Source organism: Triturus cristatus, chromosome 4_1 (genome assembly GCF_964204655.1).
Source record: "Triturus cristatus chromosome 4_1, aTriCri1.1, whole genome shotgun sequence".
Taxonomy (NCBI): Eukaryota; Metazoa; Chordata; class Amphibia; order Caudata; family Salamandridae; genus Triturus; species Triturus cristatus.
In genome coordinates this window covers 3,047,905-3,191,275 of record NC_140585.1, presented here as the reverse complement: position 1 = coordinate 3,191,275, position 143,371 = coordinate 3,047,905, and the positions used below count along the sequence as shown (strand labels likewise).

General features: G+C 52.3%; 1 protein-coding gene across 2 annotated transcripts; it reads right to left on the bottom strand.

Annotated features, from left to right (window-relative positions):
• Positions 1–77,547: 77,547 nt before the first annotated feature.
• On the bottom strand, positions 77,548–132,314 carry LOC146839254 (uncharacterized). 2 transcript variants are annotated; one of them, XM_085651298.1, is made up of 2 exons: positions 132,104–132,314; positions 77,548–80,499 (listed from the first exon to the last, which is right to left on the bottom strand). In XM_085651298.1, the coding sequence occupies exon 2, from the start codon at positions 79,867–79,869 to the stop codon at positions 78,634–78,636; it is 1,236 nt and encodes a 411-aa protein (XP_085507424.1). In that variant the 5' UTR covers positions 79,870–80,499; positions 132,104–132,314; the 3' UTR covers positions 77,548–78,633. The 2 variants fall into 2 exon arrangements, with proteins under 2 accessions (XP_085507424.1, XP_085507425.1); XM_085651299.1 differs by having other exon boundaries at positions 132,115–132,306.
• Between the last annotated feature and the right edge of the window lie 11,057 nt (positions 132,315–143,371).

Below are 143,371 nucleotides of genomic sequence, written 5' to 3'. Positions count from 1 at the left end.
GCTCCGAGTGTATCCATAGGAGTGTAAGTCACCCCAACCTTTGCTCCGAGTGTATCCCTAGGAGTGTAAGTCACTCCAACCTTTGCTCCAAGTGTATCCATAGGAGTGTAAGTCACTCCAAACTTTGCTCCGAGTGTATCCCTAGGAGTGCAAGTCACGCCAACCTTTGCTCCGAGTGTATCCGTAGGAGTGCAAGTCACTCCAACCTTTGCTGCGAGTAAATCCCTAGGAGTGCAAGTAACGCCAACATTTGCTCTAAGTGTATCCTTAGGAGTGCAAGTCACTCCAACCTTTGTTCCGAGTGTATCCCTAGGAGTGGAAATAACTCCAACCTTTGCTCCGAGTGTATCCCTAGGAGTGCAAGTAACTCCAACCTTTACTCCAGGTGTATCCCTGGGAGTGCAAGTCACTCCAACCTTTGCTCTGAGTGTATCCCTAGGAGTGTAAGTCATTCCAACCTTTGCTCCGAGTGTATCCCTAGGAGTGCAAGTCACTCCAACCTTTGCTCCGAGTGTATCCCTAGGAGTGCAAGTCACTCCAACCTTTGCTCCGAGTGTATCCCTAGGAGTGCAAGTCACTCCAACCTTTACTCCAAGTGTATCCCTAGGAGTGCAAGTAACTCCAACCTTTGCTCCGAGTGTATCCTTAGGAATGCAAGTCACTTCAACCTTTGCTCCGAGTGTGTCCCTAGGAGGGCAAGTCACTCCAACCTTTGCTCTGAGGGTATCCTTAGGAGTGTAAGTCACTCCAACCTTTGCTCTGAGTGTATCCCTAGGAGTGCAAGTCACTCCAACCTTTGCTCTGTGGGTATCCTTTGGAGTGCAAGCAACTCCAACCTTTGCTCCGAGTGTATCCCTATATCCCTAGGAGTGCAAGTAACTCCTATCTTTGCTCCGAGCGTATCTGTGAGAAGTTGGCCTGGAATATGATGTTCACTAGTTACAGTGACCACCTTGTACCATGCCAAGCAACCCTTATGGTGTGGTTGTAAGTCAACCTTTTCGGACTAGCTGCCCTAGTGGTAGCGTAGGCTAAGCAGTCTTTGAGGCTAAACTCGTGAAACGTGTTAAGCAGGCTGTTTTACTAAATGTAACCCCCTTTTATACCAATGAAAGGACACCACACAGATTATATTCAAAATATATATGTATTTATTTCTCAAAGTAACCCCTAGACTCTTTATGAGCACAGGAGCACAAATCGTTAAACAAGATTACGTTAGAATACACAGAAGTTGCACTTTATATGGATAGGCCCTGGTGGCCACTCGAACCATATACTAAAATAGTGGTATAAGTACCACGAACAGAAAAGAGAAAAGGCCTAGGGCCTCTAGAATCGCTGGGCCTACAAGGAGCTAACTTTAGTTAGTGACCAGGAGGTCCACGGGTTGCGTGTGCAGAGCAAATAGTCACACGCGAGCTCCCATAGGTTTTCAATGGGTGCGTAAAAGTTACAAAGTTACTGCAAAAAGGATCTTCCGGATGGACTATGAACTCAAGATTGGAAACACAGACACTAGAGATGATACTCTACACTTGGGCACTGGAGTGCCAGCTTTACCTCACCCACAGGAAGCGGGTGCATAGGTCTCGAAGTGCGTCGGGTTTCTTCTATCTGTTCAATGGAGCCTGTGGACAAGGATGCTGCAGGCGGTCGGTCCGGAAGGGATGCGGTGGATCCAAGAGTGGATCGGAGATGTAGAAGACCTGTAAGCAGAGGGGACAGTGTTCACAGTCACTAGCCAGTGACCAGCGTGGCACCAGGTGGGTACCAGGCGATGTCGGTGCAAACAGGAAGAAAGGTGCAGCTTGTCTCTGCAGCCACGTGGTCCCTGAAGGTCGACGACGTCCAGGAATCGGTTCACGAGCTGTCCCACGCAGGCTCTCGCTGTCGGCAGCGTCGGTGACTTGATCGAAGCAAACAAGCCTTGGCAAAAGCAATTCTTGTGGAAAACGAAATAAGCTGATGGTTCTGACCAGCAAGGTCAAAGGGATTGCTCCTTTGGAGGGGAGCAAGGGCCAGTCTGGAGCAACCAGACCAGCAGTGTAGTTCTTGAAGTTCGTCGCCAAGATGGCCACTAGCCAGCGGGCCAGCAACCGGTTAGGCGCGTCGAGTGGCAAAATGCAGAAGGGCCCCACGCAGATCGTGGAGATGCTGGAGGGCTCACCTTTGGTGCAGATGCTGCTCGGGTGTTGGGCTTCTCAGATCCCAAAGCACAACTTGGAGGGAGCCTCGGTTGTTGCGCTTGCAGCTTGTCGTGGTCTTTTCAAGATGGCTGGCTCTACGTGTCTCGGTGCCTCCACGGGTTCCTTCTTTTCAGGGACTGTGGATCGGGCGGTGAGAGGTCTGGAGGTCCAGGTCTTGTCAGTCTCTGGGCTCGGGCTCCGGCGGGAGGCGGCGGCAAAGCAGACGTTGATTCGCTGGATGGTGCTTGCGTTAGCAAGGTGGTCACTCCCTGACCACAGGGGAGATTGGCTTCAGTCCTCTGTGCGGCAGAGCGTCGAAGTTCCCGTCTTCTTCTTGTAGTTAAGTTGATTCCAGGATGTCTGAAGTCTTAGGACACAGCTCCTACCTTTAAGCGGATTCTAGGGGCCGGACTACCTGCTAGGTCCCTCCCTAAGGGTGGGACCAGGAAGGGGGGTGGTTACACCCCCAATCCTTTGTCCAGCTCGCCCCAGGTCCGGGGCTGGTGTGCCCCAGGACCGGTTTGAACTGGCATGTGCACCGAGGCTCCTTGTGAGCCTCAGGCATGTCTGGTTTCTTTCAAGCCCTACACAAAATCCTGTCTGGGGTGGTGCATGCACCTCCCCTGGCAGGAAACCCTTTCTCCACGTCTCCCAAGCTGGAAGGACTCCCAGCAGCAGGAGGGCAGACTTGTGTCTGTGGTGGCAGCATCCATTTTGTGGAGCTGAGGCTATGTCTGATTTTACCCGGGTTTCAGGTACTGTACATGTCGTGTCCCTCTAGAAGGGTGGAATGCTAACCCCGTCGCCAGAATTGGCGAGGGGTTAGTATTCCAATTCGTATGACACCTTACTCGACATGTTTTGATAAAGCCAAACCAAAGATAGCATTTAACCGCGAGGTTCATAATGCACTTAAGAGTATATGGTATGGCGATATCTGGAAACAGTAGAAGGAAGTGGTTCCGACCACTGCAGACAGGCTCAGCTCATGCCAGAGCACCATCTCACATGGAACCAAGCACTCTGCCTTCAGGATTGTTAAGGCCTGCCATAGGAGTGACTTATAGGTTAACATGTGTCCCATTTAAGGTTAGGTATAGGTATACTACACCTAAGTAAGGGGTGGTTACACCAACTTACCCCAGCTGAGTGATCAGCCAGTTGTGTCAAATTTGTTAGGCCAGGCCAGGGGTGGCACAATACATGCTTCAGCCCCTGGTAGGCCTTAGATACACCAATGCCCTGGGTACCTAGTGTACACTGGTACAGGGGCTCACAGGGTGATCCACTTCCAATGGGTTATGCCCCTAGGGTGCATAGAGTCCATTTTAGAGTGAGAGCAGACAGGCTGAGACCCTGAATGGCAGGATCTCAGGCCTACTAAGTCGAAAAACCAGCTAGACACTAGGCAAAAAATTGGGGGTAACCATAGTCAGATATCCACCTTCCTACACAACCCCCCCCCCCAAACGAAGGGAGATAAGGCTGACCTTGACCAGGTAAGCCTATATTGCCCAAGTGGCCATATAAGGAGGAACCAGCACTGGCATGGTTACCCCCTGTCTCATGGTCCACTAAGCAATCCCTCACCCTAAGGGTATCAGAGGGTCTCCACCATAGGGAATCTCTACCTTTGGTGTGTCTTGGCAAAGTAAAAAGCTGGTGTTGAGATGGAGTACTGAAGTGAGTGTCCTCAAAGTGAGGCCTCAGCTTCCTCCAATCATCCTCCACCATGGATGCCTTTCTTTCCTTAACTGAGTTGCACTGTGCTCTCAGGGTCAGCCTCTGGCTACCTAAAGCTGGAGGCTGGGTCCCTTTTGTGGGCTTACTGGAGGGACAGGTCAGGTTTGGGGCCCTAAGGTCCCATGTTTGCCTGTGCCCAACAGAATCCCTCTGGGGGAGGTCCCTAACTACCTGAAAAGGAGATCCCTCAGGAATGTTTTTACCCATCACCTGGCTAGGGCTACTAGCCAGGCAATCCTCATTCTTTTGATGGGGGGGTTCTTGGGGACAAGGGTCCTCTTGGGGTCCACTGGCCTCCCTGACCTCTGCAGCCCTGGGCTGACTGAGGCAGGGTAGAGAGAGGCAGGCTACCTGCACCAGACTGGGTCCCACCTTGGAAGGGGCCACTGACATCAGAGGCTCTGCCAGGCCAGGCCTGGCTACCTCTGGGGCAGTTCCTTCACAAGGGGTGAGGTCAGATCCCTGAGGAGGCTGACCTTTTCCTAATGTCTGGGGAGAGGGAGACTTTTCTTCCTTCCCACTACTCTCTGTTTGTGTGGAGTGATCCATAGTTTCAGGCTTCACTACACCTATGTCAGTCTGAGTATAGGCTGAGACCATTACAGCCTTGCCAACCTTTTCAGGGGGGCACTCAGTTTGGGTTTGAGCTGTGACTATCACAGCTCTGCCAGTCTCTACAGGGAAGTCTGTCTGTGCCTGGGCTGTGGCTACCACTGCCCTTCCAACCTTTCCAGAGAGGAAATCTATTTGGACAGGGGTTGTGAATGGCACAACCCCACTACCCTTTTGTGAAAGGCCTACCATTTTAGAATGGGTGTCTTGTTCAACTCCAGCCCAGGCTGAGAGTTCTAAGTCATTCCCCAGTAAGCAGTCTACAGGCAAGGTTGGGGACACTGCCACCCTTTTAGGGCCAGTGACACCTCCCCAGCTGAGACATACCTCTGCCATGGGATGACTGTTCTGTTTGCCATCAATGTTAGTTACCTGGTAGGAGAAACCAGGCAAAAGCTGCTCAGAGGGAACTAGCCAATGGGCCACCATAGTGATGCTAGCTCCAGTGTCTCTGTAGGCCTCAGCTCTTGTACCATTGATGTAGGGCTCCTGTCTGTACCTACCCAAAGTGTTGGGACAGGCAGTGAAGTTGGCAAACCCCATGCCACCATCACAGACAAGAGTAGTTGCTGTAGGGGAATTGGCTAAGCCAGGGTCCCCCTGTGTTCCCCAAGTAAACCCACCCAGATTTCTGGGGGCACTCCCACCCCCTGGGGGATTACTGCTGACAGTAATAGGTGGTGTGACAGGAGTAATTGGAGGAACAGTTTTGTTTTTAGCCTTTGGGCAACTGCTGTCAGTTTTCCAATGCCCAGGAATTTTACATTCATGGCAGTAAGGCTTTTTAGCTGTGGTAGAGGAGGGAGCTTGGGACCCACCACCCTGTGTGGAGTTTTGGGGCCCTGAGGAAGATTTCTCTTTTGCTTTATCCCCACCCTTCTCTTGAGGCTTGGTGGTATCTTTCTTTTGGTCACCACCCTGGTTTTTAGGCCTGATCCTGGTCCTGACCCATTTATCTGCCCTCTTTCCCAATTCTTGGGGAGAGGTCAAATCTGAGTCTACCAGGTGTTGATGGAGAAGCTGGTTTTGACAATTACTTAAAATCTGCTCTCTCATCATCAAATTGTACAATCCTGTATAATCAGACACCTTACTTCCCAGCAACCAACCCTCCAAAGCCTTAGTTGCACATTCCACATATTCAGACCAGTCCTGAGTCTGTGCCTTCTGGGTATCTCTGAACATTAACCTGTACTGTTCAGTGGTTAAGCCTAACCCATCAACCAGGACACTCTTCAGGGCTCTGTAGTTTCTGACATCCTCCTCTCTAACAGTGAGGAGTCTATCTCTGCCTCTTCCTTCAAAGGAGAGCCATAAGATTGCTGCCCACTGGTCTTCAGGAACCTGCTGCACTTTGCAGGCTCTCTCAAGAGCAGTCATCCATTTGTGGATGTCATCCCCACTTTTGTAGGGGGGCACAACCTTGAACAGGTTCCTATTATCAAAGACCCTATCTTTGTCCTTAGGGACAATGCTGCCACCAGTGGGTATAGACCCATTCTCCTTAGGTTGCCTAGCCTTACTCAGTTTCTCTTCCATCAGAGCTACTTCTAGCTCCTGTTTCCTGATTCTCAGCTGAGCTTCATGCATTCTGGCCTCATGTTCCCTCCTCTGAGGGGTGGTCATCCTTCTCCTGGAGTGACCTTGAGAGCCTCTAGAGGCATGAGAAGCATTAGATTCACCTGAGTGATTCCTTTGCCTCCCAAGCCCCTGGTTAAGTCCACTAGGGAGATCCAATGGGGTGATCCCATTGTCAGTCCCCAGTAGCCTTAAGTTAGCTGGGCCACGTATAACACTTGGCACTGGGCTAGTTCTCCCTTCATCCTCACTACCTTCTGTATCAGTACCCTTCTCACTTTCATCCTCTGTAGTATGAATCTCATCTAAGGGGTGACTATTGGAAAGGGGTACCTCAGTAGCATCTTCAGAAGGGGGGCCTCCTGTTCCAGTCCCTAAGGGGCCTAACTGGGAGGCTTTCCTGAGAGCTTTCTGATCTTCATCAGCCTGTAAAAGCTCCCTGAGTTCAGCAGAAGTAGGATTCTTGGGCTGTTTAAGGCCCCTGATGTTTGCCAACTGCCTGAGCTCATTTTGGTTTAGGGTAGCAAAGATGGATGGTGCCCTCTGGGGGTCACTCTCAACAGAGATGGGTACATTGGACCCCTCTGCCCCAGCCATTGCTCTTAAGTGTGGGTGGATGTGTTGCAATCTACCTACACTTGGGTTTTCCTACTAAACCTATCTAGTAGTTGTAGTCAGGGTGTGCTACTCCCTTTGCTCTACAACTAAGTTCAGTAGAACTTAAGTATATCTATTCTTGTTTTATATGTACCTAAAGGTACCTATGTGATCTTTCAATTGGTAACCAAGAGATTACAATGGTAAAACACAGCAAGCTCAAATCCAACCGCTGCTCACCAATGTGAGAAGTTGGCCTGGTATATGATGTTCACTAGTTACAGTGACCACCTTGTACCATGCCAAGCAACCCTTATGGTGTGGTTGTAAGTCAACCTTTTCGGACTAGCTGCCCTAGTGGTAGCGTAGGCTAAGCAGTCTTTGAGACTAAACTCGTGAAACGTGTTAAGCAGGCTGTTTTACCAAATGTAACCCCCTTTTATACCAATGAAAGGACACCACACAGATATATATTCAAAATATATATGTATTTATTTCTCAAAGTAACCCCTAGACTCTTTATGAGCACAGGAGCACAAATCGTTAAACAAGATTACGTTAGAATACACAGAAGTTGCACTTTATATGGATAGGCCCTGGTGGCCACTCGAACCATATACTAAAATAGTAGTATAAGTACCACGAACAGAAAAGGGAAAAGGCCTAGGGCCTCTAGAATCGCTGGGCCTACAAGGAGCTAACTTTAGTTAGTGACCTGGAGGTCCACGGGTTGCGTGTGCAGAGCAAATAGTCACACGCGAGCTCCCATAGGTTTCCAATGGGTGCGTAAAAGTTACAAAGTTACTGCAAAAAGGATCTTCCGGATGGACTATGAACTCAAGATTGGAAACACAGACACTAGAGATGATACTCTACACTTGGGCACCGGAGTGCCAGCTTTACCTCACCCACAGGAAGCGGGTGCATAGGTCTCGAAGTGCGTCGGGTTTCTTCTATCTGTTCAATGGAGCCTGTGGACAAGGATGCTGCAGGCGGTCGGTCCGGAAGGGATGCGGTGGATCCAAGAGTGGATAGGAGATGTAGAAGACCTGTAAGCAGAGGGGACAGTGTTCACAGTCACTAGCCAGTGACCAGCGTGGCACCAGGTGGGTACCAGGCGATGTCGGGTGCAAACAGGAAGAAAGGTGCAGCTTGTCTCTGCAGCCACGTGGTCCCTGAAGGTCGACGACATCCAGGAGTCGGTTCACGAGCTGTCCCACGCAGGCTCTCGCTGTCGGCGGCGTCGTCGACTTGATCGAAGCAAACAAGCCTTGGCAAAAGCAATTGTTGAGGAAAACGAAATAAGCTGATGGTTCTGACCAGCAAGGTCAAAGGGATTGCTCCTTTGGAGGGGAGCAAGGGCCAGTCTGGAGCAACCAGACCAGCGGTGTAGTTCTTGAAGTTCGTCGCCAAGATGGCCACTAGCCAGCGGGCCAGCAACCGGTTAGGCGCGTCGAGTGGCAAAATGCAGAAGGGCCCCACGCAGTTCGTGGAGATGCTGGAGGGCTCACCTTTGGTGCAGATGCTGCTCGGGTATTGGGCTTCTCAGATCCCAAAGCACAACTTGGAGGGAGCCTCGGTTGTTGCGCTTGCAGCTTGTCGTGGTCTTTTCAAGATGGCTGGCTCCACGTGTCTCGGTGCCTCCACGGGTTCCTTCTTTTCAGGGACTATGGATCGGGCGGTGAGAGGTCTGGAGGTCCAGGTCTTGTCAGTCTCTGGGCTCGGGCTCCGGCGGGAGGCGGCGGCAAAGCAGACGTTGATTCGCTGGATGGTGCTTGCGTTAGCAAGGTGGTCACTCCCTGACCACAGGGGAGATTGGCTTCAGTCCTCTGTGTGGCAGAGCGTCGAAGTTCCCGTCTTCTTCTTGTAGTTAAGTTGATTCCAGGATGTCTGAAGTCTTAGGACACAGCTCCTACCTTTAAGCGGATTCTAGGGGCCGGACTACCTGCTAGGTCCCTCCCTTAGGGTGGGACCAGGAAGGGGGGTGGTTACACCCCCAATCCTTTGTCCAGCTCGTCCCAGGTCCGGGTCCTGGTGTGCCCCAGGACCGGTTTGAACTGGCATGTGTACCGAGGCTCCTTGTGAGCCTCAGGCATGTCTGGTTTCTTTCAAGCCCTACCTGACCAATACACAAAATCCTGTCTGGGGTGGTGCATGCACCTCCCCTGGCAGGAAACCCTTTCTCCACGTCTCCCAAGCTGGAAGGACTCCCAGCAGCAGGAGGGCAGACTTGTGTCTGTGGTGGCAGCATCCATTTTGTGGAGCTGAGGCTATGTCTGATTTTACCCGGGTTTCAGATACTGTACATGTCGTGTCCCTCTAGAAGGGTGGAATGCTAACCCCGTCGCCAGAATTGGCGAGGGGTTAGTATTCCAATTCGTATGACACCTTACTCGACATGTTTTGATAAAGCCAAACCAAAGATAGCATTTAACCGCGAGGTTCATAATGCACTTAAGAGTATATGGTATGGCGATATCTGGAAACAGTAGAAGGAAGTGGTTCCGACCACTGCAGACAGGCTCAGCTCATGCCAGAGCACCATCTCACATGGAACCAAGCACTCTGCCTTCAGGATTGTTAAGGCCTGCCATAGGAGTGACTTATAGGTTAACATGTGTCCCATTTAAGGTTAGGTATAGGTATACTACACCTAAGTAAGGGGTGGTTACACCAACTTACCCCAGCTGAGTGATCAGCCAGTTGTGTCAAATTTGTTAGGCCAGGCCAGGGGTGGCACAATACATGCTTCAGCCCCTGGTAGGCCTTAGATACACCAATGCCCTGGGTACCTAGTGTACACTGGTACAGGGGCTCACAGGGTGATCCACTTCCAATGGGTTATGCCCCTAGGGTGCATGGAGTCCATTTTAGAGTGAGAGCAGACAGGCTGAGACCCTGAATGGCAGGATCTCAGGCCTACTAAGTCGAAAAACCAGCTAGACACTAGGCAAAAAATTGGGGGTAACCATAGTCAGATATCCACCTTCCTACACAACCCCCCCCCCGCCAAACGAAGGGAGATAAGGCTGACCTTGACCAGGTAAGCCTATATTGCCCAAGTGGCCATATAAGGAGGAACCAGCACTGGCATGGTTACCCCCTGTCTCATGGTCCACTAAGCAATCCCTCACCCTAAGGGTATCAGAGGGTCTCCACCATAGGGAATCTCTACCTTTGGTGTGTCTTGGCAAAGTAAAAGGCTGGTGTGGAGATGGAGTACTAAAGTGAGTGTCCTCAAAGTGAGGCCTCAGCTTCCTCCAATCATCCTCCACCATGGATGCCTTTCTTTCCTTAACTGAGTTGCACTGTGCTCTCAGGGTCAGCCTCTGGCTACCTAACGCTGGAGGCTGGGTCCCTTTTGTGGGCTTACTGGAGGGACAGGTCAGGTTTGGGGCCCTAAGGTCCCATGTTTGCCTGTGCCCAACAGAATCCCTCTGGGGGAGGTCCCTAACTACCTGAAAAGGAGATCCCTCAGGAATGTTTTTACCCATCACGTGGCTAGGGCTACTAGCCAGGCAATCCTCATTCTTTTGATGGGGGGGTTCTTGGGGACAGGGGTCCTCTTGGGGTCCACTGGCCTCCCTGACCTCTGCAGCCCTGGGCTGACTGAGGCAGGGTAGAGAGAGGCAGGCTACCTGCACCAGACTGGGTCCCACCTTTGAAGGGGCCACTGACATCAGAGGCTCTGCCAGGCCAGGCCTGGCTACCTCTGGGGCAGTTCCTTCACAAGGGGTGAGGTCAGATCCCTGAGGAGGCTGACTTTTTCCTAATGTCTGGGGAGAGGGAGACTTTTCTTCCTCCCCACTACTCTCTGTTTGTGTGGAGTGATCCATAGTTTCAGGCTTCACTACACCTATGTCAGTCTGAGTATAGGCTGAGACCATTACAGCCTTGCCAACCTTTTCAGGGGGGCACTCAGTTTGGGTTTGAGCTGTGACTATCACAGCTCTGCCAGTCTCTACAGGGAAGTCTGTCTGTGCCTGGGCTGTGGCTACCACTGCCCTTCCAACCTTTCCAGAGAGGAAATCTATTTGGACAGGGGTTGTGAATGGCACAACCCCACTACCCTTTTGTGAAAGGCCTACCATTTTAGAATGGGTGTCTTGTTCAACTCCAGCCCAGGCTGAGAGTTCTAAGTCATTCCCCAGTAAGCAGTCTACAGGCAAGGTTGGGGACACTGCCACCCTTTTAGGGCCAGTGACACCTCCCCAGCTGAGACATACCTCTGCCATGGGATGACTGTTCTGTTTGCCATCAATGTTAGTTACCTGGTAGGAGAAACCAGGCAAAAGCTGCTCAGAGGGAACTAGCCAATGGGCCACCATAGTGATGCTAGCTCCAGTGTCTCTGTAGGCCTCAGCTCTCGTACCATTGATGTAGGGCTCCTGTCTGTACCTACCCAAAGTGTTGGGACAGGCAGTGAAGTTGGCAAACCCCATGCCACCATCACAGACAAGAGTAGTTGCTGTAGGGGAATTGGCTAAGCCAGGGTCCCCCTGTGTTCCCCAAGTAAACCCACCCAGATTTCTGGGGGCACTCCCACCACCTGGGGGATTACTGCTGACAGTAATAGGTGGTGTGACAGGAGTAATTGGAGGAACAGTTTTGTTTTTAGCCTTTGGGCAACTGCTGTCAGTTTTCCAATGCCCAGGAATTTTACATTCATGGCAGTAAGGCTTTTTAGCTGTGGTAGAGGAGGGAGCTTGGGACCCACCACCCTGTGTGGAGTTTTGGGGCCCTGAGGAAGATTTCTCTTTTGCTTTATCCCCACCCTTCTCTTGAGGCTTGGTGGTATCTTTCTTTTGGTCACCACCCTGGTTTTTAGGCCTGATCCTGGTCCTGACCCATTTATCTTCCCTCTTTCCCAATTCTTGGGGAGAGGTCAAATCTGAGTCTACCAGGTGTTGATGGAGAAGCTGGTTTTGACAATTACTTAAAATCTGCTCTCTCATCATCAAATTGTACAATCCTGTATAATCAGACACCTTACTTCCCAGCAACCAACCCTCCAAAGCCTTAGATGCACATTCCACATATTCAGACCAGTCCTGAGTCTGTGCCTTCTGGGTATCTCTGAACATTAACCTGTACTGTTCAGTGGTTAAGCCTAACCCATCAACCAGGACACTCTTCAGGGCTCTGTAGTTTCTGACATCCTCCTCTCTAACAGTGAGGAGTCTATCTCTGCCTCTTCCTTCAAAGGAGAGCCATAAGATTGCTGCCCACTGGTCTTCAGGAACCTGCTGCACTTTGCAGGCTCTCTCAAGAGCAGTCATCCATTTGTGGATGTCATCCCCACTTTTGTAGGGGGGCACAACCTTGGACAGGTTCCTATTATCAAAGACCCTATCTTTGTCCTTAGGGACAATGCTGCCACCAGTGGGTATAGACCCATTCTCCTTAGGTTGCCTAGCCTTACTCAGTTTCTCTTCCATCAGAGCTACTTCTAGCTCCTGTTTCCTGATTCTCAGCTGAGCTTCATGCATTCTGGCCTCATGTTCCCTCCTCTGAGGGGTGGTCATCCTTCTCCTGGAGTGACCTTGAGAGCCTCTAGAGGCATGAGAAGCATTAGATTCACCTGAGTGATTCCTTTGCCTCCCAAGCCCCTGGTTAAGTCCACTAGGGAGATCCAATGGGGTGATCCCATTGTCAGTCCCCAGTAGCCTTAAGTTAGCTGGGCCACGTATAACACTTGGCACTGGGCTAGTTCTCCCTTCATCCTCACTACCTTCTGTATCAGTACCCTTCTCACTTTCATCCTCTGTAGTATGAATCTCATCTAAGGGGTGACTATTGGAAAGGGGTACCTCAGTAGCATCTTCAGAAGGGGGGCCTCCTGTTCCAGTCCCTAAGGGGCCTAACTGGGAGGCTTTCCTGAGAGCTTTCTGATCTTCATCCGCCTGTAAAAGCTCCCTGAGTTCAGCAGAAGTAGGATTCGTGGGCTGTTTAAGGCCCCTGATGTTTGCCAACTGCCTGAGCTCATTTTGGTTTAGGGTAGCAAAGATGGATGGTGCCCTCTGGGGGTCACTCTCAACAGAGATGGGTACATTGGACCCCTCTGCCCCAGCCATTGCTCTTAAGTGTGGGTGGATGTGTTGCAATCTACCTACATTTGGGTTTTCCTACTAAACCTATCTAGTAGTTGTAGTCAGGGTATGCTACTCCCTTTGCTCTACAACAACTAAGTTCAGTAGAACTTAAGTATATCTATTCTTGTTTTATATGTACCTAAAGGTACCTATGTGATCTTTCAATTGGTAACCAAGAGATTACAATGGTAAAACACAGCATGCTCAAATCCAACCGCTGCTCACCAATGTGAGAAGTTGGCCTGGTATATGATGTTCACTAGTTACAGTGACCACCTTGTACCATGCCAAGCAACCCTTATGGTGTGGTTGTAAGTCAACCTTTTCGGACTAGCTGCCCTAGTGGTAGCGTAGGCTAAGCAGTCTTTGAGGCTAAACTCGTGAAACGTGTTAAGCAGGCTGTTTTACCAAATGTAACCCCCTTTTATACCAATGAAAGGACACCACACAGATATATATTCAAAATATATATGTATTTATTTCTCAAAGTAACCCCTAGACTCTTTATGAGCACAGGAGCACAAATCGTTAAACAAGATTACGTTAGAATACACAGAAGTTGCACTTTATATGGATAGGCCCTGGTGGCCACTCGAACCATATACTAAAATAGTGGTATAAGTACCACGAACAGAAAAGGGAAAAGGCCTAGGGCCTCTAGAATCGCTGGGCCTACAAGGAGCTAACTTTAGTTAGTGACCAGGAGGTCCACGGGTTGCGTGTGCAGAGCAAATAGTCACACGCGAGCTCCCATAGGTTTTCAATGGGTGCGTAAAAGTTACAAAGTTACTGCAAAAAGGATCTTCCGGATGGACTATGAACTCAAGATTGGAAACACAGACACTAGAGATGATACTCTACACTTGGGCACTGGAGTGCCAGCTTTACCTCACCCACAGGAAGCGGGTGCATAGGTCTCGAAGTGCGTTGGGTTTCTTCTATCTGTTCAATGGAGCCTGTGGACAAGGATGCTGCAGGCGGTCGGTCCGGAAGGGATGCGGTGGATCCAAGAGTGGATCGAAGATGTAGAAGACCTGTAAGCAGAGGGGACAGTGTTCACAGTCACTAGCCAGTGACCAGCGTGGCACCAGGTGGGTACCAGGCGATGTCGGGTGCAAATAGGAAGAAAGGTACAGCTTGTCTCTGCAGCCACGTGGTCCCTGAAGGTCGACGACGTCCAGGAGTCGGTTCACGAGCTGTCCCACGCAGGCTCTCGCTGTCGGCGGCGTCGGCGACTTGATCGAAGCAAACAAGCCTTGGCAAAAGCAATTGTTGTGGAAAACGAAATAAGCTGATGGTTCTGACCAGCAAGGTCAAAGGGATTGCTCCTTTGGAGGGGAGCAAGGGCCAGTCTGGAGCAATCAGACCAGTGGTGTAGTTCTTGAAGTTCGTCGCCAAGATGGCCACTAGCCAGCGGGCCAGCAACCGGTTAGGCGCGTCGAGTGGCAAAATGCAGAAGGGCCCCAGGCAGATCGTGGAGATGCTGGAGGGCTCACCTTTGGTGCAGATGCTGCTCGGGTGTTGGGCTTCTCAGATCCCAAAGCACAACTTGGAGGGAGCCTCGGTTGTTGCGCTTGCAGCTTGTCGTGGTCTTTTCAAGATGGCTGGCTCCACGTGTCTCGGTGCCTCCACGGGTTCCTTCTTTTCAGGTACTGTGGATCGGGTGGAGAGAGGTCTGGAGGTCCAGGTCTTGTCAGTCTCTGGGCTCGGGCTCCGGCGGGAGGCGGCGGCAAAGCAGACGTTGATTCGCTGGATGGTGCTTGCGTTAGCAAGGTGGTCACTCCCTGACCACAGGGGAGATTGGCTTCAGTCCTCTGTGCGGCAGAGCGTCGAAGTTCCCGTCTTCTTCTTGTAGTTAAGTTGATTCCAGGATGTCTGAAGTCTTAGGACACAGCTCCTACCTTTAAGCGGATTCTAGGGGCCGGACTACCTGCTAGGTCCCTCCCTAAGGGTGGGACCAGGAAGGGGGGTGGTTACACCCCCAATCCTTTGTCCAGCTCGCCCCAGGTCTGGGGCTGGTGTGCCCCAGGACCGGTTTGAACTGGCATGTGCACCGAGGCTCCTTGTGAGCCTCAGGCATGTCTGGTTTCTTTCAAGCCCTACCTGACCAATACACAAAATCCTGTCTGGGGTGGTGCATGCACCTCCCCTGGCAGGAAACCCTTTCTCCACGTCTCCCAAGCTGGAAGGACTCCCAGCAGCAGGAGGGCAGACTTGTGTCTGTGGTGGCAGCATCCATTTTGTGGAGCTGAGGCTATGTCTGATTTTACCCGGGTTTCAGGTACTGTACATGTCGTGTCCCTCTAGAAGGGTGGAATGCTAACCCCGTCGCCAGAATTGGCGAGGGGTTAGTATTCCAATTCGTATGACACCTTACTCGACATGTTTTGATAAAGCCAAACCAAAGATAGCATTTAACTGCGAGGTTCATAATGCACTTAAGAGTATATGGTATGGCGATATCTGGAAACAGTAGAAGGAAGTGGTTCCGACCACTGCAGACAGGCTCAGCTCATGCCAGAGCACCATCTCACATGGAACCAAGCACTCTGCCTTCAGGATTGTTAAGGCCTGCCATAGGAGTGACTTATAGGTTAACATATGTCCCATTTAAGGTTAGGTATAGGTATACTACACCTAAGTAAGGGGTGGTTACACCAACTTACCCCAGCTGAGTGATCAGCCAGTTGTGTCAAATCTGTTAGGCCAGGCCAGGGGTGGCACAATACATGCTTCAGCCCCTGGTAGGCCTTAGATACACCAATGCCCTGGGTACCTAGTGTACACTGGTACAGGTGCTCACAGGGTGATCCACTTCCAATGGGTTATGCCCCTAGGGTGCATGGAGTCCATTTTAGAGTGAGAGCAGACAGGCTGAGACCCTGAATGGCAGGATCTCAGGCCTACTAAGTCGAAAAACCAGCTAGACACTAGGCAAAAAATTGGGGGTAACCATAGTCAGATATCCACCTTCCTACAGTATCCCTAGGAGTGCAAGTCACTCTGATCTTTGCTCCGAGTGTATCCCTAGGATTGCAAGTAACTCCAACCTTTGCTCCCAGTGATTCTTGGGGAGTGCAAGTCACTCCAACCTTTGTTCCGAGTGTATCTTGGGGAGTGCAAGTCACTCCAACCTTCGCTCCGAGTGTATCCTTATAAGTACAAGTAACTCCAACCTTTGCTCTGTGCATATCCCTAGGAGTGTAAGTCACTCCAACCTTTACTCTGAGTGTATCCCTAGGAGTGTAAGTCACTCAAACCTTTGATCCGAGTGTATCCCTAGGAGTGTAAGTCATTCCAACCTTTGCTCCGAGTGTATCCCTAGGAGTGCAAGTCACTCCAACCTTTGCTCCGAGTGTATCCCTAGGAGTGCACGTCACTCCAACCTTTGCTCTGAATGTATCCCTAGGAGTGCAAGTAACGCCAACATTTGCTCTGTGCGTATCCCTAGGAGTGTAAGTCACTCCAAACTTTGCTCCGAGTGTATCCTTAGGAGTGTTAGTCACTCCAACCTTTGCTCTGAGTGTATCCGTAGGAGTGTAAGTCACTCCAACCTTTGCTCCGAGTTTATCCCTAGGAGAGCAAGTCACTACAACCTTTGCTCCGAGTGTATCCCTAGGAGTGCAAGTCACTCCAACCTTTGCTCCGAGTGTATCCTTAGGAGTACAAACAACTCCAACCTTTGTTCTGAGTGTATCCAAAAGAGTGCACGTCACTGAAACCTTTGCTCCGAGTGTATCCCTAGGAGTGCGAGTCACTCCAACCTTTGCTCTGAGACTATCTTAGGAATTGCAATAACTCCAATCTGTATTTCAAGTTTATTCCTAGGAGTGCGACACTCCAGTCTGTAATTTTGGTATTTCTGTTCTCATGCCGAGCTGCTGATAAAACCTGTTTGTGTCACTAAATTTTATATGTGTCCCTTGTATTTAAAGACTTGTAAGTGCACCGATAGTTGCTGCCTCCTCTTGTTATTTCCCGTGCAACGCGTCAGCGCAAAGCCAGAGGTTCTTGTCCAGTGCACACCTACCTCACAAACGTAGAAGTTCTCAGAAGTGACAAATCTTATTACTCAGTGTCGCATAGCCGCAGAGCAGATCCAGTACCGCAAATCTCTCTTTTCTTATGTTATCCCAACCCCTTTGCCCCCATGAGGACAGTGTGAGATCTAATCTTTGGGTTTCTTGACTTGCATTGTCCTCAGGTGGAATTGGAGGTCCAGAATCGGCTCCAGTGTCGTCTCCGCAGTTAAGACCAGGTGAACGCATGACACCCAGGGCATGGGTACTAAGGGGTGCAGCATGTATTATGCCACCCAAAAAGAACCACATCTATACTTCATGCAGACTGCAATTTGCTGGGTGCATGAAATGGTGCAAGCCACTCCGAAAACAAGACATTGCCCACTCTCTGCCACCACAGATGAGTTTTTGACCCCCTGAACGTGAGAGCCTGCGCTCTCAGAGGCCAGGAAAAATGCCTGCCCGGCGGAAGGTGATCACACCTCTTCTAACAGGATGGATAACAAATTAAGCATATCAAGGCCAGAGGCTTCAAAGCTTCTGCCGCCTTTGATGCGAGACAATGGCTTCCCTCAAGACCTGGAGAACACCAGCCCCTTCCCTGAAGCCCATTTAGCACCAGAGCAGGCGGGAAATTAGATATTCAGGAGGCGTGTTTCACTTACAGGCTAGTCACACCCCTAAAAGTGGACAGTCAGAGAAAGGTTTAGCCATCTTATTTTTGGTGAAAACAGAGAATTCAGAGTCAGGCTTATGCCCACTCCACACAGGAAGTGGTCATGTAAGTGGTATAGTTCCCCTAATGGTAGGTAGTCCATTGGCTACTACCATGTACACCCATAAACACCCCTCCATTGAGTATTTAGGGGATCCCCAACACCAGAGAGATAGATTTGTCTACCTGGAAACAGAAGAAGGACACAAATAAGCCATCATTGTGAGAACTGAGGATCTACATCGAACTTGGCACAAAACCCTGCTTGGCTGCTGGTACCTCGACAATTGCAAAGTCACGACTTGTCCAAAAGCTGTGAATTGGAGGACTGTCCAGCACTTTGCCAACAATCTCGCATCTCCCTTGGGAGTGGAGGAGCCATCCCTCTGCATCCGCAGGCACCGACCGCACTTGTCTGGTACACTGTGCTGTTGGCCATCAGACCCTCCGAGGGAGCAGCTCATCAGGAGATGGTCTTCGTGGCTCTAGGAGGTCAGACCCGTCTCTCTGCTGAGTTTCGAGATGCCAGACCCTCCAGGAGTCGACCGACAACCGTGAGATCCGCGACCTCCAGTGGCCCGATAGCCTAGCATCTCTGCACCTCAACTCCACAGCCCAGGGCCAGACACCTGACAGGGTCCCCTTGGCCCAGTGGTCTTCACAAAATAAGCCCCCCTTTAGGTTCTCTTGGACCTGTTCCCAAGTCCCCTTTTGCAGTCTCTTTGTTTCAGGTACTATTGACCCTACCAGGGTAGCGTTCGAGGCTACCATCCCAACCAGCACCTCTGCACCCGTACACCCCAGGGCAGGTGCTGCAGGTTCTTGGGACCTTGGCTCTCAAGCACCTTAAGTCCTAAACGGCATCCACAAACACCGACTGTACATATATGTTTCTGGTGTATGTTTTTCTATCCATAGGCTAACATTACCACGTTCAAGGCCCACACCTCAGAAACCGTTATTTGAGCATTTTTACTGTTTTCTTGTAAAATCAATAACTGTGAAAGAACTTGCATGATTCCGAAGATCTTGGTGTCTAAATTCCTATAAAAAGTGGTGTTATTTTTACAAATTGGTCTCGGGTTTCTTCTTGAGTGCGTCTCATTTATTGTGATGCCAGAAGCTTAACACACATATTTGTAAAGTGAAAGATCCCCCCGAGTGCATCTATGTACGCCATTGAGGGACAATGGATGTTAATTGCTATTCAACTTAATGGCACTCATTATATCGCCCTCTGAAGAATGTAAGGCTGAGTTGGCGCCAGCATTCTAACTTATGACCATGGGAATCAAAAACAGATCCATGGAGTCAATCTATTAGCTTACTGAGCCACCAGTGCAAATGATAACCATTACTACCCACATATTCTAAACAGAGAATAACAACGAGCCTTTGGAACGAGACACAAATAGGAGCACCTTGACTGCTATCGCCAGCACCTCCGCGAAAGTGAATATAAAAAAAATCAAGCCCCAGTGGGGTCAGGGTGCTCACATTCTCTTGGCATTCCAGACTTCCTCCCTGTTGCCTTGCTAATGCATCAAGAAAACTGTTGGAAGGCGTTCACCGGGGAGGCTGCGGAATGCGTTCCTGCCCACCCGGAGACCCACCTTTCCCAGAGTTAGGCCGAGCAAGAGCGGGGAGGCCCTTCCTGGAAGGGTCTCGTACCTAGGATCGCACACGCTGTGCTTACTCTCTTCTGATAGAGGGACACCACACAGTAGTTCTTCGTAAGACAATATACTTTATCGTTAGTTGTAAGGGATCTTTATGATCCGGAAGGCAGGTACAGAATTAGTGCCACAAGCGGTGGCGATCTCGTGATGGGGGGTATGGGGGTAGCGGGACAGTCTTTGAGTCAGTGTCTCTGCGGAGTATCCGGCGCACAGCTCTCAATCCTTGAGCTGAGGGGATGTTGCTTCTCTCGGCAATCTCTGCCGATTCTCTTGGAGGAGGGGGCCACGAGTCACTCAGCAGGCACAGGAGGTTCATAGTTCGGGGAGCCGCGACGGCGTCAGCAGGGCTCAGATGGTTCAGAGTACGGGGAGCCGCGACAGCGTCAGCAGGGCTCAGATGGTTCAGAGTTCGGGGAGCCGCGACAGCGTCAGCAGGGCTCAGATGGTTCAGAGTTCGGGGAGCCGCGACCGCGTCAGCAGGGCTCAGGTGGTTCAGAGTTCGGGGAGCCGCGACAGCGTCAGCAGGGCTCAGATGGTTCAGAGTTCGGGTAGCGTTCTTCGGTTCGGGGAGCGATCGAGCCGTGACCAGGTCAGCAGGCTCTCGTCAGTCCAGGTCTTCTCTGCCTCTCGTCCCGTCCGCACCCCTTGTTATACTTCCCCTCCTCTTTGAAGTCCAGAGTCCTCGCCGAGAGGGGTCTTGGTGCCTGGGGGCGGTGTGTCGGGCTTCCTGTCGCTCGGCCCTTTGATCTGTTCAGGTGGGTCCGGGAGGGACTCCAGACACCCAGCAGGCGACGCGGCCGGGGGCCTGGTGGTCGATCGAAACCTCCCTTGGGGAAGAGACCAGAGGTGTGACAGGGTCGGCGCCTCTCGGTCTGGCTTGGGGGGTTTCACTCTCCCTCGCCCTGGCATGCGCGTTGGGGGTCTGGCTGGCCATCGGGATGTTGGGCCATGGTGGCCGGAGTCTGTGCCATCGAGGATCGGTGCGGTTGCAGGGTGGCTTGCTGGTCGGGAGGGCCCACGCCACGAGGCCGGTCTCACACGTGCCCCCCCCAGCTGAAAGGCGGGGAGAACTACCCATCCACTTGGGGGTTCTCCTCGCTGAAGCGGAAGAATCGGGACAGGCCGTCCGCGTTGGCGTGGTCCGTCCCGGGGCGATGTTCCACAGTGAAATCCATCCCCTGGAGGGAGATGGACTAGCGTAGCAGTTTGGGGTTCTCCCCTCGCATCTGCATCAACCACCGCAAGGGTCGGTGATCGGTTTGCACTCGGAAGTGTGTTCCGAACAGGTAGGGCCGTAGCTTTTTGAGGGCCCAGACTACTGCGAAGGTCTCTCTTTCAATTGTGCTCCACCGCTGTTCTCGGGGCAGCAACCTTTGGCTGATGAAGGCTATGGGCTGATCTATACCTTTGTCGTTGAACTGTGAGAGGACTGCCCCGATGCCGTGTTCCGAGGCGTCCGTCTGGACCACAAACTCCTGAGCGTAGCCGGGGGCTTTAAGCACCGGAGCAGTACATATAGCGGTTTTTAGGGCGTCGAACGCTTTCTGGCATGGGGGAGTCCATTGTACTTTCTTGGGGTGTTTTTTGGAGGTTAGCTCAGTGAGGGGGCCTGCGATGCTGCCATAGTTCTTAATAAACCTCCGGTAGTAACCGGTGAGGCCCAGGAAGGCCCGGACTTCCGTTTGGGTCGTTGGGGGTTCCCAGGACAAGATGGCGTTGATCTTTGGCTGGAGGGGGGCGACCTGTCCGCTTCCCACCTGGTGCCCCAGATAGGTTACGGAGCCTTGCCCAATTTGACATTTGCTGGCTTTGATGGTGAGGCCGGCCTGGCGCAGAGCCAGCAGGACTCGTCGGAGGTGCTGGAGGTGCTCGGTCCATTGGGAGCTGAATACCGCTATATCGTCGAGGTACGCTGCGCTGAACCCCTCTAGTCCAGACAGGACCCTGTTCACCAGCCGCTGGAAGGTGGCCGGGGCATTCTTCATTCCAAACGGCATCACCCTAAAGCGGTAGTGCCCATCCGGGGTGGAGAAGGTGGAGCGCTCCTTGGCTCCCTCGGTGAGGGCAATCTGCCAATATCCACAAGTTAGGTCAAAGGTGCTGAGGTAGCGAGCGGCCAGAGGCGGTCGATGAGCTCGTCTGCGCGGGGGATAGGGTGAGCGTCCGCTCGGGTGACCGCATTGAGTCCTCGGTAGTATACGCAAAACCTCAGCTCGGGGGCGACACCAGGGGCAGCCGCTTTCGGAACCAGGACTACCGGGCTGGCCCAGGGGCTGTCGGAGGGTTCAATCACCCCGAGGGCCAACATCTTCGCTACCTCGGTCTGGATGCAGGTTCGGACCCGATCAGGGACCCGGTAGGCCCGGTGTCTCACTGGCGGGCTGTCGCCGGTGTTCACGTCGTGGACACACCAGTCGGTGACCCCAGGGGTTAGGGAGAAGAGGTCCGCGAACTGCCTTAGTAGCTGGCGGCAGTCGTCGGACTGTTGGGATGTGAGGGCGGTTGACAGTCTCACCCCCTCCACGGAACCATCGGTCTCTTTCGCCCCCAGGGGGTCTGGAAGGGGCTCGGTGTCTTCTTCGGCCCCATCGTCGGTGGCCAGGAGTAAACTCTACTCCGTCCTCACAAAGTGGGGTTTGAGGCGGTTCACGTGGAGGACCCGGAGGGGGTTCCACGGGGACTGCAAATCGACGAGATAGGTGACTTGGCTCTTCCGTTCGACCACCTTGAAGGGTCCAGTCCATTTATCTTGGAGGGCGCAGGGTTTCACCGGGGCCATGACCCAGACTTGTTGGCCCGGCTGAAACTCGACCAGCGTAGCATTCTGGTCATACCAGCGCTTCATCTCTTCCTGGCTAGCCTCGAGGTTCGCCTCTGCGAGTTCTCGGAATTTCCGGGTCTGGTTGCGGAGCGCCAAGATGTATCGGAACACATCCGGAGGGGTCCCCCGGAGAGTCGTTTCCCAACCCTCCTTGACCAGGCTCAGGGGTCCCCGGACGGGGAGTCCGTATAGCAGTTCGAATGGGCTGAACCCCAGGGATTTTTGTGGGACCTCTCGGTAGGCGAACAGGAGGCATGGGAGGAGGACGTCCCATCTCCGGCGTAGAGGTTCGTCGAGGCCCATGATCAGTCCCTTCAGTGTCCTGTTAAATCGCTCGACTAGGCCATTCCCTTGGGGGTGGTATGGGGTGGTGAACTTGTACGATACTCCGCACTGCTGCCATAGGGACCTCATGTATTTGGAGATAAAGTTCGTGTCCCGATCACTCACGACTTTGCGGGGGAACCCCACGCGGGAGAAGATCCCCATCAAGGCCCGGCCAACCACGGGGGCCGTCACGGTGCGGAGGGGGATGGCTTCGGGGTAGCGGGTGGCATGGTCCACCAGGACGAGAATGAACCGGTGGCCCTGGGCGGTCTTGGGGTCCAGCGGTCCCACGATGTCGATTCCTACCCGCTCAAACGGGGTACTGACGACGGGGAAGGGTTGCAGCGGAGCCTTGTGCTTCCCCCCACTCTTTCCGCTGGCCTGGCACGTGAGGCAGGACTTGCAGTGGGCCTCCACATTTGCTCGCATCTTAGGCCAATAGAAGTGGGTGACGAGTCGCTGGTAGGTCTTATCTTGGCCTAAGTGTCCGGCCAGGGGTACATCATGGGCCAGGCCCAGGAGGAGACTTCGGAAGCGCAGGGGTACCACCAGTACTCGGGCCAAGCGCAACTCGGCCGACTTCTGTTCGCTGTACAGGAGGCCGTTTTCCCAGTATACCCAGTGGGTGCCGGTCCGGTCACCTGCTGCTTGGGCCTCGGCCTGCTGTCGGGGTCCAATGAGAGAAGGGCAGGTGGATTGTTCTTGGCAGAATTCTTCTCGGGAGGGGCCTCCCTCGCAGTGCCACTGGGCCATTTCTGGCAGGTCCCCGAGCTCGGTCAGGGGTTCGGAGTCTGGAGGCACGGACCCCTCGTCGGGAACGGTCGCTTCGTCCGGAAGGGGGTCGTCGGGCTCGGGTGGTGCATCCCGGACCTCGGGGATGGTGGCGGTGTTCAGCGGCATGGCCTCCCCTCCCTCGGAGGAAGGCAATCTGAGAGTCATCGAGCGCGTGGTGGCGCATACCCATTCGGGTAGGCCCATCATCTCGAGAAAGGCTCTTCGTTCCACTTGTCCCCACGGGGAATTCTCAAGGTCGTTGCCCAGGAGGCAGTCTACGGGCTGGGAGGTTCGGACTGCCACCTTCAACTTGCCGGTGACTCCCCCCCATTCGAACGGAACTAGGGCCATCCGGCAGAGGCTCTCGGAATTATCTGACGATATGACTGGACAAAAGGCGTCGGGCAGGATCTGATCTTCGGAGACCAGGTGACAGTGAACCGCCGTGACACTCGCCCCCGTGTCCCGGAGGCCCTCGACGCGGTGACCGTTGACCGTCACCTGCTGTCGGTACTTCTTCGTGTTGGCGGGCAGGGGCGTTCCGGGGACCATCTCTTGGTCCCCTAGGGAGACCAAGGCCATGGCGGCTGGTTCCCATTCTTCGGAGTCTTCCATCTCTTCCCCCAGGGCTACGGAGGCCATTTGTCGAGCCGGCGGGGTTGTCGTGGCGGGTCGTTGGTACATGGGACATTGAGGGTCGCTGGCATAGTGTCCGGTCTGTTGGCAGTGAAAACAGGTGATCCTCACTCGGGGCCCCGACCTCCCCGGCGGCCCGGTGCTGGCCGAAGGTGGAGCTGGAAAGGGCGGAGGTTGTCCTCTGGGGGGACTGAGCTGGGATCCCCCCGGGAGTTCTCTTGGCCGGCCTTGATTCCCTCCGCCCCTCTGGCGGAGGGTCCCTGACTGTGGCGACCGTAGTCTCCCACGGGACCCCGGGAGGCCCGGGTGTTTACCCATCGGTCAGCCTCGACGGCCAGTTTTCGAGGGTCCGTGAGTTTGCTGTCCAGGAGGTGCTGGCGCAACTCCACAAAGCAATTGGCGGACAAGTGTTCCCATGCGATTAGGTCGAACAGCTCCTCAAAGGTGGAGACCTTGCTGCCCTTGATCCACCCGTCCAAGGCCCGGCTGTAAAAGTTCACGTACTCCACCCAGGTGGTACCGGGTATCTTCTTGCAGTCTCTAAATCGTTGCCGGTACATTTCAGGGGTGAGCCCATATCTGGCTACTAGGGCCTCTTTCATGTGACTGTAGGATTTCAGCACCGTGGAGGGCAGGTCCAGCAGGGTATCTCTCCCCTCGCTCAGGAACCGGCCCCACAGCCCAGCACCCCAGTCTTTCTGCGGAACTCGGTGGGAGGTCATGGCGACTTCGTAGGCCTTGAACCATTGCTGGATGTCGTCGTTCTTATAGTATTCCTTCACCTTTGGTTCCACGACGGAGGAGAGGGGTTGAGTTTCCGAGGGTCTGGCCTCTGCATTCTTAGCCTTGAGCTCGATCTCTTTCAGGCTACGTTCATGCTCCATTTGGAGTTTTCTTTCTTCGTGTTCTCTCGGTCGTTTCTTTTCCTCGAGTTCTCCTTGTAGGCGTAACTGTTCTACCGCCAGCTTCTTTTCGGCCAGTTTTAGCTCTCCCTCGATTTTTAATTTTGCTAGTTCTAGTTCGTGGTTGCGACCTCTTTCTCGGTCCGCTAGCACCTCTGGGGATGGGCCCCCCTCGGGGGCGCCGTTCCTCCCCGGGGTGCTTCGTGGTTCGTTTGGCGGCTCTCCTTCTGTTTGTGTCCGGGGAGCTCCTGCCTCGACCCAGGCTTTTAATGCTCCCTGGAAGTCCTCTTTCGTGCTTAGTCCGGTGGTAGCGATTCCAAGGTCTTTGCAAAATTGTTTCAGTTCTCAGTGCCTATACGATTCCAACTGGTCCTCTCGGAATGTCGTGTTCGTGTTGGTACCTGCGTTTACTGTACGATCTCTAGGTGATGGCTCGGATCCCGTCGCCTGCCACCAAATGTTGGAAGGCATTCACCGGGGAGGCTGCGGAATGCGTTCCTGCCCACCCGGAGACCCACCTTTCCCAGAGTTAGGCCGAGCAAGAGCGGGGAGGCCCTTCCTGGAAGGGTCTCGTACCTAGGATCGCACACTCTGCGCTTACTCTCTTCTGATAGAGGGACACCACACAGTAGTTCTTCGTAAGACAATATACTTTATCGTTAGTTGTAAGGGATCTTTATGATCCGGAAGGCAGGTACAGAATTAGTGCCACAAGCGGTGGCGATCTCGTGATGGGGGGTATGGGGGTAGCGGGACAGTCTTTGAGTCAGTGTCTCTGCGGAGTATCCGGCGCACAGCTCTCAATCCTCGAGCTGAGGGGATGTTGCTTCTCTCGGCAATCTCTGCCGATTCTCTTGGAGGAGGGGGCCGCGAGTCACTCAGCAGGGCTCAGATGGTTCAGAGTTCGGGGAGCCGCGACAGCGTCAGCAGGGCTCAGATGGTTCAGAGTTCGGGGAGCCGCGACCGCGTCAGCAGGGCTCAGGTGGTTCAGAGTTCGGGGAGCCGCGACAGCGTCAGCAGGGCTCAGATGGTTCAGAGTTCGGGTAGCGTTCTTTGGTTCGGGGAGCGATCGAGCCGCGACCAGGTCAGCAGGCTCTCGTCAGTCCAGGTCTTCTCTGCCTCTCGTCCCGTCCACACCCCTTGTTATACTTCCCCTCCTCTTTGAAGTCCGGAGTCCTCGCCGAGAGGGGTCTTGGTGCCTGGGGGCGGTGTGTCGGGCTTCCTGTCGCTCGGCCCTTTGATCTGTTCAGGTGGGTCCGGGAGGGACTCCAGACACCCAGCAGGTGAGGCGGCCGCTCACCGGGGGCATGGTGGTCAATCGAAACCTCCCTTGGGGAAGAGACCAGAGGTGTGACAGGGTCGGCGCCTCTCGGTCCTGCTTGGGGGGTTTCACTCTCCCTCGCCCGGGCATGCGCGTTGGGGGTCTGGCCGGCCATCGGGATGTTGGACCATGGTGGCCGGAGTCTGTGCCATCGAGGATCGGTGCGGTTGCAGGGTGGCTTGCTGGTCGGGAGGGCCCTCGCCACGAGGCCGGTCTCACAAAAACATCAGACAGACAAACCCTCTGCCAGAAAAACTATCTTAAGAAGTGCTGAAAGTCACAAATGTACTAAACCAGTCCTAAATCACAGCCGCTCATATTAGTCGTCGGCGTCGCCTTGGGTCACCCAGTCGGACGGTTGTATTCTTGCCGTTGGTGTTTACATATCAGATTTAGTGGCGTGTCTGCATTTGAAAACCTACTCTGTGCCCGGCGAGGCGCCCTATATATCATAAGAGTATCCATGGCTCTCCTTCGGACCTCGTGGCACCTTATTTCCTGAATCTCGGCTATTTCTTCAAAAGTGAATACCCAGCTATCCATCTATCCACTGGCTCTGGGGCACCAGTATTGAGCCTATTTTCATTGCCTTGAGGCTCCTCAAAACTCTGACCTTTTCTGGAAATCTGACTTCAGGCACATCTTATCTTGGTTCTCGCACTTGACCAGCTCGCCCTGAAGAAGGAGTGACCCACACTTGTGCTAGACACCGAAACGCGCGTCGGCGCTGGAGATATATGTGGTCTTGGTTGTCTCTACTCCATCTTCTGAGAAGAAACTGGATTATGAAACGCATTACTGTCTGAGGAAGTGATTCCCTGAGCTATATGGCTATTTAGCCTACTTGCCTTGTATTATTTGAATGTTATGTGTCTTCTAATTGTGGGAATATTTTTGATACTGCCCAAGAATGTATATTGATATTTTGTGATCTCTGTTGGGATGTACGAGTTTGCTTCGATATGTGACTTGTTGGTTTGGTTTGAAAGATTGTGTGTGTGCGACTCAAGAAGCGCCTAATTGTTTCTGATATTTATTCCTATTATTTTTGTTACAATTTTGATAAAACAACATACATAAATGTGATATTTACATCATACAATGTGCTCTGTATTATAATTGGGAACACCAGTATTTTAGCACTGGTTGAGTACATTTGTCACTTTCAGCGCTTCTTAAGATAGTTTTTCTGGCAGAGGGTTTGTCTGTCTGATGTTCTCTTGGGTCTTTCCCTGTCCCCTCTGCTGTCATCTGAATCAGGGGCCCCTTCCGTATGAGTGGTCGCCTTGCTAATGCATGTCCATAGAACAGCTTGTTGTAAGGTGTTGCGGGGTAGCCCCCTTTCCTTGTTATTTCTCTGGAGGGCAGGTGTTCAGGGACATTGCCTGAACCGCTGTTGGGGGTCCATTTGGCACCCCAGCGGCACTTTCATACTGTGGGGCTTCCAGCTCGCAAACTGACCTGCACATCAGCGCTGGCTGGATCAGAGCCAATGGTGTAGGTGCCACCCCGATGAACGCTGGGGCAGGATCGCTGCCAGCTGGAGAGTGCTGCCAGCTGGAGAGTGCTGCAGGGCAGTGCAGACTGAACCCCTGTGGCTGGCTTTGAGGCGCTGCACATGGGCCTTCTGGGAGCAGCAGACATGAGAGGCGGCCCAGTCCCCTGTGGTTCCTGGCCATGCCTCAACACTCCCTAGGACTGAACCCCTGTGGCTGGCTTTGAGGCGCTGCACATGGGCCTTCTGGGAGCAGCAGACATGAGAGGCGGCCCAGTCCCCTGTGGTTCCTGGCCATGCCCCAACACTCCCTAGGACTGAACCCCTGTGGCTGGCTTTGAGGCGCTGCACATGGGCCTTCTGGGAGCAGCAGACATGAGAGGCGACACAGTCCCCTGTGGTTCCTGGCCATGCCTCAACACTCCCTAGGACCGAACCCCTGTGGCTGGCTTTGAGGCGCTGCACATGGGCCTTCTGGGAGCAGCAGACATGAGAGGCGGCCCAGTCCCCTGTGGTTCCTGGCCATGTCTCAACACTCCCTAGGACTTCACTGCCGAGATCCATCCATTCAATGATTTGGGAGGATAGATGCGCCTTTCCACAATCCATTACCCACAAAAGAGGCCGCAGCCCATGTCGTCCACAGGTGCCCATCCGGGGCCGAATACCACCAGGCTGCCCCGCTCGCACCTCAGGATGAAAATGGCTCCCGTACACGGAGCGAAGGGGGCCTAAACTGGCACTACACCCCCACCGGGTCAGCCACGCATACTGTTCATGGGGCATAGTGAAAGGACTCTACAACAACACCGCCTGCGAGGAGTCCGGGAGGTTCACAGCTGCAGGCACTTCCAAGGACGGACCATCGGAAACAGGTTCATCTTGACTCAATCAATCAATCAAGACATTTGTAAAGCGCGCTACTCACCCAGAGGGTCTCAAGGCGCTAGAGGGAGGGGGGTCCGCTACTGCTCGAACAGCCAGGTCTTGAGTTGCTTCCTGAAGGAGAGGTGGTCTTGGGTCAGACGGAGGTGGATGGGGAGGGAGTTTCCAGTCTTGGCTACCAGGTAGGAGAAGGATCTTCCTCCCATGGTGGCTCTTCGGATGCGTGGAACGGCGGCGAGGGCGTGGCTGGTCGATCGTAGCTGGCGGGTGGGAGTGTAGAAGGTCAGGCGGCTGTTGAGGTACCTGGGGCCCAGGTCGTGGAGGGCCTTGTGTGCGTGGGTGAGGAGTCGGAACGTGATTCTCTTGCTGACGGGGAGCCAGTGCAGGTCTCTCAGGTGTCCGGAGATGTGGCTGTGTCGGGGGATGTCAAGGATGAGTCGTGCGGAGGCGTTCTGGATGCGTTGGAGTCTTTTCTGTAGTTTGGCTGTGGTTCCGGTGTAGAGGGTGTTTCCGTAGTCCAGTCGGCTGGTGACGAGAGCCTGGGTGACCGTCTTTCTGGTTTCGGTGGGGATCCATCGGAAGATCTTTCGGAGCATGCGTAGGATGTTGAAACATGATGATGAGACGGCGTTGACTTGTCTGGTCATCGAGAGGGAGGAGTCCAGGATGAAGCCCAGGTTGCGTGCGTGGTCCGTAGGTTTGGGTGCGCTGCCCAGGGCGGGGGGCCACCAGGAGTCGTCCCAGGCAGAGGGTGATGATCCAAGGATGAGGACTTCCGTCTTGTCTGAGTTCAGTTTCAGGCAGCTGTTCATCATCCACTCGGCTACGTCTTTCATCCCTTCGTGTAGGTTGGTTCTGGCAGTGGCTGGGTCGTTGGTGAGGGAGAGGATCAGCTGGGTGTCGTCGGCGTAGGAGATGATGTTGAGGTTGTGTTGGCATACGATGGCTGCGAGGGGGCTCATGTAGATGTTGAAGAGGGTGGGGCTGAGTGATGATCCTTGTGGTACGCCGCAGATGACTTCGGTGGCCTCGGATCTGAACGGGGGGAGTCGGACTCTCTGGGTTCTTCCGGCGAGGAACGAGATGATCCAATCTACTGCCTTCTCTTGGATTCCGATGTTGCTGAGGCGCTGCACTAGGGTGCGGTGGCAGACAGTATCGAACGCTGCGGAGAGGTCCAGGAGGATGAGGGCCGCTGTTTCTCCGTTGTCGAGCAGAACTCGGATGTCGTCAGTGGCTGCGATGAGGGCGGTCTCGGTGCTGTGGTTGGCTCGGAAGCCAGACTGCGAGTGGTCGAGGGATCCGTTTGTCTCGAGGAAGGCGGCAAGCTGTCTGTTGACGGTCTTCTCGATGACTTTGGCAGGAAAAGGGAGGAGCGAGATGGGGCGGTAGTTCTTGAGGTCGGAGGGGTCTTCTGATGGTTTCTTCAGGAGGGCGCTGAGTTCGGCATGCTTCCAGCTCTCCGGGAAGGTGGCGGTGTTGAAGGAGCAGTTGATGATGTCCCGGAGTTGGGGTGCGATGACGGAGTCGGCCTTGTTGAAGACGTGGTGGGGGCATGGGTCGGTTGGTGATCCGGAGTGGATGGTGTTCATCGTGTGGATGGTGTCTTCGGTGCTGACCGGGGTCCAGGCGCGGAGGGTGGTGGTGGGGGGCATCGGTTCGGTGGTTGGGTGCGCGGTCTGTGCGCCGAAGCTGTTGTGTATCTCGGCGATCTTGCGGTGAAAGAACGAGGCGAGTGAGTCGCAGAGGTCTTGTGAGGGAATGATGTCGTTGTTTCCGGCGCTGGGGTTGGAGAGCTCTTTGACGATGCTGAAGAGTTTCTTGCTGTTGTCTAGTCGTTCCTTGAATGCTGTCCTCTTGGTGGTGTGGATAAGCTGGTGGTGTTTGTGGGAGGCGTGCTTGAGGGCGGTCATGTTGTCTGTAGTCGGGTTTTTTCGCCAGGATTTCTCGAAGGTACGGCAGTTCTTCTTGGAGTTCTTGAGGTCGTCGTTGAACCAGGAGGCTTTCTTGCTGCCGGGCCTGCTGGGATGGTTTTGCAGAGGTGCAAGGTCGTTAGCGCAGTTGGTAATCCAATGTGTGAGGTTGTTGGCTGCTTGGTTGGGGTCCGTTGAGATGGCGGGAGGGTTCTGGCTCAGTGATGTGGTAAGCTGGTCGGTGGTGTCCTTGTTCCAGCTCCTGCGGGGAGCCTGTTGCGGGTGGTGGTGAATCGTGGTTCTTCTGAAGCTGAAGTGGACGCAGCTGTGGTCTGTCCAGTGGAGTCCGGTGGCGTGGCTGAAGGAGATGTACTTGCTGGAGGAGAAGACTGGGTCAAGTGTGTGTCCGGCGTAGTGGGTGGGGGTGTTCACCAGTTGCTTGAGTCCGAGGTTGGCGAAGTTGTCCAGCAGGGTGGTAGTGTTGTTGTCGTTGTTGTTCTCTAGGTGGAAGTTGAGGTCCCCTAGGAGGATGTAGTCAGCGGAGGGGAGGGCGTGTGGGCTGATGGACTCTGCAAAGGCATTTCAAGGGAGCTCCAGGTAGGAACAGGATGACTTTATGTGTTCACTACAGATGTATATTGTGGTCCCGGTCCAAGTACAGCAAACATGTCATGAAGAACCAGCACAACTTAGAACCGCAACTCCCACACAGTCCGTAAGCCAAAGCGTGGTGCACACTCTCCTCAGTAACAGCCGCTGTGTCATGCGCTGCTCAGCAGAAACACATGTAAAATCTATGGAATGGAATGGTGCATCCAATCATCAAAGAATCCAAAAGCCTGCCTATCTTGAAACTTCCTCTATTGGATCTTATTGTGTTCCATAAAAACAGCCTGAAAACAGCCAACGCGTTTCGTTCAAAAGGATGGAGGTTCCTCAGGGCTGTGAACAATACATAAAGAACACGCATAAGTGAAAGAGTCAAAAATGTGAAGGGGGGGGCGGCACCCGTTGTGGTGGGCCACATGGATTATGTTTGTCCTTTGGACATTGCTTTCGGCTTCATGTGTGAGGTGGGGGTATTACTAGGGAAGCATTTACATGGTGGGGGCTCAAAGTACTGCAAAGTAGCTCAGAGTGACGATTTCTGGGGTTAAGTATAAGTCCTGCTATACTCGACATTGTGATTGCTTTGAGAGCCATTGGGGGGTAGGAATTTTATAGTGCGCTCTGGCCCCTCGCTCTGGCTAAATTGAGTTGTTACTGCGCAGGAATGAAAGTGCACGAATGGAGATGACCGCTTGATTCATGCGAGGACGGGTCCTGGAAGGCGGTCGTGGCATCTCCCATCAAGCGGGGACCCATCCAATCGGCCCTCCCTGCCTCTACAGCTGACAGCGAATCCCGCAGCGGTGGTGAACGCCGGCATCGAGCCTACGGACCTCCTCTCCTGGTCCCACACGGCAGGGGCGTAATACAGGCCCCCGCATCCCCCGCAGTGCGGGGGGCCTCCAACCTCCAAGGGCCCCTCAGCACCGCACTGCGGCTGGAGAGCTTCAGATTAAGTTTGGAGGGGGCCCCTCCACGTACCCTGCAGGGGGACCCCTCAAGGTTCGTTACGCCCATGCCACATGGATCAGGGCTCACAGGGCCTGCGCTGAAGGCTGGAGCTGCAGCCCACAGTCGCCAAGGAGGCCTGGCTGGACCGATGGTCACTGGGCCACTGCACTGCAGCCTGATGCCAACAGCAACTACCTCTCTTCCCAAGGCGGCGGGGGCTTGAACCACGACACCACTCCATCCCATCCACTGCATCTGCCATAACCCTGGCATGAGGGGCCTCGATGCACACCATCAGCAGCGGTCCAACCGGGGCTGAACGCCACCACAGCCCCGGAAGAGGCCCAGCTGGACCGACTGCCTTACCCCCTCCTTGCACCGACGACAACCGCCTCTCCTGCACAAGCGGTGGGGCCCGGTTTGCAGCTCCACCTTCACCCCAAAGCATCTGCCATTACCCACAAAAGAGTCGGCAGCCCATGTCATCCACAGGTGCCCATCTGGGGTCGAATACCACCAGGCTGCCCCGCTCGCACTTCAGGATGAAAATGGCTCCCGTACACGGAGCAATGGGGGCCTAAACTGGCACTACACCCCCACCGGGTCAGCCACGCATACTGTTCATGGGGCACAGTGAAAGGACCCTACAACAACACCGCCTGCGACACACTGGCCCTAAGGCAGCATAGGGCGCATCCTGAGCAGGCGGTTTGCAGTGCCTGATACCTATCACCTGAGCGGCGTACCATGCACATTCCTCACTCAGCACAGACCCCGCCTGAGCCCAGCAGCAGACGCTACGCATGGCCAGCTGGGCAAGTCAAGCCACCGCCAGTAACTGTTTTTTTTTTAGTTTCAGAAAAACCTTTATTGATATAATCAGCATCCACAGCACGCAGCGAAGCATTAAAGAAGCGCATCTGGTACAGCAAGGCATGAATCACATGTCAGCACAGTCTAATGAGTACAGACAGTCCGGAGAGGAGCGGCCCAACTGACGGAGGAGTAGAAGTCCGTTGCTCAGGCGGGTGGGGAGGGAACCACTGGAGAGATCGAAGCAGACACTGCCCAGGGAGATGACTCCGGAGTGGGAGGGGAGCCGCCGCGGACTAAGAGCCGGCGGGGAACGCGGGAGAGGCGATGGGGCCAGTAGAGGTGCGAGTGCTAAGGAAAGCTACCAGAGGGCCCCATATATCTACTGGGCGGGAGCGCGCATGCATTAAATCCCAAAATTCGGACAACAAGGTCTGGCAGCACGCCGCATCCTCCAGCCACTGGGAGAATTGGGGTGCCGGCCGGCGGCCCCAGCACATGGCTACCCTACGCCTAGCGAGGACTAGTAACATGGCGCCTCCAGTGGAGAGTAGAAGGTGTCACCCGGGTAGAGATCTGCCAGAGTACACAGCCCCAGACGAGAGGCATGTCTAGCCATGCCCGTTGGTTGTAGCGGTGGTAAGGAGGGGTGGTGCACAAGCGGCATGGCACCGGCCTACAGCAGTGGAGCACCGGACATACGACGCAGGCCGGACCAGGCCCAGCGTAGCGTCTCAACTGTGTCCAATTCGTTACGCGGGCGGATCGCCGGGGCGAACAGTGCGGTAGTCAGCGACAAGGGCTTCGCTATGTCAGCCTCAACCACGGTGTGGGGCTCATACAGAGAAGGATGTATCCAGAAATGTAAGAAGCTGGCCTTGGCACTAAGGGCGTAAAAGTTTGAGGTCCGGTGCGCCTATACCGCCCGCCGCCATCAGCAGAGTGAGGATCTCATATGAAATCCGAGGCTGTTTGCCAGCCCAGACCAGCGAAATAAGCAGAGAGCGCTGTTTACGAAAGAAATGAGCAGTGAGGGGACTAGGGATATTGAGAAAAAGATATAAAAATTTCGGGAGAACCACCATCTTGGCTATGGCTATACGGCCAACGAGGGACAGAGGGAGCCTATTCCAATGGGGTATTTTGGTCTCCAGCCAGTCCACCGCACGCCTAAAATTGGCCCTCCAGAGGTCATCCAGGTCCCTGCTGAGCCAGATACCCAGATAGCGGGTGGGACCCGAGGCCCAGACAATAGGGAAGTCGGTCGTGTAGGGGCTGGTGGTGTCGGTGAGAGGGAACCAGACCGATTTACCCCAGTTGACCTGAATACCAGACAGGCCGCCAAAGCGTATGATTTCCCACACTAGAGGGCTAAGGTTGTCTTGGGGGTGCCGGACATACAAGGTGATGTCGTCAGCGTACAAGGAGACGAGCAGGGAGCGCGCCGAGAAGCCGATTCCCTTTTGTGTATGGTGCTGCCTGAGTCTGGCCGTGAGGGACTCCATCGTGACAGCAAATAACATAGGGGACAGCGGGCATCCCTGACGGTTGCCACGCCCGATGTGTATGGGCTCCTATATCTGGCCATTTATCCGAAGACGTGCGGATGGGCGGGTATAGAGGAGGGCGATCTTGTGTATGAACATGTCGCTGAAGCCCAAGGGCTGCAGCAGAAAAAAGAGAAAGGGCCACTCCAGGGTATCAAACGCCTTGGTGGCGTCCAGTAGGGCAGCCACGGCTGGCAGTTCAGGATTAATTTGGTGTAGGACCGAAAAAATGGTTCTGATGTTGTGCGAGGTGGCCCGGCCCGGAATAAAGCCTGATTGGTTAGGGAGGGCGATGAGTGGCATAAGGGGGAGGAGGCGAGCCGCCAGCAGCTTAGCAAAGATTTTGTTATCAATATTAATAAGGGAAAGGGTACGGTAAGAATCACGGTGGTCCGCCGGCTTGTCCGGTTTGAGGAGCAATGTAATCATGGCTTCTCAAAGCAACTGCGGGAAGAGACCGCCATCGAAGGCCTCCTTGTACATGGCAGCCAAGTGAGGCTCAAGAAGCGTAGCAAATGTTTTATAGAAAGAGGCGGGAAGGCCATCCAAACCGGGGGCCTTATCACCGGATAAACCGTTAATGGCGGCCAGTATCTCCTCTTTGGTGAAGGGCATATTCGCGATGATAGTCTTCCAGCCAAACCAACGAGATAGTTTCAAAGTATTGGTCAAAGGCTTCGCGTGGGGGAGGGGGACTCGCCGAGTATAGCTGAGAGTAGCAAGCCATGAAACGAGATTGGATCTCGCCGTGGTCGTGGTCCTGGAGTGGCCGCCATCCTGGAGCACTGCAACATAAGACGAGGCCCGGGGAGGGCGTAAAAGGTTAGCGAGGGTCTTCCCCAGCCGGTCTCCCTCGCCGAAACGACGCATGCGCGCCTCCCGGCCAAGAAACGAGAGTTCACGGTTGGCCTCCTCGGCAAATTCAGTATGTTTTTCACGCAATCGAGCAAGATTCTCTGACCCGGGGTGAGTCGCCTGAGCGGCGTCTAACGCCTTGATTTCGGACTCCAGTTTGGCCAGTGACGACCGGATAGAGTGGTGGACACCGGCCTGTTTGGAGATGTACTCTCCGCGAATCACGACTTTGAAACTCTCCCATAAAGAAGAGGCGGAATCAACTGAGCTGGCGTTTAACTCGAAATAGTCGGTGATGGCGGTGTGGATGTCGGTGCAAAAAACGGTGTCCCGGAGGGCATTCAGGGCAGCCGCCAAGTAAAGGCACGCTGCGGAAGGTGTGGGAAGCGAACAAGTATCTGCACAGGCGAGTGGTCGGAGAATGTACGAGCCATATGGATGGCGGAGGTGACCCAAGTGAGAACGTCTGGAGAAGTTATCCAAAGATAGATGCGAGACCAACAGCCCCGAATCCCCGAGACGCAAGTTCCCTCTCGGGACGCAGGCCAGTGGTGGCGCCAAGTGTCATATAAGGAATTTTCCTCCAGTAGGCAGTAAAGGAGGGCCGCAGCCCGCAGGTGGATTGACTGGGGACTGGAGCGGTCCAACGCCGCCTTTAGGGCGACATTGAAGTCACCACCCCAAAGAATAACCGCCGGACCGAGGAAAGAAATGCGGTGCCAAACATTGGTGAAGAAGTCAGGGTCGTCCTGATTGGGGCTGTACACTGCGGCAATGATTGTAGGGTGAGAAGAAAGAGAGCCCAGAAGGATAACGTACCTGCCGTCCGGATCCGTAAGGACCTGAGAAGTCTGCCATGGGAGACCCCTGCGAAGAAGTATTGTCACACCCCGTGAGTATGAGGAGTAGAAAGAGGAGTGGGATTCCCCCCAATATCTTGACTGGAGACGGGAGGCGATCCCAGGCAGCAGGTGAGTCTCATGTAAGAGACAAATATCCACTTTATGGCATTGCAGATGAGAATGAATGAGCCTGGCCTTCCGATGGTCCTTTAGGCCTCGGATATTCCAGGTCCAGCAGACCGTGTCAGTCATGGCACCTAATGATGTGGAGGCGGAGGCAGCGGGGCGCGCGGGGGGAGTGCAGGGTGATCCATGGGGGGCGCTGTGAAGCCGAGGGGGATGAAAACATGGAATGGCGTGGGCCTCCTGCGAGGCCCAGTGGGAGAGAGTGGCAGGCTAACTTGCAGGGAAACCTGGCGTAGAGTGAGGTCGCCTAGATGCAGTGCAAGGGGCATAAGGAGAAGGGCAGCGTCTGTCTGAGTGGATGTGCTGTCGAGCAGAGACCCATAGTGGTGGATGTGTGAAACGATGCAGTGATGCAATATGACTGAAGCAATAGGAGCAGAGCAGCATAACGATAATACTAACGACCCAAACTGAAGAGCAGGACCGAACACCCCCCACCCCTACCCCAAACAGTGTAACGGTATTGTGAGAGGGCAGGGGATGCACATGGCAATAGCCAAACATGCAAAGTCGACCGGCCCACAATCTCACCTCCCACCCCTCCCTGTGACCCAAAAAACCCAGAAAAAAAAACAGAAGGACTCCACACCCACACCAACCCCCCAACTAGGCTGAGACACCACCCCAACCCACCCGCAACCTGGAGAAGGGAGAATAGCATCATAGGGAATTATCCCGTGGGGGCATGGCAGGGCTAAGCCTACTCCCCTGCAGTGAAGCAGGGTTGCCAAGCTAAAGTGGTAACAGACATCATTCAAGAAGAAATAGCGAACATATTATAGCACTTCAATCATTGTCACTAAGGCGATCAGCTGCATCTAGCTGAGATTTGGATGGTGGTGGACGTGTCGATTTTTCAAGTTTCTTGGCGTATTCCAGGGCTTCTCTCAAATCAGGGAAGAAAAGCGTTTTTGCGCCTTGACTTTCAATTTCGCCGGGTAGGCCAGAGAATAAGAGACATCATGTTTTTGTGGAATCTGCTTAGCAGGAAGAAAATCACGCCGGGCAGCTTGGACAGTAAGGGTGTAGTCCGGATAGAATAAAAGTGAGTTACCTTGGTGATTGATTTTACCCTTGTCTCATGCCGCACGTAGAATGGCATCCCGATCCCTGAAATGTAAGAGTTTTGCAATAATGGGGCGTGGAGGCAGTCCGGGACCAGGACATGGGCCAAGGGAACGATGTGCACGCTCAACAATTAACACAGGGGAAAGAACGTCACCGAAGAACTCCCTGACCAGCTGCTCCACGAAGTCTTCCATGCGGAGATATTGGTGGATTCTGGAAGACCCGTAATGCAGAGATTGCTCCGACGGGAACGTGCTTCCAAGTCCTCATTCTTCTCCTGGATGACAGCTAGGATTTTGTCCATCTGAAGAAGTTTCTGACGATCCTGAGTGGCGGCGTCAGAAACCCTGGACTCCACTTGAAGAAGACGGTTGTCGTGGGAGTCGACGCGGGCCTTTACTGAGTCCAGGCAGGCGGAGAGTTGGTCCAGCTGGGTCACGATTCCAGTGACCGTTGACTTCACATCAAGCATGATTGCTTTGAGATCGTCGTCACGGGAGGAAGGCGCATCCATGGTGGTAGCAGGGTCATCACTCTCTGAACTAGCGCCGTCTTGGCAAGAGGACCGACGCAGGTCGAAGGCAATTCTGGGCTGCTTCGGGTCAGTCTTCACCATGGTAGGTGACCCTGGATGGCAGGCGCCGCCGAGGAGGAAGGAGGAGGCCGTGAAGTGGCTGGGAGAGGTGGCAGCAAAAGGTGCAGAGGATGGACCAACTCCCCGCAGTGGATGTTGAGCTTACAGGAGAGTCGGATAAAGCACCCCCAAACGAGAGTCAGCTGCAGCAGGCCTGCTGAAGGGGTGAGCACTTGGATGAAATGAGGTGCAGACGTTAGCGAAGGCAGCAAAGCGGCAGAATAATCAATACCCCACTAGCGCCACATCCCGCTGAGTCAGAGGGCGGATGAGAGAGGCCAGCGAACGCCCCAACCAACACAGGACAGGCAATCCTCAAGCGTAAGGTCTACCCCGCATGGCCATGGGTGGTGAGCTAGGGCAGGAGGCAGAGATATGGATTTCTTGAACAGGAGGCCACACAGCACCACAGATGCCGCCCCCGCGGCAGTCCAATGCGGACAGGGAGAGAGCTGGCGCCGTGGAGAGGAGCAGATGGCAACAGCTCACTGCGTGCGAGACAGCCGGCACGGGCCACAGCGCGGTGAGATCAAACAAGTGCAGCAATGGTCCCCAGGTTGCAGGCAGAGAAGAAGTGCTGGTGAGTCTCAGAGCCAGCGCCACCCCAGAATCTTGTTAGGCTCCAGGAGCCATCCGCAGGGGAAGAGAGGCACTATATGCGGAGATCCGCGTGTGCCGGCCACAATGGGTGGGGGCAGGGAACAGCTTCAGAGCCAGAGTCGGCCCACGAGGCCGCAGCGGTGATCGTCAATGTCCAGCACCCGCCCAAGCAGTGTAGGAGACGGCAACGTTGTGGGCCCAGAGTCCAGCACCCGCTTACAGCATGCTGGGGTGTCCGAATTCAAAAGCGGTGGGGTCCAGGCACATCAGCCCCCAAGAGGAGCAAAGTCCGGGGCTGAGCAGCGGTGGAGGTAGCCCGCTCAGCGGAGCAGGAAGGAAGGCCAAGGGGGGTGCGTGCCAATCTAGGGCCGCACCGGCAGGGAGATGCAGGGGATACGCCGCTCCTCCCACCGGGCCTGGGCCCCCGCGGCCGCCGTGGGATGCGACCGGGTGGGGGTGGAGACAATGGCACCCAAGCCACGGCGCACCAGGCCAGGTGGTGCAGCCCACAGACCCCCCACCCCACCAGAGACCACCACAGAGGCTACACTACTCACCGGGTCCCGCAGTACGTCGTCTGCCGACAACCTCCGGGCAGTGGGGAGCACCAGGAGCCCAGCGCGGCCCTGGAGGGTGAAGGGCTGGCCATGGCAGGGCCCGATGTGCAGGCCCAGCGCTGTCCGCAGACGGTGTTTCTTGGCTGCAGCACTCAGCCGGGGAGCAGCAGCGGGATCAATCTGCGCCTCCAGCAATGCTGAGTCGAAAAATTCAATCAGAGTGCAGGTAAGATGAAGATGTCAGCAGGATAATGACGGATTCTGAAGCTTGGCCGGCAGAGCCCACTTAGAGTGCGGCCATCTTGCAGCCGGCCAAGCCATGCCCCCCACCGCCAACAACTTTCATAACACCCCTGGATACCACGTGACCGGACTGGTGGTGAGTGACCCCCCTGGATCACAGCGCCATGAGATGGGCACCTACTGGATGCTGTCACTGTGCCCACCGGCCTATCTGCTTATCTGGCTCTCTGGTTGGGCCCCTGCTACTCCACGGCAGTGCCAACTCCATCTGACGGTGGAACAACTGGTGCGGGCACCTACAGCCGTGTTGACCCCTCCGCTGCAGAACATATAAGGACACTGTACTACTCCCTCCCACCGGGAGTCCATGCTGGAAACAATGGGGGTGTGGCACCTTCCACATCTTGTACAGACGCCCCCCTCGCCTACATGACAAAGACCGTGGCCTCAAGGGAAGTAACTGCATAGAGGCTCTTGGCACACGGGCAAGGGATCGCAGAGTCCATGACCAAGGATTGTTGTTCACCTGCCCCCCTACCACGGAATCTACTTCACTGCCGACAGGACACATGTCCCCCATATGCCCCAGGGCACGGTTCCCTCTGCACCGGACCTGATCAACAGCAGCGCTAGTGCCCCGGACTCCACCATGGAGTGCATTTTACAGGACATCACCGCTGTGGGCCGGCGTCTGGAGGGCATGGATGCGCACATCTCCGCATTGACGTCGGAATCTAAATCCATATACTCAGACATCGCAAGCTTCCAGACCGGGGTGGACGGTCTGACACAACGAGTTTCCGTGCTGGAGGACCACATCCACACCCTGCCAGGGCGAGACCAGGAACTCTTAATCCTATGCAGCAAGGGGATGGATTTGGAGGACCGGAGCAGGTGAGATGATGTCTGAACAAGTCCTGCGCACACGTTTTCAGGATGTGAATACACCGTGAAAAAACATCAATTGGATTCATTGATTGTACAGAATGTCAAGGTCAACACCAGAAAATGTCTTTCAAATGAAATTTTTATGATACGTTTCTTCAATAGATATAGAAAGAAAAAACCAGCCGACACGTGTTTCGTCATACGGGAAACATCCCGTGACTCTTCAGGGCTGTAGAGGAACTGCTCATGGCTGTAATTAAGATCAAGAGACTGGGGAAGTAGATTGCTGAGTCTCGTCTACCGGAAGACGAGACTCAGTAATCTACCTCCACCTTTCACCACGGTGTACACGTAGGACAGACGCACACGTCCTCTTACTATTTCACGGATGCATACTTGGGATTAGAGACTCATTAGTCCTTTCTACATCGTGGCATACTACGCATCGTTACCCATCTCACCGACTGGATTTTACTTCCCTTGCAGCACCGTAATCACTTTTCTATTTTTTACTATTTGTGTGATTCTGTTAGAGCGCCATTTCTTCCTGTCTTCACCAAACCCTTCGCCGAACCGATTACCAGGTGAGATGATGTGTTGTTTTTCCACGGAGGGCTCAAACGCTAAAACCTTCCTTAAAGACACGCTCCACACACTTAACGGCCTAGCCTTTGATCCTCCCTAGGAAATACAGCAAGCCCATCGCATAGGTCTGCCAAAGCAGGGGGCACCTACACATCCACGGCCCCTTATAACCTGTTTCTTGCATCATGAACAAGTGAGACAGTTAATCTTGGTGGCCCGGACCCATGGCCCATACGTCAAGGGGCACGAGGTGTGGATGGCGGGGGCCTACCTATCCTTCTACCACAAGCTTTGACAGCTGGACATCAAATATGGACTCTTCAAGCCTGCTCGCTTTAGGGTTACCAGAGATGGAGAATCAAAGGACTTCTTTGACCTGGAGGACCTGCACCTCTTCCTGGCTGACCTCTCCACCCAGGACATGGACATTGCCTCCCTTGCTACCACAGAGGGGCCAGCCCTATCACAGTCCTCCCATGCTGCCGCGCCACCAGCGGGATCCCCCACAGAGGGGCCAGCCCTATCACAGTCCTCCCACACCGCTGCGTCACCAGCGGGATCCCGGGAGCTCTCGGCACAGGGGCAGAGATCACGACAGAGCTGCTATTTTTAAGGAAAACAACACAATTCAATAAAGGAAGTTTCAAGATACACAAGATTGTGGAATCTTTAATGATTGGGGCACCATTCCATATGATCTTTTTCCCAAAAATATTTGTTTGTTGAAAATCCCCACAGTGGAATTTAAAAAGGAGTGATATGCAAAGCAACTTGAGACTTTGTAGGGGATAGTGTGAGGTAACCTCCACCCCAGGGTCATGGTTTTCACACTAAAATTGTGCATATCAGGGCAATGTACTGGTGGTTTCATTTAAAGGGGAATTCATTTTGCATGTAAACTACACCCAAAACCAACCAAATGTTTTCTGGAGTGGCCCAGCCAATTAGACCCGCATCGCCACCACTTGCTGTCACTCTGAGAAATAATGATTACCACAGGCAGATTTACCAGGTGCCAGGAGTAGAAGGATGCACCCGTGGAGCCCGGCTTAACAACTGCAGTACAAGAGTATCTTACAATAACGCAAAATAAACCCTGAAACTTAATGTAAGCACTCTCCTGCACGCTCACATGTGCCTCCCTTTGGAGGGGAAAAAACGTGCAGGATAAAGATTCGGGTTCTCAGGTGTTCATTGCTGCTTTAGAGAAAATAAGGTTTATTTTCAGTAAAATTGTCCTTGGGAAATAAGTATGCATATACGATATGTGAGTGAGTGCGAGTAGTTCCGCTATGGGGAACTCTGTGAAGTGACAAAACAACTCCGAGGAGTTCCTCAAGTGGCGGAGGGCAGCAAAAACTGTTGTTCATGCTGATCTTCCTGCCGCTCGAGTAGAAAATCTACCCGAGCGGCAGCTCGCGCTCGCCAACTTACTGTTGGCGAGCAAGAGAGAGGGAAAACCTCCGCTGCTCTACACAGAGCGAAGTTTTCTGCATTCCGCAAGCTCCACGGAGCACGGAGTGCAGAAAACTTTGCTATCTCTGCGAATGGAGCTGAGTTCACCGCCCAGGCCTAGAAGTAATAAGACTTTGGTGTCTTGGTCCATGTCTTGCTTTGAACTTTTCAGTCAGGCTTCTTTGTGTAATGCAGTTTGCGGTGCTATATGTATAATTGCAAAACAGCGTAAACGTAATGTAAAACTTTTTTTAAAACTATTTCTTTGAGAATAAGGTGGGAAAGTGAAAAAAGCAATTTCATTCTCTCTATTCTTCCTGTGTACATGTAGAGCCCGAGATGGCTATGGTCCTTTTGTAAGGGATAGGCGGAGAGATCGTGCTCAGGGCTCAGAAAGGACACAATAAAAAGAAGCTTTCACTAAGTACTAAACATAGTTTGACAAGCCCAGAAAAACATTTCAGTCGTTGCAGACTTCGAGGCCAGTAGTCCCAGTCCTGTCAGCCAAGCCCTTGGTAATGAACGGGGGAGGCCAAAGCCCTCCTAGCCCAATAGTCGTGGCCCACCTGTCCAGCACCAAACTTCAGAATACTATGACCCTGGGCAGCAAGGTACGTACATCCTCGGCTCCACGGAGGTCAGAACATGCAGCAGGCCTGGGGAGCACATCAAAGGTGCTGGAGTGGCAAGACCAAAGACCCCTGAGACTGGTGCCTTACATGGGCTGGTGTTAAGTACCGGCACTTCTTGTCTTTAACAAGGAGAGAACCGGTACTGGGCCGGTGCCCGGGGGCTAGCTGTGTGCCAATTTTTGGCAGCATGTTGGCAGTTTGGCTGGCAGTATGTACCATCATGAGCGGACTGCTGGAGGCCTGCTACAGTGTGTTACTTAATCACTCATGCCGTGGCAGTCAGCTGTCTCAGCCGTGGGCCGGTTGTTTCCTTCTTAATCGCGTCAGTCATCGTGCGGCAGACTTAGGGGGGTGCGGTGGGTTGAATGATGGAGCACCCAAAACCAGTAAGCAACCAACTGCGCATGTCGGGTTGGACAGGTGCCTTTCCATGGCCAGCCCAACATGCGCAGTCTTGAGCAGTCTCGCCTGTCCAATTTGCGAGCCGAGGAGATTGAAGCCGCAGCCCCGCGGTCTCCCAATGAGTGGCGAGTTGTCTTGCCGAGGCTAATCCAGATGGTGCTCTAGCCGCCCCTGGATTGGCTGCTTTAGAGTTACAAGGCAGACAACGTGGAGGTGGGACTGAGCATGGGGAGCAAAATCACCAATCACTGCATAGGTTTAGTGCGCCATTCTGCGCCAGCAGCTCAGCCTCTCCCTCCCTCCCCTCTTCGCGTGTTTTGCACACTAGGAAGTGTGGGGAGAGTTGAGAGGAGACCTCCCTGCCCTGGGGGCTCCTGAGTCTGATACCAGGCCTTGCGCTCAGTCAATGCCCCCCTCTCAGATGGGTCTGTCTGAATTTGATCACAGCGCTGAGCTCAGAGTACACAATGAACACTGGCGTTGCCCTGCTAGGCCTGGTTGTATCTTCGTGTCAGCCATTGTGGCTCTTTCCCCAGAGCGATATCAGAAATGAGATCTAGTGACACCGTCTCGATAGTTATGAAACCTGGGCTCGGACGGTAAAGCTGGTATGCTAAACTCAAAATGATTTCTTTCATGTGTATGATCAGACGGAATTACGCCATCGCCCTTTACTGACTGTAGCGGTCTAGTTTCTCCGATCCTGATCCCGGGCCCGGAAGGGTTCTCACACAATGTATCACTCTCTGGCCAGGCGTGGCCAAAGAGCAGAAATAAAGGGGCCGGGTCGCTCGTGACCTTCCGGCTCACAACAGTAATCAAGTGTGCTGTGTCATCATTGTGGGTCTCCTGCGTGGCCTATACATGTTATTATAATATCTAAGTTGCACCTACCTAGACCGTGACACTGGCGACGAGGGTGGGATGACGTCATGCCCACGACCCCACGACCGTGAGGACCACCAGCCGCGGAATCGCTCGGCTAAGTGAGTCTGAGCACGTCGCAGCCGGAGAGTGAGGACGCACCCGACATCACGAGAGAACTTACGAATGCCGGTGAGCGCGGATATATCCTGACCACCCGCGTTGAATGCATTGCCAGAATCCAAGCGCAAGCGGTGATCCCAGCGCCCGCTTGCGCAACGGAAGAAAGACGTGCTCAGTGCTCCCGGACACGGCCGTCGAGCACGCATCACTAATTCAGGCACGCACATGCGCATTAGCCCCTACTGCCCCAGGCAACGACCAGGAGAGAAAAACACAAGCGCGTTGCTAGCGCTGTGTTTAAATAAAGATCCGGCTGAGAGATAAACAAGCACTAGACAACCCAAATAACAGAGGACTGAAGAACTGGAAATAAAAGATTATAATACCAAATCAAGTGCACGCTAGCAACAAATAACAGCAGACCACTGGCTGACACACACTCCAGGCCAGGTACACACCAACAACAGCCCCAATAAAGCCAAGAACAGCACTAGGGGACTGACAGCAAGATAATTATCGCTGGCCGCCCTCAGCATGAAAATGTTTATCGCCGGCTATCACTGATAATTATCGCCATGCTAGCGCTGTATCCCAGCGATAGCGATGTTTTTCATGGACCATCGCTGATTTTTCAGTGATGTTCCATTGAAAACAGCGATAACCTTGCTGATACGACCCTGTGGTCGTATCAGCATAATCCACCCCCAATGGTAAGTATAGCTAAATCAGGATTTTAGCAGACGTTTGTTTTTGGCAAAAACTGCAGTTTTCGCCAAAAACTAACGTCTGCTAAAATCCTGAGGGTCACCTTGTAAATATCGCGATAAAACGGGTGCTAACATGGGCTAATGCATGTTAGCATCCCCTTGTAGATAGGGCGATAATCTTATCTCCGCTTTTTTGGCTTTTAAAGCCAAAAGAGCGGAGATAAGGCCCTTGTTAATATGCCCCCAAATCATTGTGTCCTTGTGGAATTTAACTGGAGATCCAATACCTTCAGGTCAAGTTCGGCATATTTAAACACTGCAAAAACAAACAAAAAACACTCAATAGTAGGTGTCATGCTCCTACGTGCGTGTCTATGCATCTCGAAGGTGCATGGCAGTCAGACCTGGCTTCAGAGACATTTCTATCTGCACTCTAGAGAAGCTCATTGCCTCTTAGACATACTCTCATTGCCTCTTAGAGACACTCTCATTGCTACCAGTAAAACCTCAGCGACAGAGTCTAAGGGGCATATTATCAAGAACGGTGTTAAAATTATCGCCACTTTAGCGGCAGGAAACTGCCGCTAAAGCGGCAATATTGGGCTTGATAATATGCCCTTGAGAATTCCAATAGAAGCACATGTTCTGGTGTGAACCTGAACCTAAAGCGGCGATGATTTTAACGCCGTTCTTGATAATATGCCCCTAAGTACTTTTCATGATATTCACTCTCGGTGCTCAGGCTTATCTGGAGGTTTGTTAAAATCGGCGCTGCACAAGTAAAGATGAGACCCAAATGCTGACACCGCTGTTTTTCCAGCTGGTCGAGGTCCAGTTTACAAATCCGGGCTTGGCTCTGTCAGCAGGATAGACGCCTTTTGCAGAAATGCTTCAGAGGTGGCTTGGTTCGGTTTACAGCTGACAGGAAGTGCATATTGCACTGATGCTTGCACCCTGGGGCTAGGTATTTAAGCAGCAGACTTTAAAGGACTTAGGGGCATATCAACAAGGGCCTAATCCCCGCATTTTTGGCTTTAAAAGCCCAAAAAGCAGAAATAAAACTATCACCCTATTTACAAGTGGGTGCTAACATGCATTAGCGCATGTTAGCCCCCGTTTTCCCGACGCCTCGCTTTGCATCTCTAATGAGATGCAAAGTGGGCGTCACTGGGCAGTACTGCTTGTAAATTATCGCTGATGTGCACATCGCGATATTTACAAGGTGACCCACGCATTTTAGCAGACGTTAGTTTTTGGCAAAAACCCCGGTTTACGCCAAAAACTAACGTCTCCTAAAATGCTGACTTACGTATACTTTACATTGGGGTGGATTATGCTGATACGACCACAGGGTCGAATCAGCAAGGTTATCGCCGTTTTCCATGGAACATCGCTGGAAAACCAGTGCTGTTCCATGGAAAACACCGCTATCGCTGGAATAATTATCGCCATTGCGCTATGCGTTGTTAATACAGCGCTAGCATGGCCATAATTTCCAGCGATAGCCGGTGATAAAAAATCTCACGGTAAGCTCCGCTTGATAATATGCCCCTTACTGCGCTGCCTGACACGTAGGAGACACAAACATATTCTGAGCACCTTGAAAACAGAGAATCCAGGCCCATTATCACCACACGTCTCTAACCACGAGTGGAAACGCAGCCTGCTGGTTCCTGCTGGGGGAGATTAGGCTGCAGACACAGCCTGCTGGTTCCTGCTGGGGAGATTAGGCTGCAGACACAGCTTGCTGGTTCCTGCTGGGGGAGATTAGACTGCTCGGTGGCAAATAAAGGCTCCAGTAGAGGCGTATAATGAGGTACATTGTTGACTGGGGACCAGAGAGCCCTAAATTCTAACCATTGCACGCCTACTTCAACGAGCTGAGCGACGTCAGGCAAACCACCGTCCATTCTTCTTTAAATATTTTATATAATGCTATTACCAACCAGCGGCACCAACACACTGTAGTGCCCAAGAGGGGGTGCATTGGAAACAAACCTGATATTCATCTTTGCTTCACTATTGATGGGGCTGGGGCACATTGGTTATTAGCCTGCCTGAAAGCGTTAATAGTACTGTTGATGGCTGGGCTGCATTAAGGGTTTAGAAGCTCCTTCTATTGTTCCCAGCAGGTCTTTACACCAAGAGGGCTGTGGGCACTGGGCCCAGGCTGCGGGCACAGGCCATGGGCACCGGGTCGAGGCTGCTGGCACAGGCCGCGCACACCAGGCGCAGGCCATGGGCACCGGGCCCAGGCTGCTGGCACAGGCCATGGGCACCGGGTCGAGGCTGCTGGCACAGGCCACGCACACCAGGCTCAGGCCATGGGCACCGGGCCCAGGCTGCTGGCACAGGCCATGGGCACTCGGCCGAGGCTGCTGGCACAGGCCGTGGGCACCGGGCCCATGCTGCGGGCACAGGCCGCACACACCAGGCTCAGGCCATGGGCACCGGGCACAGGCTGCCAGCACAGGCCTGGGCACCGGGCCCAGGCTGCCGGCACAGGCCGTGGGCACCGGGTCAAGGCTGCTGGCACAGGCCATGCACACCAGGCTCAGGCCATGGGCACCGGGCCCAGGCTGCTGGCACAGGCCGTGGGCAACGGGCTGAGGCTGCTGGCACAGGCCGTCACCGGGTCGAGGCTGCAGGCACAGACCGTGGGCACCAGGCCCAGGCTGCAGGCACAGGCCACACACACCAGGCCCAGGCCGTGGGCACCGGGCCCAGGCTGCGTGCACAGGCCTCGCACACCAGGCCCAGGCCATGGGCAGAGTGAGCGGTGACCCTATAAGGAGCCTGATTGACCAAGGCAAAGCCGGAGGGCTGAATACCCGGCAGCCTCACAGCACTCTCCACACAGGCCTTTACTGCCCCGTCTGAGCGCAAAAGCTCCTGACCAGTGACATACGGGGGGGGGGGGCAGCAACAACCCCCTCAAGTACAACAGACATTGGAAAGAGGGGTCTACTGCCTGGCAGCAATACCCATGGTATGGGGCCACAGCCCTTTATAGTGGCACAGGTGCGACTCTGTGAACGCCTCCAACTACTCCCATTCAATCCAGAGGCATGCAGCTATCTGTAACGCGGCTGTGATGGTCTCTGCAGGCATGCAGCTATCTGTAACACGGCTGTGATGGTCTCTGCAGGCATGCAGCTATCTGTAACGCTGGCTGTGATGGTCTCTGCAGGCATGCAGCTATCTGTAACGCTGGCTGTGATGGTCTCTGCAGGCATGCAGCTATCTGTAACGCTGGCTGTGATGGTCTCTGCAGGCATGCAGCTATCTGTAACGCGGCTGTGATGGTCTCTGCAGGCATGCAGCTATCTGTAACGCTGGCTGTGATGGTCTCTGCAGGCATGCAGCTATCTGTAACGCGGCTGTGATGGTCTCTGCAGGCATGCAGCTATCTGTAACGCGGCTGTGATGGTCTCTGCAGGCATGCAGCTATCTGTAACGCTGGCTGTGATGGTCTCTGCAGGCATGCAGCTATCTGTAACGCTGGCTGTGATGGTCTCTGCAGGCATGCAGCTATCTGTAACGCTGGCTGTGATGGTCTCTGCAGGCATGCAGCTATCTGTAACGCGGCTGTGATGGTCTCTGCAGGCATGCAGCTATCTGTAACGCGGCTGTGATGGTCTCTGCAGGCATGCAGCTATCTGTAACACTGGCTGTGATGGTCTCTGCAGGCATGCAGCTATCTGTAACGCGGCTGTGATGGTCTCTGCAGGCATGCAGCTATCTGTAACGCGGCTGTGATGGTCTCTGCAGGCATGCAGCTATCTGTAACGCTGGCTGTGATGGTCTCTGCAGGCATGCAGCTATCTGTAACGCTGGCTGTGATGGTCTCTGCAGGCATGCAGCTATCTGTAACGCTGGCTGTGATGGTCTCTGCAGGCATGCAGCTATCTGTAACGCGGCTGTGATGGTCTCTGCAGGCATGCAGCTATCTGTAACGCGGCTGTGATGGTCTCTGCAGGCATGCAGCTATCTGTAACGCTGGCTGTGATGGTCTCTGCAGGCATGCAGCTATCTGTAACGCTGGCTGTGATGGTCTCTGCAGGCATGCAGCTATCTGTAACGCTGGCTGTGATGGTCTCTTCAGATCTCGCCCACACATAAGAGAGTGAGAAGGTGCAACCACAGAGGGAGACACGGCCTGAAACATACTCACAGACACCATCCACTACCGAGGCCGGCCTCCACTTATCGCAATCTGGAAGTCAGGATAGTTGACATGATGCCCTGAACCAAAACAAACCAGGGCGACACATTTGGAGGGCATCGGTTAAAGATGACGAAGCGATGAGCCCCTCCAACCAATCCCCCCTTTTTTCACAGCTCAAATACCTTTCACCCACCTCCAGCTCATCCTCGCCTCCACCAGCCTACAGGCAAGACATCACGCCAGATTCTTGTCACAGAAGCGGTGGCAGAAAGCCGATCCACCGCTGTTAAGAAATATCTTTATCACTCTTGAAAAACGGATACAGGAACTTAACCTCCATTAAAGCAACAATGGACTCGGCCCAGGACAGCAAAGGACAGACACTGAGCACAGATCCATGCTAGGGTGACCACCTGGCATGGGTGCACATTCAAGACGGTGAGTGTAAAAATTCAGGACATAAATTCAGGACAGAAGGTCAGAATTCAGGACATAAATTTGGGACAAAAGGTACGTTATAGACACATCAGAGGAGGTTGCGCAATATTACATCAGTAAATAGACAACGTACATAAGTACAAGGGAAAATAAGTTTATATTAGATTAAGAACCTTGCACTGCATCTGTTGTGTGTGGGATTGAAACTTATATACCGGCGTTTGCATATTGAATGCACCTGGGTAACATGAGCCAAAATGAAACCTCCACCCCCCCAGAGCTTGGCCCCTGGTGAGGTGACAGGAGCCCATAAACAAAAACAGTTTGGCACGCCCTGGGCTCTGGCAGGAGCAGTGGCGGCTGGTGACATTTGAAAGTAGTGTGGCGTAAAAGTTTGTGATCAGTGCCCAGTGGCGAGCGCAGCGAGCGGCCTGAACCTCATTAGGGGGGCTTTTTCTCTGCCGAGAAAAGTTTGAAAAAAGAGTGGGCAAATGGTGCCTTTTCAAGAATTTGTGAGAAAGCAAGAAGGTTAATAAAGCAATTGTGAAAGTGTAGTTACTGCATCATTAAAGAGATTTCATACGATAATGACGCAGGGACCTGCTTATTCAGTATAACCACATAGCTTTTAGTCTGTCTGACATGGCTGCCCATCTCTCTTTGCTCTGGCTCCCCTCGAGCCCCAGCCTCATCTTCCCTCCCGCCAGGTCCTACTGTTTTTGCCCTCTCCCTTATCTCCACCTAGTTCCCAGACAGTCAACCCCTTGCTCTGCCTGTGTTCCCTCGGTTCCAGCACATTGTTTGTGTGCTAGAAGTCTCCTGTGGTCTCGTTTGACACCTTTGCATTGCTCGTATGCTCCCTCTCCTCCCATGCGCTCTCTTTCTCTGGACCATCAATCTCCTGTGGTATCCTTCGACTCTAGTGCTTTAGTCCTACAATCCTCTCTCCCTCCTTCACTGCACCCCCAGCCTCCTGCAATCTCAAATCTCAGATCCAGAACATTACGGTAAGTGAATTCTCCAGATCATTCTAAAATACTCTGTTCACAACAAACGCACACTAACTCTTGTACATGCAAAGAACTATACAGAGAACTGTCCGACAAACCTGCAAACCATTCTTACAGTGACATCATTGATCCACATTATCCTTAAAATTCTCTGTTCACAACTCCCTTACTCCACACAGGCATTCAATTTTGTGAATCGCAAAAATGCCTTGTACCTGAGGCCTTTACATACCTTTTGCTAGTGGGACACGCTAGATGCACTGTGGGATAGACTACCTTACATCATTCCTTATGTTAGTTTGTCTTCTTTATGTAGCCACACAAAAGAAGGCAACAGAATGTTAGGCAACAACATCAAAATATAAAGAAGAGTAAAATAAGTAAAAACAACATAATTAAGGAAACAAGGCAGTGAGTACTCTAGCTTCCCATTACGCATACCAACATAAACATTCTACAGTGTTACTTCTATTCGGTAAGATAGCTGAGCACATGCTGCAGTGAGTACTCCAGCTTTCCATTACGCATGCGTTGGACCTTGACCCGGGCCTGGAAATGAAGGATATGGCTCAGGCTGAGGCATCACCGGACTCAGGCCAATCAGCGCCGACGGTGGATCCAGCGGAGTCGAAAACTTGTTCGGAGCCGGAACTTCCTCAACTGGAACCGGAGATGGAGCCGGCGTCGGAGATGGAGCCGGCCCCGGAGCATGCTCCGGTGAAGCCACAGGCGATGTCAGGCCAACAGGAGAATCAGGAACAGAGGCAGGAGACACAAAGCCCTTACGACGTCGAGAAGGTGAGGTCGATCTCGGAGCCGCATCCTTGTCCGAACAATGTCGAGTTCCATGCCTCTTATTTTTCTTGTGTTTCTTGGACTTGGAAGCATGCCCCGACGTTGACTTCGACGCCGACCTTGATCTTCTTCGACCTCTTATCTCCTTTTTCATTCTGGCAATGAATAACTTGGCCTCCCTTTCCTTCAGAGCCTTTGAGCTCATCTTGCGGCAACAGGAACATCCTTCGACATCATGATCCGATGACAGGCACAAGACACAGTCCTCATGCGGATCCGTAATCAACATGTGCTTACCGCACTCCCTGCAAGGCTTAAATACGGACTTCTTAGTCGACATTTTTCAACTGCAACAAATAGAAACAGAGATTCCAGCAGGAAAACAAAGTATCTAGTCAAAGCAACAGAGAGAGTCCCCGAAAACCGTTAGCGTCGATGGCGCGAATAAAAGGGAACTGACGTCATCACGCCGAGAAGGTCTTCTTATGGATCCGGTGACGTCAGCGGAGTCGCGAGCGGAGCCCTGTCTCTGTGACGTCGTCTTCGACCTCATCGGCGTGGAGTGCTACAAAAGTTTCCGAATGTTGCTGGCGCAGGGGATTTTCAAAAGGTGAGGAATCCACTGGCAGATGTATCCATCAGAAATATGCTGTCCACTAGTTCTAGTGGGCACCTTGTATCAGTCCAAACAACCCCTTATGGTGATTGGTTAAAGACAACCTTTATTAAAAGCTATCCTAGTGGTAGCTATGGAGAGCAGCCTTCAGGCATAGTCTTGAAGGAATGTAAAGCAGCTTGTTTTACCAGTCTATAATCTCTTGAATGATCAAATGAAAGGACAGCCACACCAGGTATATATTTAAAATATATGTATTTGAGATAAAACACACCCCTCTAGTCTCTTTACGAGACTGGAGTTCGAAGTACTTTGGTTACAAGTTAGTTATTAACAGTAATAGCACAAATACACGTTTGGGCCCTAGGGGCGTACCAAACCATATACCAAAAAAATGGTATAAGAACCACCACTGAACTAGACACAAGGCCTAGAGCCTGTAGAATCGCTGGGACCCCAAGGAACCACCCAAGGTAGTGACACAGGGGACCCACGGGTGCTGTGTGCAGTGTGTAAACTTAAATTTAAAGATTAGGGACACTTAGAATCGAGTCAGGACCAAACCCTTTTGGACTTAGGCAGTTCTAGGGCTAGCACCCACAGGAGCACCGGAGTCCTTGTGTTACCTCACCCAGGGAAGCCGGGTGCATAGCTGTCTTTCGGTGTCGGGTCGCGTTGTCGATTTCAATGGAAGCTGGCGAAGAAGTGCTGCTGCGTGTCCGAAGCGATCCAAGCCTGGATCTAGGATGGAAGGAACCTGAAAGCAGAGGGGACAGAGTCTGGGTCACTTGCCAGTGACCAAGGGCAGGATAGACCAATACCCACATATGTCGGGTGCTTCAGGTGAGTTGACAGGTGTCTTGACTCTTCAGCCACGAGGTCCAGGAGGCGTTGATGAAGTCCACGAGCCGGATTCGAGCTGTCCCACGAAGTCTGTCGAGTGCTGCGGTGTCGGCGACCAGAATGGACCCAACAAGCCTTGGCAACGGCAAGTCTCGTGGAAAGAGAAGGACGTCGGTGCAGACCAGCAAGGTCTGAGGGACTCACCCAGCGAAGGTAAGTCGGAGCAACCAGGAAAGCCCAAGCAGTAGAGGAGTTGCCTTCGTGGGGACCCACTAGCCAACGGGCTAGCGATCGCGAAGGAGCCTCGAGCGGTCGCACTGGAACCTGGCCCACGTGTCACTTGTGGAGTGGAGGCCAGAGATCTTCAGTGCAGTCAGTGCTCAAGGCTGGGGCTACTGGGAGCCCAGATCACAACTACAAGGATAAACAGGAAGTTGATGTACCAGCAATAGTACGCAGTGTCCAGGCGTCACGGTTCCTCGTCACCCACGATAGCCAAGGGCCTCAGCTTTGCTGTGGAGTCAGGGTAGCCTCGGGGAAGTAAGGAAATCCAACTCTGGTGATGCAGAGACTTTGGCGTCCAACGGGAACTTCGGAATTGCAGACCGGACAGTTGCTTCTTTGTTGACTGCCAAGCAGAGGAGTCACTCCTTGACCCCAAGGGAGATTTCTAGTCGAAATAGAAAGTCGAAGGGCCAGGATATATGTAGCAGAGTTTCGTCCAGGGTAATCCAAAGTCACAAGGACTGGGTTCCCATACTTATACTAAGTTTGGGGGTTGGACATACTCTAGGGACCAATCTATGGGAGGGTTTGGAAAGAGGGGTGGTTACACCCATTTCCTTTGTCCAGTTTCGCGCCAGAGCAGGGGCAGGTAGCCCCTGCAACCAGTTTGAACTGGACTATGCACAGGGACACCAAGTGTGCCCCCAGTGCAGGACTTCAAAGCACCAGAGAGTGCTCCCGCCCAGCCCCAATACACATCTCCCTGTCTGGGAGGTGATTACACCTCCCTGGGACAGAAACCTATTGTCCAGGCCTCCCCTGCCGGAGTTTCGGTCAGCAGCAAGAGGCCAGACCCGTGTCTGTGGTAGAGGCATCCATTTTGTGATGCCAGGGCTCTAGAAAGTCCTACCGGGTTAGACCAGTGTGAACATGTCTCTCCCTCTAGAAGGGTGGAATGCTACCCCCGCCGCCAGAACCGGCGGGGAGGGGTAGTATTCCAAAGCGTTTGACACCAAACACGACATGTTTCCGTGCAGCCATCCCAAAGTTAGCATTTACCGCAAGGTTATAATGCACTTAATATATGGTCAGGCTACACCACAAACAGCATCAGAGGTACTCCGAACGCTGCAGAGGGGCTCTGCTCATGCAGGGGCACCCTCTCACATAAAAACCAAGCACTCTGCCTTCAGGATTGTTAAGACCTGCCATAGGAGTGACTTCTATGTTTTATATTTGTGTGCAATGGTAGTGATATAGGTAGCCTATACCACTGTAAGGGGTGCAAGCACACCCTTACCCAGGCTGCAGTAGCAGACCTGTGATGTCATTTTGGAGTGCTTCCCAGGGGTGGCATAATACATGCTTTAGCCCCTGGTAGGCCTCTGAGGTTCCTATGCCCTAGGTACATAGTATACCATATACTAGGGGCTTATAAGGCACTCCAGAATACAATTAGAAATGTACCTAATGTACATGGAAACCATTTTACAGAGAAAGCAGATAGACTGGGGCCCTGGATAGCAGGATCCCAGTCCAACTATGTCATAAACCGGCAAAACACCAGGCAAAAAGTGGGGGCAACCATATAGTCAGATTCCACCTTCCTACACTCTGCCTTCAGGATTATTAAGGCCTGCCATAGGAGTGAATTATAGGTTTTATATGTGAATGCAATGGTAGTGATATAGGTAGCCTATACCACAGTAAGGGGTGCCTGCACACCCTTACCCGGGCTGCAGTAGCAGACCTGTGGTGTCATTTTGGAGTGCTTCCCAGGGGTGGCATAATACATGTTTCAGCCCCTGGCAGGCCTCTGAGGTGCCTATGCCCTAGGTACATAGTATACCATTTACTAGGGGCTTGTAAGGCACTAAAGAATCCAATTAGAAATGTACCTGTAAACCATTTTAGAGAGGAAGCAGCTAGGCTGGGGTCCTGATTAACAGGGCCACAGCCAGACTAAGGTTGAAAAACAGTGAAACACCAGCAAAAAGCGGGGGTACCCATGTGAAGCAGATCCTACTCTCCTACATCAGAGCACAACAGAATGGCTCCTCCGACTCTCTAGACACTGTACAGCAGATAACGTTGCCATTGCATCACTCATCACAATCAGCAAAATGAGTAGCACTGATTGCAGCCCTCAAACATGGAGCAGATGAAAGCATTACTGTGTATTCCGATTCTGCATCTGTCACAACAACAACAACAACAACAACACGTTCCAGCATCTTGAGATGGAAAAGGCTTCTTCAGATTTCATTTACAGGCAGACAATGACAGGAAAGCCAATCATGCCACAGGCACTATTGCAAATAGCACTCACTCAGTTACACCTTCCTACACATACTCCTTGTGATAACATGTCCACGACTTTGCAGACAGAGTGGTTCATCCCCAACGCATATGAGCAGATACAACTCTTTGTTTATCAATGCCTCATTTGTCAGCAATATTCACCTAACCCAACTATGAAAACAGTTGCTTCGACAATCCCAAGGCCCAAAGGTCCTTTTAGAGAGCTCCACTTTGACTATGTAGACATGATTGACAGGTGCCAGAATTACCGATACCTCATTGTGGTATTATGCCCATTTTCACGGTGGATTGAGTCTGGACCATGTGCCCATTGTGACGCAAAGGCCGCAGCTACCTTCCTGCTTCATGAGGTCATCTCTCGCTGGGGTTTACTGGATGCCATTCGTTGTGACAATGACAGCCATTTTTCCAACGCCATTTTTGACATTATTACCACAATGTTAGCAATTAAACATAAGTTGACTTCAGCCTATCACCCACAAAGCAATGGTATTTGTGAGCGCCTCAACGGCCTGCTCAATGCTAAAATCAGCAAAATAAGTGCCACAATAGGAAAGAAATGGCTCCATTGCCTTCCCATTGCTCTGTTTGCACTCAGAAACACTCCCAGTTCTGATCATCACCTCACACCTCACCAGCTTGCCACTGGTTCCTTCCACCAGACCCAAAGTAGACACTGAAACGTCTTCTGAGATTGTGAAAGCTGAACTGTTTGATTACTTGTGTGCTCTAACTCGTCCTGCAAATTTCCTTTCTATTCAGATATCAAAGACAAAGAGCAAGGACCCAGTTTCTGATTAACTTCTACCTGTCTGCCCTGGAACAAAGATCTTCATAAAGAAAGCAGTCCGAAAGTGGAGAGACCCCAAGTTAGACGGACCCTTTCAAGTTGGGGACTCTTCACCCACTGCTGTCCGAATAGCTGAGAGGAAAGCATGGAACTGAAAGGAACTCTTCAACATCGTGAAAGAGCTCTCCAACCCCAACGCCGGAAACAACGACATCACCCCTTCGCAAGACCTCTGCAACTCCCTCGCCACCTACTTCCACAACAAGATCGCGGACATACACAACAGCTTCAGCACTCAACCGACGCACGCCACGACCACAGCAACGCCGCCCACCACCACCCTCCGAACCTGGACTCCGATCAGCACCGAAGACACCGTCCGCATGATGAACTCCGTCCACTCCGGATCTCCGACCGACCCCTGCCCTCACCACGTCTTCAACAAGGCCGACGCTGTCATCGCACCCCACCTGCGGGACATTATCAACACCTCCTTCAACACCGCCACCTTCCCCGAGAGCTGGAAGCACGCCGAACTCAGCGCTCTACTCAAGAAACCTACAGCAGACCCCACCGAACTCAAGAATTACCGCCCCATCTCGCTACTCCCGTTTCCAGCCAAAGTCATCGAGAAGACCGTCAACAAACAGCTGGCCGCCTTCCTCGAGACGAACGGATCCCTCGACCCCTCACAGTCCGGCTTCCGAGCCAACCACAGCACCGAGACCGCCCTCATCGCCGCCACCGACGACATCCGAGCCCTGATGGACAACGGAGAAACAGCGGCCCTCATCCTCTTAGACCTCTCCGCGGCCTTCGACACTGTCTGCCACCGCACCCTAGTGCAGCGCCTCAGCAATGTCGGAATCCAGGAGAAGGCACTGGAATGGATCGTCTCCTTCCTCGACGGAAGAACACAGAGAGTCCGCCTACCACCGTACAAGCCAGAGGCCACCGAAGTCATCTGCGGCGTCCCTCGAGGATCCTCGCTGAGCCCTACCCTCTTCAACGTCTACATGAGCCCCCTCGCGGCCATCGCACGCCAACACAACCTCAACTTAATCTCCTATGCCAACGACACCCAGCTGATCCTCTCCCTGACCAACGACCCCGCCGCCGCCAGAGCCAACCTGCACGAAAGGATGAAGGATGTAGCCGAGTGGATGACGACCAGCCGCCTGAAACTGAACTCAGACAAGACGGAGGTCCTCATCCTGGGCTCCTCGCCCACCGCCTGGGACGACTCCTGGTGGCCCCCCGCCCTGGGCACCGCACCCAAACCGACGAACCACGCACGCAACCTGGGCTTCATCCTGGACTCCTCCCTCTCCATGACCAGACAAGTCAACACCGTCTCCTCGTCGTGCTTCAACATCCTGCGCATGCTACGGAAGATCTTCTGGTGGATCCCCACGGAGACCAGGAAGACCGTCACCCAGGCCCTCGTCACCAGCCGACTGGACTACGGCAACGCCCTCTACGCCGGAACCACCGCCAAGCTCCAGAAGAGACTCCAGCGGATCCAGAACACCTCAGCCAGACTCATCCTCGACATCCCACGAAACAGCCACATCTCCGGACACCTGAGAGACCTGCATTGGCTCCCCGTCAACAAAAGAATCACCTTCCGTCTCCTCACCCACGCACACAAAGCCCTACACGATCAAGGCCCGAGCTACCTCAACAACCGAATCAACTTCTACGCTCCCAAACGCCACCTCCGATCAGCCAGCCACGCCCTCGCCGCCGTCCCACGCATCCGTAGAGCGACAACAGGAGGAAGGTCCTTCTCCTACTTGGCCGCCAAGACCTGGAACTCCCTCCCGGCCGACCTGCGCCTGACCCAAGACCACCTCTCCTTCAGGAAGAAGCTCAAGACCTGGCTGTTCGAGCAGTAACGGCACCCCCCCCCCCCCCCTTAGCGCCTTGAGACCCTACGGGTGAGTAGTGCGCTCTATAAATGTCTTTGATTGATTGATTGATTGATTGATACATCAGAGCCACGTGAGGATCCACCCGGCACTATCCAAGGCCTAAATGATGGACAAGAGGAGGGCATCATGTTTCCACTGACTATCCAAGAGAAGGAGTATGGAGATCGCATGGTGGTCTATGGACTGAGACGTAGTAACAACGCACCCCTCATACAGAACTCTCATTTAAAAAGATATGCACAGTCGTCAGTATTTTTTTTTTTATATTTGTTGTCACAATTGCTATATTCCACTGGCTTGTAGTACTTTCAGAGAGAGAGAGGTGTGCTGCCAGCAAGATTAGAACTGCCACCACCACCGTGCACGCCCACTGACACCTTCCACACCCCCTGTCAACCATACAGAATGGGACATGGTACTTGATCTCACCCTTCATCGCCCTGTGCCAGATATCCCTAAACGATCCCGCAAAAATAGGCGAAGTTTTAGATATAAATTGGAGTACCCAACGCAAGCAAGCGCCGACCAGGTATACGTTACATACCCAACGTAAGAAAGCGTTCAGTGATCTTCAAAACACAGTTGTTTACTTTCGACCAGCACTCTATGCCTGACTTCCACTTCCAGTGCCCTGAAAAGCCAGCAGGTGATCATGGGGTCCATAACGCACTATTAGAAAACATGTGGTATAGGAACATGATGGAAGTTGGGAAGAAAGTCACAAATGAGTCCTTCTTAATGTGCTCCCACATTCCCCATGCGGTAGGCACAGATAAACTGATTTTCCCCAGAGACGTCCCACCACCCACCGCCAAATGTCTTCTCCTCCTTTTTCTTTGCCGTATACATGGTCAGATTCAGCTTCAGTCGGCCGAAATAGACGATGCATATGTAAACTTTACAGAATGGGATAACAACTATGTTACATTCACAGTTGTTACTGATTCACTGGAGTATGAAAGGGGAATGGAAGTTTACCATAGCATGAGAGTGCCTATAAACATAATACAAATTTGGGAACAGAACTTTAAGACATTAGGGTACTTCACCTTCCCCACACCTCCATCAAAATGCCACTCAAATCACCATGATAAAGTCAACCACACAGTTGCCAACTGCCCTTGTCAGTGGAGACCAATACTGTGCCTAAAGGCCAATATTTATTTTAACAGCAAATGGAATGGCCCACATGACTTAATATGTAAGGCAGCCTCCTTAGGACACCCGATTACAGAAGAGCACAAACATGATATTGACAGGAACACTGGGGAAGAGTGCGCTGAGACATGGGCACAGGAACCTAGAATACACCTTCAATCAGGGCATGACCAAAGAGATCATACAAGCTAAATTCTCCTCTTCTTTGCTTCCTAGGTAACGGTACAGTTCCTGTGGGCTGGAACACTAATTGCAGCAACACCATTTTTAATTTGGACCTACAGTACGGCACCTCCAGCCTCGTGGACATCTATTGGGCATGTGGAGAACACATATCTGCACCTGCCTCCCCAATGGAACGGACTGTGTTCAATGGCCACAATGCATGAAATGCATCTGGTCGTACCAGCAGCGAACATTTCCCACATTCATGCCCACCCGATGACAGGCGATATCACCCTACTCCACAACCAGAGAATTGGCGTCAAGCACTATTTCTCAGATGGCCCCTTTCGCGAGATTCCACAAGAATTCTGCCTTTTCAACGACGCTGAACTTTTCTTCGAGGGCGCTATCCCCCTGTTCCAGACTAAAGCAAATGCCTGCTGGCTTCAATTGACCCGATACGAACTCTTGCAACTCGTCAACAACACCCGTGATGGGTTCAACACCGTAAAAGAACTGCGAACTTTGAGACTTATGGTTCTGGAACACCGATATGTTCTAGATCAGTTAACTGCAAAGAATGGTGGAGTATGCGTCAGAATTGGGGAATCCTGCTGCACTTTCATCTTGGCCAATGATGCAGACAATGGCACGCTTACAAAGGCCATTGAGGACTTGGACAATTTGGGGAAAAAGATGCATGAGGAGGGAGGAGCTGAAGCAGACGTTTTTTCTAATTGGTTCAACTTAGATTGGATGCCTTCATGGCTGTCTGCTGTACTGAAATGTATAATGCCTATTTTTTGTGTGTTGTTGTTAGCGTGTTGCGGTACACCGGTCCTACCCAATTCATTGTGTAAAGAAACTCAGCTCTAAGGTAGTTGGGATGAACTATGCAGATACAGGAAAATACTCAAGAATATGCAGGTGGCAGGGAAATGGGGAGGAGATGGCTATGATAAATTTAGTGGAGCTCACTATCCCTGAGTCTAGCACATCACAGGTCCCTCTTGATCGCCACTACCAGGTGCCTAGTTGCCCCCCGCTTCCCTCGGGGAGAGACGTGGTGCATCCATATGAGGCAATGACTGACCAATTGGGGGGACACAATGCGACATTAAGAACTGACCTAAATATGAACTACAGTCGCTCCTTGATGACACACCCTGGCCACTACCCCCACCACCAGCTAGATATGCTGTTCGAATGGTGTTAAAAAATGAACAAGAGGAGGTAAGTGAGAGAGGGTCCGGTTTTACCATATAACAAATACCCTGGGCCATCCTTGTCACTCAGCAAAGCATGAACCCCTACGTAGGCCCTGCCAGCCTGATCTGTAGGCCTTTTGTTAAGTTGTCCAAAGTTCTGCACCGATCTTTACTGAACAGCAGGCTCTAAGCTTGTCTGACCAAAGAAATCACAGCCAGCCTCTCTCTGCGAGGCCTCCTGCTCCAAACTATAGAGCCCCCACCCTATCCGTGTGCGAAGTTCACTGGCGCAGAATTCACCGGTTCTCTATTCTGTCGACATATAGCACATCACATCCTGGGTCTGTACATGAGAACAGAGAAGTTCCCACTGCAGCAACCGTCGGCCCCCGTCAGTCCGGCATGATGAGTGTGGCAACCCAGACACATATCTAGATATATAAATACATTTTATTCCTTTGCATTACCTATTTTCTGCTTGCCCTATGCAATTTACGAGCGCTTGGCCTGAGAAAATAACCTTTCACCTAGTCTACGTTCCGCATTTAGTGGGATAGACACGACACGTCTGATAACATTTGCAGACCATGCTTTAAGTGACTGACATAGGTAGAAGTGGCGTGAGATGCCGTTATTGTAGGCGCTTCTCATAGCCTTAAACAGTATAAAAAGGGAGCTCACACAGTCCTCTGAGGACTACCTCCCTGTCTGTATGTAGGTAACAGGCTGTGTAGGTTTTCCCCAAGAGTTCTTGTTCAATTTTACTTAGTGTCTTATTCTATTTTACTTAAAGTGTACTCTTCTATTTTACTTATATGAAATGCCGTATCTGCCATGTTATGTTTAACCATTGTTTTCTCCTTTTTTACATTTAAAATGTTTATATTGTAATTGCAGGGCTGCTCCTTTAGACTGGAGTATTCCCAGAATTTTAGATCAAATGTGTTGTGCATTCTGAGAACATTTCGCTTGAGTTATACTGTTTTTCATAGTGCATTTGTAAATGTGTCCTTGAGGTGAAGTGTCACTCTCTCTCTCAAACAGTTTAATGCCTTCATGCAAAACCGCGGTCTGATTTATGTGAGTTTCTGAGAATGCAAAGTCACAAAATCTTGTATTTTGTATTTTTATGCCTTTCTATTGAAGTTTCTTGAAGTTCCATCTTCTAAATAAATCTGTTAAACCTTTTGGCTTAGTTTCCATGGCTCACATGTCAGTTTTCTTCATTTTTAGAGAGAGCGTTCCCAGACACCCGCCTCAAATTAAGGTGCCCCTTTTTGCCCCTAAATCACTCCTTCGATCATTCGGTGAAGGTCCCCCATGCCCCATAAGTAAACATGCTCCCTCAAACACAGTGGGAGGGAGTATCTAGTTTCATGACACAAAAGGAGGATAAGGGAGACTCCTTCCGATGAGTACTGGTCCCACAGAGTAAGTCCCACAGAATAAGTATGTTAAAGTAATCCAATTTATTCTTGCCTCCCTTCGAACAGTAGCACCTCTAGACGCAGTCACCACGCACGGTTCTCTTTATGCATCTGTACATGAGAGCGGGTTAGTATCTTTTTAAAATACATGCAATGATGGTGTTAGTTGACAGGGCAGGTGAGGCGAACTTAGCCAAATGTACGAGTCAGCCAACTGAAGCTCTCTGGATCATGTCAGGTTCTGTCTTCACGGTCATGGTCTTGCAACATGAAGAGCTGGTTCCGGACGTCAACAAAAATATAGATAAAACCACAAAACAGTGGTGAATAATCCAAGTGTGTTTATTCTATGGTGTGTCCTGGAAGCTAGCTGTATCCCACTTGTCTCCAAGGCAACTACAGGGACATAAGGAAACATCCAATGATTAATAGTTCTAAAGAGAACTGTCCAGTTGGAACAGTACTCCTATGCATTAGGATCCTCCCCTTTCGCCTGTTCCCATCATCTGCTGATTGGCCCCCCCACTTAATCATTCTTGAATTTGGGGACCCTCATTGCAGTTATTATTGGAATACAGCGATCCCAGCCTAAGCAATTTTTATCATTTAAAGTGCAAAACAATACACAGAAACAAGCATTTAGCAAACAAATACACATATGATGAACTATTTTATTTAATTGACAGATATAAAAAAAACAAGTCATTCATTGGAAGGTTGGAGCTTTTCTAAATTGAATTGAGGCCACCCATTGTCCATACTATATTCTGTTTGATGAGCTTGAACTGTTTCCTCGAATCAATCTGAAGATACCAAGGTCATTTTAAACCCCAACTTCAAATTCCATTATATTTAGAGAAAATTTTACATTTTCAATTTTCCATTTTGCTGCTTTATTCATATGCACTTTAACTTTGAGAACCTCTGCTCTAGCACACAAAAACGCTAGACCACTGACTAAGAACAAGATACTGAGTATCCTTAAAACAAGTCAATGTGTGTTGAATGTAGGATAAAGAAAATAATTTCCAAAATAATAAAGTCTGCATCATTGTATTCACAATATTCTACTAAATGGAACCGCCTATCCTGTTCACCACTGGTGGATAAGTAATGCTTCTCTATGAGGAACAACAAATAGCTTTCATATGTACAATGAAATGTTGGTATCAGTAATAAACCACGCAAAGAAGTAATCTTTGAAGAATAATATCAATTAAGAAAGTTTGAATCCAAGGGAGACAGAGAATCATTGCTTGTATTCATGCGTAACAGATCACGTCTCTGACTTATGTGTTTGCTGCATCATCTGGCTATTTTGAACAAGACAATAATATTTCTCGAACTTCTTTTAAAGAAAATTCTTAGAACCTATAATGCTTTCAGTGTTTGCCATTCCATACACGTTTTCTCATCAGGTCGACTGGTACATTAGTCCCTGACAGTTACAGCACAAATTAAACTATAAGCTCCGTGTATTTCAGCATACAGTTTTGGTTTGATACACGAGCGAAAGTGTCCACCGCAGATCATCAGCTAGATGTTCCTGCTCATGTTCCTGGGTCTTCTCAAACGCAGTGCATTCCATCCATTGAGTGATTTGCTGCACGTTGTATGATGTTGAAGTACCTCACATTCCCAACCTAAGGCATTACTTAGAAGACTCAACGGAAAAAGTGAGCAAAATGTGCCTACGTACACAAAACACAGCATTTAAAAAACACAGTTTTACAAAGATTGTGCTTATACTGTTATTCCTACATCGCTCAGGGAGGTAGAACGGTCTTTTCATTTTAGACAATTCAAGCCCACATTTCTTCTTTGTTTGCCCTTCCTTTTGGTTGTGTCAGTGTTTGTGCGACATCTATGGGCTTTGCATTTTCCACTGCTTTCAAATTATAACTGAAAAGAGACTTGATTCTCGCCTAAGTCATGTTTCTAAAAGCAAGAACTTAAAAAACAGAACTATTGCCGGATGATATTTTTCTTGTGAGTAAAAACAGGGTCTCAGTGCTGGAAGGCATTTTATTATCAATTGAACTGTAGGAGATTCAATGGGTTTTCATGAGTTCAATCCACAACTCTCAAAATCATTTCAATTGTTCTAAATTTAGAGCAAAGCTATCAAAGTATTTGCGCAGCTTTAAAAAATTACCCTGTCAAGAGGCAGCAACTAAGCAGCAATTTACAATGTGATGATATATGCATCTCTCCGTGCTCCAATTAATTTACTTCCATTAACTGCTTGCCTAAGTTACAAAAAAAGGATCTTTGTGGCTCAAACTCTTTGCCAAAAAGTATTGTTATGTTATATGTATTAAACCCTACCTACTACTTTGTGCATCAGATTATATTTCCCCACAACCAGATTCAAATGTTCAAAAAAGTGTAGCCTAAGCTTCTCCAGGAATGGAAGCAAGCAAGCACTAAGCCTTTCACTGTCACCCGCTTAAGGCACTTGATATACTGAAATATCTTAAGTGATAACATAGCCCCTTTCTTATTGCAAGCATCGAAAGATACAGATATACAAGTTACATTGCTCACGTCACTCTTCAGATCAACCGTTGAAAGAGGAAACAATATTTTAATGAAGAAGGGTGCCAGATTGATAGGAGCACTACAGAACCTTTCATGTGCAGTTTTCAGATCCATGTCAATGGACAGTCCATTAACTGTGAACTGCGTAAGGGATAGGAGCTTGATAAACCAATGAGCCTTCAGCATTAAGATCTCTTATGAAAACATTTACAATGCTGCTGCTTACAGATTTGATCGACAAAATGTGTTTGTACGTTCTTTTACATGTGGCATTCCACGGTGACTTACACAGAAACAAAGATTTGCAGAACACATCACTGCTACATCTCCAAATGATTAAGAATTTGCATTTCCTCACTGAAGGAACATTTGGCATCTCCTTGATAGCTAGCTATTCTTGTTATTGAAGATGAATAAAAAAAAAAAAAGTCAGATAAATTGCCTATCAATCAAAAGTTGCCAGGTTTCATACAAGAAACACTAAATGATAGGCAAAACAATGCTATTACTAGAAGCACCGCAAAGGCTTCTTTTGAAAGGATCAGATTCAATCTGTTCTCCAGGATGTCAATAAAAATCTTCTATACAGGTGCCGAACCACAAAATATAGGGTGGTGAGAGGTCTCACTCCCATGGCTATCTAGGACTACTAAAAAAAAACTTTATTAAAGCCACCCAACTCTCAACCTCAGGACTTGGACAACCCCATGGCCAATGAAATAAAAGGTGAAGAGAATCATTTGGGCTGCTCCACGGGCTACACCAGAGTGGGTGCACTCTACAATAAATGGTCACACCAATATTTGCCCACTCGCCCCCCTATTAAGCCTGGCCCCTTTGGTTTTTAATAGCCAATAATTAGATGCCATGGTAAGGAGATTGCAAGAATAGGTTTGGAACAGCAAGGCAGACTTTCATCCTCCCACTTTAAGAATTTACAACATATGCAGGTTCTTGAGTGAAGGTCATTCTCATCAGCTAGATACCCAGTATCTCCTCTGCGAATATTCTCTAAAGGCATTTTAAACTTATGAAGGATTGAAATAAGGTTCTTCCTATATTAACTACATCTTCCTGGTATCTCCTCTGCAGGTATTCTCTGACGGCATCTTTGACTTATGAAGGATTGTATCAAAGCTCTTCCTGTATTAACTACATCTTCCTGGTCTCTTCTCTGCAGGTATCCTCTGATGACATCTTCGACCATTGAAGGATTGCATTAAAGCTCTTCCCAAATGAATTGCATCTTACTGGTATCTCTTCTGCAGGTATTCTTGATGGCATCCACGACCAATGAAAGATTGAATTAAAGCTCTGCCTATACGAACCACATCTTCCTGGTATCTCCTCTGCAGGTATTCTCTGATGCATCTTCCACCGCTGAAGGATTGCATTATGAACTGCATCTTCCTGGTATCTCTTCAGCAGGTGTTTTCTGGTGACACCTTCGACTGATGAAGGATTAAATTAAAGCTCCTCCTACTTTAGCTGCACCTGCATAGTTTCTCACTTCTAGGTTTTCAAAAATGACTATTTAGCTCTAATGCCTCACTGAAAAACAGGTTATACTCACTACCCTTATAGGATACGTACCTAGTACATATTCACAATGGAACCATAGCTTTTTTTTAATGGTTAAAATTGTTTCCACAAGGTTTCAGGTAATGGCATAGGAAGTCACAAAATCTGGAGTTACTACATTCAGGCCCTCCTACATTGGTAGTACAATTATATCGCTAGAGTCATTACATCGCAGGTAAGACTTAAAAGACATATACACATAGATTACTTTTTGGTGGTCGACACTAGATAGCTATAGTTAGTTCAGATGTTGCATTGGAAAAGCGTTTTTGTGTTTCTAATAACTTTGCACAGTTAGACAAACTCCATAAAACTTTCCAAAAAGGTGTTACTTTTTGACTAGTTTGAGCCTGGAAAGATTCTGGGTGTTTCCTCAAGCGAGGGCCAAGGGAAAAGAAGTGGAGGGAGGTCCCAAACCGCAGAATTCACATGCATTTTCCATAAACTTCTTTAAGACAGGCTACAGCAAAAGCTGCTGAACAGATTTACATCAAATTTGGTGTAAATCGATTAAGTAGTTTTTGAGAAATTACAGATAAAAATAATTGTATATATGTACGATTGTATATCTGGACCCCAGCCCCCATGGTCATATATATTTTGAGGGGGGCCCTGCGTCCCCTCCTCACCAGAGGCCGATTTGGCTCTGGGGACACCATACTCCAGGGTCTTATTTATATTTAAAGGGCCCCCCTGTGGCCACCCTCCCAAAGCGGTTATCAGCCCTGCAGACCCACTCCCTGAGAACTACATCAATCAGGGCACCCATAGACACTCATGGGGGCCTGCGGCGGAGCCACAAGGCCGTTGCAGACCCATCCAGGTCCCAGCATACAGCAGAAGCCTGCACGGCTCCTGCTCGGAGGGAGCAGCTACTAAGGCTGCTCCCTCAAAGCGGTAGCAATATTTTGACCTGTTTTGAAACAGATCAAAAGTCTGCTTCCAGAGTACGGGAATGCCCGTGCAGGCACGGAAACCACTAGGTCCTGTGGATGAGCTTCCCAGGGGATAGAGTCGACCCCAGGGGATGGGTCCCTGGAGCTATTCATGGCTCAGGGAAGGGGACGCACAAGTAGGTGTTCCTCTTGGACATTGTCCAGACAACAACGCCAACTCCCGCCCTCTCAAGTGCATTCACTGGCGCACGTTTGGGAACTAACCAACTTTTCTATGTGGTTTCGGGTAGATACAGGCTGTCTCTTGATTGTCTCAGAGTAAACTAACTCTTCCTCTGCCTTCTTTAGCTCCTTGGTATGTGCTTCATTGGACAGCACTGTTGGGACTGGGGGTCAGGTATTGGCGTAATGTCTCATTTGAAGCTTTTTGTCCCGTCGTTCAATGTGGATTTGAGGTTCTAGAATCAGATCTGTATGCTCTGACTGGCAGGCTGTCACAGAAAGATTTCTGCTGTACGAAAACTTTATTAGGTTCTTCTATATCAATTATTCTTTTTTATTGTTTGATCTACCTGTTGTGAGAGACCCCGACAGTAGCCTCTCGATTGAGAAGAGTGTAATCAAGGCCTTCTTTATGAATTATAGACTAGAGCGAAGGATGCAGGAAGAATCCAGGAAGCAAACAGTTATGACATTTTTATTAAGTGCTCTGGCAGACAGTTGCCAATCGTATCTAATCTGGGTAACCAATGGGCCACACCGTTTTGTCCTAACCAGATGGCAGTTGGGAACTGTTCATCACCTGATTGCCTTTCCTGATATGAATAAATGTCGTACAGGTATGACCCCCCCACCCCTGTTATGGTGTATCGACACAAAGTAAGCAGCACTTTATCTTATTCTGTGGTTTTCATGTAGGTTTGAGGAAACGCTACTTAAAACCAATTTTTCCTCACACAAAATATCGGAGATTTTAAAACTGCGGCACGTCATATGTTTGCACTCGAGTATACTTTTGTATGTGTTAGCACTTCCCTTTATATTTGGGGTGCTGTACATCTTAGGAAAAGGATTGTTTTGTAACATTTTAAGGAATGATTTGACAGTTTTCATTTTTATTGCCTTTAAATATTATATTTTTTGGTGATATTATTTATGATCTTTAATGGTACCAGTATTTGCGCTGAATAAAGAATTTTGATTTGAATTGTATTGAGAAAAAATAGGGCATAAGAGACAGGGTGATCCTACCCTGACCCTAGGCCCATAAGAAGAGTCCGCAGGGAATCCTACAGCAGTAAACTTAGTTCCTAAAAGTGGATTTGTTACAGGATTCGCAGATCCTCAACCCTTCTTAGAACATATGAATGCTTCTCAGCATTCGTGAATTCAGAATAAAAAAATTAAAATAAAATCATAGTGGCACACCCCAGTTTTGCAGGAACATACCAAGGGGGAGTTTGGACATGTGAAGGCATGACCAGGGTTTGCAGATATCGGGCATGATTATGAGCTCACGGTCCATGTATTTGACTGTGTGCAGCGGGTTTGTGCGCGTGCTCACATAGCCAAAGGTCATGCACAGGTTGGGTGCCCTCGGCACAAAACCAAAAGCAATGAACAGAGGGATGCAGCACAATAAGTGTTATGCGGTATATGAGTATATGATCACAAAACACCACCAAATTACTGAAAAAAACACAGTTAAAGTGAAGTTATGGTTTCTTTCACTCATAACCTTAAACATATGATTTAAATAAAAAAAGACAAGAACAAGAAATGTGATCTTGTATAGTATGCCGCTGGGTGCACTAAATAAAAATTAATTGACGGAGGAGTGTGAACTTGTTGGCAAAGTAATAGAAAGGTGATGTCAGTGAGGAAGATGATAGAACATGCGCAGTAATAACAGCACGTTGAATGGCATCTTGAGAAGAGCAAATACAAAAAAAAAAGAAAACTGCAAGTGGAGACCAGACATTGATACCTACTTTTGTTGTTTTAGTTTACTATTTTAAGATCTTGCTAAGACAAAGTAGAGCACTTTTGCATGTTATGTAATTATTGTGGGATCGTGCAACGCAGCATGGCATGAGAGTATACTGAATATTGGAGGTCAGCTTTATTCTGTGAAAAGGAGCATTAGAGGCATGAGTGAGGAAGGAATTTGTTTTAGCACCAAGGGACACAGGAGCCTGTTATCCCCGACATGCATCAGAGGGACGTCTTAATGGAATACTTTTAAGGCGGTAGGAGGGGAAATGTTTTTATCAAAATGGAAATTAGTGATACGGATACATAATCTGGTGTGAAGGAAAAAACATTTATTTTTAAATGTCTTCCTGCGGGTAAAAGAGAAAACAGTTATGATGATGACATGGAGTTAGATGATTTACAGGATGACTGTTAGAAGAGAGATCTCATAGCCCTAAAATTATGGAAAACAGTTGAACACAGTGGCAGAGACGCAATAATACATCTACCGACAGCCAAAGCCAGGGGACACCATCAAAGAACTGTAGCAGTACGGCAAACAGTGGTTGTTTCTTATAAATTATGAGAAATTATAAGGGATCAATAGAGCCACGAATGTATAGATTCAGAGGTTGATGAGTGAAAAGTAACTTCCACACTCAGCCTTAGCAAACCTGTTACTTTATGGTAGCACCGAGCCTGTGAACGTGCTCAAAAGACACCGGACTTGATTGCAAGCTTGTTATTTAATTCATATTACCACTGACTGTTGATACACCGCAGCCTTCTCAACATTTGCATGGTCAACAACGAGAAGGGCTGAAATATGTCAGCACATTTCAGGCGTGAATTATGGTTTGTTTGGTTGGGGCTTGAGCTATGGATTGTAAAGCTAACTATGACTGGCAAATTTCAGGGATTTCTCACTTTTATTTAGTAGCCATAACTTGACCTTAACAGTCATTTTTGAGGTAATTTTGAGATATATTTAAACATGGAATAATGTTTTGGGAGCAGAAGAAACCATAAGAACCATAACTCATCAATAACAGTAGGATTTTTAATGATATATTTCTTACTCCTTTGTTGCTGAATATATTTTCCACCTTTGTTAATTGTTTTCAGGAACAGGTTTCAGCCCTGGCATCCATCCGGTGATGGCTGCCACAACAAAAATATTCAGGTGCTGCCAGTCAATCAGATAGTTTGGATCCTCTGAGGGCAAAGGGAAAAAAATCCCTGTCTCCCAATTCTTATTCAAATGTATCATCCTTGGAGGATTAAAAGATCCACATCATTGAATTACCAGTCAAAGTAAAGTCATTCTTTGACTAATGCTCGAACCGAGCCCAACAGCTTTTCTTTTTTGTAGCTCTAATTTCTCAAGAACCACTGAACAAATTTAGACTTCGACACAGCGCACTTCTTTGTTAAATAGTTTAGAGGCAAAGATTGTGGGTTGGTTTATTTCTATTCATCTGTTTGCGCTATAGTGGAGAGTAAAGTTTCCACTGGGAGTTAACACTGAAACCACCTGCATGAAACTTGACAAAGTGTAAGTTTACGATTTAGATAATTGATGGGAAGGTTTAACCAGTTTTGTCAAGCATGGCAACGTTAGAAGTAGAAATCAGTGCTTCAATGGAAATTAATCCTAATGATAACCACACAGTGGCTATTATATATATTTCGTACATTATAAATATATATATATTCACTTAAAAAACCATAGGTTTCACACATGTTATAGTTAGGTGGACATTTCACTCGTAAAAAATTCCCCCGTTATAGTTAGTTCAGATAACTATAACTCGCGCACCCGCAATCCACTGCTCATGACGTCACATATTACATCACTCATGACATGGTCAGTGGCATCACTCATGACATCACTGATGACATCATCCTTGTGATAGAGTGGCGGTCGCGCGAGTTATAGTTATCTGAACTAACTATAACGGGGGAATTTCATTGGTTTTTTACGAGTGAAATATCCACCTAACTATAACATGTGTGAAACCTATGGTTTTTTTAAGTGAATTTGCAAGGTTTTTTAAATGCTAATTCCTAACTATAACGTGTGTGAAACCTATGGTTTTTTAAGTGAATTTGTACGGTTTTTTAAATGCTAAGTTATGTATGTATTATTTTATTTATTTTTTTATGTTTAAAACTTTTTATTGAAACAAAACAAACCATGGGGGAGGGGGATAGGAGGCAGGATACATGGAATACAGTCAAAGAAGAGGGGATGTATCTCCAGAGGGTTGGCAATAGGTGGCGCGGTGGCTCAGAGGGAAGAACACAGTGACTGAACGCTAGAATTGCAAGCTGTGGAATCCCACGCGCGTATCCGAGACCCCAAAGCTGAGCAAGAGCATCCCCCCCCATCAACACCTCAACAGAACACCATCCCCCCCCCCCATCCCCCATCCTCCCATTAACAAAACAACAACCCTCCCCCCTCCCCCCCGTCCTATGGTCCCGCATCAAAGCAGCCCTAGCCAGGAGCCCCGCACTCCCCCCCCCTCCCCGGGGGTCCCCATCTCACATGTAAGCTAGTCCGCCGGGGTCACCGGCGGCCTCAGCCTGAGAAGCCTAAGGTACCTCGGGCAGGTGAGCTCCCGGAATTCAGTGGACAGCAGCGCTAGAAAGGGTTGCCATAGCTCTTCAAATTGGTCTACCTCCCCCGCAACCGTAAGCGACAGCTTCTCCATCCCCAGCACGTGCCAGAGCCTATGCAACCAACCGGTGATGGAGGGGACGGTGGATGTGCGCCAGTGGACCAGAATGTTCTGAACCGCAGACCCCAGCGCTATTGCAATCTGCCTACCCCTGCGGGACTTCAGTGGGTACATTAGGGCATTGGGGAGGCCCAGCAGGACATACGCCGGGAGACGCGGCAGCTCTATCCCAAAGTGCTCATCCACCTCGTCCAAGACTTCTTTCCAGTAGGCGGTCAGCACTGGGCAATCCCATAGAATGTGTGTAAGGGTACCTTCCTGCCCGCAGCTCCGCCAGCACCCCTTGTCAGTGTGTTTATGCATTTCATACAGTCTCTCCGGGGTGTAGTACCAGTATGTGGACACCTTAGTGAATGTCTCCGTAAGGCCCGTGTGGTATGCAGAGTGCCGAGCCCGATACGCAATTTGGTCCCATTCCTTGTGGCTGAGTGTCCTACCCAATTCCCTGTGCCAACGCTCCCTCCCCGGGTTGTAGTAGTGAAACGGCGGGGGTTGTAGGTGTTTATACAGATCAGTGATCAGTTTAGCGTCGGAGGTCCGAGTAGCCAACCACCGCTCGTACGGTGTAATTGGACGGGCAGCGGTGGCACGCACCTGAGGCTGGAGGGCCCAATGCCGAACTTGCATGTAGCGCAGTCTGTCCAGCTCCGTCAGGCCGAACTCCTGGCGGAGTTGCTGAAAAGGAACCACGCCCTCCGGACCATAGATCTGGAAGAGTGCCCTGCAGCCCGCCCGTACCCAGTGGGAGAAAACCCCCGGCTCCATCCCCGGGGAGAAGTCCGGGTTGCCCGCAATGGGCGAGAGCGGCGAGGGGAAGGTGGTGAGGCCCCGGGTTTCGCAGACCGCGTCCCACACACGCAGGGGGACCCGCGTAACAAAGGAGGCGTAAAGATTAGGGGGGCGGTGCGTGCGGCGCAAGAATGGGACCTCTTGTAAGGTGCGGCCCGCCACTGCCTGGTCTTGAAAAAGCCAATGTTTGTCGGACTCCCACCTGCTCCACTCCACCAGATAGCGAAGCTGTGCCGCCTGAAAGTACTTACGGAGGTCCGGAATGCCGAGGCCCCCCGCTTCCGGAGCGAGCGTGGAGAGGACCCTCTTCATGCGTGGCCTGCGGCCCTGCCAGACAAAGCGGGAGATGTCAGCCTGCATTTGTCGGATCCAGCCCACCGGGGGCTGGAGCGGAAGGGCTCGGAAAAGATATAGTATCTGGGGCAGCACCGTCATTTTGACCGCCGCGATTCTCCCCAGCCAGGACAGCAGGCCTTTGTTCCATCGGCCAAGCTCGTCCTTGATCTTCCTGCTGAGGGAGGCATAATTGGCCGTAACCATCTCCGATAATGTAGGCGCCAGCAAAATCCCCAGATACGGCACCGTGGACGAGGACCACTGCATGGGGAAGAGCCGTTGAAGATCCCTCCTGGTGTCCGCAGCCAGGGACACGTCTAATGCCATCGACTTGCTCATATTCATTTTGAAGCCGGCCACCCCCGCAAAGGCGTCCAACTCTCGGAGGCAAGCAGGTAGCGACCTCCTAGGGTCATCCAGAGTCAGCAGGACATCATCCGCGTAGAGACTCACGGTGTGGACGTACCGGCCCATCCGGACCCCGACAGCATCCGGATTATTACGGATCCTCTGAGCAAACGGCTCCATGTAGAGGGCAAACAGGAGCGGCGAGAGAGGGCAGCCCTGCCGCGTGCCGCGCTCGATGGCGAAGCCACCAGAGCTACACCCGTTTACCCGCACCGACGCTGAAGGATGCTTATAGCAATTAAATACCATGGTGCGGAACTTATCGCCGATTCCCAGTTTTGTGAGGACCCGCTCAAGATACGGCCAGTGAACTCTGTCGAAGGCCTTCTCCGCATCAACGGACAACAACATCCGCTCCCCCGAGATCCTTGAGGCCTTCTCCAGAACATGCACCACTCTCTTGGTGTTGTCAACCGTCTGTCTACCGGGCACAAAACCAGCCTGGTCCGCCTCCACCAAATCGGGGAGGTGTGGACCCAGCCTGGATGCGAGAATCCCCGTGTACAACTTGAGGTCGACATTTAGGAGCGAGATGGGCCGGTACGAGCCGCAGAGGGCCCGATCCTTCCCAGGCTTCGGGATTACCGCGACCGTCGCCCTCAGGAGATCCGGAGGGATGGCTCCCGGTTCGGAGAAGGAGTTAAACAGCCGCGTAAGGACAGGGGCCACGGTCGTGCAAAAAGTCTTGTAGAAGAGCGACGTGTACCCGTCCGGGCCCGGGGCCTTGCCATGTTTCAGCCGCGCGATAGCCGAAATCACCTCCTCCACATGGATGTCCCGCTCCAGGTGGTCAGCCTGAGCCGGGTCCAGTACCGGGAGGGTCACCGACTCCAGATAGCTATCGGCATCCCGTGGCGGGGAGGGCTCCTCAGCATATAGCGCCTCGTAGAAGCCGCGGAAAGTCTCCGCTACCTCCGCGTCCCCGGAGACAACCCCCCCGTCCGCACCCACCAGTTCTTTCACCACGCTGCGCTGTTGCGCGACCCGGAGCCGGTGTGCTAGGAGCTTGCCACATCTGTCCCCCCCAGTGTAGTAGGCATGTTTCAAGCGTAAGGCGGCGTACTCCGCCCTATCAAGATCCAGAGCCGAGAGGAGCTTCCTCGCTGCCTGCAACTGCCTCCATACCCTCGGCGCTCCCGTACGGCGGTGGACCTGCTCAAGCTCCCGGACTTGAGCTGTCAACTCATCCCTCTTCAGTTGCCGCTCCTTATTCTCGGCTGCAGAGATAGAGATGAATTCCCCCCGTAAGACGGCCTTCAGTGCCGCCCATTGTGTCGCCTGCGAAGTGTCAGTGTTGCTGTTGTGAGTGAGATAGTCCCGTATGACCTCCCCGACGCGTTGTACCACCGATTTTTTGTGTAGAAGTGTGTCCCGGAGGCGCCACGCCCCCCGAGAGGGGGAGGCCGCCGGCCACCGGAAAACGCCGGTGACTGGAGAGTGGTCAGACAGGGACAGGACCCCGATGTCCGCCGCCGTGGCAGCGGCACGCATCGGTCCACTCACCAGGAGGTAGTCCAGCCGTGAGTAGGTGCGGTGTGCGTGCGAGAAGAAAGAGTAGTCCCTATCCGTGGGGTGCAGGGAGCGCCAGAGATCATGCAAGTCCATTTCCGCAATCCGGGCCTTCCCATCCTGGGACAGCTCCCCCGTCTGCGGGAAGCGCTGGGCCGATCTGTCCATCCCAGAGTCAAAGACAATGTTGAGGTCTCCGCCCAAGATAATGTGTCGGTCTGGGGAAGCAGTGACATCCACCAGCGCGGAATCTAGGAAGCGCTCCTGATGCTCGTTTGGGCTATAAACGGAGCCAACTGTAAATGCTATGCCTCCCAGGCGCATGCGATACGCAAGGAGCCTCCCCTTCTGTTCAGCACACTTATGCAACACCTCCCCCCGAAAGGAGCTCGCTAGGAGAATGGCCACCCCCGCTGTCTTGTTCGCTGCCGAGGAAAAGAACTGGGTGGGGAACTTAGCTGATCGCATCCTATGGCAGTCTCGGGGCAATAAGTGTGTCTCCTGCAAAAGGCAAATGTCCGCCTGCGTCCCCTCCAGCAACGACAGGATCGCTCTGCGCTTCACCGGGTTATTCAGACCCTGAACATTAAGGGTCACTACCTTTAGGCCCGGCATTCCTCACAGGGATCGGGAGCGCCATGCAATGGGTAGGGAATCAGCGGGCGGGGCGCGCGGGGCCGCAGCGCGGGACAAGCCAAAACAAAACGGGCATAGACAACATCGGACGGGACCTTCCCAACCCCAAAACAACCCCCTCCCCCACCCAAAACCCACCCTCGGCAACTAGCCATCCCCAAACTCAAACACCCCATAGTCTCAGTCAAGCCCCAAAGGGCAAGTCCGTAGAGAAGAGCAAAGTGGACGTCCGGCCACTCACCTCCCCCCGCTCCCCCCAACCCCCCCGCCCCGTGCCAAGCATGTTAAGAAGCTAAAGACATCTCCCCCCGGAGTGCGTGTTAGGCCGTCAAGGCCACGCTAGAGGAGCCGGTTGAGTCCCCGGCCGCCGCCCTCAGGGCGTCAGCCCTGTCCGCCCTAATGGTAGGGGAGTCCGGGCGCCCTGCACTGGTCGCTGAGCGCCGCCTCGTTGACCTCCGCCGATTCCGTCCCTCCGAGGACCTCCACGACGGCGTAGCTCCCTCCTCCTCCGCTGCCGTGAGCCCCAGGACACCACAAACGTCCTGCAAGGAGCGTAGCTGGTGTAATACTCCGTTCCACCGAAAAATCAGGCGGAAGGGGTGACCCCAAGAGTACGGCGTCTCATGCTCGCGCAAAAAGTCAGTGGCAATCCTAAAGGACCTGCGTTTCTGCAGAGTGATGGCGGAGAGATCCTGGTAAAGCGCCACTGGCCGATCCCGAAAGGTCAGGGGCTGTTTCCTGCGGGCTTCAGCCATAATACGCTCCTTTAGTGAAAAGTCGGGCAGGAAGGCCAGAATGTCCGGCGGGGGTGCCGATGGCTGGCGCTGACGGCCAACCCTATGCGCCCTGTCGATGCTGATGGGAAAGTCCGTAGCCTCCCCCAGGATCTCTCGGAACAGGGCCCGCAGGTAGCCCCCCAGATCGGACCCCTCATCCGCAGTCGGCACGCCCCGCACTCGGATGTTGTTCCTCCGAGATCTGTTCTCAAGGTCCTCAGAGTGGGCCTGGAGCTCCACACACTGTTCCCGGAGGCGAAGAACGTCCTGCTGGAGATGGACTATCTCCTCCGCTCGCTGTTGGCCCTCCGTCTCCGCCGCTTCCACACGCTCACCTAGGCCCTCCACCTCTCTGCGCACTTCTCGGACCTCGCTGGCCACCTCCCGCTTCAGTGTCTGAAAGTCCTCCCTGAGGGAGCTAAACAGTTCCTCCATAAAGGCCCTCGTGACGGGTGGCTCCCCTCCAGTCACATCTGCCGGAGCCCGGGAGGGCCCCGGTGAGGGCTGTGCCCTGTCCCGCAAGTGCTGGGCCCTGCCAAGCATGTCCGGTAGAGTACGGTCCCCTTTCTTCGGGCCTCCTTTTCCAGACATCGCCAGCTCCGCAGTCGGGCACTGGTCCAAGTGCCCCAGGGAAGCTCAGCCGCCGGCTAGCACTCGGCCCGGGTATCCCCCACAAGTGAGGTCGCTGCGTCACAGGTGACAAAATGGCGGCCTAGTCCGGTCACCGGCAGCCGCAAGAGCTAGCGGGAGACAACCAAGGAGGCCGCAGCGGAGGGGTCCCAACAGCTCATCCCTCCGGTAGGCAGCCCAGCAATAGCGGGAGGTCGCCCGCCGCCAGCAGCCAGGACTTCAGCGGAAACCGCCACCACTGTTCCTTCGGGGACAAAATGGCGGCCGGTCGGAGCAAGCCAAAACGACTAGGCCCGGCGACACCTCTGGGGCCCCGAGGCACCCCGCAGTAAAATAGGTACCACCCCCGGCTCCCGATTGTCACGCACAGGGGGCCAGATGGTCCGACCCCATCAGAGAGTCCGCCGTACCTCGGCTAGGGGTCAGGGCTTCCGCAGTGCAAGGTGTCGCCATCACCAGCCCGAGTGCCGGGGCACCCGTCCTAAGCCGTCCACACCGTTGGGCCCCTTCCTGCCAGGCTCCTTCAGTCACCGTCAAGCGGCGGGCCAGATCCCCTCCAAACCGCAACTTTCAGCACCAGGCCCAACCGAGGCGCCCGGACAGCTCTTCAATACGCTCCGCCCCTCGGGCTCGCCGCCGTCGTCCCTTGATCTCGGGCGAACTTTTGGGGGGGTTCCCCCGGGGCGATCCGGACAAAAACAGCACCGGTGCATGCCCCTGATGTTCCGCCACGCTCCTCTCCCGCGCTGAGCCTCAGCGGGGGGAGAGAAGCATAAGAAAAGGGCTTTAGCTTGGCCGGGCCGGAGGAGCTACGGGAGGAAGCGTCCGCTCACCCCGCCATCTTGGCCACGCCCCTTTATTTATTTTTTTAAGGTTTTTCACTGTGCGCGCACCCCGTGATTTTTTTTTTTTAAATAAAATGTTTTTTCACCCTTTGGGGTCCTTTAGGGATCCCCTGACAAAGGCTAGGGGGTCAGGAACTTTCTACCCTGCCCCCTTTTCACGTTCGCCACCTCTCTTTTTCACTCTCGCACCCAAAACAAACAAAATGACGGCCGACACTTCCTGATTTCGACCGATTTGAACGTTGACCGACATGTAACCACCAATCAGAATTACGCTCGCGCACGTTAGGGTGCGCGCACGGTGCGCGCCTATAGATATATATGTACTTTTAACTGCAATTTTCTCAGGAAATACTGAACAGATTGACTCCATACATGCAAAAGGCACCTGCCTGACCTGAGGACTACCTCTCTGCCAAATTTCAAGTAATTCTGTTCAGCTGTTCGGGCTGTACCTTCGACTAAAGGTCCTATGGGAAAATGTATGTGGAAAACGCGTTTTGGGACCCCCCTTTTTTCTCGGCCCCCGCTTGACGAATCACCCCGAGACTTTCAGGGTAGGAGCTGAGCGGAGCGCCCCATTAGTTTAAATTTCGCGAGGATTCGTCAACCGGTGCCAAAGTTATTCAAAATGGAATTTTCAGATTTCCTATGGAAACACGGTCCTAACTATAACTATCTACTGGCGACCGCCAGTAGATAATATATATATACACACACACAAAGTTAGATACCCTTACCCGTATCCCCTTATTCCATGTACACTTACATTTGTTGAAGGCCCTCTGTGATCTAGTGACTCCCAATGTAAATATTAGCGAAATTAACCTGTGTAGCAGCTCACGATGTTGTGCCATCTGTGATGCAGTAAACCCACCCCTAATGCAGTGGATCCGATGTGGGTGTACACCTTCCAAGATCATTGCGCCTGTAGATTTGTTTTTTTTTTACTATTTGTGTTTGATAATGTTATCTTTGTTAAGAAATGGAGTAAAGCTCTTCCCACTTTATAATCTTTCTCTGCTGTGTGTTTGCTGATGGGTCTTTAGATTTGAAGATCTGATAAAGCTCTTCCCACATTCACTGCAACAGTATGGTTTTTCTCCTGAGTGTATTTGCTGGTGGCGTTTTAACTGCGATGCTGTGATAAAGTTCTTCCCACATTCACTGCACTTGAAAGGTTTCTCTCCTGTGTGTATTCGGAGATGGGATCTTAGTGCTGAAGAATCACTAAAGCTTATACCACATTCGCTGCAACTGTATGGTTTTTCTCCAGTGTGAATTCTCTTATGAGTTGCTAGGTGTGACGAACTAGTAAAGCTCTTGTCACATTCACTGCACTTGTATGGTTTTTCTCCTGTGTGTGTCCGATGATGAATTTTCAAGTCAGATTGTTCAGTAAAGCAATTTCCACATTCACTGCACCAATATGGTTTTTTTCCGGTGTGTGTTTTCTTATGAGCAGCTAAGTGCGATGATCTAATAAAATTAGTGCCACATTCTGTGCAACTGTACGGCTTCTCTCCCGTGTGTGTCCGATGATGCCATCTTAAGTTTGATTGGTCCTTAAAGCTCTTTCCACATTCGATGCACCTGTATGGTTTTTCTCCAGTGTGTGTTCTCTCATGAGTGGTTAGGTATGATAAGGTGATAAAGCTCTTTTCACATTCATTGCACTTGTATGGTTTTTCTACTGTGTGTGTCCAATGATGGCGCCTTAGCGCTGAAGGGTCGCTAAAGCTCTTCCCACATTCACTGCACTTAAATGGCTTTTCTCCACTGTGTGTTCTCTGATGAATGGATAGAGGTGCTGCACTTATAAAGCTCTTGCCACATTCACTACACTTGTATGGTTTTTCTCCAGTGTGTGTTCGTTGATGGGTCCTTAAGTGTGAGGGTCTATTAAAGCTTTTTTTGCATTCAGTGCACTGGTATGGTTTTGGTCCGATATGTGTTCCCCTATGGAGATTTAGCCCAGATGCTTGCTTAAAGCTTTTGCCACATTTACTGCAAACGTACTGTTTGTTTTCAGTGTGAATTTGTTGATGGGCCCGTAGGTTTGAGGAGTTGTTAAAGTTTTTGCCACATTCACTACACTTGTATGGTTTCTCTCCTGTGTGTATTCGTTCATGCTGCTTTAATTGAGATGGAAAATCGAAACCCTTCTTACATTCACTGCATGTGTACGTTTTTTCTTTTGCAATCCGGGTCTCTGATTTTTCTCTGTTTTTGGATTCATCCATTGACTGTTTCTGCAGATGGTTCAAATCTGATGATAAAATATATATTTATTGGCTACTTTGCATAGTGTGCTCAAATGCTTTAAACAGTTTTTTGCAGTTTTTGCATGCAAGCTAGCTTACTTTGTCCAAGCATAAGAACAAAGATTAAGGCTCATTTATTGGTGATTAAATAAAGTGACAATACCCCTCGTTATAAGCAGCAGGGTGTCAGTATTTGGTTTAGTGTTGATGATTTCTACACGATCAGAATGATGTTGTAATAGATATGCTCTAAACAGGAATCAGCACTGGTTGCAGGACTTCAGATATTTAGGCACTGTGATTAACCGGCTCACACCACATCAGAGAATACAGTTGGTTTTTAGATACTTGTTTGCACAGACTAAAAACATTTCTTTCAGTCTCCGTGGCTAATGGTAAAGAGGCCGCAGTTCAGACCCTTGCATCAACCAAGTTAGGCTTTCCTACGCTCCAAGACAAATTTGTCAATGTATGGGTTCTTCTGGCTCTCACTGAATTCTTCAGTTTCTTAATATTTATAATTGCCGGCCCCAGTTCTTCAAGTAGACCTCGAATGCGCTCAGTTTTTCAGACTTTTTTTCCTTTACTCATCATCTTCATGGACCCTCTCTGTTAAAATGCAAAGACATTTCAAATCATAGTTAGAAGAGGCTATAATCCTTTAGTTTTGTTGATTATCCAACGTCTACTTCCAATCTTAAACTATGACAAGATTATATGTAAGCAAGTAACACTACAGCTTACAGTGTATAAATTAAAACTGTATTTAAAAACTATCACGGGGCAAAAATGGAAAACAATAACATTACCCACAATAGAAGCATTTCAAAAACATGAAGCAAAACTATGCTGGCGGATATGATTAAAAGAATGAAAGAGGGATGATCATTTGGTAAAGTAATACAGCAGTATCCTTGTGAACAAGCCAAATTCTGAAAAACTTTGCAATATTCATGTTGCAGCATGTTGGAAAAACACCAGCAGAGATCATGAGAATGGAATCATTTATTACACTTTCTTACTAATTTAGCAGTGTCTTATCACACACCTCAATCTTTAGTGAGATAATAAATATAATGGATAATAGCTCTAAATTCCAAACATACAGAAAAAGCTTCTTCAAGTGTACGACAATTTCAACGAGAATTATCTACACAAAAAGCACTGTACTGATTTAACCTCTCACAGGTTCTGGTCTTTCCCTGGGAATACCAGATAGTTGAACCCTTATCTTGTGTCAGGGGATGTTTTGATTTTATACTGGACCAAGGATGTACGACCAGGTAAGGATGAATCAGTTTTTGATGGCCATAGGACTCACACTTTACTCCTATGAACCAGTAAAGCACAGAGGAAGTGCTGAAAAAGTATGTAGTGTCACCCCTGAAACCCTTAGCCCATTAGTTAGGGACTGTTCAGCATATACACCCACCGACTGTCTGGCACTGGGCATCAGTGTGGCATACCCAATACCCTTTTTCTGAATACTCTTGGACCTGTGGAGAATCAGGCCTGCTCTACTACCCTGAACAACTGGACCTGCTTGGCTTGAACCCAGGACCCCATAAATGACTCCAAGGGTCAGCTGTCTGGCGTTCTGTTTAATCTACAAAGAAAACAACAAGCTTCCAGAGGCCCTTTCCCTACAATTGCACAGCTGACCAGTACCAACCAGATCTACCCTGGACCCTGCTGCTGCTGGCCACTGTTAGAGTGACTCCTAACCCAGAAGTGGTGCCTTCCAGGTACTGGACCCTTGGCTGGTGATGGAGTGCAATCCACCTGGCTACACTTCAAAAACCGAGACTTAAAAGTTTTCACCACTTTCTGCCTGGAAAACTTAAGGAGACAAGGTTCACCAATGAATCACCGGCTGGTCTCAGCTTGCAGGTTTGCCTCGGTGATGGAGAACTGGATTGGAGAGAAGTTACTAAGGAATAATGTAGAGGGCTTCATCAGGACCGACATCGAGCAGCAACCCAGTTGACATCAAAGCCTTCCTGTGCATAGACTTCAGACTTTTCCCGCTCTGAACCTTCCTGCCTCCATCCACGCTCTTCAGCATCCTGCCTCCATCCACACTCTTCAGCACCCTGCCTTGGATCCAGATGGCCTCACTAATGACTAGTCGACAACCAGTTTTACTCCCAAAAATGTTCTTACGTCAGAAGGCAAAATTTATATCAGGACAAACCTGGTCCCTGTATCCAACCTTAGCTCCATCATGGTTGGTCTTAACTTTTGACTTTTACCAGGTCTAGTGCGACCAGATAATAGTGGTTAGTGTTTTGTGCTTTTTGGCTCAATTTTTAAATCAAATTTAAAAAGTTCAAATCTGATTGGATTTTTGTTGTTATGATGTTATTTCATCTATTAAACTTTACTCTATTGTTTAGAGTTTACCTAAACAGTGCATACGCGGTCCTTGCGAGATATTTTGTTTACATGAAGTGGGCTTACAGCCCGCCCATAGCTTAACATTGGTTAGCTTCAGCGGCACTACTTTGCTTCACTCCTGGTTGTCATGGCATGCACGGGTCATGTCCTCTTGTCCTTCCACTGTTACCATTTTTGGATCTACTCTGGGAGGTTGTTTGTTCTTTCAGTGAGTCCCTCATCCCCATCCATGTAGCTTCTATTACCTTCTACCCACCCCCTTACATGTTGGTCTTTCCCCTCCCATCCCTCCTGCCCCAAATGGAAGCAAATCTGATCATCTCGAACAGCAAACAGGTCCGTCGTTATGACACAGAATATATATCTCCTTGTACTGTAAAATGTGACCGATTCCGAGTGCCTTTCAAATAAAGAATGCTGCAACATTAGTTATTGTCTCCCAAATATAATTTACCAAGTAAAACATTGTTTCAGCTGTGTTCTTCTACTTTCTCCAGTATACAGTGCTCACCAGTGCAGCATCTCTGTGAAACATGGACAAACTGAGAGAGCGGCTTCTCTTCCGAGATTAAGGACCCCGTAGAACAGGAACTGAGGCTCTGACACAGGCCTTTGCCTGCACCCCTCTAGGCCACTGTACTCTTCTCATCGCCATTAGTGTATTGCACTCTGTGCCACTCCACGTCACTCTACAACACTCCATGCCACTGCATTCTGCGTTACTGCACCACCCCACCCTACTCAAAGCCAGTGCACTCTACTCTGCATCACTGCACTCCATGACTCTACCCTATGCAGGAATTAAGGTTTGTGGCCAAGGGCAACAGGTTTTCAGGGGTATTTTGTCCTTGGTACAAGGCCCAACCCCCTGCAGCACAAACCCTTTGGCTGCCAGTTTGCAGGACCACAAAGGATCAGGGAAGGACTATGTCTGCAGTTAAGGTGATATTTGCAAATATGCATGTGTAGATATGCTCATGCGAATATCTGAGTGTTTACAAGTACACTTTTCTTTCAACCACTTTTTCCCAACTCTGGAAGACGGTTTACATCTGCCATTGTCAGGAGTACATTTCCAAACTTTCTCAGTATGGGAAAGGATAAGAGAAGAGTTGGTGAAAACCCGTAAAACATGCAGGTTAGTAGGTTTGTACAGACTCAAATGGGAATCCTATCCCTGGAACTATTGCTTACCACTACCTTCAGCCCCAGTACGTATATCTGCAGAAACGTGGCAACGTTAGGGAAACACTAGTATTCAAACCCTAACATCAGAGGTCTCATAAAATGAGATTGCTGCCGCATTACATGGCACAAAAGGGACAAGTGGATTTTGTTACAGGGCAAGTAGATTTGTGAGACAACCTGCCCCATGGACAAGGAGATATTTTATTAAATTCCACACGCCTGCTACACCATTGGACTCTACTCTACGTCACTCTACTCTAGTCTGCACCACTTCACTCTACGCAGCACCACTCCATGTCTCTCTACACTGCACTCTACTACACTCCACTCTGCACCACCCAATGCCACATACTCTGCACCACATTGCACCACTTCCATCGACTCTGCACCACTACATACTACTGTGCTCTACACCACTCTACTCTACACTACACTACTTTACTAAACTCTACACCACTCTATTCTATGCCATTGCACTCCACGCCAAGGCACTACACTGTACACCACTCTACGCCACTCCACTCCATGCCCTGCCACTGTATGCAGCTCTATGCCACTCCACTTAGTACCACTTCACTCTACACCACGGCACTCTTATGTCACTGCACAACACGACTGTAGGCCACTCTACTCTGCACTACTCTATACCATGCCATTTTTTGATTTTTTAAAGCCCTGATCTGGAAAATCCTCATTGAGTATGGTGAGCATTCTGTATACAACTATACTGAGAAAGCTAAACAAGTGAATGCCAATTCCAAAACAAATGCCCTACTACAGACAGTTTTTATCTCTATCAAACCCCTGACACACACCAAACCTACAGTATAAAATGAAGTTGATATCAGTACAGAACTGAGTACTGAAAACAGTTTTTACGCTATAAAGAGAACTCAGTCTGTACCACACAGTTTGCCAACACTGAAACTCTCATGAGAAGTACACAAGAGTCCACAAAAGAATCTACGAAGAACAATGTACACTCTATGTAATAGTTGTAAAAAAGAAGATACTATTTGATAATAACCAAGGTGCTAAAGATCATACAACCTGCACCCTTCATACTGGGGTGAAAACTTTACAGATAGCCTTTCTTCTGAAGCAAAACAAGCATGTGTACATAGGTTAGTACCTGGTGCAAACACTCTTCCCTGTTAAGTATAAATTATCATGCTAACACAATTCTCTCTAACATGGCTGCTTACAAAAGTTAGTATCTAATACGTAGAATCTTTCTCCTTTTGTACACTTATTTTGCAGAACCAAAATGTCGTGTGGAGCATAATGAATACAAGTCAACTGTCACAAGCACAGAGTTACTCTTGAATGCAAACATTTACCACGTGTTCCTTATCTCTACACAGCTATGATACATTAGAGGCACACACATTTTGCAAACACTTACACCCACTAGCTGCACTCAAGATGTACAAAATTACACAGACTTAATATGGCAGCTACTCGCCAGTATTTCAACATTAAAATAAACTTGCACACTTATCAGATGATGTCATCAAGGATGTCATTTGAGATATCAGTGATGCCATAAATTATACTAGGACATGTCATGAGTGATGTATTTTGTGAGCAAGCTAGTTAGCACTGCTAACGATCACTGCTGAATTTCTGTGTTTTTCATTTAGTTCAAAACGTTAATGTTGACACGGACTAATTCACCAAACTCAGGGGTGAAGAATTTAATAAAATATCTCCTTGTCCATGGGGCAGGTTGTCTCACACATCTACTTGCCCTGAAACAAAATCCACTTGTCCCTTTTGTGCCATGTAATGCGGCAGCAAATTATGGCAACAATCTCATTTTATGAGATCTCTCATGTGGCCTCTCTGATTATATCAGGGCTCATACCATGTTAGGGTTTGAATACTAGTGTTTCCCTAACGTTGCCACGTTTCTACAGATATACATACTGGGGCTGAAGGTAGTGGTAAGCAATAGTTCCAGGGATAGGATGCCCTTTTGAGTCTGTGCAAACCTACTAACCTGCAAGTTTTAAGGGTTTTCCCCAACTCTTCTCTAATCCTTTCCCATACTGAGAAAGTTTGGAAATGTACTCCTGACAACAGAGTTGGGAAAAAAGTGGTTGAAGGAAAAGTGTACTTGCAAACTCTCAGATATTCGCAAGAGCAAATCTACACATAGATATTTGCTCATGCTAATGAATATTCTTACTGCTTTTAGACGCTCATGGAACTATCCTCGAGTGCGACTGAATCCTCCGCTACACCAATTAAATACTCTGACTAAAAATCTTCTACATAAATCTTCGGTTGAGTGAAACTAAAATCATTCCTACAGTCTTGCGCAAACGTGAAAAACTGTGTTTTTCTATTTTCTGACTAAAACTGCGCAAACTCAATGAAAGAATACTATATTTTGCGCAGGCTCAAAGATCCAAAAAATAACTACTGCGCACACTCCAAAAGACAACACTATTGTAATGCGCAAACTCCCTCACGATAATTGAACAGGAAAACCTTACTTGGTTCAAAAGAAAAGGTAGTGTCTCCACGGTACTTCCTACCGTCGCGACGAACTAAAAACGACGGTAACAAAACGACGCCACTACCTTTACTAGCCCTTCACGCTGCAAGGTACTAAAGGAGACTCACGTGGACATTCTACACCTGCTGTCTGGCTTCAAACACTAGAACGCTGTACTGTGTTTTGCTTCTTGGCGGCCATCTTTGATTTCCTTTTGCCAAATGCTTGCCTAAAAAACCTTATTCTCTGTGAGTGGAGAGGGGTTTTCAGAGTCACTGAATTAACAGCCTCGACTCCTGTGACTTGATTTGGGCAATGTTCTGACAACTATTTAGACTTTCTTTATTAATTTGGCCCCAAAGTAGGTCTGGCGTTAACCAGGACCTTTTGCGTTTATTAAAATTCTCTGTCTATCGGCTGGCTTCATTGTAATTGACAGCATTCTGCTCTTTCACAAAGAGTATATCAGCATACAAAGTAGTTTTGTTAAGTGCTAGGAACTACTGAGGCAATGTGTGCTTGAGACCGAAGGCAATCTTTGTTTTTGTCAATGTTTGTTATAATGGTGAGGGCCCGGCAGCTCCCACACCAATAAGGTTTTACAAACACAATGGTAAAACAATTCACACATTGACACAACCAAAAGGCTGACCACCAACTTCAGACCTACTGGCTTTGCCAATGCTAGTTTGTTTGCATGTTTCCCTTAATCTTATTGAAACTGGTTACACTTATTTTCCATTGTGAATATTTTTGGGAGATACTAGTCTACATCAACACATTTTACTAAATGATGCTTCAAAGAAATGGTACCTACAATTTTACGGTTGTTTAGTGAAATGTTTTTTTCCCCCTACTTGCATGTTTTTGTAAACATTTTATTTTGAAAGCAAAGAATCATTAACCTTGCTTTCAAGCTTCTGCAAGTATGTGAATCTAATCAGAGAGCATTCTGGGAGCATTTTTTCATAGCCTCATATTGCTAATCTTTGAAAATGTGTGTACACATTTTTATACCGGAACCACTGTCAGCAGTGCAGTCAGACCTTACAACATTACTTGGAGTGCTCACCCTAATAATAAAAGCTTTGCAATAATGAAGCATAAATACAAGTTTGAATTTAACACAGGGACACAAATATTACCGTAACTGCAGACAGTGCCCTTCCCTGATCCACAATGAGGTACTGCAAACTGGCAGCCAAAGGGTTTGTGCTGCAGGGGGTTGGGCCTACTTGTCCCAAGGACAAAATACAGATGAAAACTTGTTGCCCGTGACCCCAAACAATATGTCCTGGGCGTCGGGCTATAGGAATTTCACATCCCTGCATACTAAAAGATTACTTTAACTTTTACTTTCAGTGAATATGTATATACACACACACACATATATATAGACACCACACTGACAGCCTCACTTAACACCAACTTCCATAGTGTTGCCACTAGGAGTAGATACTGGAAGGAAAAGGTTTCTGCCCCATTAATGATGCCTTTAGTAGTAGGAGATGTGGAACCTCAGATTCAGCAAACCTTCAAAAAAGGACCCCAATTCCAACAAATAAAAACTGACAGAGAAGAGTACATACAACCTTGACTGTAGGCTGAAAGCACAAATTTACAGGCTGAAGCAGCTGCTACGTGCTGAGTTACACCAATATAATTTAACAAGGACATGTAAGGTGTCCGAAAACAAGTTTAAAATGGAGTACAATATTAAATTGGCGCAGAGAACATTATCTGGCCCATTACACAAAGCTAGAAGGAAAAAAGTCTTCTGCTCGAATTAATCAGTCAGCACTGATTTCATGGAAAATGGTGTGGAACTTGCAGGATGACACAATATACCTGAAAGGCGACGACACGGACACCCTCTCACTGGATATTTCATGTGTGTATCACCCAAAGTGTCTAATCACATAAAGGCTACTGATAATCAAGCAGTCCAAGCAGAAAATACGGATTATAGAGATCAACTGTATATTAGGGCTAGTATACAAAATAAAAACAGATCAAAGGCCTGAAGGAGGCAAAAACACTGGCCTTGGAAAGCACTAACAGGACCAACCCGAACTCAAGTAGCAAGTTTTAGAAAAATCTCACCCAACTGTCAACATTCAAACAAACAACTAAATTGTGCAAATCACAGTTTACAGTCAAAAACAGAAGTCTTCACAGCAACAACAACAAAAAAACTGTAACCATTCTATTTTCCCAACATGACCCCCAGCACAACATCCAAGCACATACGCCTAGAGCACATCCTGGAACAAGGTCTGCTTCAGTTCGAACACTTATATGTAATAAAATAAAACAAGCATTTGCAATGCAATTAGTCTTGCATGTGTGAAAGTTATAGCTCTTGGCAATGTAAATGACAATGTACTCAACTTTTGTTTTTTGTATGCAGTGATGATATTTGCATAGCACTATTGCCATTCGTATGACTGTGCAGGGCTGGAGAACCAGAAAATGGGAAATAGATTAGTGGGGAGGGGGTGAGGATATGTAACAACATCCTTGAAAAAGCAAACACTCATAGGGAATGCAAGTTTAAGTAAAGCAGGAGAAGTAAACACAGTAGGGAGGTGGGCGGTGTCAGATGAGAGTGGTGGTGGGGGGTCATATTCAGAAGGAGGCCACTACACCATGGTGCAGAAGATAAATCCATGCGATCGGTTGGATTTATTGCGAGTGGACCAAAGACGAGTAGAGCAGCAAACTGTTGGGAGGTGTGTGGTGTGAGATGAGTATGGCAAGGGTGAGCCCCTACATAGTGGTGAGGCAGCTAATCCATACGATTACAAATGGACTAAAGACGAACCTAAGAGCAAACCTAATGCATTCAGCTGAGCACGGATTTGCGTTACCGTCCAAAACATTGATCATAGCGTCGCGAAGCGGGCGCTGAACTGATACACCAGCAGACGAAAGCAAAAGGGTGCACAGAAAGGAACACACACAAAAAAGAGTAAGACCACATGTAACAGGAGCAGTCGGCAGGGAGGGTCCAAAACACCAAAAGGAGGTACTAATTAAGCATCGAACGGCTGCATTCTAGAACTCATACGCTCAAACTCCTCCGCTTTCCAAATTGATTAATCCGACCACTTCCCCATCCCTTTCCAAATAATTCTGAACGTTGCCCCTTTATACTAATCTTACTAACACATGATAACTTGCGCCCAACCCTTTAGAAAGCTTCCTAAAGATGGCCTAATTGATATCTTTACATATAAATGTTTCCAGTCAGACCATTCGAGTAACATTATTTCCACTGTCTCGATTAGAACAGTACCATCTACAATGCTGCGGACATAACTGCTGCTTTCTTCTGGAGGCTCCACATGTACCTATCCATGTGTTTCAGAATTACCACTCAACTAAATCTTCACTATCAAATGGAAACAGTGGAGTGTAGGCTAGCACAGGGCTGCCGGGTGGTGCAGCAGAGGGGTATCACTGACTGACTGCACAGATCCAAACCGCATGCACACGATCCCGCGTGAGGAAGGGACCGCACCCCAGCCCAGCGGACCATGGCACCTGCATCAAGTGCCTGAGTGAGCTGCAGCATTTTCCTAATAAAGTAAACGCTTCTGTCAGTGCAGCTCCCTGGTAGTGCAGCAACTAGCTGTACAGCAGCCCTGGTAGTGCAGCGAACAGCAGTGCAGCTCCCCTGGTAGTGCAGCGAACAGCAGTGCAGCTCCCCTGGTAGTGCAGCGCCCCTGGTAGTGCTGCCACCAGCAGTGCAGCTACCCTGGTAGTACAGCGAACAGCAGTGCAGCTCCCCTGGGAGTGCAGCGCCCCTGGTAGTGCTGCCAGCAGCAGTGCAGCGCCCCTGGTAGTGCTGCCACCAGCAGCACAGCGGCCCTGGTAGTGCAGCCACCAGCAGTGCCGCTCCCCTGATAGTGCAGCGAACAGCACTGCAGCGCCCCTGGTAGTGGAGTGAACAGCAGTGCAGCGCCCTTGGTAGTGCAGCGAACAGCTGTGCATCACCCCTGGTAGTTCTGCTATTGGTAGTGCAGCGGCCCTGGTAGTGCAGCGCCCCTGGTTGTGCAGAGACCGGCAGTGCAGCTACCAGCAGTGCAGCGCCCCTGGTAGTGCTGCGACTGGCAGTGCAGCACCCCTGGTAGTGCAGTGCCCCTGGTAGTGCAGCACCCCTCGTAGTGTAGAGACCGGCAGTGCGCACCCCAGGTAGTGCAGTGACCTGCAGTGCAACCACCAGCAGTGCAGCGCCCCTGGTAGTGCAGCAACCAGCTGTGCAGCGCCCCTGGTAGTGCAGCGACCTGCTGTAGTACGGCCCTGGTAGTGCAAAGACCAGCAGTGCAGCTCCCCTGGTAGTGCAGCGAACAGCAGTGCAGCTACCAGCAGTGCAGCGCCCCTGGTAGTGCTGCCACCAGCAGTGCAGCGGCCCTGATAGTGCTGCGACCAGCTGTACGGCCCTGGTAGTGCAGCGAACAGCAGTGCAGCACCCCTGGTAGTGCAGCGAACAGCAGTGCAGCTCCCTGGTAGTGCAGCGAACAGCAGTGCAGTGCCCCTGGTAGCGCAGCGAACAGCAGTACAGTGCCCCTGGTAGTGCAGCAAACAGCAGTGCAGCGCCCCTGGTAGTGCAGCAAACAGCAGTGCAGCGCCCCTGGTAGTGCAGCAAACAGCAGTGCAGCGCCCCTGGTAATGCAGCAAACAGCAGTGCAGCGCCCCTGGTAATGCAGCAAACAGCAGTGCAGCGCCCCGGGTAGTGCAGCAAACAGCAGTGCAGCGCCCCTGGTAGTGCAGCAAACAGCAGCGCAGCGCCCCTGGTAGTGCAGCAAACAGCAGTGCAGCGCCCCTGGTAGTGCAGTGACTGTGCAGCGCCCCTGGTAGTGCAGCAACCAGCTGTACAGTAGCCCTGGTAGTGCATCGAACAGCAATGCAGCTACCAGCAGTGCAGCGCCCCTGGTAGTGCAGCGACCAGCTGTACAGCTGCCCTGGTAGCGCAACGACCAGCAGTGCAGCTCCCCTGGTAGTGCAGCGCCCCTGGTAGTGCTGCGACCAGCAGTGCAGCGCCCCCGGTAGTGCTGCGACCAGCTGTAAAGCGGCCCTGGTAGTGCAGCGACCAGCTGTACAGCGGCCCTAATAGTGCAGCGACCAGCTGTGCAGCGGCCCTGGTAGTGCAGCACCCCTGGTAGTGCAGCGATCAGCAGTGCAGCACCCCTGGCAGTGCAGCTCCCTAGGTAGTGCAGTGACCTGCAGTGCAGTGCCCCAGGTAGTGCAGCGAACAGCAGTGCAGCGACCAGCGATGCAGCACCCCAGGTGGTGCAGTGACCAGCAGTGCAGTGCCCCAGGTAGTGCAGCGCCCCAGGTAGTGCAGCGACCGGCAGTGCAGCACCCCTGGTAGTGCAGTGACCGGCAGTGCAGCACCCCTGGTAGTGCAGTGACCGGGAATTCATTGCCCCTGGTAGTGCAGTGACCGGCAATGCAGCGCCCCAGGTAGTGCAGTGACCGGCAATGCAGCGCCCCAGGTAGTGCAGAGACCAGTAGTGCAGTGCCCCTGGTAGTGCAGTGCCCCGGGTAGTGCAGTGACCTGCAGTGTAGCACCCCAGGTAGTGCAGTGACCTGCAGTGCCCAGCAATGCAACACCCTAGATAGTGCAGTGACCAGCAGTGCAGTGCCCCAGGTAGTGCAGTGACCTGCAGTGTAGCGCCCCAGGTAGTGCAGTGACCAGCAGTGCTGCGCCCTAGGTAGTGCAGTGACCAGGAGTGCAGCGCCTCAGGTAGTGCAGCGTCCCAGGTAGTGCAGCGCCCCAGGTAGTACAGTGACCTGCAGTGCAGCGCCCCAGGTAGTACAGTGACCTGCAGTGCAGCGCCCCAGGTAGTGCAGTGACCTGCAGTGCGGCGCCCCAGGTAGTGCAGTGACCTGCAGTGCAGCGCCCCAGGTAGCGCAGTGAGCTGCAGTGCAGTGACTTTCAGTGTAGCGCTCCAGGTAGTTCAGTGACCAGCAGTGCAGTGCCCCAGGTAGTGCAGTGACCAGCAGTGCAGCACCCCAGGTAGTGCAGTGACCTGCAGTGTAGTGCCCCAAGTAGTGCAGCAACCAGCTATACAGCGGCCCTGGTAGTGCAGCGAACAGCAATGCAGCTACCAGCAGTGCATCGCCCCTGGTAGCGCAGCGACCAGCTGTACAGCTGCCGTGGTAGTGCAACAACCAGCAGTGCAGCTCCCCTGGTAGTGCTGCCACCAGCAGTGCAGCGCCCTTGATAGTGCTGCCACCAGCTGTACAGAAGTCCTGGTATTTCAGCGACCACCAGTGCAGCTCCCCTGGTAGTGCTGCGACCAGCAGTGCAGCGCCCCTGATGGTGCTGCGAGCAGCAGTGCAGCGGCCCCGATAGTGCTGCGACCAGCTGTTCAGCGGCCCTGGTAGTGCAGCGGCCAGCAGTGCAGCGCCCCTGGTAGTGCAGCAAACAGCAGTGCAGCTCCCTAGGCCGTGCAGAGACCTGCAGTGCAGTGCCCCAGGTAGTGCTGTGACCAGCAGTGCAGTGCCCCTGGTAGAGCAGCAACCAGCTGTGCAGCGCCCCTGGTAGAGCAGCAACCAGCTGTACAGTGGCCCTGGTAGTGCAGCGAACAGCAATGCAACTACCAGCAGTGCAGCACCCCTGGTAGCACAGCGACCAGCTGTACAGCTGCCCTGGTAGTGCAACGACCAGCAGTGCAGCTCCCCTGGTAGTGCAGCGAACAGCAGTGCAGCTCCCCTGTAGTGCTGCGCCCCTGGTAGTGCTGCCCTGGTATTTCAGCGACCACTAATGCAGCTCCCCTGGTAGTGCTGTGACCAGCAATGCAGCGTCCCTGGTAGTGCTGCGACCAGCTGTACAGCGGCCCTGGTAGTGCAGCGACCAGCTGTACAGCGGCCCTGGTAGTGCAGCAAACAGCAGTGCAGCGCACCTGGTAGTGCAGCAAACAGCAGTGCAGCACCCCTGGCAGTGCAGCAAACAACAGTGCAGTTCTTTAGGTAGTGCAGTGACCTGCAGTGCAGTGCCCCAGGTAGTGCAGTGACCAGCAATGCAGCTGCCCTGGTAGTGCAACGACCAGCAGTGCAGCTCCCCTGGTAGGGCTGTGACCAGCAGTGCAGCGTCCCTGGTAGTGCTGCGATCAGCTGTACAGCGGCCCTGGTAGTGTAGCAAACAGCAGTGCAACGCCCCTGGTAGTGCAGCAAACAGTGCAGCACCCCTGGCAGTGCAGCGACCGGCAGTGCAGCTCCCTAGGTAGTGCAGTGACCTGCAGTGCAGTGCCCCCCAGTGTTAGAAATGGGATTTCTGGTTGGCTAGGGCTTGCGCCAAAGCCAGGCAGAAACCACCACTCTAGTCAGGGCTGGGGAGTTACACGCCAAAGATAACCCCTGCTCACCCCCTTGGTAGCTTGGCACGAGCAGTCAGGCTTATCCCGGAGGCGATGTGTAAAGCGTTTGCGCGCGCACCCAGCAACAACACCCAAGGCCCACCCCAAAGGAAACTCCACACAAGGTTATATATAAAAATAGCCTTTGTATTATACCAAAACACATTAGATAATATTCACACAATTTACACTGTGCCAACTGGCACGGGCAGAATTTTACAAGGGATTATACGTACAGGGGACAGGGCCACATGGACCACTGTCAGGAATTAGCACTTTTAGAACTTAGCACTTAGAACATAGGATATAAAAACACTGTAGCACAAAATAGAACATGTAGCGCACAACTAGTAACCACTGGTAACAGGTAAGTACCACCTACGCAACCCTAACCACCGTAGGAAAATATCGCACAGGGAACCAGGACCTCACTAGCACCACCTGTACTAGGAGAAAAACAACCACCTAAGTATCACAATACCTGTAGGGGTATAAGCACATTACACATGACGCATAAAAACACATTCAGAGGTGTAAACACAGGCAGGGACAATAGCGCAAAACTCACATTAGCCACCCTCTGTGGCAGTCCCTAGGCCAACTGGCCTTGTCGGGGCTAGGACGCCCTGAGTCCAGCAGAGTCAGGGCGCGCCTGCGCAAACCAGGGCGCACAAGGCACAACCTACACGTTGCAGCTGCCCACTAAGTGCTGGGCAGCTGGGAAAGGGAGCGTGGACACCACTGTGCCTTTAAAACCAATCTGTCGCACTTGGAGCCTCTCTGGGCTCTAAAACAATAATGCCGCCGTTCGAGTCCTGCTCGGGGGACTCGAAATCGCCAGAAGAAATGCCCCCTGGGAGCCTTCTAGGCTCCTACAGAATGCGCCTTTTTGGAGCCTCGTGGGCTCTGAGAACAAGAATGCCCCAGAGTTGCTGCTTCCTTTGTCAGAGGGAGGGGGGCCTCGTTGGAGCGGCCCACTGCCAAGCGGGGCCGCTCTGGAATGAATGCAGGTGCCCCTCTCCGTTGGAGCGCCACTAGCGCTCTCGTCAGTGCTGCCCCCGTCAGAGCGGCCCGCTACTGCGGCGCCGCTGTGGGGGACAGGGCAGAGACTACAGCCACACGGAGTCCCGCTTACCTGGGACTCCCGCGTGGTCTCTGCTCAGTCCTTCTCCCGGGCACTTCACCACAAGGAACCCCGGAGCCCCACTCACCGGATGTGGGCAGGACTCCTCCGGTCACCTTCCTCGTGGGCTTGGATGCGGAGCCTACGGGCTCCGTGCACGAAGGCGGCACATCCCAGTGCGGGGTGTGCTCCCGCCTGGGTGGGGGCGCAGTACTTCTCCTCAGGCCCCCCCCGGGCGCAGGGTAGGCTCCTGCCTGCTCCGGGGCTTACAATCCAGCGCGAGTCCTCGGTGGGAGGCGGGGTAGGCTCCCGCCCTCCTACTTCCAGTCCTGGTTGTCCCGGAGGCCCGCCCTCGGCCTGCCTGACTTCCTGGAGGTCCCGGCTCTGGGCTGCAGCGGTGATTTGCGGTCAAATGCCGGGTGGGCACCAGCTCTTTTCAAAGGCAATCAATCGAGGTGAGCACTCGATATAGAAATAATTAAATAAGCGGGGTAGGCACCCGCGAGCGAGCGCCAAAATGCGGGGTGGGCACCCGCTGTAGATCTCGGTAACCAGAGGGGGAATCCCTACGCCGGGGATTCCCTCTTTTAGGAGCAGCCGTTCGGTGCTGCAGAGGCGTCACAGAAGCGCTCTCTAAGCGCTGGGGTCCAAATAAAACGCTCCTAGCGCTATAAGGCAAAGAAAAGCGCTCCCAGGCGCTTAGGGATAAAAACCAGGCCCAGCAAAGTTTTAGGAAGGTAGGCAGGGGGGCAAGGCTGGGCCAGGGGCCAGCTCACGGGGCCCTCCAGGCAGGAAGGCAGTCCTCAGTGGCGGTTCCTCCTGGCCTCCAGCAGCAGCAGCCCCCCTCAGATAGGATCCTGGAAGAGAACAACTCTGTGGGGACGCAGCCCCATTTTTATACACCTTTTCCCTTTGTTCTGGGTTCAGGGTGAGGGGGAAAACCAGTCGCAGCTGGTTGGGGAGCACCCTTGATGTGCTCAGCCCCTCACTCTATTAACTGGCAGGGCTAGGGTCATCAGTCGCACCACAGGGGGCGGAGCCAGCATTGTGTAGGGAAAGCCCTGCCCTATTCAGGACCAAGGTGCACTCCTCCCCAGCCATCAGCATGCTAATCTCACACTCACCACTGGGGCAGACCCACCCAGACTCCTGGAGCCAGGCTCACCAGCCAGCTCCAGCCAATCACACGCCAGACACATTTTACACTAATATGCCAACTCCTAGAAGTGGCACTTTCGCACCGGACATAATCACGCATTATACATCATTGCGAAGCATTCGATCACACGAGTCCGCACATACCAAACTCGAGCCTGCACACCCCACGCATCAGGAACTACAAGGGACACATACATTCCCCATGCATTCCTATGGGAGGGCAGGCCTATCTCACCACATGCACTCAGAGTGTGCACGCACTTTACTCTGGGACACAGGGAAAGTGCGCAGAAACCAAAAATCACTACCACCAGGTCACCAGTAAAAGCAAAAAGTTCAGGGGTGAACCTGCCAGAAGGGCCAAGTCCAACACCCAGGTACTGCAGCGAACAGCTGTACAGCTGCCCTGGTAGTGCAACGACCAGCAGTGCAGCTCCCCTGGTAGTGCAGCGAACAGCAGTGCAGCTCCCCTGTAGTGCAGCGCCCCTGATAGTGCAGCGACCGGCAGTGCAGTTCCATAGGTAGTGCAGTGACCTGCAGTGCAGTGCCCCAGGTAGTGCAGTGACCAGCAGTGTAGCGCCCCTGGTAGTGCAGCACCCCTGGTAGTGCAGCGACCAGCAATGCAGCACTCCAGGGAATGCAGTGACCAGCATTGTAGCGCCCCAGGTAGTGCAGCGCCCCAATTAGTACAGCGACCGGCAGTGCAGCACCCCTGGTAGTGCAGTGACCGGCAATGCAGCGCCCCAGGTAGTGCAGTGACCGGCAATGCAGTGCCCCAGGTAGTGCAGTGACTGGCAATGCAGCGCCCCAGGTAGTGCAGTGACCAGTAGTGCAGCGCCCCAGGTAGTGCAGTGACCTGCAGTGTAGCACCCCAGGTAGTGCAGTGACCTGCAGTGCAGTGCCCCACTGTTAGAAATGGGATTTCTAGTTGGCTAGGGCTTGCGCCAAAGCCAGGCAGAAACCACCACTCTAGTCAGGGCTGGGGAGTTACACGCCAAAGATAACCCCTGCTCACCCCCTTGGTAGCTTGGCACGAGCAGTCAGGCTTATCCCGGAGGCGATGTGTAAAGCGTTTGCGCGCGCACCCAGCAACAACACCCAAGGCCCACCCCAAAGGAAACTCCACACAAGGTTATATATAAAAATAGCCTTTGTATTATACCAAAACACATTAGATAATATTCACACAATTTACACTGTGCCAACTGGCATGGGCAGAATTTTACAAGGGATTATATGTACAGGGGACAGGGCCACATGGACCACTGTCAGGAATTAGCACTTTTAGAACTTAGCACTTAGAACATAGGATATAAAAACACTGTAGCACAAAATAGAACATGTAGCGCACAACCAGTAACCACTGGTAACAGGTAAGTACCACCTACGCAACCCTAACCACCTTAGGAAAATATCGCGCAGGGAACCAGGACCTCACTAGCACCACCTGTACTAGGAGAAAAACAACCACCTAAGTATCACAATACCTGTAGGGGTATAAGCACATTACACATGACGCATAAAAACACATTCAGAGGTGTAAACACAGGCAGGGACAATAGCGCAAAACTCACTTTAGCCACCCTCTGTGGCAGTCCCTAGGCCAACTGGCCTTGTCGGGGCTAGGACGCCCTGTGTCAAGCAGAGTCAGGGCGCGCCTGCGCAGGCTGCGCAAACCAGGGCGCACAAGGCACAACCTACACGTTGCAGCTGCCCACTAAGTGCTGGGCAGCTGGGAAAGGGAGCGTGGGCACCACTGTGCCTTTAAAACCAATCTGTCGCACTTGGAGCCTCTCTGGGCTCTAAAACAATAATGCCGCCGTTGGAGTCCCGCTCGGGGGACTCGAAATCGCCAGAAGAAATGCCCCCTGGGAGCCTTCTAGGCTCCTACAGAATGCGCCTTTTTGGAGCCTCGTGGGCTCTGAGAACAAGAATGCCCCAGAGTTGCTGCTCCCTTTGTCAGAGGGAGGGGGGCCTTGTTGGAGCGGGCCACTGCCAAGCGGGGCCGCTCTGGAATGAATGCAGGTGCCTCTCTCCGTTGGAGCGCCACTAGCGCTCTCGTCAGTGCTGCCCCCGTCAGAGCGGCCCGCTACTGCGGCGCCGCTGTAGGGGACAGGGCAGAGACTACAGCCACACGGAGTCCCGCTTACCTGGGACTCCCGCGTGGTCTCTGCTCAGTCCTTCTCCCGGGCACTTCACCACAAGGAACCCCGGAGCCCCACTCACCGGATGTGGGCAGGACTCCTCCGGTCACCTTCCTCATGGGCTTGGATGCGGAGCCTACGGGCTCCGTGCACGAAGGCGGCACGTCCCAGTGCGGGGTGTGCTCCCGCCTGGGTGGGGGCGCAGTACTTCTCCTCAGGCCCCCCCCGGGCGCAGGGTAGGCTCCTGCCTGCTCCGGGGCTTACAATCCAGCGCGAGTCCTCGGTGGGAGGCGGGGTAGGCTCCCGCCCTCCTACTTCCGGTCCTGGTTGTCCCGGAGGCCAGCCCTCGGCCTGCCTGACTTCCTGGAGGTCCCGGCTCCGTGCTGCAGCGGTGATTTGCGGTCAAATGCCGGGTGGGCACCGGCTCATTTCAAAGGCAATCAATCGAGGTGGGCACTCGATATAGAAATAATTAAATAAGCGGGGTAGGCATCCGCGAGCGAGCGCCAAAATGCGGGGTGGGCACCCGCTGTAGATCTCGGTAACCAGAGGGGGAATCCCTACGCCGGGGATTCCCTCTTTTAGGAGCAGCCGTTCGGTGCTGCAGAGGCGTCACAGAAGCGCTCTCTAAGCGCTGGGGTCCAAATAAAGCGCTCCTAGCGCTATAAGGCAAAGAAAAGCGCTCCCAGGCGCTTAGGGATAAAAACCAGGTCCAGCAAAGTTTTAGGAAGGTAGGCAGGGGGGCAAGGCTGGGCCAGGGGCCAGCTCACGGGGCCCTCCAGGCAGGAAGGCAGTCCTCAGTGGCGGTTCCTCCTGGCCTCCAGCAGCAGCAGCCCCCCTCAGATAGGATCCTGGAAGAGAACAACTCTGTGGGGACGCAGCCCCATTTTTATACACCTTTTCCCTTTGTTCTGGGTTCAGGGTGAGGGGGAAAACCAGTCGCAGCTGGTTGGGGAGCACCCTTGATGTGCTCAGCCCCTCACTCTATTCACTGGCAGGGCTAGGGTCATCTGTCGCACCACAGGGGGCGGAGCCAGCATTGTGTAGGGAAAGCCCTGCCCTATTCCGGACCAAGGTGCACTCCTCCCCAGCCATCAGCATGCTAATCTCACACTCACCACTGGGGCAGACCCACCCAGACTCCTGGAGCCAGGCTCACCAGCCAGCTCCAGCCAATCACACGCCAGACACATTTTACACTAATATGCCAACTCCTAGAAGTGGCCCTTCCGCACCGGACATAATCACTGTTAGAAATGGGATTTCTGGTTGGCTAGGGCTTGCGCCAAAGCCAGGCAGAAACCACCACTCTAGTCAGGGCTGGGGAGTTACACGCCAAAGATAACCCCTGCTCACCCCCTTGGTAGCTTGGCACGAGCAGTCAGGCTTATCCCGGAGGCGATGTGTAAAGCGTTTCCGCGCGCACCCAGCAACAACACCCAAGGCCCACCACAAAGGAAACTCCACACAAGGTATTATATAAAAATAGCCTTTGTATTACCAAAACAAATTAGATAAAAACACACACTTTACAAGGTGCCAACAGGCACGGGCAGTGTTTACAAGGGATTATATGTAGAGGGGACAGGGCCACATGGACCACTGTCAGGAATTAGCACTTTGTAGAAATTAGCAAGAATAATACTTTAGAACATAGCACATACAATCACTGTAGCACTAAAAATAGAACATGTAGCACACAACCAGTAACTACTGGTAACAGGTAAGTACCACCTACGCAACCCTAACCACCTTAGGAAAATATTGCGCAGGGAATCAGGACCTCACTAGTACCACCTGTACTAGGAGAAAAACAACCACCTAAGTATCACAATACCTGTAGGGGTATGAGCATATTACACATGATGCATCGCAACACATTCAGAGGTGTAGGGAAGGAAAACACATGATGCATAAAAACATTCAGCGGTGTAGGTTAGGAACAATAGCGCAAAACTCACATAAGCCACCACCTGTGGCAGTCCCTAGGCCAACTGGCCTTGAAGGGGCAAGGACGCCCTGTGTCAATGTCAGGGGAAGGCTGCGCAGGCTGCGCAAGCCAAAGTGTGGAGGGGCACAACCTAAACGGTGCAGCTGCCCACTAAGTGCTGGGCAGCTGGAAAAATGCGCGTGGGCACCACTGTGCCTCCCAAAACAATATCCAGCCCTGGAGCCACCTAGGCTCTAAAAGAAGGATGCCCCCAAAACAGCGTGGGAGCCTCGTGGGCTCTAAAACACAATTTTGCCCAGCGTAAGGTTGGAGCCTCTCAAGGGCTCAGGAACACTGCCCCCTTCGTTGGAGCCTCTCAGGGGCTCGAGAAATAATGCCCCCAGACGTTGGAGCGTCTAGCGCTCTAAACACTCATGCCCCCTTTGAGCCTCACGGGGCTCTGCAATGCATGGGGGGCGTCGGAGCGGTCCCGACTATCCGGTGGGGGCCGCTCGAGGAATAGGCCGGTCTGGGACTGTTAGAAAGGGTAGACGGACCGGGAGGGTCGGCCGGGGTCAGGAGGAGAGGTCTCCGGGGAGAGCCGTCTCCAGCGATCGTACAGACAAGTAACTTCCCCCCCACAGACGGATACCACACACGGATAAGGTTCAGGGTTCTTTATAAGCACTTCTTAGGGTACGGTTGAATGGTACAAGGAGGTCTGGACTCAGGGGTCCCCTCGATTCAAGTCTCTCAAAGCAGGGTAAGGGGTAGCGGGACAGTCTGTCTACCAGTCAGGTAGTTCGGATGAGATGATGACTAGCTCACAATCCTCGAGCTTGGTGGTTTAGTTGGTACGGGCCGCGGCAGCGCCAGCAGGTCCCGGAAAGATGGTCGGTACACGGTCCGCGGCAGCGCCAGCAGGTCCCGGAAAGATGGTCGATGTACGGTCCGCGGCAGCGCCAGCAGGTCCCGGTGAGGATGGTCGTTACAACGGGCCGCGGCAGCGCCAGCAGGTCCCGACGAGGATGGATGTTGCAGAAGGCCGCGGCAGCGCCAGCAGGCAGGACGATGGTTCACAAGAGCGGGCTATGGCAGCGCCAGTAGTCCGTCAAGGCTGAGTTCTCTCGGTGTCTCTCGACTCCAGGATACAACTGCCTTCCTGCTCCGGAGTTGCCCCAGTTATAGGGCAGGCGCCCTTTGATGTCCGGACCCTCGCACTTGGAGGTCGGAGGGCCCGGGATGAAGGTGTCCAGACACCCAGCAGGGGGTGGAGCCAGCGCCTGGGGGAGCGGGAGGCGATCGGCACCTGGCGGGGGAAGAGCTCTTGACACTTCGTTCTCCCATTGACCTGCCAAGTGGTCCGCTCACCTCCTGGGTGGATGGTGGTGCCGGGATGTCGGGGCCGGCCAGGCCCGGGGTTAGGGTCGGGGCGAGGCCACGCGGCCTCGTGGTGCAGGGCCCAAGATGGCGGCTTGAACCGGCCGGGGGAGCCGGTGGGGCTGGGCCCCGTGATGCGTAGAGGTCCGAGGGCAGAAGATCCGTCGGGAGACGGGGTACAGGTGCTTTTCGTGGGTTATGCCTGGTGGGCCGGAGCTCGGGCCCTGTCGTGCGGGGAGGGAGCAAGCCCTTCGTGTGGCCTGTCCAACAGGGACCGACACCCACAGCGCATGTACGGAGTCCCCCAGCCCTTCACTACTCACCAGGCTGTTCTCCGGGGACTCCGCTCCTCTCCCGGCCGGTCCGCTGGAAGGCAGCTTCTCTCCTCAGTACCCCGGGGCGCAGGGTAGGCTCCTGCCTGCTCGGGGCTTGCAATTCAACGCGAGTCCTTGGCGGGAGGCGGGGTAGGCTCCCGCCCTCCTACTTCCGGTCCTGGGTGTCCCGGAGGCCCGCCCTTGTCCTGCCTGACTTCCGGTTTCGCCGGTGCTGTGGCGGTGACTTTCTTCGGCGGTGACTGAGAGGGGTAGGCTCCCTCGTAAGTAAAACCAATAGGCGGGTGGGCACCCGCCAATGAAATAAACAATTAAGCGGGGTGAGCACCCGCCAACGACCACGGCAATGCTGGGTGGGCACCCGCTTCAAATCGGCAAGAGCGGGGGAATCCCTACGTCGGGGTTCCCCTGTAAAGGATCGTAGATCAGCGCTGCTGGGGCCACAGATAGGGCGCTCCTAGCGCTATAAGGAGAAACGCTTCCAGGCTCTTGGGGGAGGAAGCAAGTCCAGCCAAAGTCTTCAAAAGTAGGGGGGGGCAAAGACTGGGCCCAGGGGCCAGCTCACAGGGCCCTCCAGCAGGGAGGCAGTCCCCAGTGGCGGTCTCTCCTGGCGCCCAGCAGCAGCAGGCCCCCCTCAAGTTGGATCAGCAAGAGAACAACTTCTGTGGGGACACAGCCCCATTTTTATACAGTAAAACCCTTTGTCTCAGGGTGCAGGGAAGGGGCGAACCAGTTACAACTGGTTCCTGAGCACTTTGTTTTGCTCAGCCCCTCTCCCTATTCAGAGAACAGGCCAGGGTTATCAGTCCCACCACAGGGGGCAGAGCCAGCATTGTGTGGGGAAAACCCAGCCCTATTCAGGACCCAGGTGTACTCCTCCCACCCATCTAGCTGCTGATCTCCCCATTCACCACTGGGTGACTCATCCTGACTCTGGGGATTCCCTAGCCCGTCACATGACCTCAACCAGCCAATCGTCCGACAAGGCACACATTTCACACTGCACACAGAAGTGCCCACTTCTAGAAGTGGCACTTCCACACTAGGTACATGCACGCCGCACACATCATCGCGCAGCATTCAATCATACGAGTCCGCACATACCAAACTCGAGCCTGCACACCCCACGCATCAGGAACTACCAGGGACACATACATTCCCCATGCATTCCTATGGGAGGGCAGGCCTATCTCACTACACGCACGCACTTTACCCTGGGACACAGCGGTAAAGTGTGCAGAAACCAAAAATCACTACCACCAGGTCATCAATAAAAGCAAAAAGTTCAGGGGTGAACATGCCAGAAGGGCCAAGTCCAACAATCACGCATTATACATCATTGCGAAGCATTCGATCACACGAGTCCGCACATACCAAACTCGAGCCTGCACACCCCACGCATCAGGAACTACCAGGGACAAATATATTCCCCATGCATTCCTATGGGAGGGCAGGCCTATCTCACCACATGCACTCAGAGTTCGCACGCAATTTACTCTGGGACACAGGGAAAGTGCGCAGAAACCAAAAATCACTACCACCAGGTCACCAGTAAAAGCAAAAAGTTCAGGGGTGAACCTGCCAGAAGGGCCAAGTCCAACACCCAGGTACTGCAGCGACCAGCTGTACAGCTGCCCTGGTAGTGCAACGACCAGCAGTGCAGCTCCCCTGGTAGTGCAGCGAACAGCAGTGCAGCTCCCCTGTAGTGCAGCGCCCCTGATAGTGCAGTTCCCTAGGTAGTGCAGTGACCTGCAGTGCAGTGCCCCAGGTAGTGCAGTGACCAGCAGTGTAGCACCCCTGGTAGTGCAGCACCCCTGGTAGTGCAGCGACCAGCAATGCAGCACTCCAGGTAGTGCAGTGACCAGCAGTGTAGCGCCCCAGGTAGTGCAGCGCCCCAATTAGTGCAGCGACCGGCAGTGCAGCACCCCTGGTAGTGCAGTGACTGGCAGTGCAGCACCCCTGGTAGTGCAGTGACCGGCAATGCAGCGCCCCAGGTAGTGCAGTGACCGGCACTGCAGTGCCCCAGGTAGTGCAGTGACTGGCAATGCAGCGCCCCAGGTAGTGCAGTGACCAGTAGTGCAGCGCCCCAGGTAGTGCAGTGACCTGCAGTGTAGCACCCCAGGTAGTGCAGTGACCCAGGTAGTGCAGTGACCTGCAGTGTAGCGCCCCAGGTAGTGCAGTGACCAGCAGTGCAGCGCCCCAGGTAGTGCAGCACCCCAGGTAGTGCAGAGACCTGCAGTGCAGCACCCCAGGTAGTGCAGTGACCAGTAGTGCAGCTCCCCAGGTAGTGCAGTGACCTGCAGTGTAGCACCCCAGGTAGTGCAGTGACCAGCAGTGCAGTGCCCCAGGTAGTGCAGTGACCTGCAGTGTAGCGGCCCAGGTAGTGCAGTGACCAGCAGTGCAGCGCCCCAGGTAGTGCAGTGACCAGCAGTGCAGCGCCCCAGGTAATGCAGAGACCTGCAGTGCATCGCCCCAGGTAGTACAGTGACTTGCAGTGCAGCGCCCCAGGTAGTACAGTGACCTGCAGTGCAGCGCCCCAGGTAGTACAGTGACCAGCAGTGCAGCGCCCCAGGCAGCGCAGTGACTTGCAGTGTAGCGCTCCAGGTAGTTCAGTGACCAGCAGTGCAGCGCCCCAGGTAGTGCAGTGACCAGCAGTGCAGCACCCCAGGTAGTGCAGTGACCAGCAGTGCAGCACCCCTGGTAGTGCAGTGACCTACAGTGTAGTGCCCCAAGTAGTGCAGCAACCAGCTGTACAGCGGCCCTGGTAGTGCAGCGAACAGCAATGCAGCTACCAGCAGTGCAGCGCCCCTGGTAGCACAGCGACCAGCTGTACAGCTGCCCTGGTAGTGCAACAACCAGCAGTGCAGCTCCCCTGGTAGTGATGCCACCAGCAGTGCAGCGCCCCTTATAGTGCTGCCATCAGCGGTACAGCGGCCCTGGTATTTCAGCGACCACCAGTGCAGCTTCCCTGGTAGTGCTGCGACCAGCAGTGCAGCGCCCCTGATAGTGCTGCGACCAGGAGTGCAGCAGCCCTGATAGTGCTGTGACCAGCTTTACCTCAGCCCTGGTAGTGCAGCGGCCAGCTGTGCAGCGGCCAGCTGTGCAGCGGCCCTGGTAGTGCAGCAAACAGCAGTGCAGCACGCCTGGTAGTGCAGCAAACAGCGGTGCAGCTCCCTAGACAGTGCAGCGACCGGCAGTGCAGCTCCCTAGGTAGTGCAGTGACCTGCAGTGCAGTGCTCCAGGTAGTGCAGTGACCAGCAGTGCAGCGCCCCTGGTAGTGCAGCGACCAGCAATGCAGCACCCCAGGTAGTGCAGCGCCCCAGGTAGTGTAGTGCCCCAATTAGTGCAGCGACCGGCCGTGCAGCACCCCTGGTAGTGCAGTGACTGGCAGAGCAGCACCCCTTGAAGCAATGCAGCGCCCCAGGTAGTGCAGTGACCGGCAATACAGCGCCCCAGGTAGTGCAGTGACCGGCAATGCAGCCCCCCATGTAGTGCAGTGACCAGTAGTGCAGCGCCCCATGTAGTGCAGCGCCCCAGCTAGTGCAGTGACCTGCAGTGTAGCACCCCAGGTAGTGCAGTGACATGCAGTGCCCAGCAATGCAGCACCCCAGGTAGTGCAGTGACCAGCAGTGCAGTGCCCCAGGTAGTGCAGTGACCTGCAGTGTAGCGCCCCAGGTAGTGCAGCGCCCCAGGTAGTGCAGAGACCTGCAGTGCAGCGCCCCAGGTAGTGCAGCGCCCCAGGTAGTACAGTGACCTGCAGTGCAGCACCCCAGGTAGTACAGTGACCTGCAGTGCAGCACCCAGGTAGTGCAGCGCCCCAGGTAGTGCAGTGACCTGCAGTACAGTGCCCCAGGTAGTGCAGTGACCTGCAGTGCAGCACCCCAGGTAGTGCAGTGACCAGCAGTGCAGCGCCGCTGTTAGTGCAGTGACCTGCAGTGTAGCACTCCAGGTAGTGCAGCAACCAGCTGTACAGCGGCCCTGGTAGTGCAGCGAACAGCAATGCAGCTACCAGCAGTGCAGCGCCCCTGTTAGCGCAGCGACCAGCTGCCCTGGTAGTGCAACAACCAGCAGTGCAGCTCCCCTGGTAGTGCTGCCACCAGCAGTGCAGTGCCCCTGATAGTGCTGCGACCAGCTGTACAGCGGCCCTGGTATTTCAGCGACCACCAGTGCAGCTCCCCTGGTAGTGCTGCGACCAGCAGGGCAGCGCCCCTGATAGTGCTGCGACCAGCTGTACAGCGGCCCTGGTAGTGCAGCGGCCAGCTGTGCAGCGGCCCTGGTAGTGCAGCAAACAGCAGTGCAGTGCCCCAGGTAGTGCAGTGACCAGTAGTGCAGCGCCCCAGGTAGTGCAGCGACCTGCAGTGTAGCGCCCCAGGTAGTGCAGTGACCAGCAGTGCAGCGCCCCAGGTAGTGCAGTGACCAGCAGTGCAGCGCCCCAGGTAGTACAGTGACCTGCAGTGCAGCGCCCCAGGTAGTGCAGTGACCTGCAGTGCAGCGCCCCAGGTAGTGCAGTGACCAGCAGTGCAGTGCCCCAGGTAGTGCAGTGACCTGCAGTGTAGCGCCCCAGGTAGTGCAGCGCCCCAGGTAGTGCAGAGACCTGCAGTGCAGCGCCCCAGGTAGTGCAGCGCCCCAGGTAGTACAGTGACCTGCAGTGCAGCACCCCAGGTAGTACAGTGACCTGCAGTGCAGCACCCAGGTAGTGCAGCGCCCCAGGTAGTGCAGTGACCTGCAGTACAGTGCCCCAGGTAGTGCAGTGACCTGCAGTGCAGCACCCCAGGTAGTGCAGTGACCAGCAGTGCAGCGCCGCTGTTAGTGCAGTGACCTGCAGTGTAGCACTCCAGGTAGTGCAGCAACCAGCTGTACAGCGGCCCTGGTAGTGCAGCGAACAGCAATGCAGCTACCAGCAGTGCAGCGCCCCTGTTAGCGCAGCGACCAGCTGCCCTGGTAGTGCAACAACCAGCAGTGCAGCTCCCCTGGTAGTGCTGCCACCAGCAGTGCAGCGCCCCTGATAGTGCTGCGACCAGCTGTACAGCGGCCCTGGTATTTCAGCGACCACCAGTGCAGCTCCCCTGGTAGTGCTGCGACCAGCAGTGCAGCGCCCCTGATAGTGCTGCGACCAGCTGTACAGCGGCCCTGGTAGTGCAGCGGCCAGCTGTGCAGCGGCCCTGGTAGTGCAGCAAACAGCAGTGCAGCGCCCCAGGTAGTGCAGTGACCAGTAGTGCAGCGCCCCAGGTAGTGCAGCGACCTGCAGTGTAGCGCCCCAGGTAGTGCAGTGACCAGCAGTGCAGCGCCCCAGGTAGTGCAGTGACCAGCAGTGCAGCGCCCCAGGTAGTACAGTGACCTGCAGTGCAGCGCCCCAGGTAGTGCAGTGACCTGCAGTGCAGCGCCCCAGGTAGTGCAGTGACCTGCAGTGCAGCGCCCCAGGTAGTGCAGCGCCCCAGGTAGTGCAGTGCAGTGACGCATTCCAGGTAGTTCAGTGACTAGCAGTGCAGCACTCCAGGTAGTGCAGTGACCAGCAGTGCAGCACCCCAGGTAGTGCAGTGACCAGCAGTGCAGCGCCCCTGGTAGTGCAGTGACCAGCAGTGCAGCGCCCCAGGTAGTGCAGCAACCAGCTGTACAGCAGCCCTGGTAGTGCAGCGAACAGCAATGCAGCCACCAGCAGTGCAGCGCCCCTGGTAGCGCAGCGACCAGCTGTACAGCTGCCCTGGTAGTGCAACGACCAGCTGTGCAGCTCCCCTGGTAGTGCAGCAAACAGCAGTGCAGCGCCCCTGGTAGTGCAGCAAACAGCAGTGCAGCTCCCTAAGCAGTGTAGAGACCTGCAGTGCAGTGCCCCAGGTAGTGCAGTGACCAGCAGTGCAGCGCCCCAGGTAGTGCAGCGACCAGTAGTGCAGTGTCCCACGTAGTGCAGTGACCTGCAGTGTACCGCCCCAGGTAGTGCAGTGACCAGCAGTGCAGTGCCCAGCAATGCAGTGCCCCAGGTAGTACAGTGACCTGCAGTGTAGCACCCCAGGTAGTGCAGTGACCTGCAGTGCCGTGCCCCAGGTAGTGCAGTGACCTGCAGTGCAGTGCCCCAGGTAGTGCAGTGACCTGCAGTGCAGCACCCCAGGTAGTGCAGTGACCTGCAGTGCAGCACCCCAGGTAGCGCAGTGAGCTGCAGTAAAGTGACTTGCAGTGTAGCGCCCCAGGTAGTGCAGTGACCAGCTGTGCAGTGACCAGCGGTGCAGTGCTCCAGGTAGTGCAGTGACCAGCAGTGCAGCGCCCCAGGTAGTGCAGTGACCAGCAGTGCAGCGCCCCTGGTAGTGCAGTGACCTGAAGTGTAGCACCCCAAGTAGTGCAGTGACCAGCAATGCAGCGCCCCAGGTAGTGCAGTGACCAGCTGTGCAGTGACCAGCAGTGCAGCGCCCCAGGTAGTGCAGTGACCAGCAGTGCAGTACCCTAGGTAGTGCAGTGACCAGCAGTGCAGCGCCCCAGGTAGTGCAGTGACCCGCAGTGTAGCTCCCCAGGTAGTGCAGTGATCAGCAGTGCAGCGCCCCTGGTAGTGCAGTGACCTGCATTGCAGCGCCCCAGGTAGTGCAGTGACCTGCAGTGCAGCGCCCCAGGTAGTGCAGTGCCCCAGGTAGTGCAGTGTCCCAGGTAGCGCAGTGAGCTACAGTGCAGTGACTTGCAGTGTTGCGTTCCAGGTAGTTCAGTGACTAGCAGTGCAGCACCCCAGGTAGTGCAGTGACCAGCAGTGCAGCACCCCAGGTAGTGCAGTGACCAGCAGTGCAGCACCCCAGGTAGTGCAGTGACCAGCAGTGCAGCACCCCTGGTAGTGCAGTGACCAGCAGTGCAGCGCCCCAAGTAGTGCAGCAACCAGCTGTACAGCGGCCCTGGTAGTGCAGCGAACAGCAATGCAGCTACCAGCAGTGCAGCGCCCCTGGTAGCGCAGCGACCAGCTGTACAGCTGCCCTAGTAGTGCAACGACCAGCAGCGCAGCACCCCTGGTAGTGCTGCCACCAGCAGTGCAGAGCCCCTGATAGTGCTACGACCAGCTGTACAGCGGCACTGGTATTTCAGCGACCACCAGTGTAGCTCCCCTGGTAGTGCAGCCACCAGCAGTGCAGAGGCCCTGGTAGTGCAGCGACCAGCTGTGCAGAGGCCCTGGTAGTGCAGCGACCAGCAGTGTAGCGCCAGTGGTAGTGCAAACAGCAGTGCAGCCCCCCTGGTAGTGCAGCAAACAGCAGTGCAGCACCCCTGGTAGTGCAGCAAACAGCAGTGCAGCTCCCTAGGCAGTGCAGAGACCTGCAGTGCAGTGCCCCAGGTAGTGCAGTGACCAGCAGTGCAGCGCCCCAGGTAGTGCAGCGACCAGTAGTGCAGTGCCCCGGGTAGTGCAGTGACCTGCAGTGTACCGCCCCAGGTAGTGCAGTGACCAGCAGTGCAGTGCCCCAGGCAGTGCAGTGACCTGCAGTGCAGTGACCAGCAGTGCAGAGCCCCAGGTAGTGCAGCACCCCAGGTAGTGCCGTGACCTGCAGTGCAGTGCCCCAGGTAGTACAGTGACCTGCAGTGTAGCACCCTAGGTAGTGCAGTGACCTGCAGTGCAGCGCCCCAGGTAGTGCAGTGAACTGCAGTGCAGCGCCCCAGGTAGTGCAGTGACCTGCAGTGCAGCACCCCAGGTAGTGCAGTGACCTGCAGTACAGCGCCCCAGCTAGTGCAGTGACCAGCAGTGCAGCGCCCCAGGTAGTGCAGTGACCAGCTGTGCAGTGACCAGCAGTGCAGCGCTCCAGGTAGTGCAGTGACCAGCAGCACAGCGCCCCAGGTAGTGCAGTGACCAGCAGTGCAGCGCCCCTGGTAGTGCAGTGACCTGCAGTGTAGGGCCCAAGTAGTGCGGTGACCAGAAGTGCAGCGCCCCAGGTAGTGCAGTGACCAGCAGTGCAGCGCACTAGTTAGTGCAGTGACCAGACCTATGGCAAGATGGCGATCGTGTGCTAGCATGGTGCTGGCCACGCCGTAGGTGATCCGCCCCAGTGATGGTGATGGCGTTTTCAAATCAGTCGGATCAAGTGCAGTGAAGTGCAGTGAATGGCGAACTATCAGGACAGATCTCTATTGAATGTAGAGCTGTACTTACCAGTTGTCGAACGCGGGGCAGTGGTACTGGCAAGGCTAGCGGCGGTGTTGATCGCCGGTTGTCGGAGCCTTTGGCGGGAGTTGGTGCAGCGCCGGAGTAACGGAGCAGTGTCCCGCAGTGTGTGTCTCAATATGCCCCCGAAGACGGCGAACAGGACCAGAGGCGGACTCGGCAAGCCCCCGCTGACTGAATCAGCTGTTACACCCGCTGTAACTCAAGGGCGCCAGCAACGAGTACGTCCAGAGAATGCTTCGGATGGGAAGGGGAGGAACCTGCGGCAGCCCCAGCCGCAGCCGGCCGCCTCAATTATGGACCTGTTCCGGGGCGCTGGGAGCAGTGTCAGCTCCATAGCAGCGAGAGATCCACCCGACAATACGAGGATACAGGAGGCGACAGAAGAGCAAAATCTTGCGGGTAAGCCGTCGCTGGGAGAAGGGGAGGCACTGAATCAGGGCGAGATTGTAAGAGTGCCAAACAGCGTGGAAGTAATTGACAATATTGATAATGCCTCCCCAGCTAGTGTGGCACATTTGGATATGTTGAATGACACCTCAGCCCCCCTTGGAAGCCGTGGGGAAGACCAAAGGCCACAACCTTTAGAGTTGAAGGTGGTGACCCCGAAAGTGCCCCATATACCCCATGGGGGACTGCGCATTGGCAGGGGTAAAGAGAAGGAGAAGGAGCTGGACTCTGAAACTAACGAAGCTAATGATTTCTTCTCATTATCGGACGCAACTTGGTCTGGCTTAGGCTCTGGACATGAGACCAATTCGGAGTCTAGCGAGGAAGGTAGTATTTCAGGCTCAGACGACAGGGGCAGGGTGACCTCGGTCAGGAAGACACACCCTCGATCGGGGAAAGCCGTGAATGCTAAACAAACGGATCTCAGATGGGATTATTCTACAGGAGATCAACTGATGGGGGCTAGGAATCAGCCTAAAGAAGTGGAATGCCTGGAAGCACCCTCTCCTACCTTAGAGTCTATACTACAGTGTGTAATGGCGCACAGGGAGGAAGCCAGACTAGAAAGTAAGCGCGCACAAAATGCCAATCGAAAACTTCAAGGGGCTGTTCGAAAAATCGCCACAACCTGTAACGATATAAGCAGTCGGATAACGGAGGTGGAAACACAAACGGCAGCGCTAGAGGAAGATATAGTGGCTGTAAGAGGTCTGACTATAGCGCATGAGGAACAATTCACGGATATTCACTGGAAACTGGAGGAAGGGGGAAACCGACAGAGAAGGAATAATCTACGTTTTCTCGGAATCCCGGAGGGGAAAGAAGGATCAGACGCACGCCTCTTTATGGTCCAATTTTTGGAGAGGTCATTCCCTGACTTAGTGGGGTGGAATTGGGTGCAAGAAGTGCAAAGAGCACATCGAGTCCCCTTTAATATCAGATTACCAGCCCGACCAGATGCTAAACCGAGGGCACTCTTGGTATACTTTGGGAGCTTTCTATTGAGACAAAATGTGCTGGAAAAAGCAAAACCTGAGGCTCAGCGGGCTGCTGATGGTTTCTCCTTCTTTACCAGGCCGGATTTCTGCCATGTTACAGTGGAGCGACGTTGGCGCCTCCGGCAACTCATCTCTCAGTTTCAAGAGAAAGGAGCACAAGCGTTCCTACTCAGCCCGGCTCGACTGAAGGTTATTTGGAGAGATCAGATTAGGAGTTTCTGAATGCACAGGGGCGAATTAATGATGGTACTATTCCCCCTTAAGGTTTCAACCGGCTGCTAAACTAACTAAACTACATATGTCAATTAGGAATATATCTATGAGACTATGTAGCGCCGGCTATTGTTTCTTTCTCCTTCTATCTTTTCTTTGTTAGAAGTGTCATCTGTATGAATTAAAGCATGAAGTATAAATTATTTTGGTATACGCTATCATTGGGACTGGATCACCATCCATCACACACAGACCTGAGAGGTCTGCTGCCTTATAACATGGGGAAGGGGGGTGGGGAGGAGGGCAGGGGGTGTGGGGTGGGTGGGAGGCTGAGGGTAGGTAAGGGGGTAAAAAAACAGAAAATTCAGGGCAGCAATGTAATTGGACAAGGAATTAGACGTACTAGTGGAGCTACAGCAGTTAACGTCAGGAGCGGCCAAAAGAGGTTTGGGAGGCCTTACTGTAAGAGTATGGATATCAGTAGTAGGGGAATAAACAAGCGTAGGCTAATATGGGTAGGTTAACTATATTAACAGTTAATATCGCTGGATTAAATGATAGAGACAAAAGAAATAGGGCGGGGGAACTGCTACGAGGACTAGGGGCAGACATCATATGTCAGCAAGAGACGCATATCCCATGGCAGAAAAGTGGGATCAATTTTATTCCAGGATTTGTTATGGCCACCTGTTCTTCACAGTCCACCAATACGAGAGGGGTGGCTATACATGTTAGTCAGCGACTGTCTCCGATTACCCGTGTTAAATCTGATAAATGGGGGCGGTGGGCTATCGCGTCCATACCAAATTTAGTCACCATCTGTACAGTGTATGGCTCTAATTTCGATGACATAGATATTTGGACAAAGTTGGAAACTGAATTAGCATCCTGGCCGGCGCCATTGATTATTTGCGGAGACCTAAATATCCATGTGGATATAGGTGGATGGGCTAAGGCTGAATATGCAGGGAGGAAACCACAGGTTTTTAGAGCTATTAAGGCTCTTATTGAGAGCCATAGGCTGGTTGACATGTGGGCTTGTAAGAATGTAGAAGACCCAGGATTTACTTATTTTTCACACCCACATAGGAAATATGCCAGACTTGATTATTTTTTAGCTTCAGCCTCTCTTATGGAGGGCACAATTATTAAAAGACTCCCAAAAGTTTTGTCAGACCATAACCCTTTAATCATGAGCATTGATGTACCGGCATATATTAAGGGTATGCAAAGGTGGTCTTTTGATAAAAAAACTCCTAGTTAGGGAAGGATTTATCACACATATTAGGGCATGGACAAAGCGGTTTTTTGATATTAATAGATACAGTACATCTAGGGAAGTTGTTTGGGATGTGTATAAGGCAGGGCTCAGGGGCGAAATCACTAGCTTTGGGATCTTCTATCAGAAACAACTAAGAGGGGAAATAATTGCCCTTATTGAAGAGTTGAATAGGGATGAGAGACAACATATGGAAGCTATAGCCCATAATCAGATAGAGCGACAAAAGACTCTAGAATTAAAAGTAGCTAGGATAAAGGCTGAACTTAATGGAATCTATAATAAAAAGGCAGCCGAAAGGTATCAAACGGCTACACAGGGGAAGTATGAGTACGGGGAAATGACGGGGAAACATCTGGCGTTACGGATAAAGCAAAGGGCTACGGCAAATAATATTATACGATTAAAAGGGGAAGATGGAACGATGGCAACAGATTTAACAGGCGTACTTAATGTGCTTATGAATTTTTATCAAGATCTGTATAGATCCAGAGGATCAATAAGGGAGGGATCGGAGATAACATTGATCAACGAAGACCCCCAGCTGTTAGGGCTTGAGGTGGATATCTCGCTGAATGAGGTCGACGAGGCTATAAAAACAATGGCTATGGGTAAAGCATCGGGCCCAGATGGGATACCAATGGAAATATATAGAGTGCTACAAAAAGAATTGGCCCCGTTATTTTTGGATTTATTTTTATCCATTCAACACAAAGGGATTCCTCCACAATCCTGGCAAGATACTAATATCGTTTTATTTTTAAAAAAAGGCAAGAACCCGGAAGATCCTGCCGCATATAGACCAATTTCATTAATTAATGTAGACGAGAAATTGTATTTAAAGATACTGGCCTTAAGACTATCTGAGGTAATAGGGACCCTCGTTAGCCCATGGCAACATGGTTTTATTCCAGGTAAAAGCACTACGGATCATGTCCGTAGAGTTATTACATTATTTGACATTGCTGAGGTTACAGGGGCACAAATGTCGATGATTCTGCTGGACGCTCAAAAAGCGTTTGATCAAATCGAGTGGGGGTTCCTATGGGAAAACTTAAGACAGAAGGGATTTGGCCCACGGATTTTAACAGCCATACAGGCCATGTACTACAAGGTACATGCAAAAATACAATTAATGGGGCCGGAATCAGCCAGGATTAGGATTACTAGGGGGACACGGCAGGGCTGTCCATGCTCTCCAATATTATTTGCACTTTATATTGATCCTTTGATTAGGTCAATATTGGAGGATCAAGCGATTAAACCAGTAGTAACACTGGGATATAGTACTAAACTATCAGCCTATGCAGACGATGTTGCAGTAGTTACTACAAATCCATCTAGCGCTATAAATCAGATAGAGAGACTCGCTGGCGAATTTGGGGTACATTCAGGGTATAGTCTAAATACAGACAAAACACAAATCATCTGTACCAAAAACATAAGGTTTCAAGACACACGTAGGATAGAGGCAGCCACTTATCTAGGGATAACTATAGCAGCCGAGATTGGCACGATATGGGAAATTAACATGTTACCCTTAATTAAAAAAAATCAAGGCAGATCTGAAGAGATTGGATAATTTACATCTATCAATCATAGGTAGAGTAAATATTATTAAAATGACGATGTTTCCCAAGATATTTTATCTTTTGCGATGTATACCCTTAGAGCCGGATAATTTAATATTTCAGCAGCTGGAGCAGATATTTAGCCAATTTATCTGGGGCTATGGGAAAATTAGAAGATCATTAAAATATATGTCCCTACCACAACATCGGGGGGGCCTCGCAGCTCCAAATATGTTATACTACTTCTGGGCAGTAATGCTGCAACATATGAATATTCTCTTTCGGCCACAGATCTTTGATTCAGCCGGGGTAATCAACTTAATAGAAGGGGATAAAGATACCCCACCATCTATTTACGAATTAGCTATGGGTAAACTTGCACCAGGCTTGGTGCTAAGGCAGCTGGAAGGTAGCTATTACAAGAAAACTCGTTTTAAGGTTATTCGATCTGCCTGGAACGTATGGCGTAAGATTGGTAAATACATGAAAATACCCAGAATTAATAGATATGTATCATTGTGGCGTTCTTCGGCTTTTCCGGCGATACAGTATGATAAAATAGCCAGAATTTGGGATAGAGCAGGTGTTAGAAATGGCGATTTCTGGTTGGCTAAGGCTTGCGCCAAAGTCAGGCAGAAACCACCACTCTAGTCAGGGCAAGGAAGTTACACGCCAAAGATAACCCCTGCTCACCCCCTTGGTAGCTTGGCACGAGCAGACAGGCTTATCCCTGAGGCGATGTGTAAAGCGTTTGCGCGCGCACCCAGCAACAACACCCAAGGCCCACCACAAAGGAAACTCCACACAAGGTATTCTATAAAAATAGCCTTTGTATTATACACAACACATTAGATAAAAACACACACTCTACAATGTGCCAACAGGCACGGGCAGAATTTACAAGGGATTATATGTACAGGGGACAGGGCCACATGGACCACTGTCAGGAATTAGCACTTTTGGAACATAGGAATAATACTGTAGTAAAAAATAGCAAATGTAGCACACAACCAGTGACTACTGGTATCAGGTAAGTACCACCTACGCAACCCTAACCACCTTAGGAAAAATACTGCGCAGGGAATCAGGACCTCACTAGCACCACCTGTACTAGGAGAAAAACAACCACCTAAGTATCACAATACCTGTAGGGGTAAACGCACATTACACATGATGCATCACATTCAGAGGTGTAGAACAAGGGAAACACATGATGCATAAAATACATTCAGCGGTGTAAAGCAAAGCACATGACGCCTAAACACATTCAGAGGTGCAGGAAAGGAACAATAGCGCCAAAACTCACATCAGCCACCACCTGTGGCAGTCCCTAGGCCAACTGGCCTTGTTGGGGCTTGGACGTCCTGTGTCCCAATGTCAGGACCAGACTGTGCACGCAGTCAAGGCAAAGCGCAATGTCACTGCGCACAACCTACACGTGGCAGCTGCCCACTAAGTGCTGGGCAGCTGTAAAACAATGATGCTGGGGCCAACGTTGGAGCCTCACCTGGCTCTGGGCCAACTGAAATGCCCCCTGAGCCTCGTGGGCGCTGCACAGCAGGAACTGCCCCCTAGAGCCTTCGTGGCTCTGTATGTCGCTGTGGGGCAAGGTGGGAGTGGCCCGCTGCCATCTGGGGCCACTCAGTCACAAGAGAAATGCCCCCGAGTACGTGGGAGCCTCACTGGGCTCAACAAAACACAATCCCCACGTTGGAGCGCTCTGAGCGCTCTGAACACTCAGCTGTGTTCACGTTGGAGCGCCTCGCGCTCTCACAGAAGCATGCCCCCGGAACGTTGGGAGCCTCACGGGCTCAAAGAGAAATGCCCCCGTTCGTCTGAACACAAGAACAATGCCCCCAAACGTTTAGAGCCTCCAAGCGCTCTAGAGTAGAGAATGCCGACACCACGGAGCCCCCAGGGCCCTCCCCTACTCACCGGGCCGCTCGCAGGGGGACTCCGTTCCTCTCGCTGCCGGTCTGCTTCGTTTAGGGAGCCTCCGGCGCTCCCGTCACACCGAACTCTGTCACCGGGGCAGTGCGAGGCGGCACCTGAGAGCTCCCGCTCCTCGGGGCTCTCTCGCTCTCTGGGGTTCTTCCTGCTTTGCCCGGGACAGCGCGGGGTAGGCTCCCGGCTGCTTCCGGGTCAAGTCCCGCCCACGTCTCAGGCGAAGGCTGCCTGACTTCCGGCCCGGGCTGCAGCGGTGATTATCTCTACGGCGATAATGAGGGGTGGGCTCCCTCAATCAAAACGGCCATAAGCGGGGTGGCACCCGCGCCGGAAATAATTGATTATGCGGGGTGGGCACCCGCCGATGTCCACGGCAATGTCCCTGGCAGGGTGGGCACCTGCCAGGAGACCCTAGAATCAGCAGAAACGGGGCAAACGCCGGGTGGGCACCGGCTAGCAGAAATAAAGCGCTCCTAGCGCTAGGGATCAAAAGCGAAAGCGCTCTCAGCGCTAAAGCATAAAAAGCACCACAAAGTCCAGCAAGTTCTTCCCTGCATGCAGCAGGGCAGGGGTGGGGGGCAAGGCTGGACCCAGAGCCAGCTCACTGGGCCTCCAGGCAGGGAGGTAGTCCAGGTGGCGGTCCTCTGGTCCAGCAGCAGCAGCAGCCCCCCTCAGGTAAGATCCTGGCAGAGAACCGTTTCTGTGGGGACACAGCCCCATTTTTATACAGGCAAACCCTTTGTTCTGGGTTCAGGGTGAGGGGGAAAACCAGTCGCAGCTGGTTGGGGAGCACCCTTGATGTGCTCAGCCCCTCACTCTATTCACTGGCAGGGCTAGGGTCGTCAGTCGCACCACAGGGGGCGGGGCCAGCATTGTGTGTGGAAAACCCTGTCCTATTCAGGACCCAGGTGTACTCCTCCCACCCATCTAGCTGCTGATCTCCCCATTCACCACTGGGTGACTCATCCTGACTCTGGGGAATCCCTAGCCCGTCACATGACATGACCAGCCAATCACGCGACAGACACACTGTACACAGAAGTGCCCACTTCTAGAAGTGGCACTTCCACACTAGGTACATGCACGCCGCACACATCATCGCGCAGCATTCACTCCCACGAGTCCGCACATACCAAACTCGGGCCTGCACACCCCACGCATCAGGAACTACTAGGGACACATACATTCCCTATGCGTTCCTATGGGAAGGCAGGCCTATCTCACCACATGCACTCAGAGCCCGCACGCACTTTACCCTGGGACACAGGGAAAGTGCGCAGAGACCAAACAATCACCACACCAAGTCACCAATAAAAAGCCAAAAAGTCCAGGGGTGAACCTGCCAGAAGGGCCAAGTCCAACAGCAGGCATAATAAAGTTAGGCGATATCATGGATTTAAATGGGATAATTTCGTTTGGAGATCTCCAGGAACGATACGGAGTAGATACAGGTACGATACTTAAGTATATACAAATTAAGGCGATATTAAGTCATCCCTCCCTACAATTAAATAATCTATCTCGAATTACCCTTTTAGATTATGTGACAATTAAACAATATAAGTTAAAGATATATATACAATGTTCATGGAGGTTAATAGTGACGATATCATTAAAGTGGAAAATACCTGGGCAGACAAATTAAATAATCCAGATGTAGATATTAGCAGATCACTTGAGTTGTCCCCAAAAAATTTTTTAACTGCAAACCTCAAAGCCCAAACCTTTAAAACAGTGTTTAGTCTCTATTTCACTCCGGCGAAACTCTGGGCATGGGGGAGAAGCAATAGTAATAAATGCCCGAGATGTGATCAGGGCCCAGCAGATTTAAGTCATATGTTTGCAGATTGCCACAAATTGATTAGCCTGAAGGAAGGTATTCAATACTTTGTATGTCAAAATTTGGGGCAATCAGTATCTCTTACGCCAACGTTGTTGATTCTTGGATTTGATGAAAGCTTACATTTAAATCATCGTTCTGTTTATTTCTGCTTTATGATAACTGCTATATATCGTTTACTTATAGCTACTAGGTGGAAGGATGCTGATCCCCCTACATACCAGGCTTGGTATGCCAGAGTTTATCATATCTTTAATTTAGAGTTGATACTGTATAAATGTAAGGGTAGGAGTGGGATGGCAAGGGCTCAAAAAATCTGGGGGCCAATGATGGAATAATCATTGACCCTGGTGGGTTTGTGATGTGATTATATTATTTCATGTTATTTTGTATTTGCGTCATTCAAAGGAAATAAGGTGTTGCAATGTGTCTCTGTGGTCACTGGTATGTCTTGGAATTAAGTAATGTATTATTGCTGCATGACTAAATAAAAAAAATAAAAAAAGGTAGTGCAGTGACCAGCAGTGCAGTGCCCCAGGTAGTGCAGTGACCAGCAGTGCAGTGCCATTGGTAGTGCAGCACCCCTGGTAGTGCAGCGACCAGCAATGCAGCACCTCAGGTAGTGCAGTGACCAGCAGTGTAGCGCCCCAGGTAGTGCAGCGCCCCAATTAGTGCAGCGACCGGCAGTGCAGCACCCCTGGTAGTGCAGTTACCAGCAGTGCAGCACCCCTGGTAGTGCAGTGACCGGCAATGCAGCGCCCCAAGTAGTGCAGTGACCTGCAGTGTAGCACCCCAGGTAGTGCAGTGACCAGCAGCACAGCGCCCCAGGTAGTGCAGTGACCAGCAGTGCAGCGCCCCTGGTAGTGCAGTGACCTGCAGTGTAGGGCCCAGGTAGTGCAGTGACCTGCAGTGTAGCGCCCCAGGTAGTGCAGTGACCAGCAGTGCAGCACCCCAGGTAGTGCAGCGCCCCAGGTAGTGCAGAGACCTGCAGTGCAGCACCCCAGGTAGTGCAGTGACCAGTAGTGCAGCGCCCCAGGTAGTGCAGTGACCTGCAGTGTAGCACCCCAGGTAGTGCAGTGACCAGCAGTGCAGTGCCCCATGTAGTGCAGTGACCAGCAGTGTAGCGACCCAGGTAGTGCAGTGACCAGCAGTGCAGCACCCCAGGTAGTGCAGTGACCAGCAGTGCAGCGCCCCAGGTAGTGCAGCACCCCAGGTAATGCAGAGACCTGCAGTGCAGCGCCCCAGGTAGTACAGTGACCTGCAGTGCAGCGCCCCAGGTAGTACAGTGACCTGCAGTGCAGCGCCCCAGGTAGTACAGTGACCTGCAGTGCAGCGCCCCAGGTAGTACAGCACCCCAGGTAGCGCAGTGCAGTGACTTGCAGTGTAGCGCTCCAGGTAGTTCAGTGACCAGCAGTGCAGCGCCCCAGGTAGTGCAGTGACCAGCAGTGCAGCACCCCAGGTAGTGCAGTGACCAGCAGTGCAGCACCCCTGGTAGTGCAGTGACCTGCAGTGTAGTGCCCCAAGTAGTGCAGCAACCAGCTATACAGCGGCCCTGGTAGTGCAGCGAACAGCAATGCAGCTACCAGCAGTGCAGCGCCCCTGGTAGCGCAGCGACCAGCTGTACAGCTGCCCTGGTAGTGCAACAACCAGCAGTGCAGCTCCCCTGGTAGTGATGCCACCAGCAGTGCAGCGCCCCTGATAGTGCTGCCACCAGCGGTACAGCGGCCCTGGTATTTCAGCGACCACCAGTGCAGCTCCCCTGGTAGTGCTGCGACCAGCATTGCAGCACCCCTGATAGTGCTGCGACCAGGAGTGCAGCAGCCCTGATAGTGCTGTGACCAGCTGTACCTCAGCCCTGGTAGTGCAGCGGCCAGCTGTGCAGCGGCCAGCTGTGCAGCAGCCCTGGTAGTGCAGCAAACAGCAGTGCAGCACCCCTGGTAGTGCAGCAAACAGCGGTGCAGCTCCCTAGGCAGTGCAGCCACCGGCAGTGCAGCTCCCTAGGTAGTGCAGTGACCTGCAGTGCAGTGCTCCAGGTAGTGCAGTGACCAGCAGTGCAGTGCCCCTGGTAGTGCAGCGACCAGCAATGCAGCACCCCAGGTAGTGCAGTGACCAGCAGTGCAGCACCCCAGGTAGTGCAGCGCCCCAATTAGTGCAGCGACCGGCAGTGCAGCACCCCTGGTAGTGCAGTGACTGGCAGAGCAGCACCCCTGGAAGCAATGCAGCGCCCCAGATAGTGCAGTGACCGGCAATACAGCCCCCCAGGTAGTGCAGTGACAGGCAATGCAGCGCCCCGTGCAGTGCAGTGACCAGTAGTGCAGCGCCCCATGTAGTGCAGCACCCCAGCTAGTGCAGTGACCTGCAGTGTAGCACCCCAGGTAGAGCAGTGACCTGCAGTGCCCAGCAATGCAGCACCCCAGGTAGTGCAGTGACCAGCAGTGCAGTGCCCCAGGTAGTGCAGTGACCTGCAGTGTAGCGCCCCAGGTAGTGCAGCGCCCCAGGTAGTGCAGAGACCTGCAGTGCAGCGCCCCAGGTAGTGCAGCGCCCCAGGTAGTACAGTGACCTGCAGTGCAGTGCCCCAGGTAGTACAGTGACCTGCAGTGCAGCGCCCAGGTAGTGCAGCACCCCAGGTAGTGCAGTGACCTGCAGTGCAGCACCCCAGGTAGTGCAGTGACCTGCAGTGCAGCACCCCAGGTAGTGCAGTGACCAGCAGTGCAGCGCCCCTGTTAGTGCAGTGACCTGCAGTGTAGCGCTCCAGGTAGTGCAGCAACCAGCTGTACAGCGGCCCTGGTAGTGCAGCGAACAGCAATGCAGCTACCAGCAGTGCAGCGCCCCTGGTAGCGCAGCGACCAGCTGTACAGCTGCCCTGGTAGTGCAACAACCAGCAGTGCAGCTCCCCTGGTAGTGCTGCCACCAGCAGTGCAGCGCCCCTGATAGTGCTGCGACCAGCTGTACAGCGGCCCTGGTATTTCAGCGACCACCAGTGCAGCTCCCCTGGTAGTGCAGCGACCAGCAGTGCAGCGCCCCTGATAGTGCTGCGACCAGCTATACAGCGGCCCTGGTAGTGCAGCGGCCAGCTGTGCAGCGGCCCAGGTAGTGCAGCAAACAGCAGTGCAGCGCCCCAGGTAGTGCAGTGACCAGTAGTGCAGCGCCCCAGGTAGTGCAGCGACCTGCAGTGTAGCGCCCTAGGTAGTGCAGTGACCAGCAGTGCAGCGCCCCAGGTAGTACAGTGACCTGCAGTGCAGCGCCCCAGGTAGTACAGTGACCTGCAGTGCAGCGCCCCAGGTAGTGCAGTGACCTGCAGTGCAGCGCCCCAGGTAGTGCAGTGCCCTGCAGTGCAGCGTCCCAGGTAGCGCAGTGAGCTACAGTGCAGTGACGCATTCCAGGTAGTTCAGTGACTAGCAGTGCAGCACCCCAGGTAGCGCAGTGACCAGCAGTGCAGCACCCCAGGTAGTGCAGTGACCAGCAGTGCAGCGCCCCAGGTAGTGCAGCAACCAGCTGTACAGCGGCCCTGGTAGTGCAGCGAACAGCAATGCAGCCACCAGCAGTGCAGCGCCCCTGGTAGCGCAGCGACCAGCTGTACAGCTGCCCTGGTAGTGCAACAACCAGCTGTGCAGCTCCCCTGGTAGTGCAGCAAACAGCAGTGCAGCGCCCCTGGTAGTGCAGCAAACAGCAGTGCAGCTCCCTAGGCGGTGTAGAGACCTGCAGTGCAGTGCCCCAGGTAGTGCAGTGACCAGCAGTGCAGTACCCCAGGAAGTGCAGCGACCAGTAGTGCAGTGTCCCAGGTAGTGCAGTGACCTGCAGTGTACCACCCGAGGTAGTGCAGTGACCAGCAGTGCAGTGCCCAGCAATGCAGCGCTCCAGGTAGTGCAGTGACCTGCAGTGCAGTGCCCCAGGTAGTGCAGCACCCCAGGTAGTGCCGTGACCTGCAGTGCAGTGCCCCAGGTAGTGCAGCGCCCCAGGTAGTACAGTGACCTGCAGTGTAGCACCCCAGGTAGTGCAATGACCTGCAGTGCAGTGCCCCAGCTAGTGCAGTGACCTGCAGTGTAGCACCCCAGGTAGTGCAGTGACCTGCAGTGCCCAGCAATGCAGCACCCCAGGTAGTGCAGTGACCAGCAGTGCAGTGCAGTGCCCCAGGTAGTGCAGTGACCTGCAGTGTAACGCCCCAGGTAGTGCAGCGCCCCAGGTAGTGCAGAGACCTGCAGTGCAGCGCCCCAGGTAGTGCAACGCCCCAGGTAGTACAGTGACCTGCAGTGCAGCGCCCCAGGTAGTACAGTGACCTGCAGTGCAGCGCCCAGGTAGTGCAGCGCCCCAGGTAGTGCAGTGACCTGCAGTGCAGCGCCCCAGGTAGTGCAGTGACCTGTAGTGCAGCACCCCAGGTAGTGCAGTGACCAGCAGTGCAGCGCCCCTGTTAGTGCAGTGACCTGCAGTGTAGCGCTCCAGGTAGTGCAGCAACCAGCTGTACAGCGGCCCTGGTAGTGCAGCGAACAGCAATGCAGCTACCAGCAGTGCAGTGCCCCAGGTAGCGCAGCGACCAGCTGTACAGCTGCCCTGGTAGTGCAACAACCAGCTGTGCAGCTCCCCTGGTAGTGCAGCAAACAGCAGTGCAGCGCCCCTGGTAGTGCAGCAAACAGCAGTGCAGCTCCCTAGGCGGTGTAGAGACCTGCAGTGCAGTGCCCCAGGTAGTGCAGTGACCAGCAGTGCAGCACCCCAGGAAGTGCAGCGACCAGTAGTGCAGTGTCCCAGGTAGTGCAGTGACCTGCAGTGTACCACCCGAGGTAGTGCAGTGACCAGCAGTGCAGTGCCCAGCAATGCAGCGCTCCAGGTAGTGCAGTGACCTGCAGTGCAGTGCCCCAGGTAGTGCAGCACCCCAGGTAGTGCCGTGACCTGCAGTGCAGTGCCCCAGGTAGTGCAGCGCCCCAGGTAGTACAGTGACCTGCAGTGTAGCACCCCAGGTAGTGCAATGACCTGCAGTGCAGTGCCCCAGCTAGTGCAGTGACCTGCAGTGTAGCACCCCAGGTAGTGCAGTGACCTGCAGTGCCCAGCAATGCAGCACCCCAGGTAGTGCAGTGACCAGCAGTGCAGTGCAGTGCCCCAGGTAGTGCAGTGACCTGCAGTGTAGCGCCCCAGGTAGTGCAGCGCCCCAGGTAGTGCAGAGACCTGCAGTGCAGCGCCCCAGGTAGTGCAGCGCCCCAGGTAGTACAGTGACCTGCAGTGCAGTGCCCCAGGTAGTACAGTGACCTGCAGTGCAGCGCCCAGGTAGTGCAGCGCCCCAGGTAGTGCAGTGACCTGCAGTGCAGCGCCCCAGGTAGTGCAGTGACCTGCAGTGCAGCACCCCAGGTAGTGCAGTGACCAGCAGTGCAGCGCCCCTGTTAGTGCAGTGACCTGCAGTGTAGCGCTCCAGGTAGTGCAGCAACCAGCTGTACAGCGGCCCTGGTAGTGCAGCGAACAGCAATGCAGCTACCAGCAGTGCAGTGCCCCAGGTAGCGCAGCGACCAGCTGTACAGCTGCCCTGGTAGTGCGACAACCAGCAGTGCAGCTCCCCTGGTAGTGCTGCCACCAGCAGTGCAGCGCCCCTGATAGTGCTGCGACCAGCTGTATAGCGGCCCTGGTATTTCAGCGACCACCAGTGCAGCTCCCCTGGTAGTGCTGCGACCAGCAGTGCAGCACCCCTGATAGTGCTGCGACCAGCTGTACAGCGGCCCTGGTAGTGCAGCGGCCAGCTGTGCAGCAGCCCGGGTAGTGCAGCAAACAGCAGTGCAGCGCCCCAGGTAGTGCAGTGACCAGTAGTGCAGCGCCCCAGGTAGTGCAGCGACCTGCAGTGTAGCGCCCCAGGTAGTGCAGTGACCAGCAGTGCAGCGCCCCAGGTAGTGCAGTGACCAGCAGTGCAGCATCCCAGGTAGTACAGTGACCTGCAGTGCAGTGCCCCAGGTAGTGCAGTGACCTGCAGTGCAGCGCCCCAGGTAGTGCAGCGCCCCAGGTAGTGCAGTGACCTGCAGTGCAGCGCCCCAGGTAGTGCAGTGCCCTGCAGTGCAGCGTCCCAGGTAGCGCAGTGAGCTACAGTGCAGTGACGCATTCCAGGTTGTTCAGTGACTAGCAGTGCAGCACCCCAGGTAGTGCAGTGACCAGCAGTGCAGCACTCCAGGTAGTGCAGTGACCAGCAGTGCAGCGCCCCTGGTAGCGCAGCGACCAGCTGTACAGCTGCCCTGGTAGTGCAACGACCAGCTGTGCAGCTCCCCTGGTAGTGCAGCGCCCCTGGTAGTGCAGCAAACAGCAGTGCAGCTCCCTAGGCAGTGCAGAGACCTGCAGTGCAATGCCCCAGGTAGTGCAGTGACCAGCAGTGCAGCGCCCCAGGTAGTGCAGCGACCAGTAGTGCAGTGTCCCAAGTAGTGCAGTGACCTGCAGTGTACCGCCCCAGGTAGTGCACTGACCAGCAGTGCAGTGCCCAGCAATGCAGCACCCCAGGTAGTGCAGTGACCAGCAGTGGAGCGCCCCAGGTAGTCCAGTGACCTGCAGTGCAGCGCCCCAGGTAGTGCAGCACCCCAGGTGGTGCCGTGACCTGCAGTGCAGTGCCCCAGGTAGTGCAGCACCCCAGGTAGTACAGTGACCTGCAGTGTAGCACCCCAGGTAGTGCAGTGACCTGCAGTGCAGTGCCCCAGCTAGTGCCGTGACCTGCAGTGTAGCGCCCCAGGTAGTGCAGTGACCTGCTGTGCCCAGCAATGCAGCACCCCAGGTTGTGCAGTGACCAGCAGTGCAGTGCAGTGCCCCAGGTAGTGCAGTGACCTGCAGTGTAGCGCCCCAGGTAGTGCAGCGCCCCAGGTAGTGCAGAGACCTGCAGTGCAGCGCCCCAGGTAGTGCAGCACCCCAGGTAGTACAGTGACCTGCAGTGCAGCGCCCCAGGTAGTACAGTGACCTGCAGTGCAGCGCCCAGGTAGTGCAGCGCCCCAGGTAGTGCAGTGACCTGCAGTGCAGCACCCCAGGTAGTGCAGTGACCTGTAGTGCAGCACCCCAGGCAGTGCAGTGACCAGCAGTGCAGCGCCCCTGTTAGTGCAGTGACCAGCAGTGCAGCGCTCCAGGTAGTGCAGCAACCAGCTGTACAGCGGCCCTGGTAGTGCAGCGAACAGCAATGCAGCTACCAGCAGTGCAGCGCCCCTGGTAGCGCAGCGACCAGCAGTGCAGCTCCCCTGGTAGTGCTGCCACCAGCAGTGCAGCGCCCCTGATAGTGCTGCGACCAGCTGTACAGCGGCCCTGGTATTTCAGCGACCACCAATGCAGCTCCCCTGGTAGTGATGCGACCAGCAGTGCAGCGCCCCTGATAGTGCTGCGACCAGCTGTACAGCGGCCCTGGTAGTGCAGCGGCCAGCTGTGCAGCGGCCCTGGTAGTGCAGCAAACAGCAGTGCAGCGCCCCAGGTAGTGCAGTGACCAGTAGTGCAGCGCCCCAGGTAGTGCAGCGACCTGCAGTGTAGCGCCCCAGGTAGTGCAGTGACCAGCAGTGCAGCGCCCCAGGTAGTGCAGTGACCAGCAGTGCAGCACCCCAGGTAGTACAGTGACCTGCAGTGCAGTGCCCCAGGTAGTGCAGTGACCTGCAGTGCAGCGCCCCAGGTAGTGCAGCGCACCAGGTAGTGCAGTGACCTGCAGTGCAGCGCCCCAGGTAGTGCAGTGCCCCAGGTAGTGCAGTGCCCTGCAGTGCAGCGTCCCAGGTAGCGCAGTGAGCTACAGTGCAGTGACGCATTCCAGGTAGTTCAGTGACTAGCAGTGCAGCAACCCAGGTAGTGCAGTGACCAGCAGTGCAGCACCCCAGGTAGTGCAGTGACCAGCGGTGCAGCGCCCCAGGTAGTGCAGCAACCTGCTGTACAGCGGCCCTGGTAGTGCAGCGAACAGCAATGCAGCCACCAGCAGTGCAGCGCCCCTGGTAGCGCAGCGACCAGCTGTACAGCTGCCCTGGTAGTGCAACAACCAGCTGTGCAGCTCCCCTGGTAGTGCAGCAAACAGCAGTGCAGCGCCCCTGGTAGTGCAGCAAACAGCAGTGCAGCTCCCTAGGCAGTGCAGAGACCTGCAGTGCAGTGCCCCAGGTAGTGCAGTGACCAGCAGTGCAGCGCCCCAGGTAGTGCAGCGACCAGTAGTGCAGTGTCCCAGGTAGTGCAGTGACCTGCAGTGCAGTGCCCAGCAATGCAGCACCCCAGGTAGTGCAGTGACCAGCAGTGCAGCACCCCAGGTAGTGCAGTGACCTGCAGTGCAGCGCCCCAGGTAGTGCAGCACCCCAGGTAGTGCCGTGACCTGCAGTGCAGTGCAGCGCCCCAGGTAGTGCAGTGCCCCAGGTAGTACAGTGACCTGCAGTGCAGTACCCCAGGTAGTGCAGTGACCTGCAGTGCAGCGCCCCAGGTAGTGCAGTGACCTGCAGTGCAGTGACCTGCAGTGCAGTGACCTGCAGTGCAGCACCCCAGGTAGCGCAGTGAGCTGCAGTGCAGTGACTTGCAGTGTAGCGCCCCAGGTAGTGCAGTGACCAGCAGTGCAGCGCCCCAGGTAGTGCAGTGACCAGCAGTGCAGCGCTCCAGGTAGTGCAGTGACCAGCAGTGCAGCGCCCCAGGTAGTGCAGTGACCAGCAGTGCAGCGCCCCTGGTAGTGCAGTGACCTGCAGTGCAGCGCCCCAAGTAGTGTAGTGACCAGCAGTGCAGCGCCCCAGGTAGTGCAGTGACCAGCTGAGCAGTGACCAGCAGTGCAGCTCCCCAGGTAGTGCAGTGACCAGCAGTGCAGCGCCCTAGGTAGTGCAGTGACCAGCAGTGCAGTGCCCCAGGTAGTGCAGTGACCTGCAGTGTAGCGCCCCAGGTAGTGCAGTGATCAGCAGTGCAGCGCCCAGCAGTGCAGTGCCCCAGCTAGTGCAGTGACCTGCAGTGTAGCACCCCAGGTAGTGCAGTGACCTGCAGTGCCCAGCAATGCAGCACCCCAGGTAGTGCAGTGACCAGCAATGCAGTGCAGTGCCCCAGGTAGTGCAGTGACCTGCAGTGTAGCGCCCCAGGTAGTGCAGCGCCCCAGGTAGTGCAGAGACCTGCAGTGCAGCGCCCCAGGTAGTGCAGCGCCCCAGGTAGTACAGTGACCTGCAGTGCAGCGCCCCAGGTAGTACAGTGACCTGCAGTGCAGCGCCCAGGTAGTGCAGCGCCCCAGGTAGTGCAGTGACCTGCAGTGCAGCGCCCCAGGTAGTGCAGTGACCTGCAGTGCAGCACCCCAGGTAGTGCAGTGACCAGCAGTGCAGCGCCCCTGTTAGTGCAGTGACCTGCAGTGTAGCGCTCCAGGTAGTGCAGCAACCAGCTGTACAGCGGCCCTGGTAGTGCAGCGAACAGCAATGCAGCTACCAGCAGTGCAGTGCCCCAGGTAGCGCAGCGACCAGCTGTACAGCTGCCCTGGTAGTGCGACAACCAGCAGTGCAGCTCCCCTGGTAGTGCTGCCACCAGCAGTGCAGCGCCCCTGACAGTGCTGCGACCAGCTGTATAGCGGCCCTGGTATTTCAGCGACCACCAGTGCAGCTCCCCTGGTAGTGCTGCGACCAGCAGTGCAGCACCCCTGATAGTGCTGCGACCAGCTGTACAGCGGCCCTGGTAGTGCAGCGGCCAGCTGTGCAGCAGCCCGGGTAGTGCAGCAAACAGCAGTGCAGCGCCCCAGGTAGTGCAGTGACCAGTAGTGCAGCGCCCCAGGTAGTGCAGCGACCTGCAGTGTAGCACCCCAGGTAGTGCAGTGACCAGCAGTGCCCCAGGTAGTGCAGTGACCAGCAGTGCAGCATCCCAGGTAGTACAGTGACCTGCAGTGCAGTGCCCCAGGTAGTGCAGTGACCTGCAGTGCAGTGCCCCAGGTAGTGCAGTGACCTGCAGTGCAGCGCCCCAGGTAGTGCAGTGCCCTGCAGTGCAGCGTCCCAGGTAGCGCAGTGAGCTACAGTGCAGTGACGCATTCCAGGTTGTTCAGTGACTAGCAGTGCAGCACCCCAGGTAGTGCAGTGACCAGCAGTGCAGCACTCCAGGTAGTGCAGTGACCAGCAGTGCAGCGCCCCTGGTAGCGCAGCGACCAGCTGTACAGCTGCCCTGGTAGTGCAACGACCAGCTGTGCAGCTCCCCTGGTAGTGCAGCGCCCCTGGTAGTGCAGCAAACAGCAGTGCAGCTCCCTAGGCAGTGCAGAGACCTGCAGTGCAATGCCCCAGGTAGTGCAGTGACCAGCAGTGCAGCGCCCCAGGTAGTGCAGCGACCAGTAGTGCAGTGTCCCAGGTAGTGCAGTGACCTGCAGTGTACCGCCCCAGGTAGTGCAGTGACCAGCAGTGCAGTGCCCAGCAATGCAGCACCCCAGGTAGTGCAGTGACCAGCAGTGGAGCGCCCCAGGTAGTCCAGTGACCTGCAGTGCAGCGCCCCAGGTAGTGCAGCACCCCAGGTGGTGCCGTGACCTGCAGTGCAGTGCCCCAGGTAGTGCAGCACCCCAGGTAGTACAGTGACCTGCAGTGTAGCACCCCAGGTAGTGCAGTGACCTGTAGTGCAGTGCCCCAGCTAGTGCCGTGACCTGCAGTGTAGCGCCCCAGGTAGTGCAGTGACCTGCTGTGCCCAGCAATGCAGCACCCCAGGTTGTGCAGTGACCAGCAGTGCAGTGCAGTGCCCCAGGTAGTGCAGTGACCTGCAGTGTAGCGCCCCAGGTAGTGCAGCGCCCCAGGTAGTGCAGAGACCTGCAGTGCAGCGCCCCAGGTAGTGCAGCACCCCAGGTAGTACAGTGACCTGCAGTGCAGCGCCCCAGGTAGTACAGTGACCTGCAGTGCAGCGCCCAGGTAGTGCAGCGCCCCAGGTAGTGCAGTGACCTGCAGTGCAGCACCCCAGGTAGTGCAGTGACCTGTAGTGCAGCACCCCAGGAAGTGCAGTGACCAGCAGTGCAGCGCCCCTGTTAGTGCAGTGACCAGCAGTGCAGCGCTCCAGGTAGTGCAGCAACCAGCTGTACAGCGGCCCTGGTAGTGCAGCGAACAGCAATGCAGCTACCAGCAGTGCAGTGCCCCTGGTAGCGCAGCGACCAGCAGTGCAGCTCCCCTGGTAGTGCTGCCACCAGCAGTGCAGCGCCCCTGATAGTGCTGCGACCAGCTGTACAGCGGCCCTGGTATTTCAGCGACCACCAGTGCAGCTCCCCTGGTAGTGATGCGACCAGCAGTGCAGCGCCCCTGATAGTGCTGCGACCAGCTGTACAGCGGCCCTGGTAGTGCAGCGGCCAGCTGTGCAGCGGCCCTGGTAGTGCAGCAAACAGCAGTGCAGCGCCCCAGGTAGTGCAGTGACCAGTAGTGCAGCGCCCCAGGTAGTGCAGCGACCTGCAGTGTAGCGCCCCAGGTAGTGCAGTGACCAGCAGTGCAGCGCCCCAGGTAGTGCAGTGACCAGCAGTGCAGCACCCCAGGTAGTACAGTGACCTGCAGTGCAGCGCCCCAGGTAGTGCAGTGACCTGCAGTGCAGCGCCCCAGGTAGTGCAGCGCACCAGGTAGTGCAGTGACCTGCAGTGCAGCGCCCCAGGTAGTGCAGTGCCCCAGGTAGTGCAGTGCCCTGCAGTGCAGCGTCCCAGGTAGCGCAGTGAGCTACAGTGCAGTGACGCATTCCAGGTAGTTCAGTGACTAGCAGTGCAGCAACCCAGGTAGTGCAGTGACCAGCAGTGCAGCACCCCAGGTAGTGCAGTGACCAGCGGTGCAGCGCCCCAGGTAGTGCAGCAACCTGCTGTACAGCGGCCCTGGTAGTGCAGCGAACAGCAATGCAGCCACCAGCAGTGCAGCGCCCCTGGTAGCGCAGCGACCAGCTGTACAGCTGCCCTGGTAGTGCAACAACCAGCTGTGCAGCTCCCCTGGTAGTGCAGCAAACAGCAGTGCAGCGCCCCTGGTAGTGCAGCAAACAGCAGTGCAGCTCCCTAGGCAGTGCAGAGACCTGCAGTGCAGTGCCCCAGGTAGTGCAGTGACCAGCAGTGCAGCGCCCCAGGTAGTGCAGCGACCAGTAGTGCAGTGTCCCAGGTAGTGCAGTGACCTGCAGTGCAGTGCCCAGCAATGCAGCACCCCAGGTAGTGCAGTGACCAGCAGTGCAGCACCCCAGGTAGTGCAGTGACCTGCAGTGCAGCGCCCCAGGTAGTGCAGCACCCCAGGTAGTGCCGTGACCTGCAGTGCAGTGCAGCGCCCCAGGTAGTACAGTGACCTGCAGTGCAGTACCCCAGGTAGTGCAGTGACCTGCAGTGCAGTGCCCCAGGTAGTGCAGTGACCTGCAGTGCAGTGACCTGCAGTGCAGTGACCTGCAGTGCAGCACCCCAGGTAGCGCAGTGAGCTGCAGTGCAGTGACTTGCAGTGTAGCGCCCCAGGTAGTGCAGTGACCAGCAGTGCAGCGCCCCAGGTAGTGCAGTGACCAGCAGTGCAGCGCTCCAGGTAGTGCAGTGACCAGCAGTGCAGCGCCCCTGGTAGTGCAGTGACCTGCAGTGCAGCGCCCCAAGTAGTGTAGTGACCAGCAGTGCAGCGCCCCAGGTAGTGCAGTGACCAGCTGAGCAGTGACCAGCAGTGCAGCGCCCCAGGTAGTGCAGTGACCAGCAGTGCAGCGCCCTAGGTAGTGCAGTGACCAGCAGTGCAGTGCCCCAGGTAGTGCAGTGACCTGCAGTGTAGCGCCCCAGGTAGTGCAGTGATCAGCAGTGCAGCACCCAGCAGTGCAGCGCCCCTGGTAGTGCAGTGACCAGCAGTGCAGCGCCCCAGGTAGTACAGTGACCTGCATTGCAGCGCCCCAGGTAGTGCAGTGACCTGCAGTGCAGCGCCCCAGGTAGTGCAGTGCCCCAGGTAGTGCAGTGTCCCAGGTACGCAGTGAGCTACAGTGCAGTGACTTGCAGTGTAGCGTTCCAGGTAGTTCAGTGACTAGCATTGCAGCACCCCAGGTAGTGCAGTGGCCAGCAGTGCAGCACCCCAGGTAGTGCAGTGACCAGCAGTGCAGCGCCCCTGGTAGTGCAGTGACCAGCAGTGCAGCGCCCCTGGTAGCGCAGCGACCAGCTGTACAGGTGCCCTGGTAGTGCAACGACCAGCAGCGCAGCTCCCCTGGTAGTGCTGCCACCAGCAGTGCAGAGCCCCTAATAGTGCTGCGACCAGCTGTACAGCGGCACTGGTATTTCAGCGACCACCAGTGCAGCTCCCCTGGTAGTGCAGCCACCAGCAGTGCAGCGGCCCTGGTAGTGCAGCGACCAGCAGTGCAGCGGCCCTGGTAGTGCAGCGACCAGCAGTGTAGCGCCACTGGTAGTGCAAACAGCAGTGCAGCGCCCCTGGTAGTGCAGCAAACAGCAGTGCAGCTCCCTAGGCAGTGCAGAGACCTGCAGTGCAGTGCCCCAGGTAGTGCAGTGACCAGCAGTGCAGCGCCCCAGGTAGTGCAGCGACCAGCAGTGCAGCGCCCCAGGTAGTGCAGTGACCTGCAGTGTACCGCCCCAGGTAGTGCAGTGACCTGCAGTGCAGTGACCAGCAGTGCAGCGCCCCAGGTAGTGCAGCACTCCAGGTAGTTCCGTGACCTGCAGTGCAGTGCCCCAGGTAGTGCGGCGCCCCAGGTAGTAGTGACCTGCAGTGCAGCGCCCCAGGTAGTGCAGTGACCTGCAGTGCAGCGCCCCAGGTAGCGCAGTGACCTGCAGTGTAGTGACTTGCAGTGTAGCGCCCCAGGTAGTGCAGTGTCCAGCAGTGCAGCGCCCCAGGTAGTGCAGTGACCAGCTGTGCAGTGACCAGCAGTGCAGCGCTCCAGGTAGTGCAGTGACCAGCAGTGCAGCGCCCCAGGTAGTGCAGTGACCAGCAGTGCAGCGCCCCAGGTAGTGCAGTGACCTGCAGTGTAGGGCCCAAGTAGTGCGGTGACCAGCAGTGCAGCGCCACAGGTAGTGCAGTGACCAGCAGTGCAGCGCCCTAGGTAGTGCAGTGACCACAAGTGCAGCGCCCCAGGTAGTGCAGTGACCTGCAGTGTAGCGCTCCAGGTAGTGCAGTGATCAGCAGTGCAGCGCCCAGCAGTGCAGCGCCCCTGGTAGTGCAGTGACCTGCAGTGCAGCGCCCTAGGTAGTGCAGTGACCTGCAGTGCAGCGCCCCAAGTAGTGCAGTGACCAGCATTGCAGCGCCCCAAGTAGTGCAGCGCTCCAGGTAGTGCAGTGACCTGCAGTGTAGAGTGCATAGGCCTCCCCAGGGCTGGAATTTAACCCCCCCCCCCCCCCCCATAGTAGGGCCCGACTCTCCCCTCCTGGCAGGGGTTCCACCCGGATTATTCCGTCTCGCGCTCCAGACACAGCAGGGTCCTTACCGAGCACAGACCTGCACAGCCGCTCCGGACTCTCCTCCTCCAGTGGCTGATGTGTGGCGCAGCCGGTGAGACACGAAGGAAAAGCCGGAAGTGGTAACCTCTACCGCCGGCGCTGCCTCTGCCGTGCCAGACCTCAAGACGGAAGTGATGTCACCATTATAGAACCGGTGCTAGAGCTCCAGACCTAAAGCCGGAAGTGACCTATTTGAGGACATACTTTGACGTGGGCAGAAACTTCCCCTTCAACTGTTTTTGTGCCGCTGTCCCTCACACTCTCCGTTGGTGTCTGTCTGGATCTGGTGATTCCCTTTTTTCTGAAAATTTAATTTTCCGAGATAGAACTCCATCCTGATGTGTGAGCCAGAAACAGCTTCTGCGCATGCGCTCTGCACTGAAGAACGTGTACTTTTAACGCGTATGCGCAGTATAAGCCGGGACAGGGCTCCACATGTGTAGTGTCCAGAGGTAATACGCCGTGATGCGCATGCGCATTGTTGATCAGTCAATCATGCGCATGCGTACATTCTGCGGGCCAGCACAGTCGGGAAGACCTCAACGTGGCCTCTCACCATAGCCGCCGGCGGGCACTTTTAAAGTGCACAATCGAGGTTAAATCCAGTGAATAAACCAAGGGATGAGGTAACGTTGCAGAAGTTTATTCTGGCACCGCAGCAAGGTTCACAGTTGGTATGCTTCGTTGAAAGACAGAAACTGGAGCGATGCACTTTCAAACATGCTGCCCTGCCAAGTATCACGCATTAAGCGTTAGACTAACGCATTTTTGTGTAGTGATCCGCATCACCGCACTAAAATGCAAAGTCACGCATTCATAGAGCCTTGTGACGTTGCTGACACCAGCTTACGCCGGAGCTGGGAGCGCTGCTATTAGCACTCATCTGGCAGCTCAGTGTATGTGAGACAGTCTAGTCAGAAGTACACTGCTCCGCATCGGTAGTCACGTGACATGACATGGCGTCACGTGACTGCAACATTGTGTCCCTGAATTGCCATGGTGCGATTAGCGGGCGGCAGTTATGCTAAAGTTTCGTTTGGCACAGGCAGCCCACCGTTCCTCGTTGCCTGTGGCTTTCATCATGCAAATACGTCCCTGCGACCGGACGGCTGCTGCAGACTCGTCGTCCCTTGGATCTCCGTCACTGACACTCAGGTCAGTAATATCGGACTTGGAAAATATTTAATTTTAGAGCATCACTGAGCAGCGTTCCGCTCAGCTGACGCATCACGATACGCTGGTAACCACTTACCGCCGACTGGTGGTGAGCGTCGACCAAACAAACAGGCTGAGAATATAGCCTTTCTCTAAGTTTGTTTATCTCATCAAGGGCCTAGGCCGCCAAGGCTCTGTGGCATTGCAGGCTGCGGATATCAGCGGTGGGAGGGGCAGGAGCTGAGGGGATTTCTCAAGGAGTGCGAGACACGAGACTGTAGTCAGTTGCTGCTACATGTTCTATCCTGAAAGAAGCTCCTCTGACTGCGCTCTGAGTTGCGCTTGAGTTAAGGTGCACTGAAAGGACAAGCACGTAAAAAAAGTCAAGCTGCAGCAACTCAAACTAGCGTCATGATTATTTACTTCTGCACAGTCAGTCCTCTTACAGTAGGACCGGCAGCCGGAGACTCATCGCGGCCGTGGCACACATTTACTTAGTGCTCATTCTCAATATATTTAATTTGAAGCTGAGCGTGCGTCAGCATGAGCATGTAGCTCACTGCTCGTGTCCTAGGCTACCTGAAATGGCGCCTCTAAAGGCTGGGCAGCGAGGTAATCTACAATGGCTCTAGATAACTGATTTATATTATAGCAGCTGAGATCTTTTACCGCATAATACGATGACTAATGGGAACAAAACTAAAGTACTGCTTAGGATAACTCCTGAAATAGGTTAGCACCCTTCCATTCTTGGTGCTTTATAACACTTTATAGATCTTCTTAGGGTCTAATTAGTGATATTTATATATTTACCTCTTCTTAATTGCTTGATTTTGCACGCGAGAAAGTGTCAATCCTAGTTGTTGAAATGTCACTCATAATTACACTGAAATTATGAAAATGTCACACTTAGCAATCTGAAACTTTGGCAGCTATGAACATAAACTTGTTTGGAAGTGCGCATGCTAAGAATACACAGCATGCAAATACAGAATTAAGAATGAATAACAATTGTAATAGGCATAAAGGAAATACTGTACAGGAGAAAACAATGTGAACATTTGGTAATGCAGCTCTTTACATCATCTCCCTTACATAAAAGAAAAAGGAGAATCCTGCGAAGAAAAACATGTTAAAATTAAGACATATACAAATCTTTAAATCTTGCAGGAATAGAACAATTGCGCTGCAATCTTTGAGAACCTGAAAAAGAAGATGTTGAATGTGAAACGCTGGCTTGAGCCTCTTGTATATTGTTTGAGATATTGTTGGTAATGTCAGAGGATGCAATATCAGAGAGAGCACCTAACGGAAAATATGAACAATCAGAATCATTCTCAACAAGCATTTACAATGCAATGGTCTCGGCATTGTTAAAGTTAGAGCTATTGTCACTGCTCATGACATTTTTTTTGTTAATGTTTTTGTTTTTTAAACATTTAAAGAAACGCCATTGTTATTTACAATGTCAATAGCTTAATCTATCTCAAATGCGAGACCTATTGCATTTGCACCCACACACAGAGCCACACACACAAAGCCACCCACAAACACAGAGCCACCCACACAGAGCTATTCACATAGAGCAACCCACACACAAATAGAGCCACCCACACAGAGCCACCCACACACAAACAGAGCCACCCACGCATAGAGCCACCTACAAAAAAGCCACCCACACAGAGCAACACACACAGAGGCACACACATATACACACACACACATAGAGCCTCCCACACACACACAGAGCCCCACATACATACACAGAGCCGCATACACATACACACACAGCCACACGCACACACATACAGAACCACACACACACATAGATATTGACACATACACATTAATCTTGGGAGCCAAAGCAGAAGTGGCACCGTTGTTTCTAGATCTTTGCATTTATCACTAAAAATTAAGCATGACTTTTCCTATTGGTTGCTGCTCAGAGCCTTAATGAGGTTTTGGAAGTGTGCGGTTGAAGGTCAACTAGGTGGCAGGAGAATGACGTCAGAGAGAGTCTCCTAGGGGTGCTCGGAGAAGAGCGTTAGAAAGAAAGTGAAACCGATAGAAAACATTCATCTGGACCCTCGTTAGAGACTTACTCCTCTTAGCCCAGGCACAAAACACTAGCTTTTATCTTGAAATAACTAGGCGTTGCAGTATGTTACCAATGGAGCAATAATGCATGCAAAACGAGTAACACTCACTATTGTTTAACTCAAGTGTTTTAATCTAACACAACAACAAAGCTGCTTGTCACAAATGTTATTTGCACAAAGAGGTTTGTGCTTCCAGCACTAATACATAGGTTTAAATGATGTCACAGGACAATGTAACCTTAGCTGGGGAGGCGCTGTTACTAGCTCCGCGATGTCCCTTTGGCACCAGCTTCAATTAGCCCATCTATTGCCGGCAATTTAATAGCGCTAAAATGCTACCGCGCAATGTCGACGTCTTAGGTGCTACAGGCAGCGACATTGAGCCCTGAAAAATAAAACACACAGACCGCCCCCACCGTCCCCTGTTTGGGTTGAAGATGCGGAGCTGCACTACGTCAGTTCCTGGAGCAATATATATGTAGTGTGCGCGCGCCGGGAAGAAGACATTCTGGGGAAGCTGGTGGCGGAGGACGCGGGGGTCGGGGCGGGCTGAGTGTAGATAGTGAACTGGGACTTGGAGGCGGAAGGAGTAGAGGGTAAAAGGAACTAACAGTGAAGAAACTCACGAGGCAATGAGTTTTAGGTGAACCGGACGCTCATTGGAGATAAAAGACGGTAATACTGAAAAATACAACGGTGTATTACACTCGCGAAAACCGACAAGTGAAGTAGAAAATACAATAGTGGTACCGACACTTACCCAAATGGCGTTTCGAAAACGAATTAACTGTCTCTGGTTTAACGAGAGTGCCTGTGTTTGCCCGTGTGTACAGAAAGATTATTAAAAAATGCGTCAGACGCCGGGACACCACCGCCTTTCTCCGAGGCAAAGCAGAAATGCCTCGGAGAAAGGCAGCGGCGGTTTCGGATTCGGGGGCGTGTTTTGCTGTTACCTCCTCTTGCCATTGGCTGGAGGAGATAATTAGACTTTCTGCAAAAAACACGCCCCTCGATCTGAAAAGGACGGGGCCTGATCGGAGTGACGGGACCTCTTCTCCAATGGCTGGCCAGCATTGAAGAGGCCAGCCAATGGAGAACAGGGGAGAAGAGGGGCGGGTTCAAGCCCCTCTTCTCCAAGTCATTAAATCTCGGATCGAGACTGCGCAAGCGCAGCCTTCGAGCCGAGACCTAAAAATGTTACACTGGTAGTGAGAATCTTGGAGGCTTGAACAGGAGACAATTTAACTAAAACTCTCTTGTTCTACCACCCTTTTTTAAAATCAAGAAACAGTGAACCCTTAGATGTTTTTAACACCTGAACAGGTAAAGAATCTAGAGGCACCTTTTTTAACTCTGTTGAATTTTAATTTAGACCCAATCACCGATTTGAAAATCTTGTGAGGTAAGTGAAAATGTAGAGTCAAAATGTTTCATTTGGACTTTTTGTTGTGTTAAAAAAAAATCATGTCATGTTTATCTTGGCAAGCTAGGCACAGATTATCATCTTTCTTTAAAGTCTTGATCCAGTTCGGAAAAAACCTCCCATTAGGATCTCTCTTCTTGAGAAGTCTGAACGGTGAAATACCTGTGGTGGAGTGTGGGGTAATAATATATGACCAAATCTTTTTTCTAAGGACAGGTTCAACTGAAAAATTGCAGGTAATAGCAGATTGTATACCTTCCTTAATAAACCTATTCATTCTTTCTATGAGACCATTTGAGGAAGGAGAATACAAAGCAACTTTGAGATGCTTTATGTCATGTGCGCTTAGAAACTCTTGCATTGAAGAGGAAGAAAAGTGTGATGCGTTATCAGTAACAATTTCCCTTGGCAAACCCTCAGATTGAAAAACTCTGCTCAGAAAATTAATTACAGATGAAGTATTAGGTGATTCACAAAATTCAAAATCAACCCATTTGGAAAAGTAATGAATAAGGACAATGATATATAGTTTATCATAGGGTAATAAATCAAAAGGCCCAGAAAAATCTATGGCAAGCTTAAACCAAGCGTCTTCCGGAACAGGTACGCAATGAAGAGGAAGTTTAGTAGTCTTCCAGTGTTTATCAGAGAGTAAACACGTTTGACAACTATCAATCCATTGAGAAACTTCTCTATATAATGCAGGCCACCAGAAATGTTCTTTCAATTTCCTGGAGGTGGCACCTACACCTAAGTGTCCTTCATGTGCATTTTGAAAAATATTAAAACGGAGTGTAGTAGTTGAACACATTGATCACCTCGCATAATAATGTCGTTGACAATGAAAAGTTCATCCGAAACTTGAGCATAAGATTTGAGTGAGGCAGGAAGAGAACGCTCCTTAGGCCAACCAGAAACAATCACGTTTCTGACAGCCTGAAGAGTGGGATCATCCCTAGATGCCTCAATCCAATCCATGTATGTGAATGTGAAAGGAGTGAAGAAGGATTCCTCAATTGAAGCAACAATGCATTCAACATTATCGAATCTTGAGTCAGAGAGACTATCTTCCAAAGGTAATCTTGAGAGACAATCAGCTCTGACATTGTGCCCCCCAGAAATATGTTGTATAGTAAAATTAAACTCATGTAATCTTTATGAAATGCGAACAAGTCTGGCAGATACTTTGCCAGTGCCGTTGCCGTTGAGTTCGTGTAAAAGAGGTCTGTGATCACTATGGAGATTAAAATGAGTACCCCAGATAAACTTTCCGCACTAGTGAGAGATCTGGATGCAAAACCTATGGTGAGTTCCTTCACACCACTCCATTGAGAAAGTACAGCACCTAAACCATATTGACTAGCATCCACAGAAATTGAACATTTGAGCCCTGGAGTGAAAGATGTCAAAGCAGAAGCCTCTGTAATCACTTTTTTGACAAGATCAAAAGCATCATAAATCTCTTGAGACCACACAAATGTACAATTCTTTTTTAAAAGAACACGCAATGGTTATACAATTTGAGCATACCCTTGAATAAATCTGGAATAATATTCAGTCACTCCTAGAAAAGATTTCAAAGAGTCTTTGTTCTTGGCTATAGCAACGTGAGAGATGGCCTGAGTTAAAGAAAATGTTGGTTTGATACTATTGGGTGAGATGGAATGACCTAAGTAATCAACTTCACTTACAAAAAATTTGCATTCGTCTCTGCCTAAAGTAATATCAGCTTCTTTAAATCTGGAGAAAACTTCTTTTAACGTGTGAATATGTTCATTCTTATTTTTTGAGTACATAAGAACATCATCTTGATACGCTTGTACAAAAATAATATTTTTCAACAAATAATCCATAAACTTCTGAAAAACACTGGCCGCTGAAGCCAATCCAAACGGCATTCTAAGGTATTTAAATGCTCCAAATGGTGTGATGAAGGTAGTGAGATCAGTGGATTACGAAGACAGAGGAACCTGATGATAAGCACTATGAAGATCGAATAAAGTGAAACATTTTGAACCACTAATGCCAGTTAACAATTCTTGAATCCTTGGAAGAGGGTGACAGTCAATAATGATGTTTTTGTTGAGAGAACGAAGGTCAGAACACAGACGAATGCTAGAATCCTTTTTTCTCACAATTACAATTGGACTGACCCATTGAGAGGAGTCAGTAGGTTCAATAATTCCTTCAGAGACCATGTTATCAAGTAATTTTTTGAGCTCATCTCTGACACTTAATGGAATGGATCTTAGCTTATGTGAAACAGGTATTGCATTGGGATTAAGTTTGATCAAATGCTCAAAATTTTTAATTTTGCCTATGGAGGTACAGAAAACTTATAGAAATTCCGAAATAATATCTTGAATTATGGGATCAAAGTTCTCAGAAACCTTGGAAATTGAGACTTCGTTGAGTTGTACTGGATTTTTTGAGCCAGGAACTAATTTTAAACCCGTTTTTGCAAGATCTTGCCACCCAAAAATATTCTTTCCTGCACCTGTCCTTTCATGTCAGAAATGATGGTGACAGGTGCACCTGAATCTGCCATCATACTCAAGTTAAGAACTCTATAGAATTGATGTTGAGACTTTGTAAGGAGGTATCAAGAGGAGTGACATCAATATCAGGAGATTCATGTGATATAATAGAGCTAACTTGAACTACTTGTTTGCTCCTACAAACAGATTGAAAGTGTCCAATCTTATGACAATTTGTAAATTTTCTGCCAAGAGGGGAACAAATGGGGCTATTTCCAAGATGGGCTTCGGAACCACACCTATAACAAATAGTGTTAGTTCTTCTTTGAAATGTTATTGTGAACTTGTTTTTAACTGCAACAGCATTAATAACAGAATCTTTGTGTACTAAATCAACAGGAGAAACCATTTTATTCGAAATACATTTTGATGAGATGATAGACCTTTCAACGCTTTTAGCCATATCAATAACTTCTAATAGTATGGGATCTCTACAACTTAAAATGCGCTCTTGTATGATTTTGTGGAAACTACTGTATACAAATTGATCTCTAATGTACATATCAAGTGAAGCACCAAAATTACATTCCGCTGCCAAGTTCCTCAAAACAGAAATACATTCTTCTACTGTTTCATTTGGATCTTGCTTCCTCTTCATAAAATTAAATCTTTCCATCATTACACTAGGCTGTTCCAAAAACGTATTGAGTCTCTGAATAGCATCCGTGTAGACATTCCCACCATCACCATTACCAGGAGGTGGAATAGAAGGAGGAAGATTATCAAAAACTTGACGGCCAGCAATACCTAAATGACTATATAGTATTGATAATTTCCGTTTTGGAGAATATTCATCAGCATCAATGGCAATAATGTAACTTTCATAGCTGCAAAACTAATTTTTTCACGCCTCTTTTGGTTTGCCAGGTAGAGGAAGAAAATGATTTAAATAAACAATTTGTTGATTTGAAGCCATGACTGTCAATTTGACAAATTGAAAATATTTCTGCTTTAAAATGTTCTCTTCTTTCTTTATATGAATATATGCGTAAAATTATGGAAGTAATTCAGTGAATAATAAAATATTCTTAAAGAAGAGTACTTGAGGATAACAAAATACTGGGTGTATAATTTTAAAATGGGAGAGTATTTTAAAATCCTCTCTTATTATTTAAACTCAGCAAAATCTCTTTGAATTATAAAGTTACCTCCTTTCTTAGAAATCCATGTAGAAAGTGATCTTGAAAACAAATCCGGTGAATCTGTTAACAGGAATAAAAGTGAAATTCCAATCAGTAAAGATCGTCTGCCTAAGCGTGAGAAAAACTATCTTCAAAAGTATGCACCAAAATGGCTGCCACGTTGCGTGATTATATAATCCTGTTGAAACAAACATCAATTCCAGTGACAAGCTGTAAGAGGATAGATACGTCAGTTACAATGACGTGTTGAGGGCGAAGAAATCTGTAATCCTTAAAAAATATAAAGATATTGACACGGAGGTCGGAGAAACATCGGAAAAAGTAGAGCCAAGAAGATGAAAGCTGCTGAAAGATATATGAAGGATACACAACAGCTCATCAAATCTACTGCTTTTCGTGTGCTCACCGACGTAGGAAAAATAAAGAAAAGCACAAAAATTGTGAAATTGCCCCTGAAGAAATCGTCGCCAAATGTAAAGTGCCCAAACGAGGTTAAATCCAATGAAGAAACCAAGCGATGAGGTAACGTTGCAGAAGTTCATTCTGGCACCGCAGCAATACACGGGAGTGCATCTGTATCCAACATAGCATGAACTGTAAATCCGAAGGTTCACAGTTGGTATGCTTCGTTGAAAGACAGAAACACGAGCGATGCACTTTCAAACATAAACTTGTTTGGAAGTGCGCATGCTAAGAATACACAGCATGCGAATACAGAATTAAGAATGAATAACAATTGTAATAGGCATTTAGGAAATACTGTACAGGAGAAAACAATGTGAACATTTGGTAATGCAGCTCTTTACAGGCGCCTGTGCGGGAAGATCCCAGGTGTCTGCAGGAATCTGTCGATGTCGGGCACACCCAGCCACAGAATGTCCAACTACACACCCATGATCTCTAGCTACAGACCCATGCTGTGCCAGCGGAACGGGGCGGAGTGTGGGGAACAGGGAGACGCTGGGCGGGGTTTGGTTGAACAGAGGAGTGTGATGGGGCAGGGTGTGGTGGATCAGGGAGACGCAGGTAGGGTTTGGCTGAACCGGGAGAGTGGGGTGTGGCGGGACGTGTAGTGGCATGCAGTGGCGGCTGGTGACATTTGAAAGTGGTGAGGTGTAAAAGTTAAGGGTTACTTTTAAGTAGCGAACAAGCACCGCATTTTATTACTTTCACCTTGTCAATATTTTTAAAGACTGTGTATCCCTATGTTTGGGGCCCCATCGTACACATTTGCACAGAATCACAATTACAACTTGAATAAATTACCATTGCCCAGTGCTCACTCTGCAAAGAGGCCAAGGATTGGGTGACCATGTATTCTGAACACAGTTTTGACCGACTGACAGGTAGTGTGAGAAACTTGCACTGCCTTTAGCCTCAGTCCCAGACATCTCAACCATGGCATAAACACTGGTGCTGGTGACTAGAATAATTGGAGGGAGAAGTGAAAGGGGATAGGAGGTGAAAATAGATCTGAGAAGGAGAGGCAAGAAGGAGATGGAATAAAAAAGAAGAGATGTGGAAGATATCAATGAGAAGAGGAAAATAGACGTGGAGAGCGGAGAAAACCTTGAAAAGTGATGAAGATAAACAGCAAAAAATCTGTAATTATTTAAATCAAACAGCGAGGGAATATCACAGCAGGGCATTGTGTTGGTGGCGAGTTACAAATCCAGCATGATGTAACATAAAAGGCCAATAGAATGCTGGGGGAGGGCATGTCAGATTAGGGTTCAGTGGACAACGGAGTGGCGAAAAGAAATGGAACTGTAGGAGATAAACTGAGCACGTGGCTGGAGCCTGCTGGATTAGAGGGTTACAGGGCGAGTTCAGCATATATGACGCACTAGTATATTTCACTTATGGGGTTTTGCCTTTTGCCAACCTTAGGAGATTACTTTCGCTACAGTAGCATTAAGTATGCTTAACATAGACTATGTCCTATATTGTGCATAGCATACATTATGTCATATATTGTTTGAAAAATGTTTTTAAATTAAATGTTTGAGTTTTCAAAAATCAGCTTGCTCACTTGTGCCAAGCTGGTAGTGTGATTATTGCGCTACCGCAACAGGTGTTGGAGAGCTCACCAGGTCCATTACATAGTCACATTAATTTTTGTTTTGTATGCGAGGAGATTTGCCCAGAATCACAGGATGTAGTGGAGATGCCTTACAGATACTGCTGTACAGTGCAGTGTCTTGTGAGGCCCTAAGGTTCATGTGTCAGGTCCCCAGTCTTGTTTATTATTAGATGGATAATGTGAGAAGTTGGCCTGGTATATCCTGTCCACTAATTCTAGTGGGCACCCTGTACCAGCCCAAACAACCCCTTATTGATGATAGGTTAAAGACAACCTTTATTGAAAAGGGCTGCAAATACTTCGGAGTCTGGCAGGAGCTTCGGAGATGCAGACCGGCAAAATGCTTTGTTGGTGCCTGCCAGGCAGGGGAGTCACTCCTTGTCCCCAAAGGAGATTTGATCAGTCCTCTAGTCTTTATTAGAGCGTCGAAGTTCCAGGATTCAGCTTCAGAGTTTCGTCAAGGGATATCTAAAGTCCTGTTGCCAGGGGTTCCTTACTTATACCTAAGGAAGGGGTTGGACTAGCTCTGGGCACCCACTTATTGGAGGGTTTGGAAATAGGGGTGGCTACACCCATTTCCTTTGTCCAGTTTCGCGCCAGAGCAGGCCCTGAACCGGTTTGAGCTGGACTATGCACAGGGACACCAAATGTGCCCCCAGTGCAGGACTTCAAAGCACTCTAAGAGTGCTCCCACCCATCCCCAATACACATAAGTCTGTCTGGGAGGTGGTGACAGGAAACCTATTGTCCAGGCCTCCCCTGCCGGAGTGTCAGTCAGCAGCAGGAGGCCAGACCCGTGTCTGGCCTCCTGTCCGT

Coding starts and splice junctions, on each gene's coding strand:
- LOC146839254 (XM_085651298.1), bottom strand. CDS start 79,869: ATGGATGAATCCAAAAACAGAGAAAAATCAGAGACCCGGATTGCAAAA.